This window comes from Melospiza georgiana, chromosome 3 (assembly GCF_028018845.1).
Source record: "Melospiza georgiana isolate bMelGeo1 chromosome 3, bMelGeo1.pri, whole genome shotgun sequence".
NCBI classification, from domain to species: Eukaryota; Metazoa; Chordata; class Aves; order Passeriformes; family Passerellidae; genus Melospiza; species Melospiza georgiana.
This window is the reverse complement of record NC_080432.1, coordinates 90814876-90959024: the sequence shown is the minus strand read 5'-3', so window position 1 is coordinate 90959024 and position 144149 is coordinate 90814876. Positions and strand designations below refer to the sequence as shown.

Here is a 144149-nt window from a genome sequence, read left to right as displayed (position 1 = left end):
TAAAGAGCTCTTCACAAGCACTTAAGCACTAATATCTGGTATCTAATCACTGGAGGACGTAAGGGATTTCATCCCTTCCTGTTGTGGTGACAGGGAATGTACAGATCTCAGCTCCCACTCTGCATCTAAAAGCAGTTGCTAAACATTGCTTGTGAGGGGGTTGCTTTCCCAAGGCTGAAAAGCACTCTGTGGTGGAAGGTATCACTGACACAAGAGGGAAGGTACAACAAACCCAAAGGATGGGTTTAGGGACAGGGTAGAAATTGAAGAGCAAGTGAAATGGGGACTGTGAATCGATCCAGCAGCATGGAAGAAGTTGGGGGGAAAGTAGAACTCCTGGCTGCAGTTGGAAGTGTTTGCAGGGGATCAAGGACCCTGGGCAGGGACTATGTGCAGTGTGAAAGAATCTGGATTTCCATGGAAGTTGGAATTCATCTGGGTGTCATCCCAACAGGACCCAGCTCTCTGCCATGGGCTGCTGCTCTGGTCTGGCCGTGAGAGTGAGTGAGGACTGTCAGCCATCCCTCCTTCCTGGGACCATCCCCCAGCCACAACCCAGTGCCCGTGCCAGAAATGAGGGTGCCAGAGCAGTTTCTCAGGGTGGTAAAGCACTGCAATGACCATAAAGCCCAACCTCTGCTGGCATCCCTCTGCCATGCGTGGCCTGCCCAGAGAGCAGAGTCCTGAGCCCTGGTGGGCACCCACAGCCCCATGGCACAGCCTCTCACCACACCACACGAGGCTGCCATGCTGCCTTTCCACCCTCCTGCCACAGTCCTCCTCTCCCACATCATCCCCTCAGCAGCCAGTCTTAATAATTCATCAGCTACCACTGAAATATTGTGGATATACTGGAGTGAAAAAAAATCCATATTCTTCCCTTTTTTCTTACTTCCTTAAGGGTACAGCTCTTCAGCGAAAATTAAAACTAGCCCCATCCATCCTCTGCCTGGTGACTCTCTTCTGTCCCTTATCCTTGCTCCAGTTTACACCTGAATAAATACTCAGTGGCTCTGGTAGTTTGCAAATGCTTTTAAAACATTTCCAGTCCTGTTTTGACAGCTCCCAAAATAACCATTGATGATTGTGAAGGACACAACTCCGGCAGTTCTGAGGCAATAGTCCACACGCTGACATTGTCCGCTGCTGACATTATTTGGCTAGGAAGTGCTGGGGTGTCAGATATATCAGTGAGACTCCTGTGCTGTGAGAAGAAGGCATTGGGAATCAACTGCCATGATTTAAAGAAAGAAAGACCTCATAAAGCAGCTTCATACATAAATGTGGTTTTGATTAAAATCCTCAAGGAAATTGAAATTTTTGATTTAGATTTACATAGGAATATAAACTGAAGGAAATTTCTCCTCACTTGTTACATGACCAATGTATTGATTATGCACTTAAATGCTGAAGTATTATGAACTATTATTATTCTGTCAGTGTGAGCTGTTATGCTGTGGAAAATGATGACTGGCATCATTAACAATAATTAAACAGTATTCTTTATACTTAGAGACAACAGGACTGACAGGAAAGTGGGCTTTTACTTGTTGCTACCTATCAGAATAATTAACAGCTAGGAGGACAGATATTGGCTCAGAGGTTATTGCAGTAATCACAGGGCTGATTCTGCATCATAAGATAAACTTTCATAAATGAGCTTTTGCAAACACATAGAACATTTCTTTTATGCTGATGGTGTGATTTCTCTCTACTAGGCCTTAAATTATACTTGTAAATACTGTTTATTTATCAACCATAAATATTGAAGTTTGGCACCTGTGGTGGGGCACCTGGCAGCCCTGTGTACCCTTCTTAAGTCCCCCACTGGAATCATGTTTGGTTTGAATTTGTAGGATCTTGAACTTTACCTCTGCAGGAGATGCAAAAAGGGAGAGCTGTGACTCAGTATTTCTGTTAGGTAGATTTTCTTTCTGCTTTCTCAATAGAGCTTTCTTAATATACATGATGCTATAAATTTCCATAGGCATTTATGAGACAAAAGCCTTTACAGAAAGAAAACAGAGAGAGAGAAGCTCCATAAGATTTGTCCATGGAAACTACTGTAATGTGAAAAGCAACTATTTTAGGAAAGTGATGCTGTTCCAGTACAGTAGAGTTGAGATTGTATTTAAAAATATCTTAAATTACTATTTAAGTTGAAAAATTATTCTATTAAAAAATAAGATGACAGTTATCAGTTCAGCAAAAGAAAGTTCACATAGAGGCTATCATGAACTAATATTTCTATATTTAAATATTCTTTTCATTATTCTATTAAATTATTCTATTAAAAATAAGATGACTGTTATCAGTTCAGCAAAAGAAAGTTCACATAGAGGCTACCATGAGCTAATATTTCTATTTTTAAATATTCTGGAGTGATTACAATTTTTTTTTCTTCTCATGATACAGCACTTGCAAATGCTGTTTATAAAAAGCAACTTGCTCCTCTTTAACCTGTGTCATGTAGTGAAATCACAGGACACTGCTTAAAAGTGGCATCAAAACTTCTGTTTATAGTGTTTATCCAGTGAAACCTGTTGTTAGAGGGTGTCACAGAGGCTATGGGCTGAGGAAGAATCAAAAAACTGATGTGAAGCCTACATGAACTGTGAGTCTTGAGAACATTTTCTGTGAATTTTGTGTCAGCTGTCCTTCCACCTTTGTCTTTGGTTGAAAACACCAACTGGGGAAGTAGCAACAAACCTGTGAATTCCTGAGAGTGCAAAAATGGGAAGGGAGTGAGGGAAAAGCAGCTGCTGAGGTCGTTGGGGAACACTGTGAAGAAAGCAAAGAAACTGTGGCCTGGCTGTGTGGGTGTGCAAGCAAGAAGGTGGGATGGGGAGCAGGTAGTGGGGATGAGAACCTTGGGAAAAGTCTGGGAAACATTGTCATCATTGATGCAAATTATGGAGAAAGGTTCTTTTACATCTAGTCATTATTCCATTTGTGGGTGTATTGATCAGAAGTGTTTGGTGATGGTCACCCTTGGACATGGGTACCAGATGCACTGATCTAGGAACAGCAGCCACTGGATTCATCTACGTTGCCAAGGGGAAATGCCCACACTTGTTAGTGCTTCCTGGGGAAAGCAGGAAGTTCCTGAAATCGGATGGTACAGAAAATGACAAAGGCTTCAGGAATACAGTGTGCTGGGAAAGATGCACGCCCACTTCTTGAAGAATTTGATAAATAAACATTATGCAGCATATAACAATTATTTAAATGCTATTTCTGATAGATTGTTATACTTACCCATCACAGCTTGAAAGAAAATTTATCAGAAGAAATGGGTGGAACAGTGGAAAATTACTCCAACAAACAGTGGTTCCTATCTTTTAAATTTGGTGAATAGACCTTTCAGCAGGGGCAGGAATGCCATTGAAATTCACTAGGTGTGGCATTTCCCTGTTTATCTGAAATGAGAAGAATTGTATTGAATTTCCTTCCCCAAAATTGTTCCAGAAAGAAAATGTGATTTGTCAGATAGCTAACAAATGAGTTTCTGTGCTTGCAGTCTTAATGTTTGGTGTACAACAGAAACGAGTAACTTGAGCATCTTGGTAACTCAAGTGCTGTGCTATTTTCTCTTGGAAGAGTTCTTCTGCTACCGGAGGGTGACTTGGCTATTGGGCCACTTCAGATTCCGAGTTTCTAATGTGAAGGAGGAAGAGTCTAGGTAAGCATCATTTTTTCTGATGGTTAGATCTCTTCCAGATGCCTTTCACATCAGTGTTTTGTCATCCTAAGACACCCATCAGGTGGAAAGTCATTCCATCAGGGACTGGCTGCAGTGCCAGGGTTTCAGGAGCAGGAGCAGGTCAGAGCCAGCAGCAGGAGCTGTGTGACAGTGCTGGAGGGATGCTGAGGGAGCCCAGCACAACCCCATAGGCCCAGGGAGCAACTGGAGTGAGCTGAGACTGGGTTGCCTGCATCTAGTGCTTGTCCTGTGATATAAACTGGCACTTCCCTTGCCATGCCAGGCATTCAGAGCAGTTTGGCAGCTGTTAGTTTTGGTTGATACACAGGAATAACACTCATTCCCAATACTCCCAAAGCTTAAAGGCAACTCCATGCAGCAATGACCTTAACTCTCAGCTAAATACCACAGCTCTTCTTGAGACCTCAGCATTGTTTTAGGAAAGTATTTCAGACTTTAAACAGTCTTGCATGTTGTATTGTGGGATAAGGAGGGTGACAGAGGCAAGAACAGCTGATGCTGATGCTGCTGTTGAAACCAACACACTGTCCAGCCATGGCTGTGATACCCTAATCCTCCAGCTGACAGTGCCTGGTGGGCTGCACAGAGGGCTGTCACTTTTTAGTCCTTTCTATCTGCTGCCTACTTTGTGACACTCACAGTGGTGAGAGACCACATGCTGGCAACAGGCTATTTCTCTATTCTGTGCCTTATTTCCAGTGTTTTTCCATTGACTGATTATTTTCCTACTCACTGAATTTGTATATAGCCTAGGGTTAAGTGTAAAGCATAGCTGGGCATATTTGTTCATTTGATAACTGTTATCAGCTCATAGTTAAGGCCAGGACTCTCCTGCAGTGGGGTGCTATAAATAGCCCATTTCATTACATAAGAGTGGAAAGATTTAGAAGCCTTTGCCCAAAGCCAGACCTGTAACAGAAGGGTTCAGGGATTTGGATAGCAACTTTATTTCACCAGCTACTGCAGAGGGATGATAAATAACAAAATTCAAGCCACAGGCTGTGAGTGTGAAAGTGTATCATAGCTGTGATTTAGTGGTCAGTTTGAACACAAAACCTCAGGCTGTATCTTGGTGGCAAGGCTGCTATTTCTGCCAGCTGCCAGAAGTGATTTCAAGATGCTGGACCCAGCTGTCCTCTCAGACAGAGACAGAAGTCTCAAAATTCAGGACAAGTTTGTCTGATAAATAAATAGTGTGTGATCTGTATGGATCTGTGTGGATTCTACACACTGGTATCAATCTAGGCACGAACAGAAAACCAAAAGGAACAAGTGGAAACAAAAATTATCCTCTTTCGAATATTATTGCACAGAGGAACAGGAAAGCTGTGCTGCCTTCTCACTCACACAGTATTGGTTGTGGAGTTGTGGAGTTGTGCAGCTGTGCAGAAAGGCAGAATTAGATTGTGGCATTAAGAACCTGTCCTGAAAAAAAATTAAGCTATGAAAATCCATACAAAATATGATCAATGATAGTAACAAAATGTTGGCCGTAAAAATTCCTTGTATTCTTTTTCTGGAACTTATAACTCAGTAAACTGTCTGACCATAAAATCTTATATGAAAGTTAGGACACTGACTTGAAGTGAATTTGTGTTTGTCAGGCTCTAATTTTTCCCTGAACCTTTTGACTGAGCAAGAGCACTTGAGGAGTCAGTTGCAAGGAAAGTGTGCTCTGGTTTACTGAGCTCAGGTTTCTTGCTCTGACTGTGCTTCCAAGAACTTCGGCAGGTAAAATTAGCAAGAACATGATCACTGCGAAATTATATTCTCTGGAGCTTTGTTGTCGGCAGCTAAAATCTGAAGGCAGCTTTTTTGTATATGGCAGAAACCAGCAGTGCCTTTAGAGTGTATGTGAAGAACAGGGAAAAACTACCAGCTCAGGATGTCGTCTGAGGAGGAGGAACATCCAGAGACCCCCATTGGCTCCCCTTGGTCTTGGGTAAGAGACTCTGCCCTAAGGTGGCATAAATAACACTTAAAGCTTTAGAAAAAAGTAACAAGCTGTGCTGTGTGACCCTCAGTAGTACTGAGTACCAGTATTTTTAGTCTCCTGTTAAAGTCTGTGTTTGATCACTGGTTTGGTTATCTCTTCTAGTTCAGCTTGTGGACTTAAAAAAAAGAACTGAATGGGAAAAACCTTATTTTGCTTCTCCTGTGTATGTCAGGTTCTACAAGAAAACCTGACTGATTCTGTATTGTCTGCTTTGCTGTCTCACTGGCTGTGCAAAGCCACACTGTTGAAAGGTAGCTTTTAGGTATAATAGAGGGAAAGGGATATAAAGAACAGTGTTAATGTTTGCTCTGGAGGTCTGCATTAAAAAAAGAGCCAGTGAAATACAAATTTTTTTCTCAGTAAGACTGAAGCTGCCTTAATGAAATACAATCTGCACTGATGCCCCCCTAATAGAGGCTTCATGGTCCTGTGTTTTAAGGTCTGGGCTGATGCCTAATGCTGCTGGAGAGGATGTGGGTCAGTAGAGGTTTCTGGCAGAAAGACAGAGGATGAATTCCCTCTCAGGAGTCTTTGGGTAGAAATAGGAACAGCTCTACTGAATCTCCTAGCAATTCACTAAAAGTTTCAGGAAAAGGCAGGATGGGTTATAACCAAGGCTTTAAATTACTTTTAAAAAAGCATTAAAGTGGTTTAAAAACAATTATATGCTTTGAAATTAATATTTATGGTTTCATATATGGTTTTCATATATTTTTATAGACACACACATCTACGATTTTTCAGGGAATGACAATATTTGAAATGGTGTCTAAATATGGCCAGGCATGAATGTGTGTCCAGAACTAATATGTCCTGCAGGTACCCAAGGATTATCTGAGACTTTTGCTTTTTAAGGTAGAATACATAGAATAAATTGGTTAAGCTAATGACAGAAACATTCATTTAAAGTAGTTTCATATTTGGAGGAACATGTAGGGAGGGTGAAAATGAGCGCCAGTTGTTCTCACTATCAGCACACAGGTTTCCTGGTATTTGTGTGTTGGTAGATGCCTGTATTTGACAGATAGGAAGATAGTTTATAGGTGTTGATTTCTAAATTAAACATAGGTGGCAACTTTCTATTTCCACAGAAAATTCCCTACAGACTCAGCAGAATGGAGGCAGGGTGGGAGAGATGGGACTGATTAGTTCAGTGATGGTTGGAGCACTGAAGGAACATCAAGAATATGTTCAATATAAACCAAACTGAGAAGGAACAAAGAAGTCAGGGATTTTATTTTTTTCTTTAAACTTCAAATGTCATTAAACTCCTGGCTTTCACCTGTATTAAAAATTAAGACATCCTACACAACACTTTAACTATTGCATTTGTATGATGTGCACTTTAGCTTTAGCTTCCTTCTAGAAATTTCCTTCACCTATAAGTCTCTTAAATTGCCAAGGAAAGTCATGGATCCTACTGTTCCTTTGAACAATCTGTTTTGCAGTGAATTTGAAATTTTCATTACAAGTTCAATAAACAATGTTATTCAGCATATAAAGAATATCAGATTTCTGATCAAAATAGATGTGCTAAATATCATTTGAAACTCTTGCTATTGGCCTTTAGGAGCTGCTGACTCTGGGCTTCTGCTGAAGACATCAGAAAAGAAGAGCCACTTACCTCTGTAGATTTACTGAAGTGGTTCTGCCTATCAGTGTGTTGCAGAGTACAGAGAAAATTTTGGTCCTTGAAGACGATATATATATATAGAATACATATATTAGAGAATATTAAAAGCTCATCACAGAGAGCCCCTTGATAAAAGGATTCCCTAGGTATACAAATAAAAAAATATGGGCCCCAGGCTCTGAAATGCAGCATGTGATTAAAAACTTACCTGCTTCCAGAAGCAAAAATTTGTTTTTGTAAGCATTTAGACTTTAAACTTCCTCTGATTTATCATGATGTTGCAAGAGGACCAAACAAATATGATGTCATACAGACATTTGCTTTCCCTAGGGTTAGGAAAAAGATTGTGAACTCTCATTCTTTCCAGAGGAGGAGTAAGTAAAAAATAACAAATAAATTAAGCATCACTGAGAGAAGCTGATATAACATGTGGGGATGGTGGTCAAAACTGGGCCTATCAAAGCATAGCAGAAATCAAGGAGAACTCTGCAAATTCCTGCCTCAAATACAAACTATCTATACTGCCCAAAGCAAAATTCATGTTTTATTTGCTAGTGTTTCAAATTATTAGGTAGCTGTGCTCTAAGATCTCTGCTCGAGATCTTCATGTTCAGAAGAATTTTTACAACTTTCACCTCTACCACAAGGAGCATTTGTAAAAATACTCCCTGAGCCACTTGCACTGGGTACCCAAATTAAACAGGCACACTAGAAAATTGTAACTTTCATTTTCTTCCTACACGTAGACTTTTTAGGTTCGTTTAACCTGAATCTTTTGTTGTGTTTAGAGACCTTTTGGGAGAAGCCTTCCAGAAATGCAACAACTAGCTGCAGTCACTGTCTGCTGCCAGTGCTGCTGCTGCAGTTGATGCTGCTTTGGGAGAGGGACTCCTCAGGGCAAGTTTCCATCATTCTCTTCCCAGTTCCCAGTCCCAGTGACAAACCACTGGTCATGACAAAGCACTGGCATTTCTCTGGAGCTACAGACAGTTCTAGATTTACCAGAATTCCAGTAGCAATTTAAGCAGCATCAATTTCTTTGGAAATGGAAGAACTGTATGTTTCTCACTGTGAGGCTTTTACTGCACTGAACAGCTTGAACAGCTGTCCTGGGTAAGGCAGAAGGAGCAGGGCTGGTCACAGGTGCCCTCACCCCACCAGAGCTGTGCTGCCCCAGAGCAGCCAGTGGCAGAGCCCACTTGCCCAGGGGCTGCAGTCCTGCCCTCTACAGCCAGGACACTCACGGCTACTCCGACAGCAAGGCTGTTCCCAGCTGTCCCTGCAGATGGCAATGCCCTGGCCTCTGGGACTGCTCCATCCCATGGACCTTTGCTGGGGAAGAATCTCTTCCCATGGGGCCTGATTCCTCCCCTGTGGCTGACCTGTACCACTTCGGGCACAGGGATCAGCTGTACGTATGCACACTATGCACAGGGGCCACAGTGTTGGCTCTCCTTCTGTTTTATTTTGGTGGCCTTTTTGCAGCCATCTCCTGCATAGACTCCAGACTTTTCAGGGGCAGGAGCATCTTTCCCCACAGTGGCCTTTCCCTGCCATGCCTGGCAGGTTGGCAGCAGCAGCCAGGGGAGCAGGTGCCGCTTCATTGCAGCTCCTTGCTCCCATTTTGGAGGACTGACCCTTCAGAGAGTAGAGGATGTATTTTTGCAAGGGTAAATAAGTCTCAACTTCACTGCAGATCTGCTTTCCTCCAGCATCAAGCACGTGTGCTGCCTTCCCACCTACTGAAAAACAAACAGTAAGTTGAACCCGGACCCTCCCGTGTGGTTCACTCTGGGGAAGCTGACTGCAGGCCAAGTCCTTTTGCATTTTATTTAGGGCAGGTTGTGGGAGGTCATTCTGTATCTGGAGATCATGTCTCACAGATCATGCCCTGTCTTAATATAGATCTGAAAGTTCAGCTTGGTCCACGGGGATGAAGGGCAGTGAGGGCCATGAGTGGCTGTCAGCTGCTTCATCCCCCAGCTCCTGTCACCTCACTGCCTTTGCACCATAACAATGTGCATGATGAGTAATGTTTTAATAGCACTTATTTATCTCATGCTGCCATAAAGGCAATCAGAGTGTCAACCTCTCTGTTTCTGACTCTCCTACTCTTTAAAGTGGTCTGTGACAACTCAATCTCTCCTGGACAGGAGTCTGCACCTTGTCAGGGGCACAGTCCAAGGACTGGTCAGCCCAGGGTTGAGCTTCAGCAGCTCCAACTGAGCAGCCAAACAAAACCTACTGAGGTCTAGGCTGCAAATGTAAAACACTTTGAATAATGGAGCAGATTAGGAAAAACCCAATCCAAACAGACAGAAAGCACAAACACATCTCCGAGTACCAGAGCTGTCTTAAACCCTGAGGTTTTTGAAAGTCGTGATAGATACTTGTTTCTTGCTATGGGCTTTTAGATGTCTGCATTTAAAAAATTACCAAGCTGTTACCAGTCATGGCAAAGGTTAAAACTCTTTTCAATTTCAAGTCCCCTATCTCTGGGAGCTAAAAAAAAGCTTCATGAAAGCCAGCAGAAGACACTTCCACTGCATCTTCCCAAAGAGCTTCTGCTCCAAATAAATGAGCAGATACGGGCTGGGCTGTCATCAACTGAGCACTTCCCACAGACATCACCCAGGGAGCCATAACAGGGTTTGCACCACAAGGGACCATCATGCTGGCACCTCAGAATGTGTCCCCTCTGTTTTTAATGTGCACAAGCTGGGGAGATCATTGAAAAGCCTGCATGGCAAAATGGCTCAGAAAATAAAGAACTGTCTTCTACTTCACTAGAAATAACATATTTGAGGTGGGGAATATGTTAAGGAAATGGGATCAAGTGAGCTTGGGGATCTCATCACTTTTACAGAGTTAGAAATAATTTAGAAATTGCAAATGGGGCTGCGTATAGTGAAGTCCTGAAGAGACAGGAACAGAAAGTGAAGATGTGCTTGCCTGTGGAGCAAAGGAGCAATGAGAAGAGAAGGAGATGTTTTACTCAAAGCCTCATGCATGGCCATCCTGTCAGGGCACCCTGCCTCACTCTGCCCCATGCTCCCAGTTCAGATGCCCTGTGTATTAGAACTGAGGTAAATGCCACTTGGGATTGCAGTTCCTGAAATGAGGAATGAAGTGACCCCAAGACCATCCTCAGAATCAATTTTCTCTCTTTTGGTACCAGTAGCCACACTCACAGGAAAATCAGCCACTAATTTTATGAGAATTTACCACTATAATATCATATATATTAATGCAGAGAGAAAATAAGTTCCTGAAACTGTTTCCCCTTTGATTTATGATCTGTATTGTCCCAAATGAAGCTGGCAGTTTCTGCTGTGACTTCACCACCATCCCTGAGTTCTTTACATCTGTGCTGGTGCCTGCCAGAGCTGTAATGGGATGGTTTCCCTGCAAAGCTGACAGCAAAGGAGAGCCTTCACTCAGCTTTGCAGAGCCTCTTTGTGTTCTGTCCTGTAGGGACGAATTTTGTGGGCTTCAGTGTGAGATTTTGTTCAGTTTCAGCTTCCTGTGACCCTGCCATGGTGCTCAGGGGCAGGAGGCAAAAGCCTGTTTATCCCTCAATAGTACCATTTAGAAGTTACAGCTCTTTAAATCTTCACCAAGTACCAAACTGTGATTTTTATCTTTACACTCCCTCAGGAAGTTCATCATCAGAACCACAAACCACAGCACAAACAGGCAATCATTTACTCTATATTACAGGCACTGTTACCAGACAATGGAGACATGCCTACTCACAATAAATTCTTCATCCTACATTCAGAAAAGCCAAGAACAGAGAACCTGATGGAGGCATCTATGCATTTTTCATTTTTTCTTGTTCTCTTTTCCCTCTTTTCCTTTTTGCCCTTCTGTCTTCTGAATTTCACAAAAGGTTTGGTCTGATCTTATAGAAATGCTGGTTTTGTGGCTTTGCAGAGAAATGCTCTGCTATAATGGAAGCAAATTATTCTTTGCCCAACCAAAATGGGGAACAAGGATTTGCATGGCTACTTCCAAGCACGGGAGGCCAGGCAGGAAGCAGCCCCCTTTCATGAAGGTCAAAGTCAACAAGGAAAAAAAACTGCAAAAAGACAGACTGAACACTGGCAGCTGGTCTGATAAATTTTTTTTTCATTCAGGCCCACTCTCCCTCTGAAGAGATCTATATCAATCATCTAAGAAAGACTGCTGAGGGGAGAAAGTTTGCAGGATTAGCCTAGAAATGAATCCAGTACACAGAGAATTGCTACTTTTCTTTGCTCCTTTACTCCTTCAGTAAACTTGGAGCCTTTGAACCAAGTGGCAGATATCTGATCCACGGATCAGGTGAATAGTTTTAGCATATTCTTCTTTGAAATGCAGAGCTAGCAATGTGTCCGCATAGCAACACAGACAAAAAATACAGTCTTTTTTATTCTAACCCAATCTATAGTACTTGTTTCAATTAAGTGACTCATTACTAGGCCAAAACAGTCACGTTGCAAAAATCTGTAATAAGGAAAAAAATTAGTGTGAATAGATGTTTCATAAAGGTTATTTGTTAGAATTTCCTCAAGCTCTTCTGGACTACAAAATATCTTAAAATGAAAGAAATATCTTCCTATAAATTTTCATGAACAAGTGATAAGCTCCAGTTCTGCTCTCTCCTGCATTTGCAGAAGTTGTATTGCTGCCAAAAGACTTTTAAAGTGAGGGATTTTTAAATCAAAAGTGCCCTCCAGTGGTCTCACATATTATTTTTGGCTGACACGTGATATTTATCTCCCCCTTCTTAGAAATGAGGCCATATGATATTTAACAGCTTGTAACAAGTAAAACAAATTACATTGGATGTACCCTTTAAAAAAAGGTCAGATAATTTGGATGCATCCTTATATTGAGATATGTTGTAAGCCTTCTAACCAGTTTGAAAGCTTTTAACTTACTCGCTTTTAATTTTTTTCATCTCAGGAGTGTTTTTTCCTGCATTGTGTGGGGGTTTTCTCTCTGCTCACCCTCTGCACGTGGTACTCTAACACCATCCATACTGCAATCTGCTACAGGACAGAGGTGACCTTTGCAAAGCAAACAATATATCATCAGGCAACTCAAGGGTAATTTTTACTTACACAAGCAATAAGGAATTCAGCATAGCTTTGCTAATAAAATCATTAATTTTCCTTTAAAATATGGAAATTATGATGGATTACCCTATTTTTTCTAAGTATTTTAGATTCCATGAACTTATTATTTCTTGGATATTTTAACGCAGAAAAGGATCATGGAGAGGTACAAACTGAGACTTTGTGGGATTTCCATCTCAGTAAATATCTCTGAGAAATCCCTGGAGTTCAAGAATTTTCTTTCATTATAAATTTCTGAGCCCCTCCACTCTGCCAGTTTTGCTTAGAGGTTTTTATGAGTCAAAAGCATCTGAGGAGCAGCATTCCTTCAGAGGGACACTTTGGAAATTCAATGGAAAAATACTCTTTCATTAAATAGTTTGCAATAAATATTTTATATGAAAACCCTTTTGCAAAACAACAGTTTCCTTAATCCTTTTTAGCCTTATTAAAAAAAACAAACAAACATGAAAAACCCAACAAAAAGCCAGACTAAACTTGAAGGAGAGTTTTCCCAATGGGTATTTAAATGTCGTTCACCATTAATTCCTTATTGGATTCACTGTATGAGTCCTGGTGCTTTTGTAAGGTCAGTGGAAATGCATCAGTCATTGCAAGTGAGCTAACTTAAAGCAGTTACAAACATGACCTTGGCTAGAAAAAGTTTGAGTGCTCCCAAATCCCTTCTCCTGGAAATCTAATGTTGTCTGTGCAACAGAGGCCAGAACTTGAATATAAGTGAAGGCAGACTTGACTCTCAGCTAAGGCTGAGAAATGAGCTGTGGCTCTTGCCCTGGTCAGAGCAGGGCTGGCCCCAGACAGGATGACAAAGCTGTTTTCCCTCGTGCTGCTGGATGAGTTTCAATAACTTTCTGCAACTTTCTCAGCTGCTCCATCTGTTGCAAGGGGATTATGCTAATAACACCTTTTGCAATATATTGCAACATTCACCAGGCTGTGCTGTGTGTGAGCAGGGTAATGCAGTTTATAAATAAGCACGATCATACTTTTCCCCCTTTCTATATGAAAAGTAACACTAAGTGAAAGGAATTTAAATGAAAGAATATGTTAGCCCTATTTTTCATCAATTTCCTCTCCTGCTTCCCTCCAGCAGCTGTATTAGACTTGTAAAGGACAAGCCCATGAAGATGGGCACAGACCATAGCAACACCTGTGTATACAACCCATACTAGAAGGTTCATGTTTTCTTCAAAATTAATACCCTTTCTATCCTTTTTCCCCCTAGGATGGCAAGTTTTAGATAGTCAGGACCCAATGGTAAAACTGAGAACCAGGTAGTTTTCTTTAACTCCTACTTATTTGACTAACTCACTAGTTTTTTTCTTCCTCTTTTGGTCAGTGCTCCACAAATCTCAATAGATCAGGAAACAGTACAGAAAAGAGAGCTCTGCCAGGACCTGTGAAACAAAAAGAAGATGGATGGTAGAAGGAATGGCATTTTATCTTGGCATAACTCTGTGACAGTCAAAAAGGTGGTTTATTAATAGTGATTTGGCAGACATACTATACCAACACTTCATGACTGCAAGAAGAAGACCAAAGCAGGTGTCTAATTTCCTGCAGGCAGCCTGTGCCTGAGGGGTGGCAGGTTTTTGCAGCAGGAGAGGCAGTGGTCAAGTTTCCTCAGTTTTCTTGGCAGCTCTGGGCAGCTGGGTAGGAAAAGGAAGTTTCTGCAATGGATGCAGAACTATGAGGATGTTCTGGACTGAGAATTAACCCAGTCCTTACTGCAGGATCCAGACACTTGGCTTTTGCTTGGGCACTTGTAGCCTGTAAGCAGGAAAGGACAAACAAGCAGGACAGCCCATGGGGATGCAGCGAGGCTTGGCAGAAAGGCTGGAACAGAGGGGGTTAATGGTGAGGGTGAAGCAGAGTTGGAGGGTGAGGGTGGACAGATCCAGGGCCATGGAGACACTGGCTGATGGGGAAAAGGCCTGCCCTGCACACAGCACCCACGTAAGCTGTAGGCAAGAGCTGGGCTGCTTTCAGCCCGGCAAATGCTTTTCCTCAGCTTTTGGCAAGAACTTGAAGGAGCCTTTGGCCTACACTGAGAAGGGCTGCCAAACACCAGAGACGTCAGCATCCAGCCCTTCCTCACAGGGCATCTGAGGAAGAAACCTCAATCTCATCCTCTCCAGGGATTCCCACAGGTTCCCTGGGGCTCCCACCTCCCATTTTCCTGTGGGTTTACTTGATCTCCGCCCACACTGGAGGAAAAAAAAGTAACAAAATAGGATGCTGCAGGTTTGTTACCTCATTTCAGTGAAAATAGGAAAGATAGGTTTTGTTTGAATCCACTGAAGGATTTATTCCTACAGTCCAAAGGCAACAATCCTGTTGGAGTAACTCAGTCCTTGGAATTGCCTCTGTCTCTGCCCTCCCTACAGAGGGAAGAGTGAGCTCACTTAGGTTTCCTCTAAGGTTTGGGAAGATGTTACTCACTAGGAATCTGTGCAACATGTACACATGGGAGAGGCAGTTCCTCACTTTAACTGGCTTGTCTCAGTTCAGAGCCTTTGAACAGTGGTCTTAATTGCTTGGCAACACCAGTAGTTTATTTTCTGCTTTGTAAATCCTCAGACAAGCATTCCTGAAAGCAGGCTGGAGCAGACATACCTCCTGACTACTTGCTGGCCTTGTGGGAGCTGTGCAGCATGCTCCTGACCCTGCCATACATGTCAAACAAACCCTTCAGCTCATCCTAGGCTGCCTACATTAATGATGACTTGTTCCTTATTATATTAATAAAGTTGGTGGCAAGTAGCAGAGTCAATGACTGCCCAGACTTTTTGAATGCTAAGATTTGGGAAAACTTCACTTAAATGAATGAGGATTTCACAAAAGAGGCATGCTGTCACAACCTTTTAATTTCGTCCCTGTACACTGTGTGACAAAGTGAGCCCCAATTAAATCTTCAAAGCACTGTTGAAGGCCAATAAACAGCAGTATAGAATGTGAGTCTTAGTGAATCTTCTTTTTCTTTATAAACCCTAGGATATTTTTATACTTTCTTTATAAACTCTGTGATAATTTAATGCTGCAACAAAGGAAGCTCTTTTGACTGCTAAAATGTTTTCCAGGGTGTATTTGCACTTGTTTTCACTTTTTCATTGACTATGAGAGCTTTGCTGAAGAGAAGTTGATTTTGATGGAAGTGGTATGCTCTAGGTGAGATACAAAAGTAGATCTATCCTGTGAGGAAAAAAGATGGAAAATTTAATGGGAAAGAATAGCAGGCAGTTATGAAAATGATCTTTCCAAGGCAGCTCAGAGTTACATTTAGAGAAGAAAAGTTTGCATTTAAACGCTGTGTATCATGCCATGCTAAGGAAGCTTAAATGGACCATGCTCTAATGGTGCAACACTCTCTGTGGATTAATTAGAAAGGGAATCCAGGCAATATCATCTTTCTTAGGACTGTTTAAGGTAAAAAGGGCAGCTCCAGGATCTAATCCCACTTAAAAAGGTGGCCTTGAAGGGGAACTATTCTCTCACCTTAAAGTCAGACAGGTACATCTGGGTTGAATATAGTAGGATTCTTACATTAAATATCTTTGAATTAGATACCATGGGGACTCCAAATCCAGTGCTATCTCATTAACAGAAGCACTAACAATCCAGCCCAGAAAAAGGATATTTTTCTATTCAATTGATGCCACATAATGAAGGCTGTGGCCTGGGTGAAAAAGGCTCTGAAAAGGTCAAGTTGCACCTCAAGTGGAATAAGAACAGCTCCACTTATGTGCTTACCCTCTGCAGGAATCCCTACACAAAGGAATAATTACATTATGGGCACTGCATAATGAAGAGAAAACAAGTAAATATGCAGGAGCCTGCTACAGTGAACAGATTACTCTTGCCACCATCTTTCTTTTTGCTGACTACCTAATCTGTGAAGTTAGTTTAAAAATGAATCCTGCCAGTCTGGAGTCTCAGGGGGTGTTAATTTTGTTAATTTCTCGCAGAACAATTAACAATCCTTCACCCACTGAAGTCAGGAGTACCTTTAAAGTCCAAAGTAGTCAATAAAAGATTATTCACAAAATGGAGCTTTGAATGTTCCTATGATCTAACTTCTGGGAAAATCATTCCAGTGCAGGTAACAGAAACAGCACTTGGAATCCTCCAGTGACACTCTGCTGGCCTTGACTGTGTTGCTACATGCTGGGGGAGCTTTGGAGGTGGAGGTCTCATAACTTGTCTCTCCATATTGTCCTTAAACAATAAAGGCAAAAAAGACAGACCCAAAGCATTCCTGAGGGCAGCTGGTTGTGCTCTATCAATCCAGCACAGCTTCACCACCAGCATAGCTGCAGTGGCACCTTCAGGAATGTAAAATAGACACTCGAGGTTGCTCTACTCTTGAGCCAGCCAGCCCTTTGTGGAGCATCCACTGATTACAAACTTCATTCTCTGCAGCCAGGGACCTGTAAAGTTTCCCCATAGTGCTGTCCTGCCTGGAGAAAAACTGTATGACATTTAACAAAGAGACTGATGGCTGCCAGGCCACTGAGCCTTGTTTAGGCAAAATACTGAAGAAAGTAGGAGGAGAGGCAGAAAACTTCTAAATGTGTGACACTGTGACATGGCGAAAGAATTTCAAAGCCAATGCTGTTATTTTAGTATTAATTAAAGCCCAGTCAAGCCCAAGGGATTATTAACATTTAAAAAACATTTCTAAATACTTTTAAATCTTTCTGTGTGAACAAGTACTAAATGTACACCACAGAAAAAATGTTCCTGGCCCACTGCGTTCTGAGATGCTTCTTTCCAAGAATTTTATTCAAACACTTCCTCTTGTTCTGCACATGCTGTTTTTCTTCTAGTCAGCAACGTTGCAGCATATATTGATTGGATTTTATGACTGCCTTCTTCCTAGAAACAGTCCTGAACAATTTGTAGCATTAGTGAGAAAAACAAATCACTTGCAATGAAGAGGCACGCTCCCCTCCTCTTTATTTTCTTCCCTTCTGGACAAGAGCCAGCAGGGAGCTGCTTCCAAAGTCTATTTATGAACGTGTGTTTACTTTTGCATACACGCAGTCTTTACTACATGTGAGCCCTGTGTACTGAACCAATGAAGTCAGGAACTGTGAAAATTGAGAAATTCGCTTTTGTAACAGTAGTCTGAGTTGATAATGTTTCTCTATTTTATATTAAAAAACCAGAAGCAGAGTGAGGTTAGCAGGGTTGTGCAGCAGAGCACAGACAGCCTGCAATAGTGGCAGGCCCAATGGAAGTTTCCAAACTTCCTGACCTACCCCTCAGATGCTGGATTGTTTTTCCTCCTCTGTTCCACTCCAGAAATCTGATCTTGGGACACAAGGTCTCTTCATATTACAAACATACCTATGTCCCACAAAATGACATAAACTTTCTCCCTCAAAAGCTGTGACTAGCAAATCTCTTTTAAAACCCCTACAAAAACTACACACAATACAATTTTTTCTGCTGTTAGGAATTTGCATGTGAGGCTTTCATATTTGAATGCTTGAAGGGTTTCAAAGAACTGCAAGCCTACCTGGGTTTTTTCTTCCCCTAGATGGACAAAGTGGAAAAACCCCCATGTATATTTTAATTCACTCACACTTTAATGGAGGCTTGTCATGACTCTATCAAGCCTGTCATGAAGCCATACATTAAAACCTCTTTTGCCCATCACTGTTGGTGCCCTTGATGACTCTGGACAGTGACTAATGTGCAAGTACTTACATATCAGTACTGACTTGATGGAACTTCCCTCTGTGGCAAAATTTAATATTCTTTGAATGAATTGCATTCTGATGGGAGGATTCCCACAAATCAATAGACAGGGGGATGGGAAGCATCACGGGCAGCCTAAAATAGCTATGATACCCATAGGGAAGACCTCTGAGTAAGTCTACAAGCAAACAAAGTAAATAGACGGAGAGAATAAAAAGCCCAGCTAGGTTTTACACGTCAGGCCCAGATGTGGCTATTACCTCCCACCTGCCATGACTTTTATACCTATGGAGGCAGCTGCCGTAGGCAAATGGATAAAGGGTTCAATCATAACATTAAAGGCTCATGCAGCTTTTCAGTGTACAGCACAGTTTTTTTGCTGCCATCTTCCTAACCCCATCACCACTCTTGAAATTCATGCCTAAGATTGCACAGAAAACAAATGGGATGAGGGAAATGCCCCTTTCTGAAGGCTCCCCACAAGCTTCTATAAGGTATTTGTACAAGGTGTTTGTATGTGACCCATGACAAAGTTTGCTAGCAAGCAGAAGCACAGTCTGTGCCTGGTACTATTTGAAGAGCAGGCACAACACAGCAGCAGCAGCTTTGCTCTGTGTACTGCTGGGTACTGGGAGCCTGGAGGTCCAGCATGTGGCACAAACCCAGTTCCTCAAGTCTTTAAACAAGCCTGCTGCCAGTTCAGCTCTGCTGCCATACCTGTTTGACCAGAATCCCACTGAACTAAATCAGGAACTTCTTGATAGTTCCTTCCTTTTTTGCTCTTCAGAGAGTCCTCTGTTTACATGACTGAGCACGTATCTGTGTCTCAGACTGAACATCAGTGGGCTAGATGAGCTTTGTTTGCTCTGTATCATGAAAACACAAAATTTATAGATTCTTTGTGGTTGCAGATGCTACATTCAGCCAGATCTAGCTCCGAACTCCTTTGCCTTGCACTTAACAATCAGGGTCTGGATGACGCAAAGCCTCACCAAGCCTAAGCCATGGGCAGCATCAATACTGCTGTCACGGAGCTCGACCACCCACCAGCTTTCTGCTCCTGGCTGTAAGGGGGAGCAGCCATTTTCACCGTGCTCTGGTGAGGGGCATGTATTGCCCTCCTCTGTGCTCTGGGGAAAGCTGTGGGCAGCAGCTGCCATGTCCAGGGCTGATGGAGAAGCTGCTCAGGGAGGCCTCTGGGTCTGGAAAGGCTGATGCCCTGAGGGAGGGTGGGGTGAACATCAGGTGATGTGGACACATCACCTCATGAAACACCTTTTGGTAGCCTAGGGTGGTTCCTAAGGGGCACATTCCCAGGTGCAGTGTTAACTGCAGACATTAAAATACCCGACAAAAGCAAGCGCCCGTGTGGTGGTGGCGCCACCCCCTCTGCCAATGGTGGCGGCAGCCAAACAGGCCCTGCCCTGCTGAGCGGTCTGCGGGGAGGTGACAAAACAGCCTTTATCAGCAAGCCTTGCAAGATGTTAGATAAACAGCTGATAATTCTCTCTGTGAGCGACTAGGGTGAGGTTAAGAAAAGGGAGGAGCTCAGCAGGAAAAATACAGACCTGGCATGAGGCCCTTTCTGGGTGTATTTCAATGACCAGGGTTCCCTGTGTTAACCCAGCCCTGGGATGTTCTCAGTGAGGTTTCTGGCTAAATGAGCAGCTTCATAGTGTCTTGCTTGCAGTCCTTAGTTTTACCTTTATTTCAAAGTCATTTCATAGTGTGGTGAGCAAACCAGAATGCTTGAGCTCTCCTGCAGTTTGCAGCAGCTCCAGGACAGAAATGCCATGGATATTCTCACTTTTTTTTCCTTTAATTTATAGGCTGGATTATTACAAAGCATTCAGCTTACATCTGGATTTCAAAATCATTTAGGAAGTTGGTGTAGTACACTGGGAGATGAACTCATTGAGAGCAGCCCTGCAGGGAAGGACTTGGGGGTTCTGGTGGATGAAGGAACTGGCACAGGAACTGGCACTGCAAACTTTCAGCCCTGAAAGCCAAATGTATCCTGGGCTCTGTCAAAAGGAGCTCTGGTGAGACCCTGCCTGCAGTGCTGCATCCAGATCTGGGGTCCTCAGTGAAGGAAAGAAATGGACCTGTTTTTGCAGCAAATCTAGAGGAGGGACATAAAAATGGTGGAACACATCCCCTATGAAGACTGGCTGAGAGGGTTGAGATTGTTCAGCCTGGAGAAGAAGAGGTTCTGAAGAAATATTAGATTTGCCTTCCAGTACTTGAAAGGAACTATAAAAAAAGAGGAAGAACAACTTTTTGCATGAGCAGGCAGTGATCAGATAAGGGGGAACAGTTTTAAACTAAAAGTGGAGAGATTTATATTATATTTTAGGAAAAAAAATCTGTACTGTGAGGAGTGAGGCACTGGCACAGGTTCCCAGAGAAGCTGTTAATGCTCTGTCCTTGGAAGCATACAAGGCCAGGTTGGATGGGAATTTGAGCAATCTGGTGTAGTGTGTGACATCCCTCCCCATGGTGGTGAGGGATTGGAACTAGATGGTCTTTAAGGTCCCCTCCAACCCAAGCCCTTCTATGATTACAATGCAGGTATCCATGTTTTCAGCAAGGAAAGGATAGGGAGAACACTGCTCATGCTGCAAGAGCTGCCCTGGCACCCACGCTGTCTCCAGAGAAATACAGGCTGTGAGAGCTGGGCAAGCAAGAAGACTCCAAACTGCTGTGATCTTCCCACTCTACACCTGTTCCTCAGTCTCCATGTATGCCTTGGGACCCTGGAGCTGCTAGAGTGCTTGAGCATAATGGCTCCTTTGACTTTGGACCAGGTTTGAGCGAGGCAGTTAAACAGAACTGGTTCCTTGTTGTGCTTCCTCTGCTTCACATGATAAAACTTGACTTGGGCTTCCTTATTCTTAAAGTTCTTAAATTGTTCGGTGGTCATCTCCATGGGCAGCAGCTCCCATGTTGTCTCCTACAGACCAGTGGCTTTATTTCGGTAGCCTTCTTATAGAAGATAAACATAGACAGGGATGTTTTTATTTGGAGTGTTAGAACATCAAGCCATTTAACTAGGAATTCACTACTGAAGTTTCTGACAGAACTCTTGATAGTTAAATTTTTTTTCCACATTATTTACTGATGTCCCAAGCCTTGTTTGACTAGTTACAATCTCTCCAGGAAAATTAAAGTTATCAGACAAATCTGACTTATTTGAGAAGCTAGGAAATGGTTTTCTTACTTTAGGTCACTTAGAAAGGCATTATGATCATGTGGCAATTGGATTGTCATCTTACCTTGAAAGAAGGTGGCCCTCCTTCCTCTTTGTTCCTTAAAATTACTCTGTAGTGGAGATAGCATCTCCTCCCAAAAGGTACCTACTCTGGTTCTCTGTGAAAGAACAGACCAGATGCACAAGGCACCCATACCGCAGGGAAAATATAACTCACTTTGGGCATCAGATGCTCCTCAAGGGAAGTAATAGGATGTTTCTATCTGGTACTAGCAGAAATAAAGCACTCAATGTGTGCTTAACTACATTTAGAGATGTGATTACTGTAGGAACCTGATTTAAATTACTTGAGTAATTCACAAATTACTAACTTTGTTTACAACACCTGTTGCATCAGTGTGATGAGCTAAACACCAGTCAGGTGATGTCGTGAGACTGAGTCAGAAGTTTGAGACAGAAGAGCTGCTTAGGTCACCCTGCCCATCCCTTTGCTACTCTGCTGTGCTTCCCTATAACTTGTTTCTGCACTACTTTTTAAAATTCAAAGCATTTCATGTAACAGGGTTTTCATCACCAATTTCTGTATTTTTTTCCCACTGTGAGATTTCCTTGCCAGGAAAGAACTCCTGAAAATGGATTCTCATTCTGCCGCATCACTTTATCATAGACTAACAGAATTCAAGGCTGCAAGAGACTCAGAGATCATCCGGTCCATCTCTATGCCTAGAGGCAAATTCAACTATAATTAAAACATTTCTGTCAAATGTGTGTTCAGCCTGCTCTGAAAGATCTCAGCCTCTTCTGCCAAGCCATACCAGAGCTTGGGTGCTCCTACTATTATAAAGTTTTCCTAATGCCTAAATATTTCCTGTTTCTTTTCATGCTCACTGCATTTCCACATCTCTCCCAAGGGGGCATGGATTGCAGTTACTAGTGCTATCTTTTGCTTGCAATATTTTTATATAAGATATATATTTTCTCTCTAAGTGAGAGTATGAAATATAGACTAATCTGTTCTGCAAATATCAGGCCATATCTGTTATCTCTGAGTCTTCTGTTTTACTTCATCTTCTATCAGCTAAAAGAAATATCTTCATTCTTAAACATTCCATAATTAGTTGGGAAAAGTACAGTTTGGCTTAGTGCTAACAGACTGGGCAATATAGGGTCATAAAGACTCTCTTTAGAGGTCAAAGGGCAAATTTTGCTTTGCACCACAAATTAAAGTTTTCTTATAAATATTACTGAATTTCCCCTGACAGTTTAGGAGCATATTATTTATTTTAGACATCAGGAGAGCTGTTCAATAATGTCCACACTCCCAGAAGCAAAAAATCTCAGGTAGCTTCTCAGGAGATGTGGATCTCTTGGCTACACTGGTGATAGTAAACTAAACAGTGACAGTGCCCATTCTCTGGCTTTGATGCTACCTGGTGTGATCCAGTCAGCTCCTGCTATTATTGTTATTAAGCTCCATCAACGCTAAAGACCAGTTGGCCTCCTTGAGAGGCCTGTTGGAAATGCTCTGTGCTCGTTCCCAAGCTGGGAGCTGCCAGCTGGCTGTGGCAGCACCTGTGCCAAGTGCTGTTTTTCCAGCATCAGGGCACAGGCCAGAGTGTCCCAGTGCCTCCACCTGTGCCTTGACTCTGATTGTCTTGCACAGGAATAGCACTTGTGTCCTATTTCACTAGCTTAAGTGCAAGGTCATCCTTTCCCCACATTAGCTTGTTCTCTAAGGTCAGCAGGGTGCCTTCTGAGGCTGGTACAACTAAAGGAAAGATTTAATGCATTGTGTCTGCTTTGAAATCGTTGTTGCTCATATCAGTTTGCCTTTCCAAGACTACTAAATAGGAAAGGCAGTCGATTTACAACAGTCATTTAAAAGAATGGACAAAATATAATTCATTAAATTCTGAATTTTTCCATTAATTGCGGGTCTGAATGAAAGTTCCTTAGGGTTGTTTTTCAGATGTGAGCAGGAACAAGAGATTAGACAAGTAAAAACATCAAATACTTAACTGTAATATTAACTGTACTTTCAAAATGTTGGCAGAGATCCTGGAGAGTCGCGTGGTTGTTGCACAGTACACAAAGAATGTTTTACAGGACTGTCTCTGATCATTGTTTTTCAGAGGAACTGAATGCACAGGCAGCAGCACTCTTGTAAAATTACCAGCTCTGTTGCAACACACTGTTGACTTTTCTGCTAATGAAATGTACTGTTTGCCTGTGGCAGTTCCTATTATCTCAGATGTTTCTGAGATTTATTTTTTGCATCGTGGAATTTTGATTGCCTTTAAGAAAGAAAGAAAAAGAAAGAAAGAATGTGTGTTTGCAGCCATGAAAGCCAACTGTGTCCTGGGCTGCATCCAAAGCAGTGTGGGCAGCAGGTGAGGGAGGGGATTCTGCCCCTCTGCTCTGTTCTCATGAGACCTCATGGGGGCTGGTGTACCTAACTCTGGGGCCTTCAGCACAGGAAAGATGTGGAACTCTAGAGCAAGTGCAGAGGAAGCCACAAAGGTGATAAGAAGGCTGAAGGACCCATACTCTGCAGACAGGCTGGGAGAGTTGGGGTTGTTCAGCTCGGAGAAGAGAAGGCTCTGGGGAGAGCTTATGGCACCTTCCAGTACCAGAAGGGACAACAAGAGAGCTGGAGAGGGACTTTTTATGAGGGCTTGTAGGACAAGAGTGAACATCTTTCAGTTGAAAAGCAGTTTCAGTTTCAGTTGAAAGAAGGTAGGCTTAGATTAGATACTAGGAAGAAATTCTTTACTGTGGGAATGGTGAGGCACTGGAACAGGTTGGCCAGAGAAGTTGTGGGTGCTTCATGCCTGGAAGTGTTGAAGGCCAGGCAGGATGGGTCTTTGAGCACTTTAGTCTCATTAAAGGTGTCCCTGCCCATGGCAGGGGGGTTGGAACCAGATGGTCTTTTAGGTTATTTCCAACCCAAACCACTCTATGATAGCTCTTAAACAAAAACAGGCACATGCAGCAGGAAAATGCAATTATATTGAATACAGCATTTGCATACAGCATGCATCTGTATTTTAATTATTAATTTAGCCTGGAAGAGTATTTCTGATCATTTAATTACCGGGGCAACAGTGCCAGTATTTTTATTCTGCTTCTGAGAATAGAAAAGATAGACCACTTGTTAAAATAATGGACCATGTGGAAAGAGGTCTGTTCCTAATTGAGATGCTAGAAGTCCTTTGTAATGCCAAGTAAGTAATTTAATCAGTGTGTATTTCAATTTCTTAATTTGATAAATGGAATTTACAATATCTTCTGGTCCATAAGGTTGTTGAGAGACTTGGTAAACTCAAACTTGTTTGAGTAAATTCAAACTTGTTTGAATACTGTGGTGCAATCCTTAGTGGAATGTTCCAAGCGCAAGACATTGTCATGAACAGAGAAGGCCTGTGTGCCAGACCTCTGTCTTCCTCTGATTGTGCCACCTCAAACTTACTTGTCACATCCCCCATATGAAATTATATCCTAATTACACATGTACCAGAGTGTGTGAGTGTAATTACCAGTGTAATTAACAGTAATGGCACCCTTAAGAACTGGACGTACCAGAACTAGGTGAATTTCTTTCTGTAGTGCTTGTTTTGCTATTTCTGATTGCTCCCTATTTGTAATGGTTTCATAGTCTTTATTCAAATGGAAGAAAATTCAGAAAAAGTATCATTTTATACCTTTTCTATTTGCTCAGTAGAATTCCACAGAGTATTCTGAGTGTCATATAACTTGTGAATTATAGAGAGCAGAATGTTTTTCCTTTTTTCCTGATAAGCATTGTTGTTTGAAAAATGTTGAGATTTGAATTTGAAGGAATATGGGTGTTTTGAGAATACACCACCAACAAATCTGGCCATAATTTTTCTAGGCAAGAAAAAGAAATCTTTCAAATTATTTGTTCATATCATCATCATCATCATCATCATCATCATCATCATCATCATCATCATCATCATCATCATCACTGTATTTATTGATACTGTAGTGTTAGTCCTTACAGTACAAAATTTCACTATGGAATAAGAAGTATTATAAAATGCACTTCAGAATTTCTCCTGAATAACTTTTCCTTTTATTTATATGCGTTCCTTCATCTCCAGCAACACTGAAAGCTTACCCTACTTAGTGGGTATTAATTAATGTCAATGTGTCTTGCAACTGTGGCTTCTTTAAAAATGAAATCACCATTCCCTCCTACTTCTGTGCATTCATAAAGAGGTTGTCACAGCAAGTGTCACCTCAGCTGTGGGCTCTGTCTCTGAAAGTCACAGCAGTCACACTGCTGAGGCCCCTGTGCTGCCTGTCTGCAGAGGAATTACTCATGGAATATACTCATGCCTCTGCTATGCAGACCCTGAGCACCAGGCTGCTTCAAAGGGGCTGAAGTGTGCTCCTCTTGTTCTACAGAACTGCTTTTCCTGTCCTACTGGGTACTAGAGGTCTTCCTGTACCATGAACACATCTAGGGATGATGCCATATGAAAAGATCTTTGGCATCCCCATCCTGCAAAAGAATAAACAGACACTGTTATGGTCTGTGCTTCTTCAGAGCTCGCAGAATTTGCCAGCTTTCAGCTTCTCTCCAGCTGATGATACAGATCCCACTAGCAGAGGACTAAATCCTTCTGCAAAACCCCTGAAAACTGAGATGGTGGAAAAAAAATTTGAGAAAATTTCTCAGTTGAGATAAAAAGTGAGGATGACACAAAGGCCATGTGGCTTACAAAGGAATCTTAGGAGAGATATTCATTGAAGCTGGGTTTCAAGGACCATGACTGAGGCCTGTATATATTAACTTTTGTATATACTAACATTATTTTTCATTTTGTTTTGTTTCAGATTCCATTGATGAAAGATCCTGGTTGGATTCGAAATGTCTGGACACGCAATCTAAATGTAGGAATTTAATTGTTCATTTGCTTTCTAACTCCCGTGCCTTAGAGCATGCCCAGCTTGAAGCCCAGTGGTCTTTGGTAAAGCAGGATGAGGAGTGGTTAATTCTTGCCCACTTCCTGGTACCCAGTGCAGAGTGTCCAAGTGTCACACCACTATGATGTGATGATATTATTCCTGTGAAAGGCTGGGTAGCTCTGTGAAACTGATGGCCCTCATATGTGGGCAGTACTAGCAGGATAAGGATGGAAAAAACATAACAATTTGGAAATTCGGCACTTGACCTGGACAATAAGTGCAGAGTGATCAAACCTGTGGCAAATGTGAGATGCAAGACATGTCCCAAGCCAGGGAAAACATGCCCAGACATCCCTGCTGCTAATTTCCTGGAAGGCAGAGAGCACATCTGTGAGGTGGTGGTCTTGGGACACAGCCATGGATTGACTGAAGAACCACTCAGGAGAAGGAATGGAGGGGGGATGTTGAACAGCACTTCCCATCCCAGTTATAGGACTGCCACTGCTGAATGATTGGCTGAGGAGGCAAAAGAGGCAGACCCAGGGAACAACCTGATGCTTGTCTAAGTGACTCAGGACTCTATTCCTCAGAGTGACCTACTCTCACAAGTGATGGTGGGGCAGAGTATTTAGAGGCTGACTTGATGAAATCACAGGTAAGTCCACAGCATTTCTACCCAGCACCAAGCAGAGCTGTGCAATCACATCCGCCTAGTGAGCTATTGGAGCCACTGTCCAGCTCTGCGTAGGCTTCACTGAGGTATTAGCCTGGGTGGAGTGTGATGTTAGCATAGCTACACTGCTAGGTCATGTAAATCCCACCTGGGGCTTCCAGACAACCTACACAGTGCAGTGTAGGAGATTCTCCATGCTTTCCAGAGGAATCTTCCTGATCCAGGAGCCTGTGGAGACTTGCTTGTAGCTTGTTGGTGTGGGAGCTGGTTGGCAGAGCTGGGCAGCCTCTCAGTGGGGTCTGGCACATGTAGGAAGGTATGTCAGCTTCAACAAACTGAGGATCTAACCTTCATGCTGAGCTTGATATTAGCAATGTCACGTAAACTGGACAGCTAGAGAAGCCAAACAGGCAGTCTGAAATTAGGGATTGCTGTTGGCAGTAATTGGGTTTGGACATGCAATTCAGTAGCTGTGCTTTGCAGACAGAAAGGTATTTGGGAGTTCAAAATGCCAGTAAAATAAACAGAGAAGGAACTCCAGTTAGCAAAGGACAGCATAAAATGTGAAAATTAAACACATGTGAAGCGATACTGCAGATGTGATCTTTTCATTCCAAACTTTGGGAACATTCAGATCTGCATTCAGGTGAGATTCTGAAATTTACAAGAACATCTGCTGGGTAATCAAAACATGCCATGCAAACTTGTGATGCAACTTCGAAAGAATGGAGGATAATACATACCTGCAGTAAGATTATACTTTAAGAAGCATCAGGTTATGGGTTATTTGGGCAAAATTTTTAATTTTTAAAAATCTATCAGTACTATGGTTTTTGTCCTATATTTCTCATAAGCTAGTACATAAATACATTGAAAAGAGGAGGAGGAAGAATTTTGTAATTCTAACCACTAATGATAAAAAAAATCTTAGAGATTGTGCAAATAGAAGAGGTGTCTGCACTAAGCTGTGCCAATATCTGCAGAGAGAAGTCAGCAGTATGAAACAAAAAGTGAGAAAAACATATCAGGCTGAATTTGTCACAGGAAGCAGAATTACACAGAACAAATAACAACTGACCTGGACAAGGTAGATAAGCAATAAGCATGATCCCACGCAAGCAACATGAAAAACATGCAGGGTGAATGAACTGGGCTGTCATCTAGGGCTGCAGGGGAGTGACATCTGATATCATTGGGATGACTGCACAGCGAGGCTTTTTGTTAGTGCCCAACTGCAGTGTGGGGGTTGGAATGGGGAAAACGGTCTCTGAAGAGTTCACATCAGAAGCAGACATGTACCTTGACATGACTCTGACCTACCTGTGGGTATGACTTTGTTTTTTATTCTATTAAATAGGATTATTTTCTTTGTTTTCTGACCAGTCCTTTGTCTCTTCTTGTACTATGGCAGAGCTTGATAAAAGCCACTGCTTTCCTGTTCCTAGTCTTGCTTTTAAAAAAAAAAAAATCTTCACCTGTTTGGAACAATGAGCAAACCCTTTGCTTGTGTAATACAGAGTTCACTGGCTTGAAGGGGATTATATTGCTCTGTCTGAACTGAGCACCAGTACTGATACTTTCAGACTCTAAACTCACTGGGATGGGAATTCTCTTTGTGCATGATACGACCAACACAATGTGGCTGATGTGTGAGAAATAAAACAAGCTGATGTTGTTTTTGTGGGCAGAAGCTGCTGGCTTTGAGAGACTGTTCATGGTATGTAGATTTGTCTGAAGTAGATATGAAATGAGGGTAGCAGGAATGAGGCAAAGTACCTGATGAATTCTCACATTTGCATAATGGAATATGGAAAGCATACAGGCCACCAGGACAAAGGTTTTCTGTTCCAGGACGTGCTGTACCTGATGAAATGGATTTCCCTAATTTCACCAAAGTATATTATTTCCATAGAATTACACAAAGTCCTTGTTTTAACACACACTTCTGCTGTCTTTATGGAACAAGGCTAAATTATTTTCACAGTGTGTTAATTCTTGAATGCACCTATTTTCTCAAAACAACTCTGAAACATAATGTTTTTTAATAATTCTTGCATGTACGCACAAGAGCTGGTAAGCTTTATTCAAACAGTGAGGAGGAATACATGGAGATATAATTGACCCATTTATGTAAGGGCAGGATCTAAAGAGCTACATGTGGAGCAGGCAGGCTTGATAATACATTCATTTATAGTATCTTTATACTGGAATAATTAAAATTGGTTCAACTTTCTCAGTTCAACAGTGAATTACATTTCCTTCTGATGGATCGTTGTCTCTTGAGAGCCATTCAAAACACATCATCCTTTGTGACCAGATTACACAGACATAATAAACACCCCTTTAAGACAAGTGTGTTTCACTTGCAAAAACTGTTGTGCATTTTAGACTTCAAGACTCTTTTATACTGAAGTTTTCATTAGAGTAAAATTTTAATTTTTGCTCAGCTTTCAACATACTGGCAGAAATCAGAGAAAAAACTTTCTTTCAAACCACAGACTACAGTTCCTCCATTGGTTAATATACCCTTTGTCACAGCAAATCTAAATTTAATTTTCCAAGTAATTATTTTTAGACTGATGGAGATGAAGTGCTGTTTAATTATCGTTCTAAAATAACATTCACTACTCTGTTCAGGAATTTTAGTGCTATAACACTTCTGGAAAGACTACACTCATTTGGACACTGTGAGTATTTTGAGGGAAGGATTTACTGAATTACCTGGGACACTTCTACCGCTCATAGAAATTTGAACATGAAACTGACATAAAGTACCATTTGGATGATTTTGCAAGCTAAAGACCAGAAATAAATTATGAAGTTCCTGCTTTAACATAACTGACTTACAGGTTCCAGATGGAGTTTTATACAAGTTTTCAGCCTAAATCAGGAGAATGATGTGCTCAGATAAAATAAAGAATACAATATTTACTGATTAATTACCTAGGCTTGATGCAAATAATTAAAGAGAATTTATTGTCTTGTGATGTGCAGGATTTAATTCTGTGCCTCAGCTTGTTCCTTGGATTTTCACACAATTTTATTAATTAAGTGTGATTATTACATTTATATATTATTGTGATAAATTATTGTGGTTATTAAATTTATATATAATATATTTTTAAGAACAAAAGAGATGACAACAATAAGATTGCCAGCTTTACAGCAACCAAGACTGAAAAGATTATTTGCTTAAGCAAATAATCTTTTAAACATTGCAATTGTTCCATTTAGCTCAAATTTTGCCTGATAAAAATTTATCAAAAGAATTCAATGGATGGATACTTTTAATTCAAAACAAGCACAGTGGCTCAAACTGTAACCACTAAAGTCCTCAATAATGGAATTTAAAGGAAAACATTTCTAAAACAGATTTTCCCAATCTCCCCCCGATTCACCCAATTCAGAGCCTTGAGGTTAAAGATCAGAGAGATCTGAAATCTGTGCTCTGAAAATCTGTGCTGCCAGATTAAGGTGTCTTCAAGTTTGGCACAGAAGAAGGAATGAGGGGACAGTGTGGAAAGATCTTAGGGCCAGAGCTCCCTCATACCTCACTGTTACAGAAAGCCGTGAGATGGGAAAGCAGGAGCCCTTCAGGTGGGGCACAGGACTCACACCTGCTGCAGAGACTGAACTGGGAAAAGTACCTTTTTAAATGTTACACAAGTTGTTTTAAAAAACCCAAAAAAACTGCTCTAACCTGGTTATATTGTCACTTCAAATGTTCAAGAAAATTGAGCATTAGTGAGAGAGGAAAACACTAAGTAGCACGGGGTTGCATTTTCTCACTTTTTTTACAGCAGAAGTAATAAACCTTTCTTTACTTTGGATGAAGGGATGAAGATGTGAACTTTTGGGCAGTACCTGCAGAAGCCTTCCCCATCAGTTCACTGGTGAGGGAGACAACAGCAATAGTCTTCCTCTCCTCCTGACAGGCTGCTCAAAATCCTCCTTCTGCCTCTTTCTTGAGGAGAGAGTAAAACCCTTTTCATCCAGTTTTTATGACAGCCAGAACTAATTACAGTACCCGGGAGAGTACAGAATTATCTCACTTCAAAGCCAAGCAAACCTGCTTCTTGTAAGGCCAAGGCAGGGACAGAGAGCCCCTGCATTCACCAGGAGCCACAGACAGCACAGCCCCCCCTCTACCCTGGTCTGCACAGAAGTGAAGAATTTTTCTCTCACACAGAAATGGCTAATATGGCTACTTGTATTATAAAACACATTTTAGATACTTCACTTTCTCCGTGGATTTACAGAACGAGCTTCAAGCTGACCTTTATTAGCACTTAATTCTTAGGCCGCCAGAAGAAAAAGCTTTATACACAATATCTATTAATCCTCTTATTATCATAAGTGCAGCTGTTACATCTTTGCTACCTACAGTTTCCCAGTAAGGTGGAAACAACACAGTGTACTAATAAAGATGTCCAGTTTTGCAATCCCCAAGTGATAGCTTTCAGAACCTATTTGCAAGGATAATTTGATATTGGTAGGCACTCTGGTCTGGAAATTTCAGACATGAAGCTGAGAGAAAAGCAACAAACTTCTCAACAGAAGGAGTTGATTTCCAAATATCTTTCTCCTCTTTGGGATTAAGATTGCCATTTTAGTTTCTAAGCATTGCAGGTACTGTGAAGAAAAGATTACACCCTGGGAAACAGACCAGCTTTGTTTGAAGTACTCAAAGCATGTTTTGTACTATTTTGTTCTGAACAAATAATACCAACGATTTTGGTTTGCTGTGCTTTGAAAACAGTATTCTGAGCAGAAGCTTTGCTGATCATGCACAGATATATTGGACTGATGAAAAGCTAGATTTTGGGCTGGAAAGAATTTTGTCCATGAGAGGATGGACGAGCTTTGTTATGATCTCTCATTTCTTGTATGCATGTGCACTTAGACAGCAGTTATGTATTTTACCTGAGCAGGATACAGGTCTGTGTTTGAACAAGCATATGCAGGAATTGTGGTCTTGGCTGAAGAAAGAACATGTTGATGATTTCACCATTATGTCTTTAACCTCACATTGCAATTGCTTTGCTTTATCAGGGCTCAAGCTTTTCTAAGCTTTTTAAGATTATATTTAGAGAGCTCAACTGTGGCTGTTTACAGATTTGGAGCTAAATTGCTTTCTGATGAGATTGGACTGGTACAAGTGTAGCTCCAGCAGGGTTGATATATTTAGCCTCTCTTGTTCCTAATTTAAATACTCCTACACTCTTCTGCTTTGATGATTTTGGATCATAGGAGTCAACAGAACTTTCTGTTTCTCAGTAGCCAAGTATTTTGTAGCAGAGAAATTACTTTTGACTGGGGAAAGAGCTGCTAGGATATAAAGGAAGCATTGAGGTTCTCATGGGTTTGCATGGTTGGATATGGATCTAGAGGAAAAAGATAGGCTTTTCTGAGAGCCTTCACCATCAAGACTTGTTATATTCTGAGAAGCAAAAAAAGACTTGTCAGTGGTTCATTTTCTAGAGAGCCCCCTTTTTTTTCAGTGAGGGGGAGGAAAGGGTGTATCTGTCACAAAACCAAGTCCAAAAGTACTTGGTTCAAAATCAAGTTTGGTTATGCAATGCACACACTGATGGCACGAGAGATGTTATCATTACAGATGAGCATTTTGGTACATGATCAATGCTTCCTGCCCTGCCTCTAATTCCAGCTGCAACAGTTCCTGGGCAATTGCAATCCCACATTTGATCATTTGACAAAATAATCCTCTCAGTTTTGCTTTTCACTGGTCACTGCCATGCCTGATAATGACTGAAACATTATTCTACTTCGGATGACATCACAGTCCTCCTGAGGATGATGTCATCATCTCACCTCATAACAAAGAGGTCAAAGAAGAAGGGTAAGAAATTATATCAGAAGTGTATTCGTGTGCAACTGTCAGCAAATTATTACAATACTCAGGAACTGTGATGATACAGAAACCAAAATCCCAAAGTTAAAGCTGTCAAACTGCAAGGACCTCAGGGGGACAGATACAAAGCAAAAGCAGCAGAACAATCAAATCTGGCAGCACGTCAAAGTCAAAGGGGGGAGGGAGGGAGTGTTTTAGAAATCTCTGCAACTAAGTAACATCTAGATATACTTTTAAAAATTGGTATCCAATCAAGCACTTAGAGGCAGATTAAATGCCAGTATTTACAAGCTGCAACAGCCTGCACTACTTTGCCTTCAAATGAAGGATGAATTGAAGTAGTAGATAACTGAACTTGAAGGAAAAAGGAAGAGAAAAAGAAAGGGGGGGAAAAATTCAGTAGCTTACCAGAGGCAGCTGTAGGTACTGTATAATAATATCTACTTGTGTTAGGAGAGAAACTCCTTTGTTAGGATGGTGAGATGTTTAATCAGGTAATTACAAAGCCAGTCAAGCTGCTTTTTGATGTTTACACTGGAATAAAACTAGATCAACTCTTAATTTACACTATGTGAGCTACTCTGAGTTTATTACTTATATAAAGAAAGTCAGCGCGACTCCAGAGCCATCTTTGCTTATGAGTTAATTATAAATTAAAAGCTAAAAGCTTATATTTTCTATTTACTGAATAATTTTTACATGCACATTGGGCATTCATTAACAGTTGCAGTCATTCATAACCCAGGTCCTGTGTGCCTGAACATCAACCCTAGTTTTATTGGGGGAAAAGCCAGACATTACTGCTAATGCACAATGGTTTGAATGGTTATTTTGCTCACTGGCACCATCTTTGCTAGTAAAATCTAGCGTCCTAAGATAGAATTGAAGGCTTTTTTCCCCCTTGCATGGACTTGCATAATTTTTTATAGGAATCTGTTCTTGGATTTTATTAAATTCTTCTGTGCTTGTCAACTCTTTTTAAACCCAGTTTTATTAATTTAGAAGACTACACAACTCAACTTTCTTCATAAGTGTCTTTTCATCGTAACTATGAGCCCAGATAATAGGCTAGAACTCCACTGTGCCAGAACTATACAAACACAGAGTGAATATGTAAGTTATAAGGTCTTTGAAACAAGAATCAGAGTTAGGTGATAATGAATTGATGTACATTGACCATCAAAGGAATGGCAAGAAAAATGTCCACGAGCAGGTCCTCCAAAATTTTGTGGACAGTTTTAGATCAAACCTTGATAAACAAACATCTGTTGACCAACACAATGCCTCCAGAAAGAAACCTGTCAAAGGTGAAACCTTTCAGGAAGCAAACACTAATACTTCAGAACTTCATCATTCCTGAGTGTGTTTTGGAAATGACACTATCAGGGACTTTGCCTTTTCTAGGGCTATACTCCCTCTGCCAGCTAGTCTGTGGGTAACTCCAGATTATTTTTTAGGAACCATCCCTGACCAATACTATCCTCCAAACTCTGCACTGGGCTGAGTTGAATCCAGAGCCATGACCACGCTAAGGCCTGGACAATATCAAAGTACTGGTTATGTACCAGTGCTTGGTCCTCTAGATAGAAATAATTGGGAACAGTTATGAGCTGAAGTGAGGATTTCAGAATGAGTTGGCAGAGGTTGTTCCAGGGAAGCAATCTGAGGAATACCACTCTGTACACTGGTCGCACTATGAATAAGAATAGAGTGAAAAAGCACAGAATGATGGTGCCCTGTTGTTAAAGGAAGCTCACTGTTGCTGTGCAAGCATTTGGCACTTCCCACATCTTGTGTGTTTTGTGGCAGTATTTACTCTGCTCTGTAGGAAGAGAAAACATGACCTTGCACATGGAATCATTTTAAATGTAGAGCATTATTCTGTGGGCTATTATATCAAGCAGCAGATGGTTGGACATGATAAGTAGCTAAACACAATACAGTACTTCCAAAAATGAGAACCTAGCTTCTGGATTTCTGAAAGAAGCATGGAAGGGTGGGTGTTGTTGAGACTGCGGAAAGACGGTGTTTTTTATTCAGTATGTTATGAACATATTTTGACTTTAGCATAGTAGTAGAAGACCATAGTGGACCAATATGTTAAAGGAGTCCTCCTGCCTAACAAGGATGGTGATGGCTGGAGATTTCCACTCCCTCAGAGGGAACACAATATGGGATTGTATTCTGCACAAATGTGGTGGGCAGAACACTAGTAGGATCCACAGTCAACACAGATAAAGCTTCTTCTATTAACAGGCATGGGATTATTTACCAGCATTTCTCATTGCCCACTGACTGCCCACTGGCAGGAGATTAGATATGAAATGCCTGGGAAATGAAACTACATTTGTGTATTACTTTCTCTTTGGGAGTAAGTGTACACCTTTCCTTGTCATGCCTGGGCAGGAACTGTCTTCACTGACTTTTCTGTTCTAAACTGAAGTGTACTCATTAGTGAAGCTGTGCAACCAGGAATGGAGGAGAGAACAAGAGGTTAGGATTGGAGTCTGTGAGTTTGCATTGGGTTCTATAACTCAATAGCTCTGTCTTAGCTGTACAAAGACTGGCCAATGTGGAGAGAGAACTAAGAGAGCTATAGAAGGAAGATGTGTCACAGAAAAACCATTTGAAGGATTATGATCTGGTGATAACCTAGAGAAGATTCTACTAAGATTGCTTTGGAGTGTAACCAAAAATTTAACAGAAATGGAAGGCTTAATTACTCTAATTACTAATTATTCTTCTCAAGCTTCAGCTGCATGGACATTTTGAGGACTACAACATGGAGATGCTGGAAATCCACCTCTCAAATTTTCTTTTTCAGGCCTAAAACTAACAGAGTGCTTCAATAATGACCTTTTGGTCAGGTTTTTTTTGTATGTTTGTTTTTTGGCTTCTTTTTTTTTTTTTTCTGTGTAATCTTTGTCACCTTTTATTCCTCCGTGTTACTCCGTTTCCTGTTTATTTGTAATGAACATAGCACCACCCTCTCCTGAGTTCTGTAAACAAGACTTCAAAAAGGCCTGGAAGATTCCTTCATCAGTTTGTTTTTAACATGGACATCCACTTCCCTTTTTAGCTGTGTAAGGCGGTCAGTGCAAAGAGAGGTTACAATACGGTTTACATAAAAGGAAATCACTATCAGGTGGAAAAGCTTTATTTCATCGCATTTATTTAAAGCGGTAAAGCGTTTGACGCTGACAGACGTGTTCCCGATGGCGATGAATGCCAGGCTCTGGCAGCCCAAGCGACGCCTATCGCGGCCGTGCCTCTGCTTTGCCTGAGCCGAGCGATTCCCTTTCCCGCTCTCCGTTTCCCCCAGCTAGGAACCTGACTCGCCGGCATCACCCCACACCACAGCACCTCGGCCGCGGGATCACCCCACACGAGCGCGCCACGGCCCCGCCCCGGCCCGCGGCGGCTGCGGCAGCTCCGGCCCCGGCGGGCGGGCGGGGCTGGCCGGGCCGCGCTGTGCCCCCGCTCCGCCGCGCCTTCCCCGGGCCCCGCGCTGCCTCCTCCCGGCCCCTCCTCCGGGGCGGCACCGCCGGCCGGCCCCAGCGGCCCCGCAGCGTCCCGCGGCCGCGGCGCGCACAGAGGCGGCGGCGAGCGGAGCTGCGGCAGCCGGCCCGAGGCAGAGGTGGGTGCCGGGGCTCTGGCGGCCTCTGCGGGAGGAGGGAGGCCCTTCCTCCTCCGGCTGCCCGCGGGCAGGGCAGGCAAGGCCGGGAGCCGCTGAAGGCTGCGGGTTCGTCCGGCCTGGGCATCCCGGCGGGGCTCCGGGAGGCTGCCCGCATCCCCTGCCCGTATCCCTGCCCGCCTTTCCCTGCGGAGCCGCCTGGCTCTGGGCAGTGACAGCTGCGCCCGGCTTGCTGGGCGCATCGCGGCTGGACACTGCTTTGTGCGCGGGGTTCGAGGGAAGATGTGATGCTTTCCAGGTGTCCCCTCAGAGGGAGGCACCCTGCGTGGGGATCTCGGGTTTGCCCGTCCCCCGCCGAGCTGTGTGAGCTGGTAGTGGCCAGTGCCCTTCTATGTGCTGCTGCTTCCCCTTTGGCTCTAGGAATTTTGCTTCTCTTTGCCTGGCAGCTGCTGATGCAAATCGCTGCATTATGCCCCTGCTTCACTAATACTTTCCCTGAGCCTGAATAACGACAGCAGTAACAGGACAGAGGGATTTAATGACATAGTAGAGCCCGGCTCGCAGCAATGCAATGGCTACACGGGAAACTAAACTTTCAGATATTTTGTGTTTTTTTTATGTTAACCCCCCCAACAGTTTTTATTTTTCTGTTGATTAGAATATCTACTCTGCCTTCAAGAAGCAAAACTAAAAGCAAATGTGTCTGGCAGGGAGGAGACAAAACACTGCAATATTGTTACCCCTGGCAAATAAAGGAATTGTGTAGAGGTAGTATCCCAGTTTTGATATTGCAGACCATCTGGTAGATCATTTGTCTTTTCACACGTAAAGTCATAAGCCTTGATACATCTTTTGACCTCTTATTTGGCTCCTAGTCTGGAGGGTGTTTAGAAATGGTTTATTTTCTGGATAGCTTTATCTGTGTCCCTGCCTCTGCTGTCTGAGGAAGGAAACACTGGTAAATGCTTAGTGTACACACATAAGGTTTTGTTGTCATCAGCGCACTGTTAGATAGGTGAACTCCTATTACAGTAAAATGAACCTGCTTCCATGAAGAGAACTGGAGAAAAACTGGGGAAACAGTGAAGGTAATCAGATGGAAAATACTCTATATAAATATGTTATTATTTTAGACATAAAGTCATGGAAATAGCTTCTAATAGTTTTAGATGATACCTGCTTTTCTTATAGCTCCAGGTCAATAACACAGATACAGACTACCTGATAATATCTGCTTACCAGATGCAGTGGGGCCTATTTGTAAGTGAGTTGGGCAAGTTTTAGTCTTTGACTCTTTTCCATACCTGAGCATGTGCAGATGCACAGATTTGTTTATCTGTGAACACACAGTTGAAATACAGTAAAAGCTTACTTTAAACTCTAAAAATGCAGAAAATATAGATTAGATATAGAGTCAAATGAATAAATTTTTTCCAATCCTGTTGAGAGAAAGCATGCCAAGTGACATGAAGTGTCTGTATGGAGTAGAACTGCTGCTGTTTTTTCACGCTGGTTTATGTTCCCTCACTGACATCAGAACAGTAGCACAGGACAGCACAATACATGACTTACCATATTTTCTCAGCTACTTCAAAAGTTCTTGGTTTCAAATATCAGTTTGTACTTTTAAATTTGTTGTAAAGTTTGAACTCCTTTATGCAGTGTCAGTCCAAAGGGGTCCAGTCCTTCTGTACGTTCCCTCAAAGTGTTTCCATGAGGAGGGAAGCACTGTACAGTTGGGAAGTTAAGGTATAGTGAGACCAAGGGAAATGTGGTCTCAAGAAGTCTATGGGAAAGGAGTAGACAAGTCTTGAGATACAATTTCAGGACTGCCTGGAATTTCAAGAGGTGTCCCTTGTACTGTGCACTGCTGATTCTTAGTTTCTCTCTTTGTTTGGCAATAGCAATTGTATGGGTATGTGGTGAGTCAGATCATCCCACTGATCTAGCTAGAAATTATTTTTTCTGGCTTTAGTGGTGTTACTTTTCAGTGCTGACAGAAGGGCAAGATTTAGGAGAGTGGGGAGGTTGCTGTGGGGACTGTGGTTGTACCCTTCAGCTGGCCTTGACAGAATTTTTCCTGGACTCTTGGGTTTGATACCGTGACTGTGGGGTTTTGGGGTTTGTTTGAACGTGGGGATTCATTGCAGATAAGTTTTGAGTCTTCAGTTTGAATTTTTGATTTTAGCTGCTCTCAAGAAAATATTCTGTCCTTTACAGGGACTTAATGAAGAATTGCACCAAGCAAAGGTTTAACTATTTGAAATACAGTGCAATACCAGAACCAGAGGAATAGTCATGTCATATTCAAAGTCCATGTCTGTGAGTGGGTGGTTAGAGGGACAGGCAGCTTGGAAGATAAGTTTGACATTTGATCCATTTGACTCTCTGGCTGTTGTAAGAAGTCACGATTTTTGGCACTGGCCTTTGGTAACTTGGAATAGAAGTCAAATAGTTCCTAATAGAATTAAGCCCAGAATAATCCCAACCCTGAAATATTCTGGAGGTTTGACTGGCAGGAAGCATAATGCTCTTTACTGTGGAGTAGAGCCAGCCACACACTGAATTTTGCTTTCTGATGTGGGACATACAAGTGAGCTGCACCTGTCTCCCTACTGACCAGATGTACTGTCAGATCACCTGCAGGAATGTGGTCTGTCCCATCAGCTGGGACTATGGAGAAGTTTGGAGCAAATGTGAGTATAATTGGACTTGGACAGAGTTTGCCCTCCTATTTACAGAACAACCAAAGTCACACTGCTCAGCAGAGTGCTCTAGAGTTCTCCCTCAGCAACTTGTCCAAACTGGGGTGATGGCTGCTTATGGCTCCCTTTCAGGTCATGTGTCCAGGTTTCCTTTCCCAGGAGAAAGGAATATGCAAAGTGAGAGTTTGTCTGTGTTTCACTTGGGTGAGCTTGGCCTGCTGCAGTTGGGATATAGCAACAGTGGTCAGCCCTGCTTGCAGCCAATGGGAGCTGCACCCTCTGAGATCAAAGCCTCAGTAACTTGCCCAAAGTTATGAGGGGATCTTAGGAAAGTGAAGCTCTAAACTAAAGTCTCCCAAAGTCCTACGCAATGTCTTCATGGCTCCCCTAGAGAAAGTAAATCCAGGCTCTGATTTTACTCTGGAAAATGTACAACTTTGGGGTTCTGCCTGGGCACTCACTCGGAAAGGTAGGGTGGGAATTCGTGGCAGTGACTTTAGGTTGGATTGATATAGGAACTCACAAATAGTTAAGAAAAAGGCTTTTGAGAGTTCTTAATGATTTTCAGTTTCCTACCTGAAATGGCTTAAAATACTAAGGGATTTGAATGTGATGATCAAACAGCACTAGTGACTTTACCATGTGTTGACAGCTTACTAATAAACAAAAGTACATGTTTAAAAAAATAGAATGATAATTATTTACAGCTTTTATAGTTAAGAAGTCAACATTACTTTGGCTGTTGCACAGACATGAAGGGCAGAGCTTAATTTTGAAAATATTCATCCAGAGAAACTTCATCTGAAATATTTTCTTATCTTCCCTACCTTTTTATCATGAATCTTTTTTAGAACATAACCTCTGAAACTGTTTTTCATGGTAAGGAATATGTTAATAGTAAAATTCCATTAGCTGCAGTAGGGGGATTAAGTGTTCAGTACTGCAGACAAAACTGAATTGTTTCAGAGTCAAGAATAGAAATACTTGATATGCAGTAAAAGAGTGTTCATAAGCACTAACTTTGAAGTATTATAATTTACTTATTTTTTGTAAATGAATAATTTTATTGAAGGGACCATAGTCTGATTCCCAGATAGTACAGTCTCTCAAGCTTTACATCTTCAAAACAGAAACCAAGGGCAGATGAGGGGACCAGATGGACCAGTTTGTAAAATTGTCATAGTTTCGGTGTCTGCAGCAGAGGTGCACTGATGTATTTTAACTGAACACTGGCCCATCAATTTTTATCTTCCCTTCACCATTTCACAACACATATGGAAGTTCTTAGGAGGAAAGTTGATTTGTTTTGTCCTTATGCCCATCACTTCAGCCATGGACCAGGATCTCATCATCACATCAGGTATTAAAAGTGTAGCTAAAATATTTTTCTGTATCTTTTGTGGGTTTTTTTTTGTTGGTGCTATGCTTACCATTACTGTAAACCTTCCTCTCCTGGCCTACAAAGCCAGTCCACAATCATACATAGAGCCTTAGAGAAGGGGCCAAAAGATGTTGCTATCTTATTGCAGGGGTTCCATACTGTTGTCTCCTTATCACAAAAGTTTCCTATCTTCTTGGTGTTTCTCCTGGGCAGTGTCCCCAAGCACTTCCTCTTTCTTCTTCACAAAGCAGCCAACTGACCCCAGTTCCCTTCTCAATCACCCACCCCACTCTTTTATAGCACTCTTCTTCTCACTGGTTACAGCTGTGGCCTGGTAAAGTCAGGCCTGTTCCTAATCTTTGATGATTGGCCCACCTGCAATTCCTAGGGGTAATATTACTTTATATACTACCTTTATTTTCTTATATTTTGTTCCCCCGTAGAAAGAGACTTAAATGTTGCCAAAGCTCATTCTTGGTGACCAGACCAGCTAGCACCATCTATTCTACAAAGCTCTGTAAAACTTTAAAAGAAGGTGACTGCTTCTCAGCTGGCCATGGAATAGTGCCCAGTCCATCTTAGCTCCTTAGCTGTGCCTTGGAATTGCTGGGAGAGTGCTTATTGGCCTGTGTCTAAAAGAAACAGATTTTGAAATTTACCAGAAGCAGATTTTGAAATTTAATTTAAATAGATTCAGTAGAGATGTCCAGATTGTCATGGTCAGGTCTGTGATGGGATATGGGTTGATTTGCTGCTTTGGGCACAGGCAGAGCAACAATGTCTTTCCCAAAGGTTGCAGATGCTTGTCCTTAAACCAGTCCCAGCAAATGTTTGTCCTGTTTTCAAAATGTTCTGCATTGGAAATTTCATATCTTCCAGAGGAAGTGTGGTTTACTTTTTAATTACCCTTACAGCATGCCGCCTAAATCAACTGTCTGTTTTTAGAGCATGTTGAATAGCACTTGCGTCCCTTAGTAATTTGGATATGTGTGGATATCTAATCTATTATTCATTAATGTTGTGGCACCTGATGAGACACCAGGTATTGCAAAAAGGAGAAAGGCATTTAGTTCCTACAATTTTCAGTGTTTTATTTTGAAAATTGGCAGTAAAGAAAGATGGAATTGTAAGAGAGGAGCTGAGCTATGAAAAAATCCCCAGAAAAACAAGCAACCAAATCCATGCCACGGGGGGTGCTATTACTGGCTTTTCCAGTGGAATGAGGACATAGTCTGGTGTACCTGTATGAAAGAAGTGGATTATCTAGATGACAGTGTGTTTGATCTTACTGTGGCATCCAGCAGATTGGGACTTTAAAGAATTATTTATTTTGTTAGGTCAATATTTGCTAAATTAATAAATCAGTTAATAATAAGGGAGATCACCAGCTATTTACTTTTTACGTATTTTCCCACATGATGATAAATTCTGAAAAATGGCTGCTCGTCTTTAACAATCAAAAGAGTTGGAAATTTTCTAGGCTTTCTGGGAGGTGATGCTAGTTAGATTTACATTTAAAATTATACTAGAAAATACCTTTAATTTTATAATAGATGCAAAATGTAGAGCTGTGAAATGTCTTCTGGCAAAGAACAAAACTCAAACCATTTGAGAATCCTGACAGAAGCAGTACAGACTGTTCTCACTTGCAAGCTTAGATCAAAGGATTCTGAATTTTCCCAGCACAAAAAAAATATTCTGTGCCGTGTCCACTAGCATGGTATGAGAGCAAGAGTTTTATTAAACTGAGTATAATGAACAGGAGGCACTGGGGGTGTAACCCATGATGTAAACTCCTGTTTACTGCTGAAGTTGCAGCTGCCTGGTCAGTAAGTGAAAGACTTCTTGGAGTGGCCAGAGTGAAGTATTGCTCCAAAACCACATCCTGTCCCTCTGGGGTTTGAGGAGTGTTGGTTTCCTGGAGTGCTGACATGGCACAGATCAGCTTTATATTCAGAGTACAAACTCACAAACCTCAGACTCCAGGCAATCTCAGCTTTGGCTGGCATGTATAAAAGGTAGGATAGAGGGCCTGCAGTTATCAGAGTCTGATTTCTGAACTCTTCCCCATTTTAACTACTGCATCTTTTATTCCCTATTCCCTACATTTGAAAAATAAACCCATTTTTGTAGGTTTCTTGGGGAACTGGGGTTTGTGTGACCAGTCTCCCAGTCTGTCTTTGAATTCCACAATGACTTTGTTGCACATACCAGGTCCAGCCCAGCTTGAGAGGAATGTCCACTACCAGCTTACAGGTGGAATGTGACACTTTTTTGAAGTGTAAGGGATAAGAGATTGCCAGTGTATGGAACCAAGCTGTGCTGAGCTGTTTGGCCTCAGAGCTTGTGGATGGTGTCCAACTTTTCTAATTTGTGAGTATGAAAATAATCTTTGTGTCCAACGACAGGGCAGGCAGAGTAGCTAAGACTTCTTATGAGCAAGAATAGTTGCAAAATTATCTGTTTAGGATTTTAGGAGCCCAGCTGGTGTAACTTGTGAGAGGATGTGTGAGTCCTCATGTTTGGATTGTCTGCCAAATAGTGGGGGTTTATAATAAAGACTGTCCCAGCAGCTCCTTCTCTGCCAAGGAAGTCATGGCTGTTTTGCACCTAGAAGTTTTGTTACTTCAGCAGACCAGGCATTAACTGGGGTGAACTGTGCTGTGGAATTTTGACCCCAGCTGTAGCTGTATTTGCATTTAATTTAGCTCCATAAGAAATGTGTTTGTTTTTGTGCTTTAGGTTGAAAAAATCACCAGTAAAAACTATTTTTCCACAGTAAAGGGGTAATTTTAAAAGTTTGCTTATGTCTGTCACCCTGGAGGCTGAACCTTGATTTGTGCCTGTGTCATACCAACTTTTTTAAGAGTAACTTTTTAAGAGCCAAGGCAGTTAGGGGGCTAAGACCTTATGACTTAGAAGCAGAGGCCAAGAGAACTAGTTTTGTTTATTCTTCAGAACACTCAATTACTTTTTGGGGGGGGTATAGAGGAAACAGCTGGGATATTACAAGCGCACAGTGGTAGGACAAGAGGCAGTGGCACAAGCTGCTACAAGGGAAATTCAGGTTAGGTATCATGAAGAAAAGGGATACATAGGATCAGGAGAGCAGAAAGGCTGAGAAATCTCCATCCTGAAGACACTGAGGACTCTGCAGGACCAAGGTTGTGGGCAGCCTTGGACACATGTTTGGACCAGGTGACCTTTAGAGGTCTGTTCCAGCCTGTTGTTCTGTGACACAGCATAGGATGTGGTGTGAGTTTCAAGTGCTGTTCCCTGTGAAACAGCTTGTCACTAGATTTGCATTCAGGAAGGTGATGTTTCTAGTGTATAACAGGAGCCCAGAAGTGCTGATTCCAGTTCAGTGCTGGAGAAAGGAATATAATTGCCATGAAGTTTTTGTGTATTGGTTTTTCAGTAGGTGGCACTTTCTGGATGCCTGAATTGAGGGCTGTGCAGAAACAGCCCTCACTTCTCCAAACACTATGTAGGTATTATTCTTCCATTAATAAACACCTGTCCTGGTTTTGGCTGAGATAGAGGTTTCTTTCTAGTAGCTGGTATAGTGCTGTTTGGGATTTAGGATGACAATAACGTTGGTAACACACTGCTGGTTTAGGTGTTGCTGAGCAGTGCTTACACTGTGTCAAGGATTTTGGTGGCTTGTGCCCTGCCAGTGACAGGGCTGGAGGAGCCAGCTTGAGAAATTGTGAGGGGACACAGCCAGGGCAGGTGATCCCAGCTGGCCAAAGTGATATTCCATACTGTAGACCATCATGCCCAGAATAAACTGGGGGAGGAAACTGGCCATGGGCTGCTGCTTGTGGAATGGCTGGGAGCTGATCAGTGGGTGGTGAGCAATTGCACTGGACATCACTTGCTCTGTATGTTGAAATTCCTTTGTTCTTTTTATTATAATTTATTATTACAATTTCTATTACTTTCTCCCCTTTCTGTCCCATTAAACTGTCTTTATTTCAGCCCATGAAGTTTATCAGTTTCACTTTTCTGGTTCCCTCACCCATCCTGCTCAGGATGGGGAATTGTTGTGAGAGTGTAGCTGTGCAGTGCTTTGTTGCTGCCTGGGGTTAAACCACGACAGCATCTCGTACACTGAATACTTAGAAAATCAGGAACAAAAAGAATTTTAAAAAACCAGATTTTTTTAAAGGTAGTGCCTAGTTTTAGTCTTCATCTTTTTGTGGTTTCATTCCACAATTGTCAGATGGGGAAACCGTGATTGCTTTTCAGGGACAATGCAGTGATGACTACCATAAATAATTCTTCCTTCGGAGCACAGTTTGTGTCCTGACCCGTGTATTGCAACAGGAGCAGAGAAGAAAGCAAAGCCTCAGTCCACACAAAGTAGAGGGACTTTTGAAAAAAACCAGAGGTGTACATTGGTTAATTAGAACAGCAATGCATGGAAGAAAACTGCCTTAATTGTAGCATTTCCTAAATTTCTGATTTTTTTTTACTCTAGTGCTTTCATGGTATTCTTTAAATGGTCTTTTGTTTATCACTGTAAATCACAGTTACATTTGGAGCCATTTTACAGCATCTCATGCATCTTTTTTGTTGTTTATAAGGGACACAGCTGAAAGAGTCTCTATTGTAGCAGATGCTGCTGCTGTGCAGTGACTGTCTCAGGCTCTGAGCTCAGTTCTGTTCTCATCACCCTAAATGGGAGGGAGTTTCAGCATTGCCTGCCCTGCAACTGTTACTTTTGTTGATATCCAGGTGCTGTAGTACAGCCTAGCAAAGAATTGTGTGTGAGTCTTATGCTCTATCCTGTGTGCACAAGGACTTGGATGAAACTAGTGTCTTGGAATCTGCAAGAGGGGCTGGAAAAATATTGAAAACAATAGACACTGGAAGTGTTTAAAACCTATGCTGTTCAGGAAGGTATCTGCTTAAATTCACCCATATTTTGAGAGCCACTGAAAGACTTTTTATCTTTTAAACATGTCTAAATATGCATGTTAGTAATTTCTGGGGAACTAAATATATTGAACAGGACATGTATTAATAATGTGGAAACAGCAAACTAAATGCTAAATAAATGTAGGAGCAGGGGAAGTAAAGCAAAGCACTTCAGCCATCAACATAAGTGTAATTTTTAATAAAACTGCAGATACTGTTTGAAAAGGCTTGTTTGAAACAAGAAAAGTAAAGTTGAATTAGGAAACAGTGTTCAACCTTAATGCATAACCTCTGAATGCATTATAATAACCTTTTAATGGGAGAAATTGCTGTAAGATGAGAAAATAGACTTTGCCTTTAGTGTGGTGCAAAATTAGATATGCTCAAAGCTATTCACTTGTCCTTCCTTTAAAAGCCTGTGGAAATACACAAAAAAAAGTATTTCTGGTGTTGAGGCCACAATAAATGTTAGGAGGAGATGTTATTCTGGAAGTAATGTTTTTCTCCTCAGAAATAATTGGAGGCATTTGAGCTTCAGAGTCTCAAAGTTTGACAGTGGTTTTGAATTGAACTGATTTTAATGAACTTTTGAAAGTTGTTACTATTTTCTGGCTTGAGAGATCCCTTTTGTGTTTCAATAGCTCTCTACAAACATGCTGTGAATAAATTAGGTGTGAAATTCTGATTCTGTGCAAAATTGTTAATTTGTGAAACAGGGGAATACCCACTGCAGGATTCTCTCTCTTAAATGTCTCCACTATACAAAGCAGGGATCAAAATCCAATTTGTTGCACCTTTTGCCTTTCAGGTCCAAACCATGAATTACGTTGGGCAGTTAGCAGGACAAGTGTTTGTGACTGTGAAGGAGCTCTATAAGGGTCTAAACCCAGCCACACTGTCAGGATGTATAGATATAATTGTGGTACGTCAGCCAGACGGAAATCTGCAGTGTTCCCCTTTCCACGTTCGCTTCGGGAAAATGGGAGTTCTGCGTTCCAGGGAGAAAGTGGTAAGAAAATGTGACAGTTTTTATATGTCCTGTCTGTGAGTTAACTGTAAGAGCATGGAAGTTACTGAAGTTCTTTGGTCTGCTAGTTGAGGTTTTCTTTAGACACCCTTTATAAAGAGCCTGAATTAAGACAAGCTCCAATTAAAATGGTTGTTACTGATTCTTGCAGTTCAGAGCATAATTTGTAAGACATTGACTATAATAAAAACTGGAACTAGCCATGCAATTTGTAATATTTATGTTTAATAAAGAAGAATTTCAAATGTGCTAATTTGAAACTATACTAGATTTCATTAGTGACTCACTAAATCCCCTTTCTTTGTTCAATGACATGTTCAATGATAGTTCCAAAAAGGGAGATATTAGTGAAGTAGTATTTTCAGATAATAGAACCTTGAGGTTAATTGAAGCTGGAAAAAAACAGTGAGGATCTTGAAATAAAAGTAACTCGTCTGAGTGACCTGCTAGTGTATCAGATGTGAAGTTACCAGATTATTTTAGAAAGTAATTTTTCACTCAGTAGAGTCTAGGTTCTAATGCAGCTAGAATTTTCTGCAGAAAGATCCTAAAGTCAGCATGGACATTGTTCAATTCTTACTTAGATCAGAAAGAAATTCCAATATTTAAAATTGGTAAATGCTGAAAGATAATAATGTGCCAGTGATGTGCTGTGTCCTGAAATAGACTTGTAGACTTGTGCAAGTCTCCAAAAAATTTACAGTGAAAATGGAGTTAGTGGCAAGCATGATTATAGTCAAGAGAGAGATCTTCCTGAGAAGAAATGGAGATAGTTAGGGCTGTACAGTGATGTGATAAATGTGTGGAAGGAATTTTACATTCAAGAATTGAATATAGAATTATTTTTCTCATTTGTGTTTCTCATACTGTAAAGAGAAGTCTCTTTAATTAATTAGAAAGACAACATATTAAGACAACATATTAAGATATTAATTTGCATTTGGAAGTACTTCTAGCACAATTAAAAAATAGGCTATGAATTTAAGGAGCAAATAGATTTGTTTGGCAAATGAAGTATTCAGAATTGCATTTAAAAAGATTCAGAACTTTATGTATTGACTATAAACCTTTCTGAGTAGAGGAGCAAGGTATCAATGAGCTGAACAAGTTGGAAAAACATTTTTGTAATTGATTGCTTTGTGAAGCAGTACTGAAAGAAAAAAAGTAGGTCAATATTTCCTGTTTAGTGTAATGTTTCCTACACTTTCCTGAGAAGCATTTGCCCAGTGCCAGCAGTAGGACTAACTTTCTTTTCATATAGGAATGTATTTATTTCTTTCCAGGTTGATATAGAAATTAATGGAGAGGCTGTAGATTTGCACATGAAACTGGGAGACAATGGGGAGGCCTTTTTTGTACAGGAGACAGATAATGATCAGGTAAGAGTGAAAATTACTTTTAATTCATTAAAAATCTGATGCTGGCTCTTCAGAGTCAGTTTTGATTTAACAATCTTGTTGAAAAATATGCTTTTATCCATTTAATAGTTTTGAAAGTTTCTGGACAATATTCTGCTATAGAAATGTAATGCTTTGCTGTTACTTTAGGGCTTTTTTTAATTTCTGAGATTTGAAAAAGCTGAAGGTATTCTCTTGAGTGAAAAGTAAATCATTTGTATGCCAATGTGTGAACAGAAATGGCAATGACAGAGTTCACATGCTTCAAAATTGTTTGCAAGAGATTAATGTCCAGGGACCTGGTTTTTTTTCAGAAATCTTTAATTTGAACATATGCACCAGACTGCCAGTAAAAGTGCACATGCTCTGTAAACATCTGTGCCCACATTAATTCTGGTGCTTCTCATAAACATGTTCTCACAACTATCATTCATGGGGGGCTATATTTAAATGAGAATGTCTGCTCTTGAGCTGTGGTTAAATACTGGTCCAAAAAAATTATGGTCACAGTAACTTTGAGTAGTCCACATGTAATGTAATGTAAAAAAACTTTTGCAGGCATTTTTCTTCATATATCCCAAATAATTTTTTTCACTGTCTGGAGTAGATGAGTGTTCAAATTTCTGTGCTGAGTATGATATTACCAGTATCAGGTGAGATTTTGTGATTGTGCATCTCTGTACCTTTAAAATTTTTGTGTGTTAAGTTATTTGGTGACTGAAAACTGCTGGAAATACTTCCATGAATGTCTAGAGATGTATATATATGATTGAATAGTAGGGTGTTTGTGTGACCTAATTACAAACCATTGACCTTTCTGACTGCTATCTGTCATCTGTGTTGTGAAGGGGAATTGTATTTTACATAATGTTCAGGTTCTAAACTAAGATTTTGTTTCTGCTCTGTACCTTACATAAGGTGGACAGAAATGTATGCCATAACCAATATTAGATGCTATGTATGCCAATATTAGATGCTCAGAGGATGCTGTATTAAGAGTATTGTCCCTGGTTTGTCTAAGGAGATGCAGCTATGGAAAAATTTCCATATGCCATAGGAGCATAATGAGCATCCATGTCCCATCATTGTCATTTTTCCCGAGGAGTAAATGACTAAAATTTTGGTAATTTGTGCATAGGTTGCTGGTTGTATGAGTGGTGAAAGAGCTAACATGTTTTATGATTTGAATTTTTTCTTTTTCAGGAGGTGATTCCTTATCATCTCTCCACGTCTCCCATTCTGTCTGAGGGGACTGCCTTAATGGAATCCCAGCTGAAGAGGAATTCCATAGACAGGATACGAAACCTGGACACCAATGCATCCTCACAAGTCCCACCCCAAGCCCATGGATCCCAGCCTTCTACTGAAACATCTCCAGTCTGTAGCTCTGTGAAAAAAAGGAGGAAGAAGAGGAGGAAGTCAACTCATAAAATAGACAGCTTAAAAAGAGAAGACACACATGGAGACACGTCAGAAGATGAAGACATGTTTCCCATAGAGATTAGCTCTGAGGAAGAAAAAGAGCCATTGGACAATTCAAGGTATCATAGTGGAATTGAGATATGTAATGAAAACCTGGGTTAATGTTCCAGTCCATGCCTTCTAGCAGTAATTTCTAAGTCAGAACATATGGCTGATGAAGGTGTTACTTGAAAAATAAAGCTTTAGGCTAGAAAGATATTGGGAATGTTAGTAATTAAAGTAATGAAAATGACATTAAAAACATAAGAATTCTCTATGGTGTTGTGAACTAGATGGTTTGAATCAGATAACATTTCTTTATCTCCTTTTAGTTCAGGTTGTACTAATTTTTCTCTGCCATAGGGTTTGTTAGCTGAGGTATATGAAAATTCAGTAACCACTTTGTCACCAAAGTGACAAAGAAATGTCACTTCTTTCTCCCTGTTTAGGATCCCTGTTCCAGATGTGTTTGTTGATGATGTATCTGACACAAAGGCTCCTGCAGTTTCTGTGCTTTCTCAGTCTGCACCTTACGCTCATTCAGATGGAGAATGGTCACCTCTAAAAAGGTACTTTTTTCTGATAGTACAGTTCTAGATATTACCCTTATTCTAATTTTTCCATTAGTGTCTTCTGTGCAAGTACTATATGAAGTCTCACTAAAGATTTTGATATCAAACATGGTCAGTGACCATTAATAGATGAATACTTCTATATTTTCAATAAGTTAGCCTACCAAAGCATTGGTTTGGCTTTCTCCTGGATACAGCAAACGCATACATAAAAATGCAGGTCCATAAATTCTGAAGGATATTTTTATCTGTTAATGTCGCTGTTGGCATATAAATACTCTAGAGAGGAGGAATGTTTTGTGCAATCTGAATATTTGCCTGATGCACACACCCTGTAAGGGCATCAATGAATGTAAGTTTATAAGTCTTCAGTATTTCAAGCGCAATCCTGTTAAAAAGTTCCCAGATAGGAATTAATATATAAAAATAAGACTTTTTAAAGTGAAAATGAGCTTTTCATGTTGCTTTTAACATAGATGTGATATTTTTACTGTGTGAAAAGAACACATACAGTAATTTGCTCACTTTTTCCTGTATGTGTATTTGTATGCATGCATATACCTTTCATATCAAACCAGAGCAGTTTGGACCTCCCTTTTTGTGTCTGTCAAAAAGGGACAAGTTTTTGCTCAATGCATTGCACTATAGTTCCAGTTAGGTCTGTGTGTGTGTGCCCCATGCACATGTGCTCCACATCCCCCATGCAGACTGCTGGAGTGCAGCAATATTCACAAGACCTTGTCCTAACAAGTCTTACCTCAATATCCTGCCTCTGTAGTTGAGGGGCAGAGGAAGGGAGTGTGAGGAGATTATTTCAGGGCAATGGCTAAATGGAACTGCTATGAATTGCATTCTGGAAGAAACATTGTCCAGTGCCTGTTAAGCTCAATGTGATTGGCATCACCAGGCTGCTGATAGCATTTGTCAGTACCCTGCCCTTTCAATGGCTTTTGGAACTGTGTGTTCTGTTTGTTTCTTGATTGCAGTATCCTGGGTTTTGAAAACTCTCAATGTAAAGTCAGCGTTTGTGTAACTAATACACAAAGAGTTTGTTAACTGGCCCTTGTGAATATAATGACACCCTGTCTGTCTTTCCCCCCACGTGCTCTGCTGCCCAGTAAGGCTATAGATTGTAAAGGGCAAACCACTCTCCTCACTGTTCCAGCAGATGGAGGCCTATCTAACACTTGTCCTCAACAATCTTCTCACTTTTCTCTTCCAGACAGGTAGAACAGTTGTCCTCCCTCTTTTCTGGACTGCTTTTTAATCCTTTTAACACATTGCGTTTTTATCACATTAAGACTATGTGAACTGCTGTTGTATTTATAGCTGTACTTATTGCTAACCCTGATATTTGAAAGTGACATTGGAAACTACTTTCTCTGCTTGCTTCTTTGTGTGCATTGAGTAGCAGTAATGATGAACCATGTAGTACCTTGATGAACCATCCATTCAAAGAGAATGGCTGAAGCAAAATTATGTCAGTGAAAGCCTGGGTTAAAAATCAAGTTTATTAAGATGATAAAACCCCCCAAAAGGAAGAACTTAGTGAATTCATTCCTCTGAAGACTGGCATTTCCACATATCTTTTTACAATCAGTGTATATTTTGATGACATTTTTATCCTATGGTTTACCTGAGTTGTTTGCTTGTGCATAGATTCCTGAAAGCAAAACAAAAACCTCAGAGAATAAGTGAGCAATAAAAAATGCAAACCTTGTAATGGGAGGAGCCCTGTGCCAAAAAAAACCCCTCTCTAGGCCTTTGCAGTAGTGTAGGATTCCTCTTTTCCACAGAGCTAAAAGTGGATACAGAGACTTTCTGTGTTAAATTCAGGAAGTCTCAAGATTCTGCAGTCAAGCTCTTTCACTCCATTAAGCCAGTGGAGAGAGGTCACAGCAACGTTAAAAATTTAAAGTAGTAGAATATGACCTCTGCAATTCTCCATTAATGCTGGGAAAGCTTTGAGTAATACATCAGGCTAAATTATTCATTGCTTATATCAACATAGTTGCCATACTAGGTGCCTAAAGCTGTATCAAAATTGATAATCTTGAGGTTTTCCCAGCTTCTAGGTCTGCCTTCTTTAACCTGACCATGTTGCAGCACCAAGTCAAAGTGAGATCCTGGGATATTCAAAACTGTTCTCCTTAGCATGTTCTCATGGCAAGGAAGGGCAGGAGCACAGGTTAGGATGGAGCAGTGCTGTGCTCTGGGTGGCTTCATGAACTTTGTTCTGGAATTCAACTGTTTTACAGACTAGAGAGACATTTAAAGTGCTGTAGCAACTTGTCTGATTGAGGCTCTGTGTTTGCAGCTGTTGAAATAAGAAATACTTGGTGGGTCTTTCAGCATTTTTTTTCCCTTTGTGAAGTAAGGAATGCTATTATGGCCACCTAAGAGGTGCTTCACAGGCTCTCAGTCATTGCTGTGACATGTGCGTGATGTAGGCCTCTTTCCTTCTGATCATCTTTTATCACAGGTACCATTTGTCACACAAGAGTGAGCTTTTTCTCAGATCATATTGCTGCTTTTTCAGGTATCTCTTTGCTTCCAGTGCAAAACACTACAAAGATCATTGTAGTCTGTTACTGCAGAACTGCCAACTACAGGCCATGTTCCTTGTTCTTTGCCATTAGATTAGATTAAGTGCAATCACAGGTGTTAAAGAATATATAGGACTGTAATACAAATATTCAGCATCTGTGGGATGTGAATCAGAGATGCTGATCTAAATACCTGAAGTTTCCCTTCCTTTTTGTGTACTGTTGACAGGATGGGTGGCTCTGGTTTGATCTGCAGTATCTCAGCAATCTGTGCTGAGGCAAGGCAAGGCAATTTCAGCTGGGCTGAGTCAGTGCTTAATTTAAGGACACAGGAACTGCAAGACACAGTTCAGCCCAAGGCAAACCCAGATCATTGGGCAGCAGTTGCAGCAAGAACCTTCACAGAGCAGAGCTCTGCTGCTTTAACATACCCACATGTGTGAGTGCTGCATTTCTGGTACTTTCATTGTGTCTCTGAGATTAGAAGTCACAGTGCTGAGTAACAGCTTGGGCTCTTCTCCACTCAGCTGTGTATAAGGGAACTGTATTTTCAGGGAAAATTATGGAGAAGACCATGTTTTCTTCCACCCCAAATCTGTTTTCTTACTGCAAAGTGCAGAGGTTCTACCCAAGCTGAAGCAATAGCTCTGTTCTCTCAGGGTGTCTGAGTACGTGAGCTTGGGCTGAACAAAGACAGATTGGAGTGTTTTCTAGATAAATAATAGGTATCTTGGAGGTTAAAATGTTTGTAGTGCACAGGTTAAGAAAGACATGAAGTGACAAGGCTTCCTTAAATCTAGGTATTTTAGGCTTAAAGCAGCAGTAGGAGCATTATTGCCTACTGAGATTTTCTGAAGTACTCAGGCTACTGATTTCCCAGGTTTCCATGGCCTCTAAATATGGAACATACTGCAAATCCTACAAACTTTTAAGTGGAAGATTTAGAAGTTGTTTAAAAACCCACTAGGCAATTTTTTAATCCTTAGGGCTTGAAAATACTTCTAAAATTACATTGTATTGATTCCTTCGTCTGTCAAATTATAGGTTATACCCTGAGGACGGATAAGAAATTGAAATTCTTAGGCCCTAAAAAGATGGCGTATAAATTTTATAATTTAATTAGGTAACATAAATATCTGTAGCTAAAATGTCCTATTGTCTGTCCATATTCAAAGTGTATTTTACTGCATAGTTGAAAACAGTGAATACTGTAGATAATTAGGTTGCTGTTATTTCGGATGTGAATGTGAAGTAATTTTGGTGTGAACAGTGAATTCCCTACCATCTGGCTCTACAGAACATTGAAAAAGGGAAACTTCATAACACCTTCCAGTAGCTAAGAAGGAGAGGAACTTTTCACTCAGGCATGTAGGGACAGGACAAGGAGCAATGGCTTTGAGCTGAAAGCTTGGACTTCTGGCAAGAAATTCATCACTGTGAAGATGTTGAGGCGCTGGAACAAGTTGCCATGAAAATTTGTGGATACCCCATCCCTGGAAGTGTTCAAGGCCAGGCTGGATGGGGCTTTGAGCAACCTGGTTTCATGGCAGGGTGATTGGACTAGATATAATGAAGACATTACAAACCATTCTGTGATTTTACCTTTACATAAATTCCTCATGTTTGATTTATTCTTTATCATTTTCTGAATATACTGAATATCCACTCCAGTTTGGCTTTTTTATAAAACTGTAGAATCACAGAATGATTTAGGTTGGAAGGAACCTTAAAGATTATCTCATTCCAACCCTCCTGCTATGGGCAGGGACATCTTCCACTAGGCCAGGCTGTTCAGAGCCCCATTCAGTCTGGTCTTCAGGGATGGGAAGTTTATAGCTTCTCTGGGCAACCTGTTCCAGTTCCTCACCACCCTCTCAGATTTTTGTCCACAAAAACCCTCAAGTAATTCTTCCCAGGGCTGCTCTCAGTCCCTTTTCTGCCCAGCCTGTATTGGGATTGCCTCGTCTCAGGCATAGCGCCAGGCACTTGGCCTTGTTGAACTGCATGGAGTTAGGCACTTCATGAGATGGAAGCCTTTTGTTTTTAAAAATGAAAGTAACTCAGTCTGCACCTTTGATTTAGGAATATTGTGGATTCTTTTGTTGCTTTTTGTTTTTAAATCAGGATTGGATGAGTATGCCGAGGCAGGTTATGGCTCAGATAAAAAATGCAAGCTTTGTTCAGGAGGTTCTGGGGGAGATTCTATGACCTGTGTTATGCAGAAAGGCAGAGCAGATAATCTGAATTTTTCCTTCTGTCCTTGAAATCAGTGATTCATTATTTATTAATGACTGACTTGACATCACGTTCTTGACTTGACCACATTAAAAATATGCTATAAGCTGATAATTCACTAATTAATTTATAAATATTTATTATCAAATAATTATCAAAACAAACTGTTGAATATGTTTCATCTGAAAGGGCTCAGATTCTTTCTGTAGCTCTCCTGCTTATTTCCTTATAAACATCCATCCAATGATTGAGCTGAACAAGTTAGAAAGGAGTCAACTGGATTTCTGAGATTAAAGTATTACTTAGTCAGGATAAGATGTCTTGTGGATGTGAGTAATTTCTGCACTTTGCATACATTATTAATTGCTGCTGCTGCTGGCACCACCTCCATTCTTTTTACCATGCAGAAAACGAAAAACCTCCTGAAATCAGGTCCAGTGTTCTTGATTTATCTCTTTCAGCCTCTCAAATACTACTTCTCTGACAGCACTTACTGAAAAGGGGATGAGACCTCTGAATGTCAGTGTAAGAGGATCTTGAACTTTTAAACTATTTTTTCTTTGCTTTCATACCTTCAGTTGGCTCTTAATTACTTCAGTCTTCAATTCCTTATATTGGTGGGCATCAATTTGGAAAGCACTCAGTGCTTTGTGGTTACTTTTGCTTTTGTAACATTCTTTGTTTGTTTTTTCTTTAGCCCATCAGATTCACGTCCTCCTACTCCTCAAAGTGACTCAGAATTAGTCAGTAAACCTACAGACAGAAGTGGACTGAAGGATAATCCCCACATGCACTGGGCATGGGGAGAGCTACCACAGGCTGCAAAGGTATCCAACATAAGTTACTGAATTCCTGCTAGCATCTCTTGTGCTTTAATAGGGCTTGTATGCTTAATCTACTGCAGACTGATGAAGAGGAAATGGATCCTGGTTTTACCCAAAATTAGAGTGTTTTATGTAAGGTAATTGAATCTTACTCCATAGGAGGTATAGGAAAGTACCTTATGGCATGGATATTCTCAATACTGATGATATACAGTAGAAAATGAAGAAGTAACTGAGACCCAGTCTTTTAAATATTAGTAGCTTAAAAAACAGAAAAAAATCAAACCCAATGTCCTTTGGTAAATCACTGAAATCCATAAATTATCTTAAATGGAAATTAGGTGCCTGGTATTAGCAGTCAGATTCACAGAAATGAAAATGGGCTGCTTCAGTACAAAAGTATCCAGAGATACCTGCAGTTCTGTATCTGTGGATGTGCAGACATGCTGTTCTCTTGGCTGATAGGACTGGCTTGGTGCCCGTCTCCTCCTGGAGCCATTTGTCCCAGTTAGGTGAGGGATCTGTAGCCAGCAGCCTTATTTCCAGTGCTGCACAGAAACTGTGGGCAGCTGCCCACACTGCAGGCTGGTCAGGTGCTGGCTGGCTCCTTGTGACAGCTCCTGAGGAGTCACAGCATTCACACTAGAGTATGCATGTGCACCAGGGTGTGAGAGGTAGAGGTCAGGTTTCAGTGGAATACTGCAACTATGGGGGCTGGGATAGTGCAGAGTTTGGCACCTCCTGCTGAAGGCTGGCTTCTCTGCAGAGAGCTGCAGGAGAGATGGGCTTACACACAGCATTAAGAGGAAAAATTGCTGCTTTGCAGGCCAGGGAGGTGGACATCCTGTTCAGAAAGACTTCTATGTTCTGGCAATGGCACCAGAATTATAGTGGCACTATTGTAATTTGTTGTAATTAATTCTCTGTTGGTAATTAGTGAAAAAGAGAGTGGGAATCCAGAATTTGTAATTTCTTTAGAGGAGCTCTGCCTCTTCTTTTAATATATCAGGTTTCTCATCTCCTCTGCACTAGTCTCTTCCCTGTGTACATTACAAGAAATTTGGGAGCTATTTTCTGTTGCATTGCACTAAGTAGTTTATTTAGTTGTTTTGCACTGGGCTCTGTATTAATGCACTGATAAGTATGTTTGAATCCTCATGGGATTCTCCTCTGATATCACATGGTGTTTCCCTCCCCCCAAAAAGCCCCTGTGGAAATGGATGGTCCCAGATTTACTCCTCCCCTCACCCCCCTCCTCACTTGTATCCCATTGGCTGTGGCCCCCTTCCTCCTCCCCCTTTCCCCTGAGCTTAAAATCCCCGGGGAGGAGATCCCTGCCTGCTTTTCACCTGGGAAGACACCGGGTCTGCCTGGTGTCTCCTGTTTAGGAAATAAAATAGGACTTTGTTCCCAAGAGGAAAAGAGCACTTTCATCTTCTGCTTTTGTCCTGTGTAGGATTGTAAGGGCTAAGGTCCATAGCTAGCTGTATTGGACCTGAACAGCCTACCAGGATCAATCTCAGGATTGTCTTCTCAAAGAGAACTGATGTAAGTGCCTGGGTCCATGCAGGAGTTCCAAATTGGCAGTTGCAGGCTAGAATGGAGGGTTTCCTGCTAGGAAATTTAGGTGGATCTTTCATATAGCAGTCACACACCCTGGTGTGTATTGCAAATCTTACTCCCAGAGGCTTTTCTCTCTGCAGTCCCTTGTCTATGTCCCAAGCTATTCTGATCTTGTCATACCTGAACTGGGAGTCATACTTTGGCTTTGAACTTCATGTTTGTTTGTTTGCTATGACATGAAGGTTATAGCAGCTGTGCTGCTGCTGCTGCTGTAGTTCGGCTCCTCTCTTTCCCTCTGTAAGAACACTTTCTGTCCCACACTCAGAGGAAATCTGGAATTGATCCTATAAAGTGATTTAAATTTGAAATCTGGGGATTAGACAGTGTCGTGGTGCCTGAGACCATTTTGATTTTGCAAGGACTCCAGTCTGCACCACCTTCTTTTGTTTGTCAGGTTTGCCTTCTAAGGGAAAGAAGCCAGGATTTTCACAGGAAGAGAGGAAGGCAGGGTGAGGTAGGATTTGCAGGTAAATGGAAAATTAAGACTGTAGAGCACATTACAGAACAAATTATTCCTGGCCTCGAGATGCAAATGAATTTTGCACAAACACAGCAGAGAGGTCTTTTGCATATTGTAGTCTCTATCTCAGTGGTGGCTTTCTGCTGTGGTTGGTCATCCTGACAGTCTGATCTCATTGGAGTGAACAGAACAGGTTAAACTCTGGCTGTTGTGTTTTTTAAGGGCTTTTCTTTGTAGTGATCTGTTAATTTTTCCTCACAGGCCAGTTCTCTACTCAAACCAAAGGAACCCAGCATGGCAGATGTAAATCCTTCTGAAAGCACTCACTTTCGGGTCATCCAAAGTTCTCCTGTTGAGGAGTTTAACACAGTGTCTCCTCTGCCTGCCCTTGGACAAGCAGATGCAGCAATTGCTGGTGAAAGTGAGCCCTTACCAGCTGAGACAAATAAGCCAGAGACAGAGCTGCCAGGAGCAGCTGAACCCCCATTGCCTGCAAATGAAGAAATAAAGCAAGCTGCAGCTTGCTCAACCCAGCCGACTGGCAAGATGGATTCCCCTTCCAGAAAGAAAGGTAAAGGTGTTGATCCTGCACTTTTATATGCATGACTTTATCTTCAGATTTCCTGGTGATAAAGCATCTTATTGCCATATAAATTAATCCATGGCCTGAAGGCACTTTCAGATCAGAAAAGGAGTAAGCCTTCAAAACCTGAGTTATCCATCAAGCTGTTCACATGAGATATGTATTAAAAGATTCTGAAGGTCTGAAGTTGTTTGCAGCTCCGTGCATATGAGCAAGACTACAAAACTTGCTCCATTTGACAGTTTCTGGGATTTCACTTTTGTGTATTAGCAGACTATAGATGTGCTGGTTCACCCAAGTGGTGTGTGGCTGGTAATTGTGGGAACTCTGCTTTACTGCAAAGTTGTAGTATGTCTTTTGCACAATGAGCAGATTTGCCATAAAATAAGGTGCTTTTGTTTTACATGCTTTTCAGTTTTATGTGGTACATATCCTGTCCTGAATATGTGAAATATAAGTTCATCTATCCTAATTTCTGGGCTCTATTTCCATGGTATTTTATAACAAGTGAACAAGTGTTACAGTCTTCACATGAAATTTATTTGCTTACAAATGTTCTGTTTTAGAGCACTGATTATAATTATTCCATAATTATGTAAGCTCTATATAAGCCTAGTTTTGCAGCTGCTTTTTAATCAGTAAACATACAAATTTCTTGGCCTCTTCCCCATGCATTCCACTGTCTTTGAAAACAAAAAATGATGTGTTTCTCTGCTTACTGTTCAGTGCTTGTGTAGATTTTCTGATTGCTTTTGTGATGCTTAGTGTTGGAAATTGAGACAGTGAGAAGTTGTGGGTTTGAGAATGAATCCAAATTAGTTTTTGACCTTACAGTGGTTACTTATCTCTCTACTGGCAACAAGAGGACAGTGGTTGGTCCTAGTGGCAGGCCTAAAAGGGGTGTGTTGTCCCCTACAGTGGTGCATGTGCCCACACAACACATCAGCTGCATCAGTGCTTTAAAGTGAGTTGTCTCCATAACGAGCCAGTTATAGTGTGTTAGTGAATATATTTTAGTCTGTTGTTTCCCTTTTTCAAGGAGAGGTGTAAGATTAGTTAATCAAAGATTAAATGTTCTGACTGCCATACTGTGATAATAGGCCTATGGAAATACTTCAAAGGTTTTCCTTTTGCTGTTTGCCTCTGGTGACCACTGAATTCTGATTCACAGTGGTTTTGTCTGGGATAGGGAGTCTTCGGCATGTCTCAAAACTAGTCCTCTGCCATCCCATTTTGTTAATTCATAGTTTGAACAATGTATATAAACTACTTTTTTTGGTATTTTTGGCAGTATCATTTTGTACAAATACAGTTCACAAACTGTTATAACTTTCTGGTTTCTCAGTCTTAAAATGAATAGCTGAACAGTAATAACAGCTCTGTGTTGTTACTCAGAAAATATGAATTAATAAACTTATTTCTTCTGTCGTTACAGACAAACGGAGCCGGCATCTTGGTGCTGATGGTGTCTATTTAGATGACCTCACTGACATGGATCCAGAAGTTGCTGCACTTTATTTCCCCAAAAAGTATTAGTCTTTTTCTTATATTTTTACTTTTTAAAGAGCTCTTTTAATCTTCCATATTTAGATCAAACTCTTCATTGCCAGCCAGATAAGATGCCTTTTTTCAGGGTTCAAGCAGAGATGAAGGCAGTAAAATTTTCTAGAGAGGAATATTAAAACTTTTGGAAGGTGCTGCATTTTAGCCTGAGAAAAGTGCTTGCAGCTGGTTTTCTGTTTTGGTCAATTAATCATCATATATTGATTGTGGATGGTTATCTAATATACACTGATGTTTGTGAGTGTTACTCACATGTCCTGAGAGAGCAGTTGGCCTTGGGATATATTTATCCCCTGTCCCGACTTACTACCATAAAGAACATCTCTTATTGTTAACAGTATTAGCAGAAAATTATTGTTCTAATTATTGCTCTAATGGATTTACTGTTGTTGATTCACCTATAAATATGAATGTGAGAAAATAAGTTTAGGAAGATGAATGACAGAGTTACATATGAAAATACTGCACTCTGAACAGACAACTTCCAACTTGTTCTGATCTTTATTGGAGCCTCTTGCAACATTTATAGTTCTCTTTCAACGTATGCTCTAGTCACTTGATGAAAGTCATTGAGCAACAACTAAAGTAGCTTGCGTACTTTATTTTTCTTTTTTCACTTGCTTAAACTCAGCTGCTGTAATATTAGCATTTCAATAAAGCTGAGAAGGATTAGTTATATGGGGAAAATGTTGGATTGAAAATTTCTTTCTCAAATGCATTCATATAATTCTGAGTGGAAAGCAGAGTTTGATGAGCTTGAACTTTGTAATATTGATCTCATCAGATTTTAATAGATATAATAATTTATAGTTTCTAAAAATTTTAATCCTAGTAGTTTACATGTAGAGTATTTTATGACATATATATATATGTGTCATATATATATGACACATAAATACACAAACATACACATTATTATATGTTTGGGTTTAACTATCAGTTTATATAGTTAATATAAATATAATAATAAACTTACATGCTTGTTCTTGTTCCTGTGTGGGAATAGTTCTACTAGTATAAACTCTGCTTATTGTATAATTATTTTGTCTATTAAGATTATACATTTTATTGTCTTATTTTCCTAACTCATACAAATAAGTGAAGCTATAATTATACATGCCTAGTTTAGACAAGTAAGTAGAAGCAATCTAATACTGGAGGGCACACGAGGCCTATATTACTTTGTTTTGTTTTGCTGTAAAACTTAAACAAAGGTTTTTCTTTTTTTTTTTTTTTTCTTTTTTATTCCCTAAGCTTGTACTTGTTAAATGGAGTGAATTTGGGAATGAACACATGAAGACTGAATTGCTGATTTTTCTGTTTCAGTGGGGATAATGCCCAAAGCAGGAGCACGGCCGACGTGGGGCCGCGGCCGGCCAGCCACTCTCCGCAGTCTGCCGGGAGCTCGGGCGTTGACAGCGGGGCTGAGAGCACCTCGGATGGAATCCGGGATTTGCCCTCCATTGCCATTTCTCTCTGCGGAGGCCTTACTGAGAACAAAGAGATAACCAAAGGTACAGGATGACTGTGTGAATTGCGGACATGTGCTGGCAGATGGGTTTGAGCTTCCCAGCCTGAGGCTGCAGAGCCCTCCTGTGGCTGTGCTCAGCACTGGCGTGAGAAAATAAATACTGGCCCTGTAATGATAAACTTCCTAGAACCTCTCATGATTTTTAACACGTTTGAACAATCCACTGTATATGAAAAGTTTCGGAAGTATTTCATTGGTATTTTTACTTCCTGATAGTGCTGTGTTTTTTATCACAGTAGTGTTAATGATACTTTTGCCACTTAGTGCAGTATGTAGCTAGAAAACTCACAGCTGTTAGTGTCAGGAGTGAAAAAGGTGGCCCATGAATAGGGACATGAGGAGAAGGAGTTGAAAAGTTCAGCCTGATTCCTGCCCTCCCTCCAGTTTCTGGTGTAACTTTTAGATAAATCACAATACTTTGTGCCTTAAACTTCCAGTGGCATAAAGTGAAAATAAATGTGTTAACACTTGCACTTTCTGCAGTAACGTGGTGTCACAAAATCATATGAGCCTGAAGCCACAGACTGTTGCTCACAAGCTATTTATTAAGATGTTTCAAATATCCTGTGATTTATTTGAGTCATACTCTCATCTGAATTACTTGTAAATTACATAATTTTTCTGAAAGGAGATTTTCCTCCCTCGCAGTTCAACCCCTGAGCTTTCACATTAGCTTGTATTTTGAAAGGAAAAGCACCCAGAAACAAAGAAACCCTCATCTTGTGAGATTGAGAGTCTCTGAACAACTTCCATATTGCAGTTAAATCTCAGTACCCTTGTAATGAAGGTGAAACCAATGTGTGTGAAAGGTGCTGAGAGGTTTAGGTTGGCCCATCCCAGGCATCTATAAATGCATGCTTTACAAATGTAACTTCTTTCCCCCACAGAAGAGTTCTTAGAACATGCAGTAACATATCAGCAGTTTGTGGACAATCCTGCTATCATTGATGACCCTAACCTTGTGGTTAAGATTGGAAATAAGTAAGTATACTTCATATTACTGTTATAACAAAGACCCTTCTTTGTCACTTCAGTGCATTACATCAGTATAACTATAGCTGAAAACCAGGTTTTTAATGTTTGTAGTTTGGATTCATCCAGAAAGAGTCAACTCCCTAGTGAATTCAGGTCCTTCTAGTTACCTTTCCTCCTTTGAATTGAAAGTGAAGAGCAGTTTCAGATGACCTCTTACTGACACAATTTAAATTTCAAGAAGCTGTTATTAAATGCTAATAGTATTCACATTCAATTGACAGTGTAAAAATGAAATACGATGTGAACTTGCTAAGGCTTGCCCTGAGCCAGTTTGAATAATTAATATTTACAGGGATACATCAGTCTGCTTCCAGTCACTCAGTACCAAGCACTTTTTTTTTAATATACTGAATATTTTGCTAATATGCCTCTGTGGAGGCATTGCTTTTCAAAATTTGTCAAACTTCACCGACTGAGTACGAGGCTTCCATTTCTGCAAGGCATTATTTTGTATGTTTGTATTGCTGGCAGCAGGGCAGTGCTGTGATCTAAGCCAGATGCAGCTTTTGGGGGGATTCTTTAACTTGAGAGTTCCTTGCAAACAGAGGAGAGATCATGGCTTTGTGCTGCTCTTAGAGAGGTTTGGCTACCCTTGGTCACAGCCATGGCTCATGCAAGGCTGATGTACCAGGTGATAGTTTGTATTGTGGTCAGCCTCATACCTGACCTCAGCTCTCTGTGGTCTGAAGTGAGTCACTCATTGCTTCCCTGACATTGTTCTCTGAATCTGTTGGTAGTATTTATCTGCCTGCTGAATTTATTGGGAAGAGAGGTGACCTTAGTGAGGATCTTAAATATCATCTTCTCTTAATGTCATGTGAACTTCATCTTCCCTACACAATGGATTCTCTAATTGTCTTACTGTCTGCAACAAGGGTTGAGCCATGTTCAGTGTGTAATAACAGGAGCTTGACATCCTACAGACTACACCCCCTAAGTTTTATGTGGCTCCTTGATGGAAAAACAGTGAAAAAAGCTTGCAGAAGTATGGCTTATGCTGTGATACAGAGGAGTATAATAAGGACTGTAGCTGGATGGATGCAGCCAGAGAGCTGTGGTCAACAGCTCTGTCCAGATGGAAGCTGATGTCCCTGAGGGCTCTGTCCTGGGGACTGATGCTCTTCAATATCTTTGTCAATGACATAGACAGTGGGACCGAGTGCACCCTCAGCACATTTGCAGGTGACACAAAGCTGAGTGGTGCAGTGGAATCAACAGAAGGAAGTGATACTATCCAGAGGGACCTAGACAAACTTGAGGAAAGGGCCCACAAGAAACTCATGAAATTCAAGAAGTTAAAATGCAAAGTGCTGCAGCTGGTTTCAAGCAGTCCCAGATATGAGTACAGGCTGGGAGATAACTCATTGAGAGCATCTCTGTACAGAAGAACTTGGGGGTTCTGGTGAATGAAAATCTGCACATGGGCCAGGAGTGTGTTTGCAGCCCAGAAAGGCAAACATGTCCTGGGCTGCACCCAAAGCAGCAGGGGCAGGTCAAGGGAGGGGATTCTGCCCCTCTGCTCTGTTGAGACCCCACCTGCAGTGCTGCATCCAACCCTGGGGTCTCCAGCACAGGATGGACATGGACCTGTTGGAGCAAGTTCAGAGGAGGGACCTAAAGGTGATCGGACCGCTGGAGTCCCTCTCCTGTGAGGACAGGCTGAGAGAGTTGGGGTTCAGCCTGGAAAAGAGAAGGCTCTGGGGAGACTTCACTTAAAGGGGACTTAGAAAAAAGAGGGAGAGCAGCCTTTTACATGGTAATAGTGATCCGATACTGGGGAACAGTTTTAGATGAAAAATTCTTTATTACTATAAGGATGGTGAGTTACTGAAACAGATTGTCCAGGGAAGTGGTGGATGTCCCTGGAAGTGCTTAAGGCCGGATTGAATGGGGCCCTGAGCAGCCTGATTTAGTGGAAGGTGTCACTGCCCAAGGCAGGTGAGTTGGAATTAGATGATCTTTAAGGTCCCTTCCAACCCAACCATTCTGTGAGTTTATGATGACATGAGTAACGTATGACAAACACCCTTTCTGCTCAAGGCCTAGCTTCTATTGCATACCCTGAAAAATGTATGTGGTAAATACCTGTGAGCATTCTGTGGAATAAGATGGGTCTGTTATTACTAGTGCAGGTCAGAGTTTGATCTATGCTTCATGGCTTTAACCTGCCAGGTGGTGAATACCAGGTAGATTGTGAATTGGGGCTTTGGGATTACAAAATGCTGTAATTGTCTCCCTTGCATGCCCAGGTACTACAACTGGACGACAGCTGGTCCCCTTCTGCTGGCAATGCAGGCATTCCAGAAACCTTTGCCAAAGGTGAGATTGAACATGAAGGCTGGTAAGAGGAGGAGTTTTAAAAGGTACCACTGATTAAGGGAGGGAAATGGGTTGTACAAGAGAATCTGCACATCAGTAAAATCTACCCACATATAGCCATTCATTTATCTTACATTATGGCCTAAATAAGGACTAAGTTTGGTCTGTGAATAGTGTTTGTTTGCTAGACTAATGTGTTATTACAACTATTTTGAAGTAGGAAAACTTCTTTTTTATTTAATTAATATGGATTTTAAACATAAATTACGTTGACCCATGTTAGTGTTTGCTATAGCTGCATACTTTTGTTTGCTTTCTGTTTTATATCTATACTGCATATATTATTAAATAAATACAAATAAGCTCAGTGAATAAGGTTTAAATACTAGATGGGGAAGGACTGCAGCTTGCTAACTTTTTGTTTCTCAGTTGGTTGTTCATAACCCAGGTAGGTAGTGCCGGATAGCTGTATGACTGTGTTTTGGCCTACATAAATGTGCTGAATAAGTTAGTTCAGTGCCATATGACCTGGTGCCACGTAGGTGCTCGTGCCAGAAATACTGTAAATGTATATTAAGAAGTAGTATCACCACTACCCCTATTTTGTGTCCTGGTTAGACATGGATTTAATAAATTTTTGAACCTAAACTTTCCTCCTGCCATTTGCAGCACTTCACATATCTTTGGGATATGTGTGAATTCAAATGCTATCTCTGTTGCTATCACTGTGGACTAAAAATTCCTCCGAAGCCCAGAATACTCTCTGCCAGTGTTTCTTTCTTGGTGCCATGTTACCTCTATATGCAGTCATGTACAGCTGTGGGGTACCATCCCAGTATAAAATAAATTGAGCCTAAAAATCTTAAATATCTGGTAAACATTGCTTGAATTTCAAAGATGGCACAGAGCCAGATGTTTTGTGCATTACTGCAAATGTTCTGGTAATCATCAAAAGTGGGATTCATCCCATGGAACTCCAATGCCCACAGAAGGTACATAGTTACCCTACTCTATATTTGTTGGGTGCTCACACAATGTGATTCAGATCTTGATAGGTGCCTCTTGGGTCTTCATTGGCAATAAAAATAATGTAAGGTAACTACATTTTAAATTAAACACTTCAAAGCCTGAGCCAGATGTCTTGGATTTTGCCTAGGATGTGTAAATGGAAAGAAGTGCTATAAAATATTTTTCCATAATGTTACAGCAGATGGCAATTTTTTCAACAGCTTTATACTTATGTCATTATTCGTATAGGTTATCAGTTGAGAAAAATCTTCCATGAGTGTGTAATTCAATGTGCTTGGATTTTTTTAATGGTTAATTTATATTCTGAATGCTGATAACTTTCTTGAGAGTGCAGTTTTAATTTAGTGGAGAAGCCAATATTTATAGTTTGAACATATGTATGTTTGGAAAGATTTGTTTGGTTTACTGTACCTCTGAAACTAAAATGACTCATTTATGTTACCACTCATCCTACTGGTTTTCTTCATGACTTGTTACTTTGAGTTTTGATTTGCTGTAGTAATGAGGTTAAGGAATTGAAATACTAAGATACTTTATTAATAAACAGTTTATGAAGTATTTGAAAATGGATGCTTTTGCAAAAAAATTTTACTGATGTTCTGTAAAATAGGCTTATATGCACATCTAATTGTAAGCTTGTTTTACAATTTTAAGCCGCTAAAAGTTGATAGGATATCTGCTTGAAGTTCTTGACGTGTTTGAGAATCCCCTTAAATTGTTGCTGTTGTTCTCAGTTGTGGCACTCCATTCTCCATAGCTCTATCTGCTCCCTGTTTTTTTTTATTTTGTTTGAAAAACTCAGCTTCATTTTTCTGTCATATCTTTTTTTCTAATATACTTTAGATAATATAGTGAAGAAAACCTATGGAAAAACTGAGAAAAGGGATCCATTGTGCTGCACATTATCTGAACACAGTCCTCTCTTAATTGCTAAGAGTTCTTAGTTTTTAAAATTTTTTAAAAAATCATTAATCAACATCACAGCTTTCTTTTGGTGACCTCACTTGCAATGGAAGCTGTCATCTCAGAAATACAGTGTCCAAGCTGTTCTAGGGTGTAACAAACCCTGTGGCCACTTTTACCTTAATATTTTCCCATCCATCTGTTGCTTCTCTCTGAGTGAAAGAATTCAGCTCCCCTTGTTACAATGCATAAGGCTCCAGTCATTATAGATTGAAGGAGCTTTTCTACTGGTGTCTAGTATGTAGAAACAATGTAAAGTAGAAAAGGTTTATAAAAGAAACTATTCTAACATTTTCAGTCAAGTTCATAGCATGATAATTCATAAACTCATAGAAGCTAGTAACTTCTTTACTTTTTGCTAAGTTGGTGATTGAATACAAACTTTGTAAATAGCTCTCTTGCATGTCAGTTTGTTACTGTTTTGCATGATGCCTCCTTTAGGAAGTGATTTCTTTTTTTTTGATGTATAATTTGTACTAAACTTAGAAATAGAAGATTCTCCATTCTAGACATTATACTAACATCTCTTTATGCTTTTTTTCTTCTTTGATTTGATTTCTTTTTCATTTTTCTTTTAAAAATACCATAAGTATTCATGCTTAAGTTACTTCAGAGCAGCTCTGGATACCATTAGATTTTGCTTTAGTAGAATTTATGGTCCACAGACAGTATGTTTACTTTTATTCTATTTATTATCAGTTAAAACTGTGTGTTTGGCACTTTTTATTTATGTATGTCAGGTTGTCCTTTATTTTGGGTCTTTTTTATGTTACCATCCATTTATCACAGGCAACCGTGGAATCTATAATGAGGGACAAGATGCCAAAGAAAGGTGGAAGATGGTGGTTTTCATGGCGAGGGAGGAACAGCACTATTAAAGAGGTAAGTTTAAGAAGCAAGCTGAGTTTGCTTCTGCTTGCAGTGGGAGGCCTGGGATCTGCATACTCATCCCTCAGAACTTCAGAGGGTAACTTGGTACTCAGTTTGACTGAGGGTGTGCACATTAAACATGTTCTGAGGTCTGGTTTGTTTTGACTTCAAAAAGCTTTGGATCAGACCCTACCTGAAACATTTGCCTGAAGAGTTTTGATTTATTTTCATAACACAGATCTGAGGCAGTAGTATCTAATGTATTAAATCTCTGTTTGGAAACCTAGAATCCGAGTTGTGCCACTAATTTAAAGTTTTCACTCAGATTACCTACCTCTCAGCATGTTTCTTTCGAAGGTTGAAGAGCAGGCATATTTATGAGTAGAGTGAGCTGTAAAACTCAGCAAAACCTAAGATGCCAAACTGACTATATATATTGGTTTGAAAATCTTTTTGAGTTTCTTTTCAGAGCATTAGAAGTTTGTGATAATAATCTTATTTATGGATGAACATTGGAAAACTAAAAAATCCAAAGCTTTATGTGAAATATTGTTGGCTAGTAAAACCTCTTCATATTAATTTATACTACTGAAGCATTAGTACTTGAGGGGAGAAAATAACTTTTAATACAATTTTATGGTGGTGCCTCTGTCAAGAACTCCTTTAACCTTGCATGAGCTAACCATTGTACTGATCTGTGGGTGTGGATTTCAGAGCATGAGATTCTAGTTGTTTGAACTTTTCAGGATTTTCTCTGGAAGTATTTGATTATCTCTTGAGCTGTGGTGACTTTAAATGGAACTATGTAAAGCACTATTTAAATATCTTGTGGAATGACTTCGGTAGTGTTCAGCATCTACTCAAGATAAAAGCACTTTAGCAAGTTTTACTGGATTTAAGATTTAAATGATTCTCTGAAAGGTAATTTATGGGGGTTTTTTTCCTTCTCCCAAGTCATACTTCACTTTCTCAGGTGGAATCTAGCTATTTGAGGTGTACGAATTGCGTAGCTATGGAGTCAATCCCAGAACTTCAACAGTACTAGATGTTAAACCTGATATTTCTCTACTTCTTCCCTGCAAAACTTATTGTTCTGAGTTCTATAGTTGCAGTTTTTAGTTCTTTGTACTGCCTTTATTCTTTAAGTGTTTTAATTTGCCTACAAACAAAGGAGACAAACACACGGTTGATTTTTACCAAGTCAGTACAAGGCAGAATTTGATTTTCAACTATTTTTCTAAAAACATCTACTTTCTGCTCAACAGGAGATGCACAGCTACTCATACTTGTATTTTTACAGGAAACAAAACCAGAGCAAGGCATGAGTGAGAGTGGACTTACAGAAGAGTCTTCACAGATGAGCAGGGCAAACAGGTACCCCCAAAATCATCTGTACCTGAAACAAGCAAGAGTGATCATTAAAAAATGAAAGCAAGTTACCTCAGCTATTCAAACACAGAAATACTGTGTCAGTGAAATACTTTAAATTTGTTACTCATTGCACTACAGAAGTGCAAATAGGAGGCCCCTACCCATGGCAGGGCTACAGACCTTGTGGGTGCATTCTGGCATTTCTGTGGTTTGGCTGGCAGCTCTGGGACTCACATTCCAGCCCCTTGGAAACACACTCTAATTGGAGCAGTTCTCCAAAGCTACATGTATTTCTCTAGAGTTTTTAAGGGAGCATCATAGATGAGCCCAAGCTGTTGTCAGATCCCAGTTGCTTAAATTATTTTTATTTATTTAGATTTATGGCCTGACAAATTAATTGCTTCCTGCATATTTTGGGAAGTTAAGGGACTTTCCAGAGTGTTTTTCACAGGCAATAGTCATGGTTTTCTATTGCTTCTTTCCAGGATTGCAGAAGTCTCTTCCTTCTTGTGCTCCTAACAATCACACTGTACAGCCAGAATCTCACCTTGGAGGGTTCCATGGCATGAGTTTTAGCTTGCTTTAGAGGGATGAGTTAGCCAGGGACAGCACTCCTACCTTGTCCCTTTTCTGTGCATATGCATCTTAATGTAAACACATCTTGTTTGTGCTGGCTGCAGTTACAGCTGAAAAGGACCAGATTCAAATATGCTTTATGCTCATTAAGTGAGGTTCAGGGGTCGCCCTTCTGAAACAAAAAGCTCTCATTCTTTCTGGTGGTCAGCAGTTGCAGTCCAGGCAAATGTGCTGGAAGGAGGATTCCTCATTCTGTAGGAGATTAGCTGTTGTCTCTGTTGCCTCTCTGAGACTGAGAACCAGAGTTAATTGGAAAGGCTGATTTTCCTTCTAAGGATGACAAGTGACATATAGGTCTGTTTCTTACATGGTTGTTTAAAAACAAGGTTTAAAGTGGGATTAAGAGTTCAAGCAGACTAGATTCTGAAATTGGTATTCTTTGTTTAAATTTTACCTGACCTTAGAAATCTCTCATCAAAAATTTATTGTTTGCAAGCAAAATATCACAAGTGGGATGTTGAGTAAAGCTTTTGAGATCACATATCACAAAGGATAAGATAGGCTTTTAAACATTGCTAGTCATGACATGCAGTACCTTGATATTGGGTCAAGACTACCAAATATACCTCCAGGTGTGATTGCAATAAAAGGCCAAATACTGATTGTTTTAAAGATCAGATTTGTAGGATCTGAAAGAGTTTTAAGTTACACCTACAGTGATAGGATTTTTTACTGTAGGAAAACATTCTTTCTGAGATAGAATACCCTTAAGAAGTTTCTAAAAAATGGTTGTAGGAGAACAAAAGTAATTACTCCAATGTGTATTTAAACAGAATACTGTGAGGGAGCTCAGGTTTTATGACTTTTCATCATTGTATTCTGAACAGGGTAATCCTGCAAATCCCAGAAATTAATAATCCTGTTATTTGAAGCTGCTCATTGAAAGAACATGAGGAGTTATTTTGTTTAATAAAACTTCCATAACCTGCATTTTTTTAAAATTAATTTTTAGATTTTTTGGGGGAGGAGAGAAGAGGGACAGAGAAATTCAGCATAGCAAGTGCCTCTTCTTTTGAGAACAGAGGATTTTTAAAGTTATAATATCTAATGGCTATTATTTTTTCATCATATAAGATTTTTGAGTTAATATAATACATTAATTTTTATTCATTAAATTTAAGTAATGAAAACTGTTATAGCCATTCACTTGCCTGTAACAATCCAAGTTTGAATAATGTGTGAATGAAAGTTTGGTACTTCATTGATATATTAAAACCCATGATATGAATGACCTCCTGTGAGGCAGTATTGGTAGCAGAGAATCAATGACTTATTTGGTGACTCACTGTTAATGCATTTTTAATGGCTACTGAGATGCGTTTCCGGGCATGATAACATCATTTTCTGTGTGTGCAATGTTCCAGAATAAAAGATGAATCTTCTTCAAGTGACGAAGACCCAAGAGCTGCCAAACAAAACCTCGGGTCATTGCAAGCCAACTCCAGTCATCTCTCATTATTGTCTGGAATCAGTTACAAAAAATCACTTCGACTCACTTCTGACCAACTTGTGAGTTAATTTTACATCCTTGTCCTGAAATGGCATTTCCAACACAACATAAATCTTTACTGTTTTTCAGGCTTCAAAGCTTAATTAGCTCTTACATCTTGCATTTAATTCTCTCTCATTATATTTTTCAAAAAAGCCTTTTCCCTTCTCTTTTCTGTATTAAACATGAATGTTGTTCCTTGCAGCACGTGCTGGGGTTTGGAGGTGGGATCTCATTTAGAAAAAAATCAAATTCCAAAGTTGTATTTGTCACTTGAGTAAGTGTATTGGAACCACATCCTTCCTTGTAGTATCCTTGTAGTGAAATGTGTGTATGTTGATGGACCTCTCTTCTTTCTCCTTCCTCTCTTTTCCTTTTCTCTCATTTATAGGCAGATAGTCATATTTTGCATGAGTACAGTTTTCTGTCAGTAACTTCTGAAAGAGCTGCTTGTGAATTTATAATGAGTCCAGGCTATTGATTTCTTTGTAGCTTATTAATTTCTTTGAAGCCAATTCTCTTCCTCTGTGACAGAGGCGTTTTGGCTAATGATGACAAAACTGTTGCAGTTTTGTGTTCTGTACATTTCAATTTGATCTGGAAAAATAGGCTACTATAGGGAAATACTTCTTGTCATCTTAGGTAGAGATAATTAATTTTCTGAAGGAAACCCACATGAGGCGTATAGCATTTAACAGCCCATCACTCACTGCCTGGATAATTTGTAAGAAATGCAGTTTTTCCCAAGAGACAGATGAGATGTGTTGGGTATTTTCTGTTGGAAAGAGGGACCAGGGGTTACACAAATAAAGTGGGACTTGCAGTTTCAGAAACCTTACAGAAATTAGCTGAAGTTAAAACTGCTCTTAAATTGGTTTAAAAGTGGGAGAGATTCACCAGTTACCCATGAGTTCTGCATTCTCACCTCCTTTTCTCTTTTTTAGCTAATTGAGAAGTTGCAAAAAAGATAATGAAGAAAAAGATACACAAAGAGTGTTAAATTCCTACAGGTCTTGGGAAAATGAACACGTAGCTTCTCAAATAGAATTAAACTCTGCATATGTATCTTTCTTTAGGAGTGGGAAGTGCCCATATATGGTCCCTATTCCAGCATTTGTTACTGTTTGTGAACATGAGGGGATTTTTTTTTGAAATTTACATGACTGTGAAACAGAATTTTTTTGTTTATTTGTTTTGTTTTGTTCTTTAAATCAATGCCTAATATACACACACATGGTAAGCTTCTGGTGCTGTCTTTTAGAACACCTCTACTGAAAGCAATAAAATTCAGTGTGACCAAATTGGGTTGTCTGTTCGGATGGCAGGTGCCCAGCCAAGCCACTCTGTCACTCCCCTTCTCAATGGGACAGGGGAGAGAACATAAGGTGGATAAACAAAGAGAAAAACAAGTATATTCTCTGCTTCCCACCAGTGAGGGATGCTCAGCCACTTCCTAGAAAGCAGGGCTTCACCTGTGGGAGGCAAACATTGTAAAATAGCAAATGCCCCTCGTTGCTCCTCCTTTCCTTAACTTTTATATCTAAGCTGATGTTGTGTGGTAGGGAATGCCCCTTTGATTAATTTGAATTATCTGGCCTCCCAGGATCCTGGCCACCCCCAGCCCCTTGATGGGGGAGGAATGTTGGAGAGACAGTGCTGCTGCTGTGCCAGTGCTGCTCAGTAGTGCCCAAAACACCTTTCCAGCTGTCAGTGCAAAGCACAGCACTGTGATGGCAGCTGTGGGGAAATGAGCTGCAGCTCAGCCAGACCTATTACAATTTCCACCCCATTCCTTACTATTTATATCGCACTCAGGTCCCACATACTTGATATATCTTCTAATTGTTCCATTGTTTTATTTCTCTTTATTGAAATCCCTCCTTACCCACAGATTCAACTTAACTGCATTCTTAAACCATCTCTATACCAAACATACATTTCATTGACTACTATCCTATCCTATCCTTTCATAGATACATACTACTTTCCCATTCCATGGGCTTCCTCCACCCCTCCAGATCCATGACTTGGGCTCCATTGCATCAGGATGGATGGTCGGGAGAGGAGAGCAGCATACCTGATTGTTAGCACCAACACTGGTCCAGCTCGGGTCATCATATCATTTCCCTTGCCCCTTGCAAAAGTCATTCTTCATCAGTTCATGTTGTTGCTTTTACTTTGCTTCCTGCAGCCTACAATTTACACCACAGATTACTTTTCCCCAGTGTTAAATCTCCCTGGGGCACATCCTGGTTCTCCCTATCCTTCTGAATTACCCCCCAAGTACACCCTGATCTTTGGGCAAAAAAATCCCACAAATGGATTTGACTTGATGGGAGGAGAAATCCACACCAGCTTCCCCAGCCAAAAACACCAAGGCAATGCTCATGTGCAGCTTTTACACTGTGTCCATTTCACATGCTTAGTTTGTTGATCACCTTGCTGCTAATGTCTTGCAGAAAAGCTTAAAGCTCAAGAATGGCCCCAATGATGTGACCTTTAGTGTTACAACCCAGTATCAAGGCACTTGCCGCTGTGAAGGCACCATTTACCTATGGAATTGGGATGATAAAGTTGTTATTTCTGATATTGATGGGACAATCACACGGTGAGTGCATGAACAGAGAGAGACTTTATATACAAGGATTTTCCTCTTTAGTTTAAAGGAAAATATAATTACCAAGGAGTGTTAATCACAAAATTTTCATATACAAGTGTTTTGGGATGTTTTGTTTCTTGGTTTTGGGTTGTTGTTGTTTTTTTTTTTAATATTTTTAATTTTTACATTTGGCTTTCAAACAATACAACAATCTTTAGTTTAATTCCTAATTTAATAGACACATGCCATATGTACCCATTATTTGTTACCTGTTGGTGTTTCATGATAGTATTGGAGGACCTTCTGCAAAATCTTGACCTTTTTGTTGCATCACACTCATGATGTAGGTAGTAATTAAAAGGAGTAATTAAATATGAAGGAGTAATTAAAAATAAGAAACATTAATTTTGTTTTAAATGGCACTCCTGGGGCATTCCAGTGTTAGGCATATTACTTAGAATACTAGACTCCAAAATCAATGTCAGAGCTAGAATCTGATGGAAGGTTTCAGATTAGTACTTGGGGTAAAACTCATAATTTTGGAGTGACCAAAAGGATTTACTGACTTGCTGGTTTCTATTTATTTATTGTATTTAACACTAGGGAAGACAATTGTCTGTGTAACAGGGAAAGCATGAAATAAAAATACAAGCATTGTCTTTTGTAGTGAGATGTTTAATTGTTTTGAAATTAATTTATTTCAAAATCAAACTTAGCTATATCTAATTAGGAAAAAAAAAGGAAAAATAATTTTCACGAGCAGTCTGTGGGAAATTAAAATACTTGATTTAGACTGAATTTCTCTTCTTTCTTGTGATTTATCTGTTGTATGTCAAACTTCTCGTTTGATGCCAATGTAAATTAACATCTCTCCCCATTTAGCTTTCTTAAGCTTCAATAAAGTGAGTGGGATCTATTCTCTCTGCTGTTGATCTGCCCAGAGTTATTGAATCACTTCACCTTACAGTGCTGGTGCAAATCTTTCCTAAGCCACAGCCCAATGTTTCTTGCTCTAAGATGCAAGTTATTCAGGGTGTAGACTTCTTACTGTGTATCTGTACAGTACTTTGTCAAGCAAGATGCTCATTTACACTATTTGTTATTACAGTGTAAATATTTTTCTATCATATGAAGCCAGAAATACATTGAAGCCAGAAAGAATATTTGAAAATAGTTTATGCCTGACCAACTCCTGGCTTAATGTGGAGAAGTTAGTTTGAAATAAGCTAAAATGTGACTTACCTTATACTTTAAATTTCTCATAAATGTCCATTATGAGAAGGTTTGGTTTATTTAGAAAACAACATAAACCTCAAAAATTATGTTTAGCATTGGTGGCCTCCTAGAGGTCTGAGTGATGCTTGTGTGCTGTGACTTCTGTATTACCTTTTGGGGCACAAGCTTATCCATCTTGGGGCACAGCAGCAATTTAAACAACATGGCCCAGGATGAGCATGTCAGTCTATCTAAAAAAAAAAAAAAAAGGAAATAAACTAATTCTCTTCTGATGACAATCAGTTCCTTACAGAATACCTTTTTCCATTTGCAGGTTCCAAGTAAGTTAGTGGGATTTGTATTAGACTTGACTGTTATTATAAGTATGGGGATTTTTCAGCTCACTTATATTGTTTTTCCTTTATTTAGGTCAGATACTTTAGGTCATATTTTGCCAACTCTTGGCAAAGACTGGACACACCAAGGGATTGCAAAGTTGTACCATAAAGTGAGCCAGTGAGTATTCAGTAAATCTGTATGCATCTGTGGCTAGTGTTTATTCATTTGTGTGTAAAAATTTAAATTTCTCTGGGCTTCTCTTAACCTATAAGGGTGTCAATTTCATCAGTGTCTTCTTGTTTTAGTGATGCTTACACAGTGTAAATGTCTCCTGCATGATATGCAGAGCAAAACCTGCTTTATGACAACAAAAGCAAAAGCCCTCTATCTGTGAGTTTTTCTTTTATTGCAAGAATGTCAGCTTTTCTTATAAATTACCATGAACGTGTGACGAGCCTCTGGTACACATCACAACTCTCCTCTTGGTTAATCTGATTTGTTCTGTGTACTAGAGTTCTGCTAAGGCTCGTTTATTGCTTTTTATTTTACATGGGTGATGAATTATAAATTATGGATGTTGGAATCTAAATTATGCCAGAGACACTTCTCTGCATGTTAGACAAACGTGTTCGCAGAAAAGACAGGACAGTCTGGGCATTCACATGCTGAGTTTTATGTACAACCTCTGCATTACATTTGGTGGAAATGTTAATTAATTTTTTTAATTGCAGTTGTTATTTCTGTGCCTACCAGCATTATCAGTTGTTAGGGCTTTGATGATCATAAGCATAGGGGAAAAAATAGATTTGAGTCATGTTGGTTTTCAAATTACTGAGTTAATTATGTCGTGGCTATATTACAGTGGAACTCCATATAAATGCTTAGTAGTTTGATCTAATGACCATGCGTGTACTGAATATAGTCTGTCTTTGTTTTATGAAAATTATTTTTCAATAGAAATTGGAAAGTAAGCTGCTAAGTTGAGCTACTATAAGATAGGATTCTGTTCTAACATGAGCAGAATCAAAGGCAACCTGTGACTTACGCCAAAACTTTCATTTCAGTGTCAGGTTAAAGATTACTTCTCATACTGTGTTTTGAAGCTCAAGTTGTTCCAGCTTGAGAAAATGTGTTATTGCTGGACATCTTTTTTTGCAGAGGCCTGAGAGGCAGAAATGCAACACTGTTAATACAGCAAAGGCCAATAGACCATTGTCTGCTTCATGCCAAGTGTTTTCCTCTTTGCAGATGTCTTTCCATTTAATTCTAAGGACAATGGTTCCACCACACAGGGGTGGAAAGATAACCATAAGGAGTCGCAAGTCCTGAGAGGAGCAGAGATAAATGAGCCCTCTTCAGGTGTAATCACTAAATGCAGTGGAGCTTGATGGGTTTTAATTACCGAGTGTTTTGGCATAAATGTTTTTACTTCTTTTAAATTAAGTCTGGGTTAAACATACTATTTAACAGCCACGATTTGATTCATGTAAAAGTAAACCCTCAAAATTATTACTATCTAGACACCTGCTTTATTTTTAAAGTAGTTTCTTTTATATCTGCTCACAGAAATGGATATAAATTTTTGTACTGCTCAGCACGAGCTATTGGAATGGCAGGCATGACCAGAGGATACTTGCACTGGGTCAATGAAAGAGGAACTGTGCTGCCTCAGGGGCCAGTTTTGCTGAGTCCAAGCAGCCTATTCTCAGCTCTTCACAGGTAACGCAATTTTGCTTTTACAGAGACGGAAGTGGAGTCTGGATTATCAGCTTTTTTGAGTCGGAGTGCTTGAAATAATTAATAATTTAATTTTTTTTACATATTGGTGCAAAATTTAATTAAGAAATTTTGTTAGAGAAAGACCAAAATTCAGTAGTTGCTCAATATCTATTTTTGCCTAGTTTATATCTTAGATGTATATTAAGGCACAGCTGTGTTCACTGTTTACCAGTAGGTACAACTTGGTGACTTCATGTGTTTAACATTGTGTGTTCATATTTAGAGAGAAATGTCCACATTTTTGGCATATTTCTGTGGACATTTTAATAGCAATCATTCTTGTCTTTACCTGTAAGGTGTCCCAGTTGGCATAAGTATATTTTTCTGGAAGGTTATTTCTTGATGGATTTTGAAGAAATTAATGTGAAAATGAAATGAACTTTTTATATGCCTGACTGCACTGTGGGATTCTATGAGGACAATGTTATCTTTCCTAGGTGTTGAACTGTGGGGAGTGAATAATAACAGCACAGATTATGAATATTGTACCTTCTGCCTAATTCAGTGAAGCATGTCAAGTGATTACTGAAAATATTTTAAGCTGTTAAAAGCTGCTGTGACAAGATATATTTCATTAGAATTTTTAATGGAAGGTTGTTCAGATGTTCTCCTGATTGAGTGACATGCTACAGGCTGTCTTACCAGTCACATTCTAAATATAAGAAACCATGGAGGTATTAGAGTGCACTTCTCAGACTGATTAAGTAATAAATGCAGTGAAAAGTAGTTACTGCTATCTTATACTCCTTGTATCTAGAAATGCCTTTAAAATGATACTCCTTTTGGTACCTTGTTTAGACTAAGGAATGCCCATCTTTCAGTGTACACTATTGTAACTGCTGAGGTGTGTGGGCAATAAATTACTTCACTGTTTAATCCGTAAATTTAATCCTTGTAGGTTTGAGATCAGCTGTATGTGAGGCTGAGGAAAGGTGGTTTTATTCATCTTTTGCACATTCTCAGGCATTGATTTATACATGGATCTGCTGTTCCAAAAGGTTGCTTTACTCCCATGAAGCTTCTGTACTATTCACATCTGCCTTGACATTTGTGTTGGTACTTGGATCTTGGATTCTGAGCTTCTTAAGTGTTTCTGTGTCATGCTGGCATCTTCCTATGTTATGGGAATTCCAGACTCTGCCACCTGTTTAGTCCTCTTGCCAAGAGAAGTTGTTGTGAAAGGGCTTTTGCCCAGAGATGAGAACTCCTGTATTCATTAATGAATTCTCTGTTCTGCAAGAAGTAGCTGAAGAGAAATAGAAGATTCCTTTATTCCTTAACTTTTGCTAATCAGCAGTGGTGGAGAACCTGACTCTAATTCTGTTTTAACAGTTTGAGGTGCTTCTAGCACATATGGTGATTGCAATCCTTTTAAAAATAAAATTAAAAAAAAAAAAAGCACCATAAACAGTGAGGGCTGATATAATCTATGAGCCATTCTGAAGTTCTCAAGAGGCAGTTTACTTGGTGAGAGTTTATGTCTCATAAGGATTGATTTAGCAGATGCTCCCTGTAATCCAGTATCCTTGCTCAGTAGTCATCATTGTAATGTAGGCTTCAATAGAGGTTACGTTGTTTCAGAGGATTTATTTTCTGAGCCCATTGTGTAAGCTTGGGAATATTGTTTTGTCTTCATGGGCAATCTGACTTCTAAAAGATTTATTGGAGAAGAGTGGATGCTATGCAGCAGTATCTAGAAAATGTTGAATAAAGAAGATAACATGGTTTGTGGTGTATTTCATGTGTACTTATTCAGCTTCCCTTTTTTATCTTTTCAGGGAGGTCATAGAAAAGAAGCCAGAAAAATTTAAAGTTCAGTGTTTGACAGACATCAAGAATTTGTTTTATCCTAACACAGAGCCCTTTTATGCTGCTTTTGGAAACAGACCTGCTGTAAGTAATCGCTGAATTTATTTCTATTGCAGAGAACAGAAATGTTGCTGTTATTTCATGGTTCTGTTGTATTAGAACCTAGAAGCTTTAAATGAGAATTAAGCACATTTTATTAGGCCCTGTACAAAAGAAAGTATTAAGGTTCTTCCTCAAAAATACCATGATGTAGGATTTAGAGATGGAAGAGCAGCAAAGTAACTAGGTTATATCTGCATAAATTAGCAATTAAGCTTGTGTAGAAACAATGATCTCATTTTAATCCACACAGATACAGTGGCAGTGAGGTAACTGTGGGCAGACAGAAAATATTCCAGATTAATATTGGTGGGACTTACACTTCTCTAAGTACACTCAAATAACCTTGAATGTCCCATTGAAGTCAAAAGGTTCCACTTTGTATGGAAAGTGATATATTGGACATAGAAAAGGATATGTCCAATATGATATATTGGACATAGAAAAGGATAGAAAATGACGTATTAGACATAGGAAAGGAAAGACAGATCTGTCACCTGTTGGCAGACTGGATATTTGGGCTATAGAAGGCTCCTGCCCTGGACCAAAGAATGCTGTTAAGCCTCTAGAGGAGGAAACAGTCTCATGGGCTTGGGCTGAGGGGGAACCCTGGCATGTAATTACTCCTTCTTTAAAAGCATTATGTCAGAGCTTACAGAGCTCCTCACTATCCCATTGCTGTACTGAGCTGTTATATTATAGGCAGCTTAGTTTCCATTATCAAGGCACCTTTAAACATAGGATTATGAAATAACATTTTAAAAACTTCTGTAATGTTGTATTACAGATAATAACTACCTCTAGTTCCATTTTTATTTGAACCTCAGGGAAACATGCATTAAAATAATGATTTTATTTCAATATTATTTCAAGTAAAACAGTAAGTTACTGTTTCTAAAGTTATTACTGGTAGCTCACTCCTATGCTTGCTGCCAGAGTGCAGGCTTCAGGTGTGCAATGTGCCACAGGTTTTGTATAGCTCAGGATCACAGCTTTCTCAGTTTTCTGCTCTGGGTTTTCTGTTGTTTTTCTGTTTCGGTTTTTTTGGAAGTTGGTTTTTTGTTGTTGTTGTCTTGTTATGTTTTTGGTTTTGATTGTTTTTTCCAAGAACAAACTCAGAGAAATTTCTGTACACATGGGTGTTAGAGGTGTAGACAGTGTGTGGACTACCATGATGCTGAATTCTTGAAATGACTGCTCTTCTCTTTTGTTCAATTACTTAATTTTTTGAACAGTCTTTACAATATAGAAATAATAATAAACTTTGTGGTTTCATTAATGTTCAACTTTTTCACTATTTTGGCTTTTGAAACCATGATTTATGTTAGCAAAATGGAAATTGGTTTTGCTCTGATCTTTTGGGAGATATTTTCAACTTTGATGTTGTTGAGCTTTTCTTCAGAGCAGATCAAAACTTACTTATTGTTTTCTTTAACAATCTGAATTTTGTAGAAGGCATTCTTAATTCTGACTTCTAATTGTACTTCCCATAGTTGTATCTGCATTACCTGCTGTGGCTCACTGCTGCTGTTTTAGCATATATTTCTTGTTTTCCCTTCTTTTTCCCTTGTTCTGACATGGAGTATGCCATATGAGTATGCCACAAATCTGAACTCAAGAGCTAAGTGATGGCTTTAGTATAGACATAGTTCTTACGAATTTTGTGACCTTGCCCTTAAAGAATAATTCCTGTTTTATGTGTCAGTTACATTTTAACCTCTGTATACTGTTGTAACATACTTGGTACAATGCACAAAGGGCATTAAATATTCTCTGAAGGAAAAATGAAGGTGTTAATGTGCTCTTACACCAAATGTCATTAGTTCTTTACTGAATGTTATTATTGTGTCAAGGGAAGTTACTGAAAAAAATGAACATGATTTTGATTAACAGTTTAAACTGAAGTGGCAAACTCCTTATCTAGCAGGAAATTGTCTGTTTCATGAACATTTCATTAGATTGACCTCATTTGTAACATAATGGAGAATTTCAGGCACACAATAACTAGGTGAATTTAGTACCAGTTCTGTGTAAATATGTTCTTTTGTGTAATATATTACAGCAAGATTACACATGATTTTGCAAAGGCGGAATCATGATTTTTCTTCTTTTTTATTCTTTTAGGATGTTTATTCATACAAACAAGTGGGGGTTTCTTTAAACAGGATATTTACAGTTAACCCCAAAGGAGAACTTATACAAGAGCATGCAAAGACAAACATCTCATCGTAAGTAATCTCTTATCCCTAACACTTCATGGACTAAATTCATTTACTCTAACTTATGACTCAAGTTGCCCAAAGATCCATTCAATTTTAGTAATTAAAGATTCTTTATAATTCTTCAAACAAAACAAAAAAGATTTAGATTAAAATACAGACTTTCCACTTCCCTTCAGCTAAACTGACAAAAAGATTTTTTTTATTTAGTATAATAAATTCCATCTACTTTAATAATGTAAAATATTTAAAAGTGGATGATTTAGTCTGCATAAAAATGAGACTCACTAGTTTGCTGATACCATCTGCCTTTTCAAAATTTCCTTTTCCTGGATCTCCTATCTAGAAGAGCCAGAAAACAAAATCTGAAGAGAGGGTCAAGTGCTTCCAGAAAGATGCTTAGGCACTGGTAACCCCTAGCACTGGAATGGCTTTTAGTAATGTTAAGTGTTGGTGTCTTTGATTGAAGGGCAGCCATATGTGCATAAAATATGAATAATCAATTGAGCAGGGAACTGCTTGAGCCAAGCTGGACAGAAATGGAGAGGCAGAATGTGGTGTTTGAATATTTTAGCAGATGATCATGTGTAAAATGGCATCTGTTTCTCACTAGGTAAGTATCATTTGTTAGAATTAGCAGATTAGAATGAATTTCTTATCCTGACTCTGAATCCTTTCTGGCAGCTGGGCACCAAAATTAAATTTAGTTTTATTGCTTTGAGGAGGGTGACTTGTGCACTTTGTCTGTTTATAAATGTAGTAATGCCTTAGTGGTTGGGACATTAAAAAAATTCAAAATAAAGATGGTCTGAAATGGTTCAGCATTCTTTTTTTTTTTGTTTTCCAGCTATGTCAGACTCTGTGAAGTGGTAGATCACATTTTCCCTTTGCTGAAAAGAAGTAATTCTTCAGACTTCCCTTGTTCTGACACCTACAGCCAGTTCACCTACTGGAGAGAACCTCTGCCACCATTTGAAACTCAGGATGTACATCCAGCCTCATCTTAATCACATCTCCAAATTGTTGGTCTCACCTCGAAGACTGGGTTGGCTTGTGTTGAAAGGACACCACTTGGCTTTTGCTGTTGACAGTTCAGTTGGGATCTGTGAAGTTGTGAGCATTGTATTCTTCTGCTGTGAGCAAACTTAGGAATGCTTTTTCATACTTACTTAGGTTTCCAGGCAAGGGGAGTCTTGTTAGGAATAGGAGTTGCTTTTCTAGGTCCTTTCCCAGTTCCTCAAATTTTGCCATGCACTTTCATTATATAAAGTCAATTAAAAGTGCAGTGATGTTGGGGTTGCAGGTAATCATGCCATAAGGTTGTAAAGTGATTCCACTTCTGTTCTGCATCACTGAAGCCATCTTCCATCCTGTCAGAACCCCTTGCCAGTAACGGAGCTGAAAGTGCTCACCATTCCTGACATTATCTGGTGACACAAACAGGGATTACAATCTATATAGCAAAATCCTTCTCTCTGAAGGAGCAAATGATTCCTCCTCTCTTCCTTTGCTTGACCAACAACTGTTTGTTTAAGAGTTAATTACTGGGCTAGGTCCTCAGCAGATGTAAATCAGTGTAGCTGTCAAAACCAATTGAGACGTGTTTGATTGATTCCAGCCTGTTTTGACATGGGACACTTCTGAGGAAATAAATTATATGTATTCTAAATTGAAAGTAAATTAAACAGGGTGGCCACATTCTTCCAATCTTTCTCAGTTTGAGAACTATCATACTTCAGGAGTAGCTTTTTGGATCAAGGTCCGTGTTCAGGTGGAAGATACAGGCTGCTGCGGATAGTGCCCACCTTACTGAAGCGGGTGATTTTCAGTAAACACATCTTTCCCACACGCAGTGTGCAGAGGTTGAAGATTTTTTACTGAGCCAAAAATAGTAAGGATTTTATCAAAATGGAATAGTTTTGTTTGAAATATTATTTTGGTTAAAATGTGAATTTTGATGCTGGTGAATGGCGCATCTCAGGTTTTTACTGTATGGATGTTTTTGCTTTGTTTTGTATCATAAAGAATGGATACTTTTAGTGCAATTTACTCTCCTTTAAGATAATGAAATTTCCTTTTTTTTTTTTTTTCCATATTTATCCAGACACAAGCTGTAGATACTGCTTTTGACAGCCTTAAGACTGAACTGTGTGCACTAAAAGCAATACTGTGGATCAGTTGATAACATTTTCCAAATCGTCTGCCTTTACACAATGTGGTACTTAAAATATGGACTCCAAGTGCCCACATGCCAAATGATTTCAAATATGTTGTAGATAGGAAAGAAATTTTTTTTTCCTTTTGGATTATACTGAAAAGTCTAACTGTTCTCTGAAATGCTGAAAATGGCATCATGGGCTTCTATGTATATTGTATTTCAGTATGACTACACTGGTGGTTCCCAAGCTGTGGTCTCTGCCAGCTTGTGATCTGAGGCTATGGTAAGTGTTTTGCAGCTGCTTTGTAATGTTTTCACTTAAGAGTTTAATAACAGGAAGGAAGAGTGGTCCAGGAGACATTTTAAGATGTGATTATGGTTGTTCATCACCCAGAAATTTGGAAATGGCTGCTCTGTATCACATTTCTTTCTTATCAACAAATTCTGGTTTTGCGTGTCAAGAGTGATCGCAATGTAGATAGGATGGGAACACTCTGGTAGGGATTTTCTAAGTTTTACTGCTGAAGACTTTATCTGGGTTCTAAGTGGGCCAATTTATGATTTCTCTGTGCCTTCAATAGTAATGAGAACATGTGCAATGCTTTACATAGCTGCAGTGTGCAGTGGAGAGCCCTCCCTAAGTCTTCCTTTCATATGAACATTGCTACTTCAGGAAAGGTAAATATCTGCTTTGGACATATCAGGATTAGACACAAAGAGGAAGAAATGTTTGTTTGATATTTGTTTGACAAGTGTTTGACAACCCAGAACTGATTATGTTCTCTTGAAAGTTTAAAGAAAATGCAAATATCTTTTTACTTCAAGGTGTAAGAAATATGGGATAGATTTTCTGAAAGACAATCAGTGGGGATTGCAGATTGCCAAACTGAGATGGTTGCATCTCTAAATATAGCCACACTTTCCTTTAATTATCTATTAATACTTGTCATTAATCATTGAATAAATGGACAGATGTACTAGCTGCATCCTATTTAAATTCTGTTTTGGTAAAGGCCTATTTCAATGCATTTATTATATAAAATATATAAAATAAAACTAACTGTTCTCTTCAGTGAGAGGTTGTCAGTTTTGTGGTTTTTATCCTTAACAGTAGTTAAAATCTATTTTTCCAAGATGGTACATGCAGCAATTCCCACCAGAAAAGATGGTCCCTGAAAGTTCTCCACAATTAAAGCCTGTGATATATTTATTTATAACTTAATAAATAGGCAATCTAGGGTTGTTTCTTGCCTTTAGTATTTAAAACAAAATGATAATGTGAATAAGGAACTGTTTTAATTGTCAGATTGTGGCCAGAGTGCATTGCTGGTACAGGTGACCCTGAGGTGCTGCAGAATCTGTCCCAGAGTTTTTCAAGATTTGATTAAACAGGGTTATGGCTGACTTGATCTAGTGTTGGTATCCATCTGCTTTAAGGCTGAAGTTGGACTGCATGACCTCCAGGGGTCCCTTCTGACCAACTTTTCTGTGATTCTGTGACGTTCAAAGCTTCGCTTCTGAGTTGCTGCATCCCCCTTTGTATCTGAAATTGAAATATAGCTGAACACTGTCAGGAGTGTGTGTTGCTGTAACTTTTATCAAATTTACTGACAAAAAAACCACTTACATGAAAATCAAGGGTTTGACCTGCTAGAAACATCACCATACTTTTCCAGAACGTATAAGACATTTTGATTTGGTAGCTGAATAATTTTAGGGTAATATTTAAACTGCTTTGTTAATTCATGTAGCAGAAAAAATATATTTAAAAAATGCTACTCTTTCTGTGAAAGAAAAAAATCAACCTTGCTTGCAGTGTAATGCTGGTTTTTGTTACAGAAAGAATATGTTAACATAAGTATGCAGACACATTAGATCACAGTATATTCTATTCATACAATACACAGAAACTAGAATATGCAGCAGTGAGGAGTGACTAATGTTTATTTTCTTGATGCTGATGACCACACCACTCTAGCTGGGTCATGGGAGGGAAAGAATGTTGTACTTGTGACATTAGTTATGCTGAACATAAACTGTTACTGCTGTAATTTGGGGAAGGAGGAGAAAGAGGTATTGGATATTTTTTATTTGTAGATATGGTTTGTTATTATTTGAAAGACTATTTATATACAGTGTTTACTCTGTAAATGTATGTGCTACTGCAGTGATGAAAATAGTTTTAACACTTCATTTTGATCTGCTGAATGCAACAAGAGTAGAAATATATATTGTAATAAAGGCAAAAATAAATTTTTTCCTGACTTTCCTATTTTTCTGTGTTCTTTGATAATGGCAGAGTGCTTTTGCAGAACTGCTGAATGTGTAAAGCATGGCTTTTGTATCTCCAGTCTCCACTGCCTGTTTTTAACTGGGGCTATCCAGTGTATCTTATATTATTTTTGCTGTTCAGCTGCAGTGTTTTGCTGAGAGCCTTTTAAATCTGAAAGAGTTTACTGAGGGAGATGGGGCCAGGATCTGGGCTCTGGCTGTTTTGGGACATGGGAACAGCACCTTGGAGCCAAGAGCAACCAGACGGGAACTGGAGCAAATTGGAGCAGTCAGGAATCCTACCCCAGCCCAGAATTTTTTGAATCTTCCTTTTGTCTAATTCCTAGTGTGACCTAAGCAAAAGCTGCCCATCTGTTTTGAGTGGGGATGCTGTCCTCCATCCATGGCAGTGAGACCAGATAGCCTGTTTTGTGGGCTTCTCTTTGACATAGGCCATCCTGCTGGGGCAAAGCCAATAACCTTTTTTCCTCCTGTCCCTGAGAACACAGTGGTGCCTTTTGCTGCCCTGCCAGGTTTGCTGAGCAGCCTCACTGCAGTGCAGTGATACTGCCAGGCCTGTGAGTGCTGGTATGGAAACAAAGATGTTTGGGGTTGATAAGGCTCTGCGGCATCTCAATGAGGTTCTCTGTTAAAAATACGAGAGCAGCCGTATTTGGGCAGCCTGCAGTCACTGCTTCTTCAGTGTTCTCTATCTTCTGTATGTCTCTGCCTTGTATAAACATTTACCCTGGAGCTCTGGAGACAGACTTTGAAATGAAGGTGCCCTTTTAATTAAAAGTCAGAGAAATTGTGCGTTTGCATCAGCAAAACAAACTTTATAAGGATACTCATTGCTCCTGGAAGATCCCATTGACACTAAAGATACAGCAGTCTGAGGGAGGAAGCTCCTGAGGAGCAAAGAACATAAAGTTGTTGGGGGGGGGCATCTTTTTATGCCATGAGAAAGGTAGGGAATATTTCCTGAATGCTACATTTTCATCCTTATAAATAACTTTAATTCAATATGCATTGCATGTGCCATCAAGTACCTCAGGATAGTTCATTGCCAGAGTCAGAAGATGGTTGATGCTAAGAGCTAGTGCCTAAAAATATCACTAGTGTAACTTGCAGCCCTTTATGAATGCATGAAAAGGTGAAGTCTGAGGGTTGTTCTTAGTATTCTTTGTTTTATGTTTATTTTTTTTTCTTTCTTTTCATAAAACTCCAGCAAAGTACACTGGTGAAGGGAATATACTCACTGTGTCATGACCTCAGGTAGTCTCACTCTTGTGCTTGCAGTAAAATACAGCCTCTCATTGTGTTCAGTAGCATTTTGGAAATATGCAGTCAAAGGGCTACTTGTAAATGGGAGCCAGGAGACGGTGCTGAGGAATTCGAGCTGTTGGATGCTGTGGGAAGAGACCTTCATTGAGACCTTTCCAGCCATTGGGAAGTGAGGGAGAAAAATAAAGGTAAAATGAGAATTAAGTTTTTTTCTAAGGGGAACTAGAGAAGGGGAACAAAACCAGAACAAGTGGCCAAAAAGCACCTTCTTGTTCCTGCCCTTGTGCTGACCCTGGGTGGTGCTGGGTCAGGCCCTGAGCTCAGCCTTGTGCCCCCTAAGTGCACAGCCTGTGATCTCCGTGTGTCTGTGCTGCACAGAAGACATCAGAAGGCCCTTTTGGCTTCATTTGCCAGACAGAAGAGAATAACATTGAACAAAACGAATTCTATGCTCAGGTGTCCAAGGAGTACTGCTAACAGCAAAACAAAGTTGCAATTACAGCTAAATTTTAAGCTTATGTAAGGACTAGGGCTTCTTTATTATTTTTTCATGAACTTGGGAAACAAAACTTTCACCTGCACTGTCTGCACCTCAGTGGTACCATGCATGTATCCTTTTAATGCAGCTTGCTTCAGTGAATAAATACAGACATCACCATTTTTCAGCCTGTTTTAGCAAGTGTTTAACTCATCCCTCCCTGTGCTGAAATTTACGCATATTCTTAAACACTTTGCTGGATTAAGCCAACTAATTCCAAGAAAACTGTGTATTGGGGAGATAGAGTTTCTGAGCTGAAGAATTGATCTGACTTTACTAATGGTTACCCTTGGACTGGTTTTTAGCCTCCAGCACTGTCAGGTGTTCTGCCTACTGCCAGCAATCTATTTATTGATACAGGAAATCCATTTTGCCTTGCCTTGCTTTTAATGAGTTTTGCAAGCAAGTGGCCCCTTCCTGTGACTCATTCTGTGTTTTCTGAGCAGGAGATTGTGGTTTTAAGTTTCACATTGGAAAGTAACCGCTGTGTCTGCTTTCCTTGTCTGCTGGAATCTCAACAAGAGGAATACATTTTGGAACAAAGAAATGTAAATGGAGTAGAACAGTTCATGTTTCTTTGCAAAATTGTATAAACATCCTTCTTTTCAGGACAGTTAAAAACACTAGTGAAAAGTGAAAATAAGTTTTAAAATAACAGCTTTATCTTAGAACATTACTGTTAACACAGGCAAGAAAAGATATATTTCCCCTGCTATCTCAGTATGTGTTGGCCCTTCGATTTATAGGCAATAAATATTTAAAAATTAAACGATGGAGGTCTTTCTCTAATCTCACTGACACAGGATCAGCTCCATTAGCATCTGGATGGCTGCTCAGATATGCACAGCTATGATTGCAGTCTGAAGTCTGAATAGGGAGTGCTACAGATTTCCATCCAATTCACAATCCCTTTCATCCCTTCAGAATACTGGAGGCAAAGAGGTAGGAGATGTGAACGCATTTGTTTTTGACTTTTGCCAAAATATGGTGGCGGAAGGAGAGAATCCTCAGCAGGCTTAGACCGTTGGCAGCAAAAACTCAGATTTACGTTAAAACCAGCCATAAATACATCAAAACCAATGACCAGGACAGTTTCCATTCCCCATTGCTAGATACAACTATTTATATTTCAAGCTCGTGGCTGTCTGTGCAGATAAATTGCTGCCCAGTGAAGGGTAGGGATCGTTTTAGGCACCCGCACCAACGGGCTGGCTTGGCCGCTGTCCAGCTGCCTGCCTGCTCACAGGGCACTGCTGGCCCTGCTGACCCTCACACTGTGCCCACACCTTGCCTGGGTCAGTGCTGGGGGCCCTGGCTGAGGCCACAGGAGACTGGACTGGCAACTGTGTGCCAGGGCTGGGATGCCCTGACGCTTCTTTGGCATGTCTGTGCTGTACCTGGGAAGAGCCAGGCCTGGGGCTTGGGCCTGGCAGTGGTGGCTCCTTTCCCCATGCATGTCCCAGCTGACTGGCAATCACATATTGGGACCTCTCTTTCCAGAGGCTTTGAGATGAGCTGAGCTCTTTCTATGGCTTCAGGAGGTGCTTCAGTTCATCTGTAGCTCAGTTCAGTCTCAAGAGGAGGCACTCTCTGGTGCTGAACTGCTTTGAGACTCTGTCTGCTGGGAGCCTGTGCAATATTAACATGTTAGAGAAGCTGCAGTTCTGCTACAAGGCCAGAAAAATCTAAAACATTTGTTAGCAAAGGCTTCTTAAAGATGGAATGTGGAAAACGAAGTGCTTAGAAGAAAAAACCCCCAAAAAACCAAAAAAACCCCCGTAGCAAATATGTACATTGGGAAAGCAGAAATTCAACTGATCATGCTTAAAATGTGACCTTCCAGTTACCCCTCTCAATTGTCAAGTTCAAGCTGGCAGTGACAACAGCTGGGAGCAAAAATGTGAGGCTCAGAAAGTGAAGCAATTTTATTGGGAGTGTACTGAGAAGAAAGAAAAAGGCTCCATGTTATCCTGCACCTTTCCTGTAGGGATCCAGATATTGTGTAAAAATACAGTGCCCTGTATTGTGAACTTTTTTCTGATCCATGTATTGTGTGAATGGAAATGAACACATTTCTATTTCTCAAAGTACAGAAGTAGAGGGGTGGGGTGGTTTTTGGAAACATTGTTTTGTGTCAGTAACAGATTGTTTGGAGTTACAGTGACTTAGGGAGCAGTTCAGCTGTTCACACACACTTTGCTTTCTCACGCGCTCTGCACAACCTGAGAGCCTCCACAGGTATTGCACTTCTCTGCAAAGCTCATTTCTTCTCTTGCTCTACGCTGCATTTCTGCACATCATTGGCATGGGATCACTTCCATTTATTTTGACCTAGTAAATTCTTGTAAATGAGGGCTGTGGTTTTAAGGGTGGCTGATCTGATCTACTGGGTTTTTTACTGCCTAAACAAAAAAGCCACTTTCCCTGTTTTTTCCTCCTGATTATCCAGCCCCAACCCCTCCCTGTACTCCTGGTATTTTGCTCTACATTAGGAAGTTACAGGGTCTCAGAGGGAAGAAGAACCTTATGCTTCTAAATCTTATGGAACTGTAAGCTCAATTTTACTATGGCCATCCCAATTCCATACTTGACCTCTTTATTCTTACAGTAATCATCATATAATTGTGGGCAGACCTTATAAAGTGACATTCCTGGTGTCCATCAGGGAACTTGAGAGCATGGAATAACTGCATTCAGATGAGAACCTGAATGGTAACATACCACATGTAAAGAAACTGTGGGATCAAAACCACCTGCCTAAAAGGGAGGGACAAATACAAATGCAAAAACCTGGAGGCAAGTAAGGAACTGGATGCAGCCTATGCCCTGGCACAGAAATCTTGTGTTGAATGAGTGAATCCTTCACTGTGCTTTGTGCCTTATGTCTCCATGCAGAAGGAGGGGATGATGGCATGCCCTGAAAGCAAGGCTCTAATGACTAGAGAGGTTGCTATGTGAAACTGAAGGGTCATGCAAGAAAGGTATTTGAACCAACAGCAGTGGCTCAGCTTCTAAATACCTGACAGTCAAGTTATATCCTTGCTGAGCACGAGAGATGGAAGAATACTGTCTCCATTTAATGTCAGGAAACAGAACATCTTGGTAGCCTCAGTAACATCAGCTTTCATTTCCTGAGTCTGTTGTCAGGGTCCCAGGTGTCAGCCTTCAGTTTGCTCAGAACAAGGATTGAGAGGAAGCAGGGAGCTCGGGGCAGATCCTGATTCATCAAGTAAAAGCTTCTGGCCTTCAAACTCGTGAAGGCTAATGCCTTCTGATACTGTGGTAGCCTGTAGGATGCCTCATCATCATCATGTGGTAACAGACCACCTACAAGCAGAGCTCAACTAGAAGAAGAGAACCATCTACCAGAAAAACCCAGAAAAAAAAGGTATTGCAAGTATAAGGCTATTTGGATTTGCTGGAAATGAGCAGTGGGTTAGGCTGGTGCAGAGAATTAGCAATCAAATTAGCATTAGTCCTGTAACAGAGTGCAGTACATACCAGGACATCCTGGCTTGTGTGAGCTAACATTTGCTCTTGGGGTCACTGCCTGATGTCTGTTTGCTTGCTGGTTATGTCCCAGCTAATTTTGCAATGTGAGTCTAAATCCTTCAAACCGCACATCCAGTTTGTAATTTAAGCCTGCATAATTTTATCTCTCCTTGCTTACACCCACTGTCTCCTGGTTTATACAGGCCACTGCTGGTTTCTGTAAGAATTACTGCATTGATTGATACGTGAAACAGGAAGGTAGGATGTTTTAATGTGGAACAGTATTTAGAGAGATGCAGCATCTGTGTCTAAAGCGAGAGATAGTTACAGGGTTAGACAAGTAGGCCATCAATTACCGGAGACTGAGGTTAGGACCATCTGGCTGTTTGAAACAACACCAGGTGTTAGCAGAAGCAAATTTCCTGTGTTGCAACATAGGAGCGGCAGGCAAGAAGCAGCCCTCCAGAGTGAATCTCAGCCACAAAAGAGGCCGCTTCTCATTTCCTTCTTTAGTGCTGTCTTGTGGGAAAAAATCACTCCCGGAGCCTGACACACCTGTGTCTCCTGCTCGGTGCCTCCCAGGCTGCTCCAGGCAATTCCCAGCCCGGGGTGGGGACCCCTCCTCTGAGGAGGGCAGAGCAGGAGTGGGACCCTCACAGCTTTGGGGTTTGCCAGCTCCTGGCTTTCAGTCACAGCTGCAGTGTGACCCTTGCTGAGGAAGCTGAGCACTGAAGTCCTGGTTTGTGTATCCAGGATCCATAGTCTCCTCAGGCCCTCCCTGCTGCCAAACCCACAGTACAAGGCATCTCCACCCACGTGCATCCCTGCCCCGGTGTCCCTCCCCGCCCTGAACTGTCCAGCAGCCAAGGGTGGGCTGATTGCTGGTGGAGTGCCAAGAGGTGCAAAGAGATGGCTGTCACCCACAACCTGCTCAGCACATGAGCCATTTCCAGCTGTCAGGGCTACTGGCCTGTAGTTTCAAGTATATACTACGTATATACTTACATAGTATGTAAGTATAAGCTTATATACTATGCTTATACTATATAAGCATAGTATATGCTTATATACTATGCTTATAGCATATAAGCATATACTATAGTCAGTATATGCTTGGTATATGCAAACAATATTGCTGCATAGTCCAAGTGTGTGTCGTGAAACCTGAAGGAGTTTCTCATGTGGTTGTTGTACTGCTCCAAATTTTCTCATGTATACTTGATAATATTATTATTTATATTAAAAGGGAGAATAAACCATAATGCTAAAATTCATCCAACTTAAAAGTTACATAAATATCAGGAAGCAATCTCCCACTAAAGTTGTTCTTACTGTACTAAACTTCGAGTGTAGTGAAGACTTGATGGAGGCTCTTGTAAGAGGCAATGTCCAAGGCAATTGTTCCCAGGAGGAATCCCAACTCAGCAATGTCCTCTCACAACAAGCAAGCAAAAGGTTAAAATCCAGGTAAATGCAATCTTAGTAACTCACAGCAGAACTTTAGATCAGTTTTTCCTGATTTCTATTTCTGTCACAGAGACAAAGCCCTAACAGGTTTATTTTAAACTTTAATTATTATACTTTAATTATCAGAGGGACAGAGGGAAAACCCCTCTGATTAGGTTATAAATACTAAACTTACATGAATTCCTTGATAAAACACTTCATTTAGGGACCGTGGCAAAGGTTGCTAAGTGACAGTGATGCATTCTGTATCAGAGCACTTCCAAACCCCTATTGCTGAGGAAAAAATGAAATAGCTGGAGACAGCAGCCCACAGGCAGGGTGGGAGGCTAAAGGGCTCTGGCTTGTAAGCAGCCTTGGCCTGTGTATTTTTAGCTACCTATTAAATGCAGGCTGGTTTTCAGAAGCTTTGAGCACTTATGCCATCCCCTGAATAATGGCAACAGTGAGGTGTGCAGGTCATTGGTACCCAGGCACTCTCATGAAAGGGGATAATAAGGTGTTAGCTCCGGCAGGATTTGAAACCATCGGCTATTATGCAAATCAGGAGGGCTCACACTGTTCATTAAAATGCAACGAGATGAGTGTTGACCTAGAGATAACATTTCCAAAGTGTCCTTGTGACAAACAGGGAGGTAGAATTTTGGCTAGTGAAAATTTCGAAGCATCGCCTTCAAAGAGGGCATTTGGTGGGCAATGCTGCAGATAACAGCAGTAACCATTCCTGAAAATAATGCTTTGATTGAAATTTGTACTTTAAAAATTATGGAAAATTTCAGATGTCTGGTCAAAGTAGCTTCCTACTGATTTACCTGTGAAAGTAATTGGTATGTATGAGTAATAACCTCATGCATGACCTTCCATATGGGTAAGCAAAGACTTATTAAATTCAAGAGGTGTAAGCACATAAGTCACATAAGACCTGCCTATTTTCAGGAGCAGAGTAGTAATTTTTGTGTTCCTTTCTTTGGTGAAACATTTTTTTGTATGTGAGTATTTAATATTTTGCATTTAGGAATAAAAAAGTAATATTTATTTTAATGTTGTGTGCTACAAATACATATTTTAGTCCTTAACTCTTTAAAATGCTTTATAATATTTTACATGACAATCTGTCAGTCGTTGACTTGACAATAATTTTACTTTAAAAGGAAATCTTATTTGCAAATCAAATAAAATGCTAACTTCTAAACTAGGTGAAAATGAGACAGAGAGTTGGTTTGACTGTTAAATGAATGTATAAAATTAACACACAACCACAGGTTTCTAAGATTGGGCTAGAAAGCAAAATATCCAGAAGAATGTATTGGCTGCATCTATCCAGGACACTTTCTTTGGGTGTTTTGTGTGGCTAGGTGCCTATTATATATTTCTCTGTTCTCTTTAAAGAGATGCATCCATCTCTTTAGCATTTCAAATTCCACTCTCTTCCTCTGTATTTTATCTTTACCTTCCTTATGAGCTGCCTGTTTTCCATGCAAGTCTCAGGACCTGTTTCTATTTCAGAAGGACATGGGATGGGGATGTGTTGGGCCTGATCCCTCCCATATGCCCATCTCTGTTGTCAGGAGCCTGTGCTGTGGGGCTGTGACAGGAACCAAACAGCTGTTCCTGGCCCCAAGGATTTCACAAGGACTTTACTAATCCCTTGAAAACTGATAGGGCTGCTCCACCTAAATCAACCCTCAGCCTGTCCAACAACCAGTCTTGGCTGAGCAACGATGCACTGTGTTTGTGCAGAAACATGGCATAGCATCACTTTGCAACAACACACATAAAGTGACCTTTGTTAGGCCCTCACACAGGAGCCAGGGGACTGGCTCCATTTGCAGCTCCAGCCTGGCTTCACACGTACTTTCAACCCCGTGCAAGAGCATTCAGAAAATTTGGCCGCAGACAGCAAAAATGTCCTGGTAAGAGAAGTGGAGCCCAATCCAGCTTAGGCTTGGCTTCAGTCTTATCTAAGCTGCAGGGTGATGGGTCTGGCACAGACCTGTTGTGCTGGATGAAATGTGGATGCTTGGGCAACCACCACCTCTTTGGCTTCTCTTGTCACTGCCCAGCACTGTTCTGATGGTGCAAGGCTGAACCTTTCACATTTGACAGAGCAAGGCCCACCTGCCAAGCAGCTCCTCTGCTTGGTCAGGTCCTGTGGGCAGGTGATAACTGGGCTGGCAGTGGTTGCTCCATGGTAGAAAAAGTCTGGCCAGCAGGGATGTGAAGCTGTCGCATCCTGAATGAGCTCCTGCAGTCAAACTGCTGGTGCCCCAGGAAATACTTTGGGATATTTAAATGCTCCAGGCAGTGCTGAGGATGATTTTGGCTCCTCGGCTTTTGAATCAGTTGCTGGAGCTTAGGGGCCAGGGGACTGTTTCAGGTACAGCTTTGGGCTAATGCCTAAACAACTGCTCTGCAAACACTTCTGGTGCACCTCCTGTTTGTCTGGTCAGGACAGAAAACTTGAAGCTAGGATCTGTGATAAAGCCTCATTTGTAGGAGTAGCCAAAAGAAACCAGAGAAAGAAATATTAACACAACTGTCTTTTGATCTGACTGAAAAATGTGTTCTCAAGAATAATATGTGAGAAAGGCATTGGAATTTTTGCCTGTTTAAAATCTCCTATTGTCTTCTAAGGAGCAAATACTTTGGTGTATATTTTGTTTAGCTGGATTCTTTTGCTATGATGGTCTGTCTACACTGACTAAGTTCTTGTGCTAATGGCTCCATGATGCTGCATTTCAAGATTATAATACATTTATAGCCCACTGATAAAAAAATAAAAAAAAAATAGAAGCAAGCAGCTGTATAAAAGACAGGTATTAGCTGTTATTAAATAAAAATAATTTACAGCTTACCACAGTCAAAATGAATGAGATTGACTCACTCATGGGCTTTAGGACATTTTTTCTAGTTTTTGTTTTATGGGTCTGTACATGAAGGATGTTAGCTCAGTTGGAGATTTTTTCTTTTACTCTATGCCAAGGTTTTCAGAAGTGACTAATGACTTTGGGTGCTTAACTGGAAACATTGTAATAAAGCCTGAATTTCAGAATGGCTGAGCACCCATCATCTGAAATTTAAGTCCTTTTATGGTCGTTTAAATTCAGCTCTCAGGACTGAGATCCTCTAATTCATCAGGAGCTCTTGAAAAGCTTAGAAGTTATGGAAATATATTAAAAAATTTAAGATGCAATTTCCTCCTTAAAAGCCTTCCCACACCAAATTTTCCATGTCCCAATATGTGTGGAATTAGAAGAAAGAAATTGGCAATTATTGAATGCAATATGCCTTGAGTTTATGATAGAGAAAACATTGTGTTCATTTCCTTACCACAGTGTGGTAGCCCTGCTTTTCTGATAAATTGTGATAACCATAACCTTGTTCTTAAAGAGCGTTGTGTCAGTTCTCTAGATCTTCAGCATAAATCAGTGAAGTGGTTGAGGGAATTCAGCCTTTTTTTGCAAAGCTGGACACAACTTTGTTGTCTTTTTACTGGGAGGAATTAGTCATGGAACATAGTGAGCACAACAGGCTTGGGATACCCAGGAATGAACATCACAGACAGGATGACAACACTCTTTATTTCACAGACTTTCTGGTGCTGTGCTGCCAGAAACCCACATAACCCACAGTTGTATAGTGGGCACATATTACCTTTATTAACATCACCTTTGCAGATACCAAGTCAGATGTGTCTTTGATATCCACTGGTGCAAATTACCACCAGTTAAATTATGGCATCTGACACCAGGTGGTCTTAGCATTTCATTGCTCACTGGGAGGTGAAGCCTTCCCTCAGGTAACTGGAGAATTCTGGCTGATCATCTCATAAAAACCAGCTATTGCATCAGGCATAGAATAGAAGGAAGTGAATCTCTTAAAGGAATTGGAACTATAAGCTTTTACTCTGTTTAGCCAGGCTGTTACCCACTGCTTAGATTAGATCTTATCTTTTTAGGCTTCCCTACAGGTGTGCTCTGATTGTCCCCCCATTTTCCAATAAACACTCTCAGAGACCACTGGGCAATTACTGAGGGAGTCCCTGGGAACTTTTCCCAGCACGTCTGATCCATGGCATGCACGGTCTACAGGAGTTGCCCAGGATCACATGCTCCCAGACACACAGGGCACATGGATGGCTGTTCCCAGAAGTGGATGCCAAGAAGTAAATTAGTGAGGGACATGGGAACAACCTTGTGACTGCAGCCCACGGCAGCAGTGGGAGACTGAGAGTTACAGCTCGACAGTGAGAAATGAAGCAGCATGTTTGGTCACGAAGTGAGAAGCCCAAATGCATGTCTAAAGCATACTGGACATCCCTGAGCACCCAGATTTACAGTGACAGTGCTGCACAGAGGTGCTGCAAATCCTTTATCTCTGACTGACTTTTCATTACCTGGTCCTGAGAATTTAGCTCCAGGCAAGGACAGAAGAGTAAGTTCTTCTTGGCATCTTCTACTTTATTTTTATAGGTTGTAGCAACTATGATTTCCTCCAAATGCTTTTCCACATCCTACTTCTCTGCCCCTGGCCTGTAATCCTACACTTATTCCTGCACTGGCTCATTCCCTTTCCAGTCTCTGTTTTCTTATAATTTGAGCGAGTTCTCTCCCCACTTTCAGCCAGGTGACCCTCTGCCTTTGTGGAGGACACACTGGAGAGAGCTTCTTGTGGCTTTTTTTGTAACAGCTTGTTTTATTTCTCCTCATTCAGATGACCCTGCTCCAGTCTGTTATATTGAAATGCAGCAAGTCACATGGGAATCTCCCAGCGTGCAACCCCAGCTGTGGCCAGGACCTCCAGGACCTTGCTGTCCTCATCAGTTCCTCTTGTTGGGTGGGCTCCACTCTTCCTGACTGTGCCAGATCCTCTCAGCTACAAGGTCTGAGCAGCCAGGCCTGTTGTGCAGCTGAGGCTACACCATCTATAGTGGTAGCACACAGTTATAGAATCACAGAATATCCTGAGCTGGAAGGGACCCACATCAAAGTTCAGCCCCTGACCCTGCACAGGAAGTCCCAAGAGTCATACCATTATGTTTTTGGCTTTTTTCTTCTGTCCCAAGGATCATGAGTGATTTTTTTTTTCTTTCCTCCTGTTCTGCATCCTCTGAATTACCAGTCCTCAATGAGGCAGACACAACAATGCCAAGGGCAGCCTAATGCCACATGTCCCTGCATTATTCCCCTTTCTCTCCCTCCCTTCTCATGATGGGATGTGCTGGAATGGTTGCAGGAAACATAAGAGAGAAGGAGGGTTTGTGAAACCTTCTGGCTTCCCAGCTACCCTTCAGCTGAGGGTGAGCAGCTTGTGCTCCTAGAGATACCCAGATGTCCAGAACCTTCTGTTCATGGTACTTGTCCTTCAGCTAAAATATGTGATGTCTGTTTTAATAAGAGCAGACTAGCAAGGTATGTATGTCAGACATCATGAATTTTGGGACCTGAGAGATTTACAGGTGTAAAATGAAGCCGATATTTTTATTTTTAAAATTAAATTAGTCTAACTGTTTGGACAACAGCATTGCACAGGGGAGAGTAAAACAGACTCTACTTGTACTCAAGCAAAGCTACATTGCACAGAGTTAGCATCCAGACTGGGTAGAAAGTGGACTCTGCAAGGAGGGTCTGAGAGATAACGCTGGAGGTGTAACCAAACCAGCAACTTATTGCCTGGCTCATCACTGGGGAATAAGGTTTACCTCACTTACAAAGAAGGGAACAGGACCCTGGAGCTATTCCAGAGGAATGTGACACTGTGGTCTGCACCAAGCATGGCTTGATATGACCTCTAAACCTCCAAGGCCACGTGTGCAGCTGCTGAGGAAGCAGAAGTGCAATGGTGAGCCCCGTGTTGCTGCAGCCCCACTGGCAGTACCCAGGGCAGTGAGGTCCCAGTAGAGTCACAGCTGCAGGAAAAACCTCTGACACCCCAACCACATCCCACCTTGTTCCACTTCTGCTGCCAGAGTGATTTTGGTAGCTAACTAGATGGTTTTGTAGGTCCCTTCCAAAACAAACCTTCCTATGGTTCCATGATAACGCTGTCTTTTCTGTCTGTCCATCCGTGGCTGTGCTGTGCTGACAAACAGCACAAAGGTGTCTGCCTGCCAGCTCTGACAACACAACATTTTTGGGACGTCCCCCCCAGCTCCATCCCATCCTAGACAGCACCACCCCCGCTTCCAACATCCCTCTCAGGCACTCAGGCGCCTGTGCCTAATTGAGGCAGCGGCTGGTTTTAATATGAGCTCGGGACTCTGTTTTGGGGTTTTTTTTAGGTCCTGAATTGCTTTCAATGGGATGGTGCATCATTCCCCCCGAGCCCGGCCCGCAGTGCCGCGGGAGCGGCGGGACAGCCTGTGCAGCCTCCAGAAGATGGTGCCCTGCTGTTAGGAACAATGCTGCGAGCTCAGTCATTCCAGTTCACTGGCACAATGTCACACAGAACGCTTTGTGTCTGTCAGCACATTCCTGGAAGGTCACAGTGAATGATGAATGCTCCTGTGTAGGAGCTGAGGAGGGTTTGGGTATTTTTTTTTTCTTCCCTCTTTTTTTTTTTTTTTTTTTTTTTTTTTTTTTTTTTTTTTTTTTTTTTTTTTCCCCTTTTCCCCATGAATTGCATCACTTGGCAGTCTCTTGGCTTCATTCATTTGACTCCTGTGGTTACAAACCTTTCCCAATTGTTGTGAGCCTGCTTCCTCCACAACCCCTCTGTGGCCAAAGCAGGATATTCATGACTGACTGCCCTGGAGAAGCTGGATGACTTCCAGCCACTTTCCACAGCAGAGTTGCTCACTTCCCTCCCCCCGAGGGCTGAAATATCCTGTGGTTCTGGTTAGCTTTCTCTCCGGATGCACATCAGCTAAGGCATATGCATCATCATGTGATATCCAAGGTTGTTTCAGCACAGCTAATTGTGACAGAGGCTTTATTTAGATGCCATGTATAAAAGGATGTGTATAGCACTCCAGTGTGAAGTCAGAAGGATATTTGACTTGATCCTGAATGAAAAGCTAATTTTAACTGGCGTGTAGTATTGGAGTTCTCCATTGAGCTTTGCACATATATCTAAGATGTTTAAATAATTCCAATAAACTATGATGTCATCTTTGTAGCTCTGTTGCCATTTCCTATGATTTGGTTCATGATTTCTTTCCACTCTGAGTTGCTAATTGCTCATGAAGCTTGTGCAATTGAATGGGGCTCCTCTATTTTTTCACACCTCCTTCCCCCATGCAGAAAGCACACAGACCTGCTAGTTTTAATTGGGGAAAAACACCTACAGCTAAATTCAGCATTACTTCTCAATGGGAATTGACCAGCACCTGAGTAGCAGTGCTCACTTGGCCCATGCCAACCCCACGGAGGGGGATTTTGTTGGCATGGGGAGTGTCTGGATGGGGAGGAGGGGTCTGAAATGCCAAAGGGAAATTGAATGAGGAACACCTGCAAATGGTGCTCACAGGCCTGTTCACAGGCTCATGTGGGCACACATTCTTCTGATGGATGAAGATGCATTCAGTGGTGTGGATTTTTAACAGCCTCCGGTACCCCTGCTCTTGTTTTAATGAATGCAGCAGGTTCTGAGAAGGCACCACTGGTTCTCCAAGAGTATATCTGTTGAGGACTCATTGTCTGAAGCCATCTGGCAATGTCTGTACTCTTAAACTCTCTCCCTGGCCTTCACAACAGGGTGCCTGCTTCCAACCTGGCCAGTAAACAGTCCCTGGTCTCATGCCTTGGCTGTGCCTAGGAAGGGGTTGGAGGATGCAGGAAGGCCACATTCAGAAGTGGTCCTGGCATTGCTGTGACCATTCTCTGGTGCAGATGATGGAGATCTGTCCTTGTGTCCTTGCTCTACTGAACTGGCAGGTTGAACAGATTCCTCTGGGCTGTACAGAGTTCACCTGTAGAACTGGAAACCTTCATTTTGGAAATAAGAAAAACATCCTGGAGCAGGAGAAACTAGATAGGGCCAAAATGGAAAGTCAGTTCTGGGTGAGGAAAAGTGTCTGGACTTCAATAAAAAACTAAATCAAGCCAGAGATTAAAAACAAGACAAAAAACCAAAACAAAACACTCCAAAAAACAAAAAGCAAAAAACCAAACAGGGACCAAATGAGCTTTTGGGAGTCAAAGTTTTTGAATTAGGGCAGGTTTTTTTCCAGAAAACTTCAAAAAACCCCACATGTTGCTGCAATTTCATTGGAATATAGGGACAAACTAATCAAAACATCAAGGGGCTTTTTCAGCAGCAACAAATAAGGACATTTTGCAAAAGCTTTGGTGAAGACAATCAAATTGCAAACTGTAATGGCTGCATAGGGCAAAATGTGGGATGAAAGGAAAAGAATCCTGAGGATGTTTCATACTTTATACATTTCCAGAGAATTCATCAGAACTTTCAAGTTGTTGAAGAAATATCAGGAAATAGTGAAGCAGAGGTTTTGCAAAACCTATGAGTAATTTAAAAAACCAAAAAAAGTACTTCAGTCCGAAAAAGTAATCAGAACTTGTCTGGGTTGATTTTTGTTTCATGAAATCCCTTGGTTATTATTTCCCAGGTCTGCATTTATAGGATCAGGTTTCTTCATCACTTCCCTTTGTGCAGACCAAGAATTGTTCCATATACAGGCACACAAATATCATCAAATCCTCTGGGCAAGGGTCCCTTCAGATCCAGTGAGCTCTGTCAGCATCTCTAGCAACCTGACAATAACAAGTGGAAGCAGGTTGGCCAAGAAACAAAACAGGATTGCAACCACCTTTTTGTTTCCTCTTCAGCATTTCTTGGTGTCACTATAGGGCATTGCTAGCCAGAGCCTTATCCCTGCATTGCTCTATCAAGCCATGGGGAGCTGCCCTGTGTGCCACTTGTGAAAAGCACAAAGGGCTGGAAGCACCTAATGGTGTGAAACCACATCTGCAGTGTGTTCCAGAGGTGTGGCAGAGGTCCATGCAGACATGACATAACCAGCTGGAACAGCCCAGCTCCACCAGAGGCTGTACATGCTCATGCAGAGTGCTGGGTTTGCAGCTGGTGGCTGTAAGTCCGCTGTGTCTGCTTTTCATGGGTTGGATATAGCTCTCTCCATTGTGTCTTCCTGAGGGTGGGAGATCCTCAGGGCTCCTTGCCACACAGGAACTGTACACCCAGATCCTCTGAGGGGGAGATCACAGAGTGACAGAATGGATAAGGTTGGAAGGGACCACAGTGGGTCATCTAATCCAGCCTGCTTGGTCTAGCAGGGTTATCCCAGAGCACATGGCACAGAAATGTATCCAAAAGGGTCCTAAATATCTGCAGTGAGGGAGACTCCACAGTCTCTCTGGGCAATCTCAATCACTTGCACAGTAAAGTTGTTCTTCCTTGTATTCAGGTGAAACTTCCTGGGCAAATGTATATGTGTACGATGCCAAGTATACAAAAAGCTGTGAGAAGGGCAGTGGTGCTGTCTGCACCTGTCTTCCAGAGCTCTCACAGAGATATTAGTATAATTACTCAGTGATAAGGACTACAGCTCATCCGACTGCACATGAGAAGAAAGCCTGCCAAATCTGCCGTTTCCATCTGTCCAAGAGCAAACCTCAGTGTGCCCTGATGCATCCAGAGGAGCCTGTAGCAGAGAAGATAAGGAAAAGTAGTCTGCTGTCATTCTCAGTGCAACAGGGCTTGAGTACTCATGAGTCACTGTTTGCTCTCACCCGTGATTGAAGGAAAATGCCTCCTGATATTCAGGAACTTGAGAAAAGTAAGGGCTCTAAGGGTCTTCTCAAGGTATTTTGATGTGCGCACCACATCATTTGAATTACAGCAAAATTGTTATCAGCATCTGTAGGGTGACACCCAAATGCACTCATCACTGGGATGAGGGAAGGAACGATTTATTACATGCCCACACATGTATGAGGAGAAAGGGTTAGAACTTCTGGAGTTCTTCAAAGTAGGTGGCTTGTTCTGCATGCTGGTGTTTGACCCATGCAAATAAAAACTTCCTGTCTATTTTGGCTTTTGCAAAAGCCACTTCCATACAAAGTGGCTTGTTGGAAAGACAACAAGACTTTCTCTGCTATGGTCCATAACCAGCACTGGCACAGGAAGGCAGCAAGGAAGACAACAAGACTTTTTCTGCTATGGTCATAACCAGCACTGGCAGAGGAAGGCAGCTGGGAAGTTGTTTCCTCAGCTTCTCTTACTGAGAGGATGCAGGTGGGCAAGCACAAACATTCTCCACATGTGCTATGTCTTGCTCTAAGGGGGGGTGGGACTCCTATGTCCTAACTTCTTCATGTGTTTGTCATAGGTAAAACCCACACTTGGTTTCAGTTTTGTTCTTCTGAGGCCCAATGATGGAAAGGCCAGGACAGTGCAGGATGGATGTGAAAGATATCAAACAAGATTTTCAATTACCAGTAGAGTAAGTCCAAGCAAATCCACCATTGAAGTCAACAGGGGTCTTTTTAATGGCTTCAGCTGGGCTTGGGTTCTTCCTCTAATGGTGTGCCTATGCAGGGTTTGAAGACTAGGATTCATCCACCTAAATGTAGGTATTTGAAGAAGATGTCTGAGGTAGAAGGGTACAAAGAGACAGATGTAGTCATGCAGCGGGTCAGACTCTTTGATTGAACCCATCCCATGCTGTTAACTGTGAAGAGTCAATAAAAGAGCTTAATCTTCTAATTTGGTGCCTTGAACAGTGCCCAAACTAAGGGGGAAGAACAGGTATCTCAGTACCCAACTGAAGCAATGGGATTTTCCCACGCCAAATTTACAAAGATGAGGGTAGAAATGTGCACGTGTTGTTGGGTCTGACTGAGGGACAAAGAAGGAATATAATAAATTAGAAAAATTAAAATGGAAATACAGTTTTATTTTTATGCTTTATTCTAATGTAGCTAGAATGTTAAAAATTTATCACCTGAGATAAAAGACTTAATCATTACTAAACCCTTTGGCAATTGTTTTAATAACATTAATCAAGATGAGCTCATTTAGTGCTAATAGGGGTGTTTTAAGTACTTTTATAGGATTTTCACTGAAATTCAGAATTAAATAATTGGGCCATTATTCTAAAGTGTTTTCGTCATCCCTCAGGGAAGTCTCAGTATCCTGGATTTCATCTGCTTGGTTTTATTTCCTCTCAAGCATTAATTCTGATTGCCCTTGACAATTTTGAAGCACCTCCTCCCAGTTATAATTTGACACTCTTCTGGGCACTCTGAGGTTGGTTGCCCCGGATAATCTATTTTGTCAATGCAGTCATGGACAAGAAAGATTTAAAATAGTACGTAATTAATGTGATGATGGATGATGAGACAGGAAGAGTGTTGATTGCCATTGACTAAAGGTTGCGATGAGCTGAGTTTTTTCCCAACACCCAGACTGGATGAGCAATTGGCTAATTAATTGCCCAATTCCACCCAGTGTTTCTTTAAGTGAGCTTAGTCTTTACTAGAGGCTGTAGCCTTTGCAGTCTCCCACACATCGGCAGTTCTGAAGGTATTATGGAAGGAAGGCAAAGAGTTATGCACTTAGGACCTGCCTGAATTTATATTTTAGTGCCAGCTGGTGCACCCAAATACCTGGAGCACCCATCTGATGGCAGGTGTAAGATAGGATGTAGAATAGACCTTTGCCTTCCCTGACAAGCAGTTAGACGCCATGAGTGACCTGAAACAACACTAAATCTTTTGGGCTGCTTCATTGAGCTCTACAGCTGTGAATCCATCTGAGATTAGGACTCCATTTATACATTAACCAGGTATCTAGACTGTCACAGTCGCTGGAGATCTAGTCAAGGCAGTCACTGGCACCCAGCTCATCACTTGGCTGCTCAGCCACTCTCTCTGAGCAGTCAGACCCGTTGAGTCACCCTCCAGACTCTGGTGACTGCATGGAGCACATCTCTCTAACGCTGTGGATCTGGGTGCCTCAGGCTCAGTTCTGCTGACTGAAATTGGATGCCTCGTGCCATGGTAGATGCCCTACACTATCCTGGCTGGCCTCCAGCTCTTTCTTCAGATACAGGCATGCTGTCTCTGCCAGCCCAGCAAGGACATCTCAGACATTCTATGGCACCTAAAAAATTGCAAAATGGCTGTATATGGGCACCAAAGTGCTGCCTTTTGTCACACAGTGCAGGATGCAGTGTCAAAGTATTTTCAATACAAATGTTAAAACTCTCTGAGTCATCTGTATAATAATACATTCATTTATATGACAGTCATATTGGAAGGTTTTATTTGACCTGGTCGAAAACCTTGTATCAGCCATCCCTGATTTTGATAAACCGTAAGAGATGTTGCCATTTCAATCTTACTCAGCAAATCTTACTCACATACCTAGGCCTCAAAAATGACAGTAGAGGTTAACTATAATACATTTAAACATGAAATAGTGCATATTTTTTCACATTCTCAGACTTTTCATAGTTTTATGACTGCTGCTTTCTATTTTTTTTTTTCAGAATAACTGAAAGTTTCTTCCTCTTCATTTCTCCTACTGATTCAAAATATGAGAGGGTAAAAAGTGGAAGAAAGCATTCTTACTTTATATCTTGTCTGGAAAATAAGCACTGAAATATCTTTGAGAAGATTATCTTCAGTGCAAATATCTTTACTCCAATCATTGTATCAAGCACAATAAAAAACTTAGATTACATGCAGCAAAACTTCAGTTCCATAAATCCCATTTTCCAACACTTTTTGTGATAACAAAGATCAAATTCTATAACCAATATGTGTGTATCTTGTATAATATACATTTTGTTTGGCTTCAGCATAATACAACAAAACATTTAAGACAGATTTAACAATTTCTAATTTTGCATTCACAGAAGGAAGTTGAAAAATTACATCAAACAATATGACTGAGAATACTTATTTTCAGGATAGCTTCATCATTGTGTAGGATCATTAATATGTATTTTTACTCTGTAGAGCATCTTTTTTTTTTGTGTAGAGCATCTTTATTTTGGGATACTTTGTGATCCCACAGATAGGTCTCAGGTTTTGCAGCACACATTGGACATGGCTTATGACCACAAAGAGCAAATATATAAGGAAATCAGAATCCATGTAAAAATATATGACATGTATCCTTTTTACACTTATATAATTATAATAGTTCAATCCTCTACAAAACATTGATGCATTAAGTTTTCATTTTAGGAGGTTACACTCTGTGCACATGGGTGACCTAACTTTGTTGCTGGCTGCAGCTGACATTTACATGTCTCCACTACAGCTGCAGGTTACTGGTCTAACAGCACCTACTGCATCCAGTCCTTGAAATTACTTAATCTTCCAAACATCTAACTCAATTTGGACTGTAGCTAAGCCAGAATTGACATAGAATTTCAGCTGCAGCAGGTAACTTATGAAAAAATGAAGCTGAGAAGTTGACACTTCCTGTGCCTTTAACTCGTGGCCGTGTTGCAGCAAACAAAAGCTGGAATAGCTATGCCTGGAGATACTAGTTGTTCATAATCTGGTGGGCCAGAGCTGAGGAAAAGCAGCTTGACTAATTGTAACTTTTTTTTTCATTTAATAGCTTCAGAGATTCCAAGGCACTCTGATTATCTAGTCTGACCTCATGTGGAACAGAGGCTTTACCAGGTGGTTCCTGCACAGTTCTTCCCTGGGCCATAGGGAAACCCTCCAACCAGCTATATGGGTGAGCATTACCTCATGCAATATATGGGCTGTATCCTCAGTTCATTTTACCTCCTGGTAAGTCCTGAGAAGTTTCACTTGGCAGCCCAGGGATTACATGAATGAAAGAGAAATCAGAATTTGGTTCACCCTTCCTCACAATATGGTACCCAGTGAAAACTGTTCTTTATTCTTCTGAACAAAAAGTGTAAGATACATATTTAGATATTGTGTAAATTGCCTTATTCTGAAGTGCAATGTTTTGATGGAATCATGGATTTTGAGGTAAGTGCCCCCTTGGTCCAGTCACAGATTTTGGTGCTGTTTAGATGACAAGGAAGAATCTTCTATATTTTTTATTGCAGTTTATAGATGTGTCTGACCTTCTGCCTTGTACATTTCATCACTAATATTGAATACTGAATCCATCACTTCTCATGTAATCAGAGAAAAACCTGCAAAAGACTTAATTTAAGAATCTACCATATCACTAAGCAGCTATTTTCAAGCACTTTCAGAAGCTCTGTGCCTACCTCCAGAGGAAGAGTGAAAAGAATGACGTTACACACTGAAAATCCTTAATTGTAGTTAGATTACATATTTATCCTTCCTACTAAAAGCAAAACTAACATATTTTAAATACAGCTAAATCTAATGTGACAAGAAATAAAACTTAATAAAAATTCAAGTGTAGTCACAATTCTAGGTAGTATTCTGATGCTTAGAAAAACTGCTTCAGTGCATCTAATTATAACTAAATAACAGAAAAATGCTGTTATACTGTAGTCAGCTGGGAAAAGAGGGGCTAGGACAGCTAATGTCAATCAGGTTACTGGGTAGATAAATCTGGGTTTCTGCCAGCCCAAACTTTTGGGACCTATATTTGACTGAGATCACCTGTTTTCTCTGACACACTTATTTGCATATCTGTATCTTGCACATTATGTTGCAGTTCTTTTCAGAAGAAAAGGATGTAGTTCCTTTAAGGCCTGATTCTAAAGTGAGTATATGAAAATGATCCATGATGCTATTATCCCAACCACACTTCCCGAGTGATACTTTCTAATATCAGAAAAATTTGTTGCCATGGTGACTGGTCTGACCTGAAACAGTTCAGTTGATGCTGAGCTTCCTTTCCCTTCCCCAAAAAAAGGAGCTAAATATAATCTTTTGGAAAGGCAATTTTTCTTTTGATTAGTTAATGGCAAATCTCTCGACCTGTTGTTTGTGCCATATTGGCTTATTAACACTCTCATTTAGAGCAAATAGAGAATTTAAAGAAAAGCGAGCTTGAAAGCAGGCTACAGTTTTAACTGGAAATTATCCTTGTAAAAGGATGCTGTACCCACCCATCTCAGGTCACCATCTAATTTAGCTTCTTCTGAATGACAATGGAAAGTTAAAACGTGACATTATAATCCAAAAATTCCAGTTCTGGGTGAATTCAGCATTACCTGCCCACAGATAAAGTGGACAGTGGCATACTAAATGTTACCTTTGATCCTTAGTAACTTAGTTAATTTGCCCCATCATCAGCATGCATCTTACTTTAATCCTCTACTGGACTAAAAATTGACCTTCGCATGACCCTCAGGTTAAGAAATTTTTTTCTGAAAATTTTCTTTTCTTTGAAAGGGATGCTGAGAAGGCAGAAAAGCCAGGAGTGGCATCCTTCTGCAGCTCCAGTAGCAGCTGGGACATGCTGCATTAATGGCAAAACAAGGGCTGAAATCCACAAAAGGCCACACTGAGAAAGAATGTCTTAGCAATTTTTAAAGACCAAGAATGAAAATCACAGGGCCCATAATCAGCACCAGCTATGACTTCTCTAGTTGTTTTCTAGGTACCTAGGGAAAGGCTCCAACTGTTTAGTGTTTTCCAGCTTGCCTAAGGGATGTACCTGGGGTTGCTAAGGGCAGTAGCTTGAGGAAGTTTATGTAAATAACCTGGAGGTGAGGGCAGTGTGTCTTTAGAATGTCAACCAGACAGGTACCTCAGACTTCCTATATTTCTGAATTTATATTTTTTAATAACCTCAGTTATTAAATATTATTAAATATTTAGTAACTTCTATTCAGGGATATCAGCTGCAGTCTGGGAGTGGAGTTTGGGAAAAGGATCTTGGGACCTTTCATTCTGAAGCAGCACTGCCCATTGTAAAAGGATATTGGGCCTCTTTTTCCTCACCTCTCCAGTCACCTCTCATAGGTCATCCTTCCCACACTAGCATCCTCCTACTTCTGACTTAGTGCTTTTACCATCATGTTCCAGACTTAGATTTTGTCTTACTTTTTCTTTTTGGGTCAGGGCTTTTGCAGGTCTGGTGGAAATGATGTTCTTACTTTCTGACAGGATTTCGAACTGTGAATTTTACCCCGTGCTTTGGAGACAGACTTACTGGCATTTACTGGCGTGCCTTTTAGGAATCAATTAATCCAGTGTGTGGGCCTCCAGGTCTGAACAAGGACATGAGGGTCTGAATGCAGCACAGTGAGCTCAAAGAAACACAGGAAGTGTCCCCAGGTCTCTTTTTGGGATATGGTGTATGCCAATGTTGGGAAGCAAGTAACTTGCTCTGTGTTCTTGGCACATCATTTCACCTTTCCAAAGTCTCTTCCACAAACACCAAAAGGCCAAAAGGGGGGTCATTAACTACTGCTCAGAATATGTCCACTGAAACAATGCCTGAATAGAAAATTAGGTCCTTAGCTGAAAGACTTTGATGAAGAACTTCTGCATTGCTGTAAATTTTCCCCTTTCGGATGGAAAAATTCTAAAGCAGAATTGTTTGGCTTTCAGCCATGTTTAGCTTACAAGATTTTTGCTTTGCTAGATCTTTTTTCAGGAAAAGATCATTCTGAGCACCAATATTTATATAAGACATTTCAGAAACTAGCAATGAAAAATGATCTTGAAATGCAAGAAGCAGTAGTGTTATAACTGGAAGCACAAGCAAGAGAAGATTTGTAGGGAAAATAAAGTTTTTCAGTATACCATCTTATATAATTGGGGGGAAAATATGGGGATATAAACCCCTCCTCAGACCTCACTAACTTACAGAAAGGTCCTAGCTGGCAATAAAGTGCAAAGAAGTATGCCTTCAACTTCTCCAGAATTGCTCTCCAGAGTCTCTAATTGCTCTCTTTCACACACACAAACATACACAAACAAGTTTTAAAACCACTTATCTTGAACAGGTCTGCAATCTGCCAAATACCATGTTCTCTGAAAGGTTACAAAGGAACATGGGATTCCTCTTACCCCAACAAACTAACTGACTTTGACAGCTAAATTTCCCTTTAAATATGTTTAGAACTTCCTTTATATAGAAGTGTGAGTCATTCTGACAGACCTAATTTGTACTGAAAAATGAATGTGTTAAACTTATTAACCATTCAGTTTAGAAAGAGTGTAAACAGTAGACTGATGACATTTGCACTTGGTGTACTACACCCTGTGTGCCTAAAAGTAAAATTATAAGTCAGTGAAAGACATGCTAGAAATTGTAGAAACTTGCTAGAAATTGTATCTTAATCCTTTTCTGCTCTTGACTCAATGTTTTCTTGATATTTCATTTTCTGTAATGAGGGGAATATGTATGAAAAAGTGGGCCATTTTTAGCAGCACTGTATTTATGGGAGCTTATTCATATTTCCATCAGAACTAAACAACAGTTTTTGTTGGACCTAATAAAATGCTCCACAATAGACCAAAAGATCTGTTTGAGTCTGAAGACCCACAAAGTGATACTTAAGGAGACGTTGAAGTTCCAACCTTTGTTTAGAGTCCTTGAGGGCGTCTGAATCTGCCTTGGTTTCTGTGCTAAAAGCTTTCCCGACTTGTAAATAACAGTGAGTGGAAAGGATGTGGTATTCACAAAGTCAAGCGTGAATTACTTGGGAAATGTCTCAATCTCTCTTTGTTCTCAGGTAAGAAAAGCTCTCCAGAAGGTAATTCAGAGGTGAAGCCCATCTCAGGTGCTCACACTCAATGTTTAGTATTGTTGGGTGAGCTCGGGGTGTGAGAGGACTCCTCAGTCCAGCCTGCACATGCCTCTGAGCTGGCTTGTCTGGGAGAGCTGGCAGGTCCTCCAGGCAGGGAAAGTCAGGCAGGAGTATTCACGAGCCCTCTCCAAGCTCAGAGCCTTCTGGCCGTACTATTGGATCAGGCGCTTAGGACTCAAGCATTGCTCTGAGGGAGTGAACTGAGTGAGTCAGCTTTTGGCTTTGAGTGGTCTCCTAGATTACTAACAGGGACACATAAAACTGGAAGATCAGGTTTAAAAATGGAATTGATAGAATTGACTCCTCTGTGCCCCTCATAATTGAAGAGTGGACAAGATCTTAGACGGTGAGAAGACGTGCTTATTGTGCTGTGATCTTGGATGTCTTTGGAAACTGGTTGATGGCACTTCGGATCCAAATCAGCTCTTGTTTCAGTGGGTCAGCACAGTGTGGGAGCCACTAGCTAAAGCTGAGGCTAATTTTGTCAATATAGACCTTTCTCTGTCTCCTTTCTTCAACAACTAGCAGTTGAAGAAGCTTTAAGAAGACTAAGCATATAATGTAGGGCACAATATTTAAATTTTCTTCATGTTTATTTTATGGAAAATTCTGTATTGCCAAACAATTGAAGTATGGGGAGTAGTGGGAGATATCTGTAAATTAGAGATGTTTTAAGAGTTTGCTTAGAAATCATAGTCTTGTCACTCATACTTGAAAAAATCTTCATAGCTCATCATCAAATCCAGCAAGTATATCTGTAGTCAGGAAGGAAATATCAGCTGAGATTTTCTAGTGCTATGCAGACCCTCTTCATTTCTCTGGATTGTGTCAGGAGTGTGAAAGAGAAGATAATGAGAATGAAGATTCCCTGTCAAATAATAGCACACTAGAACAAAAGAGGATTAGGGGTGTATGAAAATGAACACTCATCTGATCTGAATGTGCCAGTTCTATGAACCCTTGTACGGCTGACAGCTTTGGTGCGATGCACTCTGCAGAGGACTTTGTTTTTCTTCCTTTGCTGACAAATTTCTGCTGGGAATCTAATGCATTATTATATTCCATGGCAAATGGTTTGCAGCCCATGGAATGAATAGTGAAAATCAGTGACTCATTTGGAGCATTTCATCCTCCTTGTGTGTGTGTTTCTGTATGTCTGTGTCTGTGTGTGTGTCTGTGTACTTTCAGAACTGTTCCATGTGTTGTGCATTGCATTTGCCATCAGATCAGACTACAGCTTTCCAAAGGCCTCGAGGATTAGGACTCCTGTAAAACCATGTATCAGAAAAAGATAAAATTTTTATACAGAAAGAGTACAAGCACACCAAGCTCATGTAGAAGTACAAATGAATCTAGGTATTTTTGATATATTTTCATTTGGATATGACTATCTTTTTGGATAGAGCTACAATAAATTATTACTTTTATATTTTTACTGCAGTGAATCAGAAAAGATAAATCCAAGTGAATCTTAGTGCTCTTGTTACCCTGGGAATATAAAACTGATTTCATGTGGTGCAGCCTAAGATAGATTGTACCAGAAAACAAAATGAAACCAAATATCCCACCCAATATCTAACAACCCTTAAAAGAACATTTCTAGGGTTGCAGATGCAGAGATTTAAAAAATAACAACATACCAGAATTAATGTCATCTGTGGTTTTCCATTCACTTTCTTAGGTTACAATATTGAATTAAATAGTTACATATGATTTTTCCCACTTTGCCAGGGGGTGAATCAGACTTGTGCTGTGAAGGCATCTGTTGTCTGTTAAATCCCCTGACTCATTTGTTGCACAAGTTGGAAGATGTGAGATGAATGAGGCGAGGGAGAGCAGGGAGAAAGAGGATTGTCTGGTGGCTGAGGTAGGTGGATGTCACTCAGGGGAACTGGATTTCATCCCTGCCTCTGACACAAAGATCATATGAGGAACTGCAAATCCTTTAAACTGCAAAATCTTTTAATTGTTATTTTCAGCCACAAAGAAGAAGATTGATCTTCCCATTGCACAGATATGGATTTCAGTTCCTTCGTAGACTTCCCTGTTACAACCAACCAAGCTTTTTCTGGCTGTCCTGCTTTTTCCTTGCTCTAGAGAGCATATTAGGGAGTTGAGTCCCCTGAATTCCATGCCAGCACCTTGTAAAAGTGTGGCATGGAATTTACCTTACAGAGACTTTGGCACTTCCAAAGCTCAGGACAGGGCAGATGTTTCCTGGAGAGGTGAGCATACAGACTGTACACCGCAACCAATGGAGGACCAGTCTCATGATTTTTTCCTCCAGTTTTGGGAAGTAAAGAAGATCAGATTCTGTTAATATTCAAGAGGCTGGAGCTGATGTCCTCTACCCAGCAGTGCATTTGTTCTATCCCATGGGGGTAGCTCAATGCTTACCTGCATGAGAATGAACTTGGCTGATAGATGTAATGTGGATGCTGCAGATGTCACACATGTGTACTAGCAGGGGATGGGACATAGTCAGGGAAGGGGCTGAACGGAAAGATTTTGAGCTTAGTTTGCAGATCTGAGGATGGTTGTGTTTATATTTCTGCTCTTTAAACAGAACTCTTGTTGTGACTTGTTTTAGTCCTACTCCAGTCCTGTTACAGTCCCATGCCCAGCTCCTCACTTAACAAGAAAATCTCCGAAAATTCAGGTGTGCCCCTGTGGGGATTCATATCTTTCCCTTTCCCAAAAGATTTCCCTCACCAAATATTCAGTCAGTGTTGGTCAGCCCTCAGACTTCTTTCCCTGACCTTCACTCCTCTGCATTGGTATCCAGTTTTGGATGCAATGGGCTGCTCCTCCCACCCTGTGGACCCCTGAGCAGTTTCTTTGCGCACAAACAATCCCATCTCTTTCCTCAGCATGACTGTGGCCACTGCTTGGACCTATGGCTCACCTTACAGTTCCTAGGCTCTAGCCCCTATTCCTCTTCCAGGCTTGCCAGTGTGCTGGATTCTTCCCAAAACAGAGTTGAGGACAGAATTTTTAGTGGGGCATGCAGCAATAGGACAAGGGGTAATGATTTTAAACTAAATGAAGGTAGATTCAGATAGATTCAGATGGGAGTGATTTTTTGAGAGAGATACCCAGAGAAACTTCTCTGTAGATGGCTCATCCTTGGAAACATTCAAGGTCAGGCTGGACAGGGCTCTGAGCAACCCAACCTAGTTGAAGATGTCCCTGCTATTGCAGGGGGTATGGACTGGATGGCCTATAAAGGTCCTGTCCAACCCAAACTATTCTATGATTCTGTATTTCCATGGATTATCCCCAGTGTCTATTCCTTGACAACACCTAGACCTAGAGTTGCCCTTCAGAAGTCACATTTTTCCACATACTTTCTTTTCCTGACAGCTTTTGTCCTCCTCTTGTTCAACAGGAGGTAGATATCTTCCTTCTCTGCAATGCTCTGTTTCAGCAGTGGGGGACTGAGAGTACAAGAGATATCAGTTCCCTGGGGCCACATCCAGAGCCCAGGACTGCTCCAGCTCCAGACATATGGGGACAGCCATTACAGAGGAAAACTGATTTCATTCCTATAACCAATTCTGCGCAATATTATTTAAATAAAAAAATTCTTTTTCCAATGACTGTGAAGCACATATGATTCAGCATGTACAGAAACTGTAAGGAGCTGGGACATGCTCAGTGAAGACAGACTGCCTGGGGATTCTGGCTGTTAAATTCTGGCAAGTCTTTATGAAGTATGTGCAAACTGCTACTTGTCAAAGACCTGTACATTTTTAGGGTGTGCATGTATTTCACAGAGAATAAAAATGAGTAAATGAGGTTTATCCTTAACAAAAGCCACAGTCTTCCATCACACAGGATTTCTGCAAAACACAGAATTCCAAAGATTTTCAGCAACATTTTTTAAAATGTTTAGCAGTTTTTTTGGGCTTTTTTTTGGATTTTTTTTTTAAGTCTTAGCAATTTTTAAAAAAATAAGGTAGCATGAGAGATGAAAAGTGTGAAATCTCAAAAGGTTTCTCCAAATTTCATATAAAAACCTGGTTATACAGAATAAAATGTTAGGCAATCTTAGCTGGGATGAAAGGACAGATATACTGCTGAAGCACAAAAGGACCTGTTATGTAGGTTCGTGTCCATTATTGAGCCAAAAAATTGTCTTAGAAGTCAATTAGACTCTCTAATGCTTGTGGTCAAACAATCTGACTAAGACTCTATAGGCATGCAGATAGAAACCAAATGCCATCCCCATTCTTCAGTGTCTCTTTTAGGAGTCAGATCCTTATTCCCTTGTTCACTGAGAAATAAAACACCTTAACAGGAATGGAAAAAGCAAATATATGGTATCCTGCTGCATTCACCAAACTGCAGTGGTGGTTTAGAGCCTCTCAATGGCAGAGCCTGGCTATGTGCAGCCTCTGGAGGGGTGGCACCACCTCTTTGGCATGTGCAGCTGAGTTCTGGGAAGCCACAAATGGGGCTGTTCACATCTGTCTGGCTGTGAAGCTCATCTGAGAGGAAGAGGAGAGGGAGATCTCATAGCTCTACCACTAAGTAATTTTTGTTATGGAAACCTATTTTTAATTTGTTCCATACGAATCTTGGGAAAATGAACCATTCAAGAAGTTTATAATAATTCTAGTCTAGATAAACAGCTCAATAAAGAATGGAAAATATGTATTTTGTCAGAAGGCACCACTAAAAATATTCACATATGGCAATGATTTCCTCAGAATTCAACAAAGGGTTGGCTCAGGAGCCTTCTCCTGGAGATACAGATCAGATTTATCACTGCGGTAACGTCACCTGACCAGTTCGATGTTTAAGCTATGAGTCAGTAGAGCAGAAAGACATAGATCTCCAGCATGTACAGTATTTATCCTCTCCTTTTCCACTCACTGGCGCTGATTTTGTTTTTAACATTATTAAGGAGTGATTCTTCATAGCTAAGGTTACAAATGAGTTTGTCTTAAAAGTTTGTTTTGGCTTCTTCCTACAACCTACCCTGCCACTCCAATGCTACAGGACCTTGGAGACCATAATCCCAACTGAGAATAAGATAATCCATCTTTTAAAAATGTGAAGCAAACGGAAGGCTTGCTGGATTCCATTTCTCAGAAAATGAAAGTTCTCCCACACCAGAAAGAGAAGTCCTCTTTGTTTTGCTGCTTTGTCCATCTTCAAGGAATTAGCAGAGACTTGCTTTACTTCTCTGCGGGAAATTCTGGAGGTCTCCCCATCATCCTGAAAAAGAGATCTGCTGTTTTACTCATCACAATTTAAAGACAGACATTGGCTAGAATAAGAAAAGAAAAACCAAAAGCAAACTAATAAAAAAAAGTGTCAGTGTTAGCTCTTTGTAATGGATGAACTGAACAGACTCTGGATTTGAGCTCTTAAAGCCTGCAGGGCAGTGATGTAGATATAGATCCACAATTTTTAAGATTTGTGTGAAGAAGATGATAAGCCTAATAAAAAAAATGGGACTAACTAAACAAAAGCTTTAACCTGAGGCCACTGAAGTTGCAGACTCCTCTGTTGAGGCAGTGTGGCTCTGTATGTGTTGTGCAGCTCTGGTTCCTGCTGGGAGCAGCTGGGAGCTGGAGGAGGAGCAGGGCAGAGCAGCAGCCGGGTCCTGCAGGGTCCATGTGTGCCAGTCAGGGACCCCTAACACCCTGAGAGCACCTGCCTGCTCCTGACACACACCCATTGCAGCATCCTTCTGCTTCCTCTACTGAAACAGACTGTCAAGTGTGAGGATAGCACATGGCCTTCCTCTACTCATCCTTCCCACATGGAATCAGAAACTTCTCATGTCTGAGACTGAAGTGCCTCAGTGCTGAGGCAGGTCTGAAATAAAAAAAAAACTTTAAATCTCTCTCTTTTGTTGTTGTTGTATTTCCTTTCACATAGCACTGCCTGTAACAGGCAATTTGAGAGGGCAATTATTTTCTGATGTACCAGTATTTATACAAAAACCTGGTAGAAATTGTGGGAGCTTAATACACATACATCCTATTTGTCATGTACATAAAATAGGCCATTGTGGTAGATGACACATAAGTAGCTTTTTACTGGATTGGTTTCCCTGAACATCATGGAAAGCATCCAAATTCAGTTTAATGTTTAAATATTTCAGTTTAGTTTAGTATATTATTATCACAAGCTGCAGAGATCTCAGTCTAGGCTTGCAAAGAGTAGAGTTTTCATGTCTGAGGGTTGCTCAATCAGCACAACCTTCACATGCACCCCTAACACTTCTACTGACATACCTGGGACGTGCCCCACTTAACAGGTGCAGTTCATAGGCAGCTTTTGCATAAAGTCATAGGGAATTAGGGCAGAAAGTATTTCAGGAAACTGTATCTTCCAGCCTCCCGGCCCTAGATCACCCACGCGTTTGACTCTTGTGAGTTATTAAGGTGACCTGTTTCTAAAGATGCCTCACAGCATTCCCAGGCAGTCCATCACACCAGGCTCATAATTTTTGTCTTGCTCCTCCTTTGCAGTGTCATTTAAGCTCATGATGCTGTTTTCTTTCCTGCCCCTGGGCACAGAGAAAAGAATACTCCTTCCTCTTTGCAGCTGCTTTTCTTTGTTTGAACACAGTTGTTCTGAGACCATTCGCCCTCCTTTCCAGTCTATGCACCTACTTTTTTTTCATTCTGTCCTGGTAAGCCTGGTAGGGAAGGTCTGACACACATCTTCTGCTTGAAGTAGATCAAAAATCTTGGACATTGGTTAAAAAGAAAATAACATGGCACCACCATTGTGATGGGGTCAGCTGGACACTGCTCAAGCAGAAAACAACTTCAGTGGAGTACTTCAGATGTAATAGATTAATTGATATCAAATGAGGCAGCACTACAGATTTTTAGCCCAGAAAGTGTTATCCTACAGTAGGAAGATTCCCTTTGCAGAAGTGAGAAATGGACACTAACATCAATATTAGAGTTGAAAGTAGTGTAGCTGAACAATATCAAAAGATAGACCAATGCAAGGCATGTCTTAAAGTAGTGAGCTTTAGAAATAAGGAAGCATTATTAACTACTCTTCCTTGCCTTTGGTTAGTGAGCCTGCAGGAATAACATAACATTTCTAAGATATCTCCTGGAAGCCTCTGTGAAAGAGACAGAAAACTGAGATACTTGTCTAATCACTTGGCTCTAGAAATAGAGTCCTTGGGAGAACACCAAGTGTTGTAATTACATTACTAGCATAGGTGTCATAACATTTTGTGTCTTTCTGGGCGGAAATTGAGAAATTTGCAGTTGTTGATGAGTTCTTGGATAGGAAAAAGGTGATTCACCCAGGAGCCTGAACAGTCTTTTCTCAAACATCAAGGCTGAATCATCCCTACTCATTGCTTTGATGGATTTCAGGTTGTTGAAACAATTGTCTGACATGAAGCCAATTCACATTGCAACACTGTGCCATACACAGCAGGCCCAGGGGCATCTGAAGATTTGTCTAGGCATAGAATCAGCAGAATCTAAGCTCAGCTGAAACATCAGATGGAAATGAATCCTCTGAGGGATGTTCCAGCTTATCATTAACTTCCACCAAGTTCACTGTGAGATGCCAGAACCATCAATAGTTAACATGAGAAATATCAGATAACCATTAGTGAGTATTTGTGGGCATGTGCACTGGCATATCAGATTGCTGCAGCACTAACTTAAAAAGATGTTTTACTTGCTATTGATTAGAGTTTAGAGGAGGGAGAAATACTCAAGACAGAGCTACAATTATGTGTGATAGATCTCAAAGTAGCTCAAATATTTACTTAATACATGATAATTTAAATGAATTAGACATTAGTTTATAATTGCAATCAAAATGTGTTTTCCCTAAGACTTTAGCTGTTCTAATGATTCTTTAAGTGTAAAGAAAAGCCTGCTGCTTGATTGAAACATGTCCAAAAGACATCACAGCTGACAGGAACTTGAATTGGTCTTCTGCATTCATTTCTGATAGCAGAGGCAACATAATCTGACAGCAGATGTTAAGCAGGCAACATTTCTCTTTTGCTCCTACGAGCAGCTGACAAGAATCTGTAGCCTAACTTAAAACAAATAAACAAACAAAACCACTACCACTAAAGTGGTCCAATTAAAACTGACTTACTTCTTTCTTTGTGTAAAAATATAATTTAAAAACTCAGCAGGGGCAATTAACTTGTCCTGATAATTTGAAGAAGTGAGTCCTTAGATATTTTGAATTGCTTGATTAATTTTAATATTTCTGTTCCCTCTATTCTATTATTCTTGCTTGACAATTCTGTTTAACTGTGCCAGAATGATCTACAGTTCCTGAAGCTAAGGACCCTGGCAATGTTTTTTCCTTTTAGGCAGAAATATATGATAATTTTTTTTTACCTCAAGAGCCTCCTGAACCACTCTTTGAGCTTGAGTACAAATCTCTATTTATCTCTCCATTGTACAATGATATATTTATAATTGATCCCCTGTAAAATGAGTTTACTTCTAAAAGGGGGGATTAAAACCTCTTGTCCCAGTCCTGGTTTACCCCAATAACCAGAGCAGTTGATGGCCTAATTTTTAGAGATTTTAGCTGTCAGCAGAAGATTTTGTCTTCATCTTAAGATATCTTAAGTGTCTAGACCAAGGTGTCTACTTGTGCTGGAAGAGTCTAACTTCAAGGATAGTCTGTGGAAGGACAGGGCTGTAAGAGAAGCCTACAGAGAAATTTAGATGCCCAGCTAGTACCTGCCTGCTATAGGGTGCACTGAGTAACTCTGCTGAGTGTACTAACTAGCCCTCCAGTGACTACAAAGGGAACTTGGGCACCTCTAGCAGACATCTACTTTCATTTAGGTGTCCTATGCTTGAGTAGAGCTCTGCCTGGAAGGCTCCAGTCTGTATTTTGGACAAGACACTCACTACCACTGGAAATCCTCTAGAATATGTATGCACAACATCCATATGGACTTAGAAGACATGATGCAGGCCATAGGAGAGAACTCCATCTTTTTGGAGGAACAGCAGCAGTGGCAGCAGGCTAGGTAGGTAGCACTATATGTCCATGTTTGGGCACATGAACTGAGCAAGAAGGATGGGATTTCATCACCCACCACTTTTTGAGACATCTTTTGCCATTGCAGGGATCACAGATGAGATGAAACACTTGTGGGAGGCATACATCCTTCTGGAGATATGGGTAAAACTCATGAAGTGTTACTAGGTGCTGATGTCCAGGGAATGAAGTCCTAGTCTGAGAGCTGATTTAGGTAGGTTAATCCCAGTCTAATTCCCATCTGGAGAAGGGAGAACTATAGCCAGGTTTCCAAGGTCTCCACCCAGAATGTAGTTCTTCAGTCCTAGGAAGAAGGGTTTAACACACATCCCTCTCAGCACATCCTACAGAACTGTTTGCAAAGGCTCCCATCGAGGGCCAGCTCCCTGTGGAGCCTTTCCTTAAGCATGATTTGTCATCATCTGCTCTTTGGAGCACACAGAGGCCTCCAAACTTGGTGCTCTTTTTACTCTGAGATTCAAGAAAAGTGAGGCTTTTTTGTTCATTTGCTTATTTATGTACTGCTTAGGATGTATCTTCATCTTTCTGGTGTCCCAACCACAGGCACAGAATTACTGCATTAACACAGCCACAGTTAATTATTATGAATAGGGGAAACCATGTTGCATGAGCCACAATGAGCTTGTACATGGAACAGAGCACACTTCTAGGATCAGGAGATCAAACCCAATTTTTGAGTCCATACCAGAGATGGTGCTGATTTAATTTACAGTGAATTAAATATATGACTTTGGTTAATATTTTGTTATTAGAAAGACCTGTTCCCAGAATCCTGGGTATTTTTTAATTGATACAAAATATTAATTAGCAATTAGTTCATTAGTCAAGACCGGAGTAACAGTGACAACAGGGTACAGGAAGGTTCATAAATATTTTTCTCAACTAAGATGGCAGAGATGTACTTGTCCCATGGTCCCATATTTTTTAGACCTGGTTCAACACCTTCAGAATATGAATTTTGTCTTGCAGCTAAAACCAATTTTTCCTCACCTAAAAATATTTGAAACAATGCAATTGGATTTTGGTTGCAATTGCAGCAAAATATTTTTATTTAGGAAAATTCAAACATTATAAATGATCCAAAACAGATTTCAGTTTTCACATTAAAAATTAAAATCAAATAAAAGAAAAAAAATCTGGCAGATATATAAAAATCTTGAAATAATTTACACTCTTCCTCCAGGTCCTAAGGAAAATAAAAATCCAGATTTTCCCTGGCTCTCTCTTTGTGTTTTCAAGATGTCAGCACTTCCTTTTCCCTTTGGTTGCAGTGAAAGACTTTGAGCCTCTGAGCAGCACTGAGCCTGGGCCAGGGTTGTTAAGGATGCTGCCCTTGGTAGAAATCTCCTTCCTTTGTGCCCTGGGTAATGTCAGAGCACAGAGCAGCCACGGGGAGCACAAGCTGCAGTTGGCAGAATGCTTCAGCTATGGTTTGTGCCTTTGTCCTGGTGATGCCTGTAGGTACATCGCCCCTGTGAGTTCCTGCAGGAACACTGGATCATTACCTCTTCTCTTAGCTCACCCACTGCCCTGGAGACACAATTTACAGCCCATAATGCCTGCACTTTGGTAATGGAATGACCCAGACACATTAAATATTATTATTATTACTGCAGAGCACGACCACATGAATAAACTCAGAAAACACCCTCTTCATTCTACAGTGACAGATCATGCATTTTGGTGATTTCTGCATCCCAGAATCATTGTCTGTAAAAAAATGATGACCAATAGCTGTACAGTGAGCTATTCATTAAAATGCCTTGCTTCATTACTCCACTACATACCTTCATGTAATTCCACTCCAAAAAACCCCAGACAAATCCTAAACCAGGGTTGCACCCAAACCAGCAAAGCCTGTTTAAAATCTATGGCTCACAGTGCATCCTCAGAGCAATTTTGGGATGGTATTCATGCTTCATTTAGCTCTGCATTTTGCTCTCCAAGATTTCTAATGAACATACTCAGGATTTAACAGTTTCCTTTCCAGGAAGGAGTGATATCAAAATAAGAAAATGTTAATATTCACAAAAAAACAATGTCCAGGCTGGTCTCTTTAAGTAAGCCTCAGGTAGCTTTCATGACAATACTGCTAATCTTGATTTAAGTGATCAATTTAAAATATTTAAATTTTGACTGTAAGTTGGATAAAAATGTCTTTGTTTCCCATATCTGTTCTAAGATAGCAGCATATTATCACAACTGAAAGCTGTAATTATGAAATCATGATGAGGATGCTGGTCTGAAAAAGCAGGGGGTTTGCATTGTTCTGCATCCCTTTCTTTGCCTGTAGAGACTGTACTGACCAGTGATTTATTCCATTAAACCCATCTGAGGCATTATTGCTTAGAAATGGTAAAGTTGTATACATTGTCCTCTAGCACACTGTGCATACACAAAATCTAGAATATTTTTTATTACCTATAACAGTAATGCTCAAAAAATGAACAGTGAGTGTTGGGAGTTCTCATTCATTCAGAATGTCCTCATGAACCAAATAAAAATCAATCCTCTCCCTCTAATAGCAGTCACATAAAGGAAGTGTTTAGGTTCATAATCAACAATAAGAAATGCTTCTTTACTGTAACTATCATCATGGACTTTTCATGGAGAAGCCTAATTGAGTGTTCTTTCAGGGAAGAATATTTGAAATGAAATGGCAAAAAAAATGGCTAAACATGGCCTTCCTCCCTTTTCTTCTTCAAATGTACATCTAGAAATTTCTATGGCTAGGTTGTCATATGAATTTTGAGTAAGAGTATAGCCAAAACCTCTGATAAAGAAATGCAAATAGGTCTTCAGTGACTTTATTCAAAATTATTTAGTGGAAATCTGGGTTAGGGCATATCAGACCACAGTAAGTATATATGAGAGTCATGGCAAAGAAAATTCCAATAGTTAAAAGCTTGAATTAAGGAAAATTCTTAAGCTAAATGTCAGTAGTAAAAATTCTAAGCCTAAGGTTACACATATGTTCATGTGTCTGGTTGAATCAGGACTTTGGGTTTATATTTATAGGACTGAATTTCAGTTATTTTTTCCCATCTTTTTGTACAGTAATAAATAGCCACTCAAACTGATATTCTCTCCAGTCTCCATGTAAATGTCACAACATTTTTCTTGCAGACTACAGAAAAATTATGAATATTAAGAAGTCACCCAACTCCTAAATGATGCACAAACCAAATACCAGTGAAACTACCAGTGGTCAGACACCTAACAGATTGTGTTGTTATGGTCCATGCATTCTGCCTTTGTGACATATCATTTACATGGATGATTTTATAAGAACTAGGCTCTGAATCAAAATGAGAGGACCACCTAATATTAATTTTTGTTCAGTTTAGCTGAGGTGATCTCACTCCAATTCCATTGCTGTAAGTACAGATGATAAAAAAAACACTGCAGATAGTGACAGAGAGGCATTTTCAAATTGTTCTCCTTTGGAAAGGCAGAAACATTTTTGTTTCATTTTTTTATTCTGTACACATCTGTCATCTCAGTAGAGATGATTCAGCAAAACAAATATTCCTACTCATTTGATTTCTGTGGTCTAATATTTGGCCATGACTCCCTGGCTAACTCCTGCAGAGAGGGATTCCCAGCCAGTCTCTCAGGGAAGCACAAAATTATTCAGTTGTTTTGGTGTGATCAGACTGGGTGCATTCAATCTGACATAGCTAGAGGTAAAATAATATGAAAGTCAAGAGAATATTCCAAACAAAGGTTTAGAAAAAGAAAATTCACATGAAATCTTGGACAGTCAAAATTGCCAGGATTCCATGATTCAGCACATTTTAAATCATGCTCAAGCTTTCAATACTACTGATTTACTTTTCACTTTACTTTCAATACTACTGATTTACTTTTCACTTTACTTTTCTGACCAGAGCCTGCAGCACATAATCTATGGGATTAAATAACTCTTAGTGGTTCAATCATTTGGATTTTTGAATCTCTGGAAGATTCAAACTGCAGAAAATCACCAACTTCAGCTTCAGTTTCCCACCTCTGTTTCTCCAGGTAGATGGAATTTTTAAGAACTGAAATTTTGTAATTGTTTGAAAGATCCTTCTAATTTCCATTTTTAGTATATAGATCCTTCTAATTTCCATTTTAATATATAGATTCTTCTAATTTCCTGGCTAGAATATACATGCTATTAACCCATTGCTTGGGAGGAGTAACTTCTAGCAGTAACAATATAAATCCTAAACATCAGAGGTGTGTTAGGGTTCCAGAAGCTGGGACCTGGGCTCTTTGCAGTGCTGCAGCTCCTTTGAAGCTATCCATATGACTTGCACCAACCTCAGTAGTGCCATCCAGCACACAGGAAAACCAAAATATGCTTATGACCTGACTGAAGTCCAAATTACTTGTTATCAAACCTCATAAAATGTCATGGCTCACTGAGGTCTCAGGAAAACATATTCACATCACAATTATTATTCCAGTGAAAGTGCCACCCTTCCTAGCAGACAGGCAAAGAGCTGGAGTGTTGTTGGCTTGAATTGCTCCTTGTTGATACTGGCTTGCCATTCAATAAGGCCTCCTTTCAGTAGAGTTACAGAAGTCAGAAGACAATAAGATTGTCAGGGCATCCCTGTCTCTTCCTCTGATAAATTACATTTTTGAATAAAACTGTGTGGTGAAGAAGACCAGCTAATTCAAGATGTCACAGAACCAACATTAAAGAAATGTTCCTCTTGTGCAGAGTAGCTTGATATGATGTCTGAGTGCAGGAATCATTTTCAAAAGCCCCTCTGGGAGAGAGAGCCCTTACAGCCAGGGTGCCACAGCCTCCCGTGGCACCTGCAGCCTGCAGCCTTGGGGCACAGCCAGTTTGGTCACACAGTTCCTCTCCCCAGGCTTTTCTTTGGAGGCTTCTTCATTGAGTGGAGACCAGAATGACCCCAAATGCATCAAAATCAGTACATAATTTTAGCTCTACTTATTTAACCTAGCTTCCAGTCCATAATTTGACAAAACAATTTTTTCAAGATCAAGAGCCCAGCAGCACTCCAGCCATAAGAAAGATATTAGCTTTTAAATTATTTTATAAAGTGCCAAAATACTTGTGAAGCGATGGGCATAGTTTCATACTTCAAAAATAGAGAGTAAACCATGTGGGCAGTTTAGCAGAACAAGAGCATGGTATGAGGGAGAGATGATAGAGAGAAATGTACTGCTCATGAAGCATCTTTCTTGTTGATAGAAGCTGGCTAGTGATACCAAGTAGACATATGTCTGGATAAATGGTTAGCATCAACATATTTCACTAGTACTTAATTGACATATCATTATCTAGGCTTCTTTTTATATTCCCTTGCTGTTAGGGGTGGGTCCTCTTGGAAAGAATTTCTATTTTTCTTAGTGCTACTTATTACAGTAGGGGAAAGACGAGTCATTTGGCACCTTAACTTTTTCCAATTACACGAACAGCTCAGCCTTCCCATTCAACCAGGGAGTGAGAAGGGGCAAGAGAAGGGAAAGTTTTGAGGCAGAAAGTGGAAAGTTGGTAAGGGGTGGAAAAAATGACTTAGCTTAACTGATGTGGTATAAAAGAGAAAGAATAGCGTTTCTCAAAGAAAAGAGACAAAACATAAGGTTTGAAATAATTTAATGTTACAGTTTTCTATTGTAATTTCAGTGAGGTATTCAGATGCCATGGTGATGAGTACAGCTGAAATATCTAAGCACTCTGGGATAGAATATATTCAAACAAAAAGGATAATTAAAATAGTGCTTATTTAGAGGAGGGATAATGTCTCAGTTCCAATGCAAATGAGCATATTTAAAGGATCACTTGCCTTTTTATGAAAATGAATATTGAAAGTTTGATGAGAAACTTGGGAGAGAAACATTCTGGAAGTCAAAGCAAATGCAATCTCTATATGCAAATGAAATCAATTAATTTTAGCAGCCATGTATGAGTGCAAATGAGAAAATCAATGATTTTCAAAATCTAGTAATTTGATAGCCATTAGTCTCATTAGACTTCCTTTTTAAAGCTTAATTATTCAAAAATACAACCCGATTGAAGTGTGGCTTAAAAAGGACACATTCTTAAATTAATTACACTAGTGATTTTCCCTGCAGCATGAGGATACAGTGCCAGTACACAGCTTTGTAGATAGAAATATGTGGGGGTTTTTTTCTATATTTTGATGAAGAGTCCAACAAATCTCTGCAGATCACCTAAACACCTATGAAGAAGCATGTGAGTCAACCCACTGAAGCCCATGGAAGACATATTATTTGTACCTTTTGTGGATCAAGTCCTTGATTTCAGGGAGAGTTTTGGTGAAGAGTCCAAGCAGAGCAGAGAGGTGACCCTGTGCAGAGCTGTCCAAGGAGCACAGCACCCGGAGGGCTGTGAATGCAGGCACTGACTTACAGGGGGGGGTCACCTTTCCTCAGCTGTCTCTGGGGCAGGAATTTCTGCCCATCATCCTCATAATAATCTCCTGGCAGCAGCACTTACCCAGAAATGGTGCTGTGACATTTGTGCTATTTGTCAATCTGGAGAAGATTTAAACAGCTTATGACTGTAAATTTGGTGGTTTTGAAAATTGTCTGTGAACTTGATTAGCTATAAAGACATCTTTAGTCCTAAATAGCACAGTATTCATTCTCCCCCGCTTTTTCAACCATTCAAGATAGGATTTACTATTTGCACACTTTAATTTATAAAATGCCTCTTTTCTGAGAGTAAGGTGCTGGTCTGGTTTAGCTGAGTTCATCCCCCTGAACTCAGACACAGGCTAAAACAGATGGCTGCATCTACACTGCCAGCCAGCCATGGGCCTTGGCCTTTGCTAACTCCAGAACTGTGCCAGTGCACAACTGGGAATTGTTTGGATGAATTCTGCCCAGCTCAGGATAAAATTATGCCAAGGCATTTTAAAAATTTGTCAGCATTTACAATGAAGTTTGTATTCTCAGGACACACCTTGGCACCTTTTCATTTATTAATTCTGATGAACTTTACTAAATAAATTATTCTCGAATTTTAAAATCCATTTCTCATAGGAAGAACTGCAATTATCCAGATTCCTGGCTACATTTCTTCACCCTGTGTGAAGATATGCCCTAAGGCATTTCTGAGGACCATGTTATGATAACTCACTCCATTGCAGCAACATTTGCCTCTCCTCTGTCCTCTTCCACCCCTTGCAGGTCTCCCCTGACTTCCCTCCTCTGCTCTCACCTCCTACTCAAAATAATCAAGATCCAAGCAAGATGTACTTTTAGAGGCCAATTAAACACAGCAGGGCACCAGCTGAGATGAGGAGCTGCAGTGAGTGAATTTAAATCAAGCTGTGGTTTCTGAGAGATGATCTCTGTACCACCACTGGAATATTTGTTAACAGTGGCAAAGGCTTCAGGCAGATCTGCACATCACCACGGAGGCCAAGCCTTACTCAGATCATTTTGTGACCCAGAGCTGTGAGTTTAAAAAAAAAGGAAAAAAAATTAAGTTATAGCTTGTGAATCACAAACATGTCTGCAAAATTTTGTACTGAAATCTTCCATGTGACAGGCAAATGAGGAGCAAAAGGGAAAGAGGCACAGTTGGCTAAATCACAATGTTCACATTTATATAACGTGATTGTAACAGCTCAGGATTCCAGAGGATTTAAAAAATAATTCTCTTTTACATAAGGCAGCAACTTTTCAGCATGGCATTACCACTTCATGTCTATATTCTCTCTGCTTGGCAGAGACAGTTTTCAGACGCCACTCCACTGAAGCAGAGATGCTGTAAAAAGGAAGGAATCAGCGCAACCCAATGGATTTTATTCTAGTCACAACTTTGACGATAACTCAAAATTTCAGCCCCTAGACCATCTCCCCCAGCTCCACTTTGCCATTCTTCCACTGCAAATCCCTTGGTCTCCCGTGGTGTGGGTCAGATCAGGAGAGCTGTGTGCCTGTGTGTGCTGCTGCACTGCCCCTGACCCTGGTGTGAGCCCTGCTGCTGGCCGAGGGCCAGCTCTCCTCTGCCCTGCCTTTGGGGCCAAAGCTGCATCTGTGCACAGCTCGAGGGTGGCTGAGGAGAGGAAGTAAATAATTCATCAGCTGTCTCTGCAGCACAGAGCTAGGAAATAAAAGATCTTCTCTTCCCAAATATCACCAGGTCAGCTGGCCAGAGGAACATCCTTCAGGGTTGTTCATGATGCCTTATGGCATTGAATACAGTGGGAATTTTGCTTTTGTCTTCTGTGCCAGCAAGCTGAGAGGCTGAACAGACATGGGATTCTCCAAATTAGTGTCTCAGTTTGCAGTTTACTTGACTCTGTCTCATGGTGAAGGATGTTTTATGCATTACATGTCCTGCACTGCCCATACAGAGACACATTTACTGTGGGCTGCAGACAGACAATGGCTTTCTCAGACAAACAAGAGAAAATGAAATTGTAGTGGCATATCTTTTCCTGTCTCCTGTGATGTTTGCAGGGCAGGAGTCACGGCAAGGAAATGTATTTCCAGAGCATGGACTGTCCCAGAGCTCGATGTACAGGTGCCACCAGGAGGCTCTGCCAGTGCACAAGAGTCACAGCAGGATTTTAATCAGCCACAGCAGAGCAACAGAGCACTTTGCAAAATGTCCTAAAGACTGAGCATGTGTCCCTGTTAGTGCCCTAGCTAGCAGCAATAGCAGCAGAAGGATTTCAAGGTTCTGCTTCTTTCCACAACTCTGCCCTTAATAAATGATTAAACTCTGCACTTACTATTAAGTGCTGGTGGAATTTAAATGGGTTGCAGGGCCCAAGCTTGGCTTCTCCTCCTTTTTGGAAGCAGAGCTTAAGACAAGCTTATAAAACCTGAAGAAATGCAGCTGTGACTAATTCTTGGCTGCAGCTGGAAGGAAGAGAGAAGGAAGGCATAAAGGGCAAAAAGGGTTTTCTTGAGCACTCTCTCTGGCCTGGCTTCTGTCTGCTTATCCTGCTGAAACTAGACAAAGTGACTGCATGGCCCATTCCAACAAGGTCTACAGAGAACCTCAGGTACATGGCCTAAGAGTTATATGAACTAATAATATGAATCATAAAATTAAATACTATGATTTCATTCTGCAAACGATTTGGAGACATAGTTTAAAGGAAAGACAGAACACAAAGAAAAATTGTATTGCGTGGAATAATTCTTTATGAGCTTTTTGTACTTTAATATGGTATAAAATTCATATTAATAGGTGCCATTTTTATGAAGAAATTTATAGCCAAAATATGGCAACTTCTTTGCTGTAAGAAAGTTAAATTTGATGATTTCATTTTTTTATTTGCATGGATATTTTGGTGTGAAACAGTGAATTATTTAAACTTGAGACCTTTTATAACATATGCTCTTTTATTAGCCACTTTGTTCATGATCAGTTTTTCTGTGGCATCAGTAAAAAAAATGTGGTATCTGTCCATGGGCCAAAATGACATCTGTACTTTTTCACTAGCATCAGGTGAAGAATGTGTAGCCTAGAGACACAATTAATGCTAGGCTGGCCTCTTCCCCAGATTAGTGGTCTCCTATGCATAGCTTTATATACCATATGTGAGGGGCCAAATTAGTCCCACTTGGGTCACACTTTCCTTGATCACTTCAAGAACTAACTCCACAACAGTGGGTGTTTGTAGAGATGTAATTTTCCATGACTGAACTGGTACTTACCTACAGAAGGATTTTTCCATTAAACATTCTGTCTGAGATGTTGGGACTTGAAATACACCAAGATACATTTATTAGTAAAAAAATCTATCAATATTTAATATCCTTTCTGAGACGAAAAAATCAAGGTGTAAAGGCCGCTGCTATTTTCCTTCTTTGGCCAGGGCTTTTTTTTTTTTTTTTTTGTTAAAAAGTACTCTAAACTGTATTTGCATACAGATATGGGAAGTTACCAGCTTTCTTCATTGTGGCTTCAGCAGGGTTCCTCAAGGGCAATGCCAGAGTTCTGCTACCGGGCCTAAAAGGACATTGCCAGGACATAATAACTAAATGCAGTTAGGCATATAGAGATTACTGGGCATGTGGCAAATCCTGATGTCTTCTTGGGTGAGGGATTTTTTCCACTCTTGTTATTCCTACCCCTGGCAACTCTGCTATGGGACTGAGAATTGGAAAGTAAGAGAACATACTGGGTAGTTAGCTAGGTCTATAAGTGCATGGGAATGTTACTATACATAAGCAAAACAGAAAAAGAGCACAGTATAATCATTCAGGCCCGGAAAAGGCCTCTAAGATCAACTCCAACAGTCAAACTAACCCTGCCAAGCCCACCACTAAACCACATCCCAAGTGCCACATCTTCACGTCTTCAGGGATGGTGGTGGTTCCACTGCTTCCCTCGGCAACCTGCTCCAATGCTTGACAGCCCTTTCAGTGAAGAAATGTTTGCTAATATCTAATATTAACCACCCCTGGTGCAATTGGAGATAATCTCCTCTTGTCCTATCCTCTCTCTCCTCTTGTCCTCTCTATTACCTGGGAGAAATACCTGATCCCCACCTGCCTACAGCCTCCTTCCAGGCAGTTGTAGAGCGTGATAAGGTCTCCCCTGAGCCTTGCTTTCTCCAGGCTAAACACTCCCTGCTCCCTGAGCCACCCCTCATTTGGCTTGTGCTCCAGAGCCTTCACAGCCTTCCCTGGATGCTCTCCAGCCCCTCAGTGTCTCGTTGTGAGGGACACAGACCTGGACACAGGATCTGAGGTGTGGCTTCACCAGAGCCAAGTACAGGGGCACAAGCACTGCCCTGCTCCTGCTGGCCCCGCTATTTTTGATATAGGATGGGAAACCACAGGGCCTTCTTGACCACCTGGGCACACTCTGGCTCGAGTTTAGTAAGGATGATAGAGCATGAAGCAAGACAGGAGATGGGAGTTTCCTAATTTGTACATTAGAACTTAATTTGTACTTTCCCTCTCATCTTCTTTGCCTCTGAACCAGAAATCATGGCCATTTGTGATGTGTTTTGGTTGAAAGTGACTGAAGGGATTCTACTGGAAAGAATCTAGTACATCTAATCTTGTTACATATTTGGGTTATGTTCTTTTGCTTATGTGCATAGGATGCATGGGCTTTCCTGCTGTTCATGTAAGAATCTCGATAAAATGTTCTGATGAAACCGTAAGTGCGTTATTTTCATGACATATTTTGGAAGATAATTTGGAAAACAATTTAGAAAAAAGTCCACAAATGAATCAAGATATGTTTCTGTTTTTGTTTTCTGCCTCAAAAATCTAAAGGCAAAAAAAAAATTAAAGTATTAAAATATTACTAATATTTTAAATATTAAAAATTTAAAGTATTAAAATATTTACGGTATTAAGATATTACTATTGTACTGAAGAACAAAAATATTTTAAAAAAATTGAATCTTTGAAATGGTTTAAAGAAGCATCATAAACATTAAAAATCCTGTATAATAATGATATTTGGTTATTACTTTGTAGTATTATTATAGGGTGTTGGTAGTGGGTGTATTGTTTTGTGTCTTTACAATACAATTTATGTCTTCAAGTCTGGATTGTTTTCCAGGACAATTTCTGACTTCCTTATTTTTTGATGACTCAGCAATGGGATAATTGCAACATATGGGGAACACTTTTCAATCTTAAGTGATTTTATGTAGTTCAAAGGTAGATTTTTGGCTTGATAATATGTGTATGCTATTATATACAAATTTATAACTCTTCTGATTATTATTAAAATTTATGGTAAAGGAACAATTATTTGAAGACCTCTGTCCTGTGTCCTAACACCATCATTTTCTCAAGCACTAAAAAGCAGTGCACACTGGTGGAGCATGGTATCAGGTCTGGGACATAAACTGATATCCTCTTTAGAGGCAACTAGAAATCTGTTTTGTGGACGAATCATGAGGATGGTAGAAAATGAGAAATAGTAAGAGGAAAACCATGGAAAGTTATTTCTTTAAGGTCCATAGTTTAGAACAGGTACTGTAATGTTAGAGAGAAAACAACAGAAACCTTCCCTCCAAAATTCAAAGGAAGACAAGAACTTGTTATTTTGTACCATAGATGTCCTTAATGATTAACATTAAATAGCTTTGTCTCCCGAGGAAGGAAGATAGCTGCGTGACCAAATCACTGCCTTATGCTCTTGTTTTTTTCTGTGATCGGTTCAATCATGTATGTATTCACCAAAGCCATTAGAACTGCAATGGTAATCAGAAAGAGGAAATGGTCTCCATCTATCATCCAGTTTCTAACAAGAAGAGGTAACAGACCATTTTAGTTACAGTGCATTAATGCCTATTACTGCCCTAATGAAGATTTGTGTTGCTTTCCCAAGAACCTTGAAGCTAATCTTCGATTTCCTCCCAGCTTTCAAAGAAACACCAGTTTTCACATGACTTCAGCCTGTTGGAGCAAACAAAGAAATATTACTCTGACCATTATAAACCATAGTTTCATCAGGGAAATTAATATGAAAAACACAAGGTAAAGTCTAGTTATTTCTGTGGCTAAATCCTCTGAGTTTGGCAAACACTGACTGACTCAATCCCTTTGATTGTGCCCAGACTTTTCTCCTAGCAGCTGTATCTATACAGCTAACACATGGCTAGTATTAAACCACTGCCTATGAAACTATTATCACATATTCAAGTCTATGTTACTGTGAAATATTATAGTAACCATATGGCCATTGCACATCTTGCCTAAGTTAGATTTCTACTAACCAGGCTCAGTATTATGTCAAGTACCTTCATTCTTACAGTGTAACATTCAGGCTGCAATGGGAACTCCCAAATGATCTTGGCTGATGACTTTTTGTGATGTGTCACATGCCATTAGAACTCACATATCTCATAGTGAAACTGGCTCTCCTTTGAACACTGTTTGCTGTGTTTATCCTGTCCTGCTGAGATTAAGTCCCAAAGGAGCTGCGTGCAGGGCTGATTTCATGTCCCAGAAAGAAAGGTATGTCACAAAACCTGCTTTTCTGGTGTTCTATGTGGCTGCTGTCTTGGGCTGGACACAGTTAACATGCAGACATGGGACTGAACCTTCCCTTACTAATGTGGGTGTTAGCTCACCTGTCCTCTCTAAATAGTGGGTTCAGGTTTTCTCTCTGGTTTTGCCTCCTGTAGAACTGGGTGTTTGTTCAAACTGAACACCTATTCAAATATCTTGCTCTATCAGACAGCCTCAAATGTCTGAGGCTCCCAACACATGAGAAGTAACTTTCCTGAGTGTTTTTAAAGCATCTGTTGGAACACATTCATCCTTGATAATTACTTGACATTTGGACACAAAGAATTCTAAGGAAAGGAAGTACCTTAGTAGACTTAGGAACATTTAAATGCATCCTAAGGAAAGACCAACTTGAGTGTTATTTGAAGAGCTTTAATTTTGTTGGCAAGGCTACTGGGAACTAAAAAAGCCCTTTACACTTGGAAACAAGTTTGCCAGACCATTTCCTTTGCGTATCTTGTTCTGCAGAAGTAACAGAATATTCCATTCCTGCATATTTTAATAATGCCAAGGGAAAAGGTGTATGTGGAGTTAAGGAAAGCAGCTTTCTGCCCAGCCTGTTTCTTCCTGTTCCCGTGGTTTATGTGTAACAGTAGTGACACACAATTCTTCCTTCCCAGGGAAAGGATCTCTGTCACAAAAAGAAGTTCTGCGGCTCTCTGAAAGATTGACCTCTTTTACAGCTAGCTTGGCAGGTGTTTGTTTTAATTTTTAGACATGTGACTTACAAAAACTAAAATGGGCTGTAGGGATTTGACCATCATTCTATTTTACATCTGCTTTCATCAGCGTAGCTCCATGACCTTGATTCGTGCTGGCGTGAATGAGAAAAGAATTAGGCTCTGAGTTCCATTTTACTATGCAGGAAAACTAACATTATTGTAAAGAGAAACAGTTTAAGGACACTGTGGAGTATGTCTATATGGAGATATAGATCAGTGACTTGGATTAACATATGGCAGTCAATTCAGTGCCCAGTAGTAGGTATTTGAAGAATAAAGAACTTAATTGTGAACAGCTGTTTCCACACACTTAATAAAGTGTGCACGGCCAGTTCAAGCTCTATAAAGTGTAAAACATAGTTTTATAAAACACATACTGGGACCATGCACATTTTTCAGAGAGTGCATCAGCCATTCTGACTGTTAAGTCCTGTCTATCTTTTGATTTAAGAGGCAGATCTCTGTAAATATTTTTCTTGAGTTTTTTCTTTTATTTTTCATAGTGTAACAGTCTTGGATGACACCTTAATATTTGTAAAATCTTCGGTATTCTTATGCAAAAGGAGCACTAAGTTGTTATTATTATCATAGGTATCTTTCCACCTCAACTAATCTGTTTTGTGATGTTAAAAGGAGGAAAGAATATTGGCTTTAGGAATGGTTTTATTTCAGCTTGGATTATGGCTTCAGAACTACAAAGAATGTCAGTATCTCAGGGGAGCCAGGAGGGATCAGAAATTAAAAGTATCCAGTTAATCTACAACTTATCAGCAGGAACTGAGAGTCCTGGGCACTAGAAATGTCCCAGAGATGTCATGCATTCAGCTGTCAATTCCATGCTTTCCTCTGCACTAATGATGATTAACAAACACCAAAGTGTGTGGCCAGCCAAGGAGGTTTGAAGGGTATTTGGGCCATGAGAAACTAATGTCTTTTCATTCCTGTTTCGAGTGCAGGAGTCAAGGGGCTGAACAAAGGCCCATTTCTACCACTGTCTGTGCTCTAGAATTGGGTCTCTGCCTCCAGTGGGTCCCAGCTCTGGTCCTGCAGAGTGGTCACATAAAATTCCTGTTTTCAGATGAGTCCCTCCAATGTAGTAGGTCAAAACTGCAAGCTGATACACATTTTTGAATCAGTTCTTGATTGCAAAGAGCAGAAATTATTGTGCCACTTCCTTCAGAGGCAAGGACTTTCAGGTCTGACTTTAAGCTGGTTCAGGGCAAAAGTGGAGAAACTCTGCAATGGATTAAGCAATCAGAGTGAGACAGCTGGGTGAGAGGAGGCAGCTTCATGGAATACGTTGTGCTACAAGTTTAAAAGGTATTTTGAGAATTAATGTGATTTAGCTAAGGTTTGGCAAAATTAGACTGAACTCACACCTCAGCAAAGGTTTCATAGCAGGAATTTCCACCCATTGAAATAAATCCCATATAGAGAGAACCTTCCTTAAAGTTTACACATCACTACCTAAAATGCATAAACATTAGTTTACATGAATGCACAGTGTTCTGCCAGTCAGCACCAAGTTCATACAAGAAAAAATAAATAATAAAAATAAATCAATAAAGCATGGACAAATGAAGATCAAAAGGATTATAAACAGTCTATAAATTACTTCCATTCACTGACCAGTACCCGTGCTCCTATTTCTTCATTTGGCCTTTAAGCCCAGAAGAATAAACTTGCAAATCTAATATAAATAAATGAATAAACAAAGTGGGAAAGTTTTTTTCTTGTTATTTGAGTTCAGCTCTCATATACATCTTGTTAAATGTCTAAACAGCTAATGCTAAATGAATATGAATATTAGCAAGTCCAAAGTCAGGCAAGGCCAACAACACTGAAGGACAATTACTTGTTGACATTTCTTAGTTAAGTGGTCACGTGCGTGGCTCTTTGAGCTCAATTATCTTTTAGTTTAGACTTTTAGATGCAATTTACTGTGTTTATTTTTAATAACAGATGAGAAAACTCTCCCTGCTCTTGATGTCTTTATGCAGATTTTCAAGATGCTTGAGCTCTTCAGCCCTGCTTTCTGGCGAGGCCAGAGGGCTCCGAGCCGCCGCAGGTCTCCAGAGGGGACGTGGCACTAGAGGGCGATGCAGACACACACTTTCGTCAGCCTTTGTCTCTCCATTTGTTAGAAAGCAAACCGAGAGGAGTAGCAGATTAATTAGAAAGTTCTTGAGAGACGGGTTTGCTACTGCTCTGTTATCCCTTGCCTTCTGTTCTTATACCTTCTCTCTGGATTCTGCTTGTTTAATTTTTGTACCCTAGGTCCTGCGGTAGTTCTCCATATTCCTCCCTTCTGTGATTATCACGTTTTGCCCTTCAGCCTTCAAGTGATCTGAAACATGTGTGTCCAACTCCTAAACAACACTACTCTTCTCAGGAGCCTTCCTTCTCTTTTCCGGTCTGTTCTTTTGCTTTGGACTTTCCCTGATCTTATTAATTCTTCATCCATTTTCTGTCTTGTCCATCCTGTCTCTAAAGGAATCATTCCCATTGTACATCCTGCCCCAGCCCGCACTAAAAAAAATGCAAAAGCTATAAGGATGAGCAAATAAGAGTGGGAGGTATGTAATTATATGTGCTATTGATTAAGACACAGGAAAGAAGAGGCTGGATCCTGATCTTTGTGCGTAAGGTATCCATCCATGGTGCAGTACACAAATAATCCATGAGTAGGTACCATAGTCAGGCTTTCCTCTAACCTAGGTAAGTGTTGCAATACTAAACTCCAGTGTCATGTAGCAAAGCTCCTTCAGGAGGAATGGAGTGTCCTTAACTGGTCCAGTGACGATCTGAGGAGCAGGTAAAAACAGCTTGGCCTCTGTCTGAGGGAGGCTGAAGGCTGGACTGTTCACTGCCTAGCTGCTAAGGTTGTGGTATGAAATTGGATGGGGTCATAGGATAAGCCTGGCAGCTCCTGAACCAGCAGGGAACTGAGGGTCCTGAACTCTAGGGAAGATGTCAGAATACCCTGCATGGACTTTCCCCCTCTATCAGCTCAGGGCTGCTCTGTGTTCCCACAGTGTTCACTGTCATGTGTCAAGGGCAGATGGGATGGAGGAAATTGTTTTCTCTGTTGTGTGCAGGCAGCTGCCAGAGGTGCTCTGGTGCTTGGCAGGCAGGAGTGGTTTGTGCCTGTGACTGGCAATGGGAAGTTGTGCCCCTGGCTCTGCGTGCAGAGCTCTGGTGCTAGCAGCTCTCTCTTTTTGAGGCTGCCAGCTTTCCTGGTTTTGAAAGCACCACATCCCATGAGAAATGCTGTAAACTGTGCTGATTAGGGCATGCGGGATTAGTTGTGGGTTAGGCTGCTCTCAAGGAAAATTTCTTGTGATGCATATAGGCAAAAAGAGAGCTGTCACTCAGTCATCTGCTTCAGTCCATACAGTTTTTATTATCCCCCCATGGCTTCTCTAACCTAGCACTCTAATGACTTGGAAAAACATCCTGGATTTGTTACTTGAGAACCCTTTTCTCTTTACAGAAGATTCAGGATTATTCCAGGGAAGACGCAGTCTGTCTATAGAGCTGTCAGCCAGCATGCAACACTCTTTCTCTAGAAACAGACATGCCACAAATCCCCCACAGGTGACTCCAGGCTAGACATTGTCTCCATCCTCATAACTTTGTAAAGCCACTTGAAAGAATGTATGAGGGGAAAAAGAAAAAGAGAAATGAGAGAGGTGGGGAAAGACATGCCTCTAAGCCACCATAATTTTTTAAGATCATGCTGAAAATTGCATCAATGAACACCATTGTCCTGCAAATGGATGACTCATCTTGCATTTGCTTTTTATGGCTGCATACCACCAAATGTCCCCACTTGCTCATGTAGTGCTGCCTTCTCAGAGCCTTATGGACACGTTCTCAGTTGCCATGAAGACAAAAACTAGCCAAATGACACAGTGCTCCCAAACTCAACAAGACAGTAATGTGGACAGGTCTCAAAAGCATAAATTTTTAATTATTGAGGTGACAAATATTTCCTCCTCCTCCAGAAAAAGCAATCTTTCACCTCATCACTGTGGGATGTGATTCCAACTGTATTTCCCTGGAAATGACATGATGACAGGAGGGTATGTGATGGAGAATGAGAAGGTATTATACAAACACACATTCAAATTCATTATCAGACAGTGAGACTGATGACTCAGAGTTAGAGAAAATGAAACAACCAAAGATCATGTCTCAGTCAGTGCTCATAACAAACTCGAATTCCCATTTGCACAGCTCATATACATGGGAATTACATTGCATGCTTAGAATCAATTTGCATATGCTGTTTCTACTCAGTCACACATCAAATAATGTATTAGGAGTGCATTTTAATGCACTGTATTATCATACAGCTTGAAATGCTGTCTTCTGTTAATGTGCCTTTTGAAGGCTTTGTGCATGCATCTGAGTATGCTCTCACTTGCTCCCCCCTCACTGTTCCTGTTAGCATAAGGTCTTCTACCTGAGGGACCAGATTGAAAAGAATTTGGGAATCAAGAAGTTTGGTGAAAGTAACAGATAAATCTGCATATTTCAAGCTGAAGGTTTAAATCCGTTCTTTGGCATTGGAGAATTATCTAATATACAAGTAGATTTCAGAATCTGGGCCAGAGGCCCTGCCAAGACAGGATCACATGGTCTCCATTTGGCCTCGTCCTCCAAAGAGATCCAGGCCCTTCATTAACTGCAGAGCAACGATCTCAGGATGACCAGCCCAACCAGAACTGCTTTGACAGTGTAATGTTTTTGCTGTGACAATTCACTAGTTCTGCACTTGCTAAGTACCAAAGAACTCCAGAATGTGCTGCATCGTTAGCTGAGTTTTTTGATCACCAATAGTAAAAACAAAACATGACAAATATATCTGTACTGTGTTTTCAGTGATTGGAAAAGTAAAACCACGTCCCCAGCTATGCAGCAGTTCATCAGACTGACTGACCCAAACAAAAGTACATTTTGAAGTTCAGTCTTTCTCTTGCTATAATTTCTGGTGGAAAACTTAGGAGTCAAGGAGAGGTTACCTTACTTTCTATTCAGCTATTTTCAACAGCCATTCTTCCTCTCCTTACCACAAAGTGCTTGGAGCAAATGTTGCCTCATGTGCCTAAAGAGATGCTGAGAGTCACACAGGCCTTTTGAGCTGTAGGAAGATGAATAAGTGATGGAGGTGGCTCTAATGTCATTCTGTGCAAGTTGTCCTTATGCTGTCCCTTCAGTGTCACTCTCCCCAGGACTGTGCTCTTATCTTGTTCCCTTACCTTTCCTCCTCTTCTTGGGAATGATGGGTGAATTTACACAGACACCTGCACAGCATGTCTGTGCACTGTATTCTCTTCTTATCACTGTGTATCAGAATTTCCAAGTGGCTCAGAGGTGAATTAAAGAGCATTTCAGAGATGCAAACTAAACTGTGCCAGGACCTGTTTTCTAGCTAAAAAGCCAATAGGCTTGTCTTGTGAATTTGACCAGTTTGGAGTCTGAATAGATGTTCATCATCTCGGGCTGTTAAATAGCTTGGCTATTAAATTGGACTTGGTATGGATTTTATTGTTCCATCATCCATGAGTTATTAATGATCAAAAGTGATGTGCTAAAAGAAGTGGTGGTTTCCATTAAGACTGTGTTATACCAGTGTTTACAAGATACCGGCTTGAGATAATTGTTTCTCTTTTTGGCTTTGTCTGAATGTTTTTTATGACTTGGACTGAGTTTAAATATTTGATATATGCTAGGAAAATAGCAAAGAGGACCACATCAAAGGAGATGAGAGAAACTTGGTTGTTCCAAAGATTACAATAGACATTGGTATCTTTGAGCAGCTAGCAGGCACCTTCAAAACGCACCTGACTGTAGAAATTTTAATGATAATATTCTATTGTACCCTCTACAATTCTGTAAATCAATAGTACTTTTGGAAAACAAACATGTCATGGTTCTACTGAGAACCATCATGTCACAGTTTAAATTCTCAAATATTCTTTTCTGTATAATTTAAATAATTTATATTAGTGTGGGTCCTCCCAGGGTATACAAGAAATACTAGTTATTCTAGACACAGTGGAATGACAACTTTATTGTAAAATCTCTCTGCAGTCAAGGTCTCACCCTGGAATAAAACTGGATTTCTGCAATTCCTAAACTGTTATTTAAGCATATCACCTCTCTAAAAGGTAATTCAGTATGAAGTGAAATGAGCAGAGCACAGTCAACTTATTGTGTATGTCAACCAGTTTCCTAATGTAGTGTTCTCTCATTATCAATATTATTTTCATAAAAAGAAAGTGCTAGTCAAGGTCTCCACTATGTAGCGCTTGATTCTGGAGTAATAAACACTATTATTCCAGAATAACTCTATTCCAGCTGTAAAGAACTGCAGAATTAATTTATATAATCTACTATTTGAATGCACTAAATGCCACAATATACGATATCAGAGTATCCACCTCCTTCAGAAGGAGGGTGTGCATAGGTAACACTTTAAAAAAACATGACATATGCTGACTGTAGACACTATATTCTCCTAATTTCCTCTTGTGCACTGGCTGCTATTTATGTGGATATCATATCATGGTGGCACATTCTGCCTCTGACCTTTAGGGAATAAATAAATAAATAAATAAATAAATAAATAAATTTCAAACATGGTTGCAGAATTTACTTGAATAAGTCAAGAATGGTGAATATTGACTATTACTGGGAAATCCATTTTAATGCATTGAAGAAAAGCTTCCATGAAAGATAGCCTGTTGACTGTATATAATATTTTCTTTCCCACAGGCTGAAACATATGGGGTTTAGCTGCTACTCTAGGAACAACACATCCATACTGCACATATGGCACAATGATGTGAGCAGCACGGAGCTAGGACACCATCAAGGAAGATGTAGAGTGGTTTCATTTAAACATGAGCACACAGAGATGTGAACAGCAGGGCTGTGATGTGAATATCAGATGTTTGGATAGAAACTGCTATGGGAAGGCACTGCCTTTGCTGACCCTCATTGTATTAAGTACAAGATGAAGGGCAAGAGCTCTGATGGGCCTTGTGTTGGTGCTGACCAGGGCAGATCCTGCTCATGAGTGACTGGAGGAAAAAACCTAAAGGAGGATGCAAAGCAAGACCTACCCTGGGAATTGCTGCAATTACTGCTTTAGCAAGTTGCTGAATTCAGGCCTGTGATTCTGGCAAAGATGACGTTGGCAATTTGTTCTCCTGCAGTAACATGTTCAAGCAAGAGAGCTTGATGGCCATTAACTGATGGGAGAGCATCTTTGGGTGAATAAATCTTTCTGGATGGGAAACAGGAAGGAAAATTCTTCTAACTTAGAAATAAATGAGTCAGAAAGAGGTAAGATACTTTTCTGCAGAAATTGGAAAGTGTTTTGTGGAAGGAGAGCTCTATTCTCCAGAACTGCTGTTGATCTGTTGAACAAGCTTAGGGAAGTAGTGTAGGGTGGCCCTTCATCTACCTCTGTTCTCTTATCTATGCAAGAACAGGGCCATCAAATGAAGCCACACAAAGAAAGGTTCAGAAGAAGAAAAAGGAGATGGTTTATTAAGGTATTTGAGAAAGCACTGGTTATTTTAAATATGTACAGGTGTAAGGAAGGGCTGAGAAAATTAACAGAAGAGAAATTGCTTCAAAATACTTATAAATGCCCCTCGTGGAAAGGTTTATTGAAAGCAGAAAATGTGACTGGTTTTGCATTTGCATGACCAACAGAAGGATGTTGTCAGGTGTATCTGATGAGTGAGAGAGGGGATGAAATGGGGCAAAGAGGACTCTTGAGTCCCTGGGAGGGCCTGGGAATCCAAAGACCTCTGTTCAGGTGAGCACAATAGTCCTTGTGGACACCTGCATTGTTTATGGAAATGGTGGTTGCAAAGAGGTCTAAAACATGGCCTCAGGAGTTGGCCAGTGCATAAAATCATTCTCCACATCTCCCACATGCTTCTCCTTGAGTATGTATGGTTTCAACTAACACTTCTTTGGGAATTCTCCTAAATTTACTAGTGGATCATATAAAGAAGAATTAGATTACATATCTGCTGTAGAATTCATATAATAGGTAAGTATCATGATGCCTGATTTAGAGTAGGACTCTGATTTTCCCTCTCTTTCTTAGGCTATAATTATATAAACTTAATTACACATCCCCTGTCTTTAAGAAGTGAACACACAGGAGAGCTGAACACTGTATTTTTGATCTGATAGATTTGATTACAAGTGGAAAGATTTAGGGACAAGTGATTGATTTTTCAAAGATGCAGGTTCATTTGAACTGAAACTGTTATTGAATTTTAATTGAGATAAAGCAGTTACATCTTACTGGTTTTTTTTTTTTTTTTGAATATGCACAAAATAGAGAAATGCTACAAATATCCAGCTTTTTATTTTAACATGAAAAAAAACCAAGCAAAAAAACCCCAACTCTACCAGACTCCTTATGTCCCTCTCTTTAAAAAAGGAAATAAAGCACCACATTTTTTTTCTCTAAAATCTCATTCTGCCAATATCTCCTTTGGACCCACACAGCTGATGGAATGTCAGGTGCTGAATATCCTTAAATAGTGTTAACTTAAATATCTAAAGTTACATAAAAGGCACCTGCAACATGAAAAGCAACTTTAATATTTTTCCCTGAGACTTGCATGTGCAAAGGAAAAAAAGGTGATGTATTTAACCTGGAACAGAATGTCTCTTGGAAGACAGATAATTTTTAACAGAAAGCTCAAGATTGCTCAGATTTTGCCTCTCATAATTGTGGATTGTCAGTGTAAAGATAGTTAAGGTCAAAGTTTAATGACCATACAGATTCATCACCAAATGTTTGTTTACCATCCTTAGAAGAAGATTCTGTCTGCTGTTCTTGGCAAGTCATGCCACTTTAATACACATTTTTCTCTCCTCTCAGAAATTGCCCCACCCACTAATGAGCTATTAATCAGAAATCAGTGCACTAGTATAAGTCAGTGGGAGATGAGATGAAGATCTCTGGAGACACCTTTCATCCCATTTTACTTCTTTTATGGGGCCTCAGCTTCTCTTATAACAGTTCACTATTTAATAGCCACTGTCACTTTAGCCTGGAAGTTCAAAAGACCTATAAATTCCTTGACACAGCTTATGTGTCACAGAACAGGAAGGCTACAATAAAATATGATAATAAATTAATAATCGATAATAGCTGACAAGGTTTCCTCTTGCTCTCCCCTGTGATCCAGCTTGTGCAGTTGAACCATTGTAGGGTTTGTGACTCACAACAGAGGACTGCAAGGCAGAGCTGGAATTCTGGGGTTTTCTCCTAAAATGACCTATAAAGACATTTTTCATGCCAGCTCAACAGCTCAGACTGTTATTTCATAGCTTTACCCTCTCTCTAGTTAAATAAGAAGACCCAGAAAAGTGAGAACTCTCTTCATGTACAACAGCCTATTAATTTAGGAACCTGGTTACAACTGCTTGAACATGAAAGGTCCTATTACTGTAATTGACATAACTTTTAGCCAATCTGTATATAATTAATAGCTTTAAGTATGTGAGGGAGTATTTTTCCTGAGGAGGCAATGAAAAGACATCTCAGCACATTCTCTTTTAATCTCACCCAAATGTAGAATAGGTTAGAGATTTCTGGTTACTGTCCTGCTTACAGCTACCTTCCATTTTTTTGTCTGAATACAGGAAATGTCCTCTCCTGATTGTGATCTTAGGATCTAATGATGATACAGAAGTAAATCAAGGGCTTTTCCTGTGGGCTCAAGCAGGAGCCAGAAAAGACTGCACAAAGCAGTCTCAAGGTCAGCCTGGGAGTCTGGGCAAGGTTGGCAGCACTCCCCAAACAGCATGAATGAAGAACACTTCTTTGGATATGTGAGTTAAAATCAATTTCTCTTTTTCACTGAAACATCCAGCACTATATTAAGTAGTAAATATCTGTTGCACAGATTTCATTTCCTCCGTCTGATTTATTTTGTACTCATCAGTGCCTAAACTGTATTAACTAAACAGCCTCAGAAGATTTCTTGTTCTGCTTTCTTTTTTCAGAGAGCTGTTTTCATGCTGGATCCTGCATACCTATCTGCCATGGCTGCCACTGTTGTGTCTTGGAATGATAAACACTGCTCTTTTCCAGCAGGTGTAGGGACAGCAGTTAAGGAGTGTGACAATGACTTATGAAACACCAAGGTGCTAACAGAGATCTTCAACACTGTCTCTGCCTCTTTCAAGCTCCCATGGCTGCTTTATACCTAAGAAGTGGCATAAGACCTTTCCTTGGCTTTAGTGTTCCACAAGGTGTGAGTGATTCCCACGAGTGAATTTGAGCATATCACTGGAAGAACTGGATCACAGAATGGCTCTGTGGAAATATTTTCCTGTAAGATTTGAAATATCTTATTTACTGCCTTAGAAATAAGGATCAACACCATTCCTCAGATTCCAGTAAAATCATTGAAAGCCTCCTGTACAGGTGGGTGCTATATGGTTTCCATGTGGGGAGGAACACCTCACCATCTAATGGTTTGATCAAGAGGGCTGTTGTTCCTAGGAAAGCTGTCTAAGCCAGATGATTTCAGTTGCTGCTGCTAATAAATGAAGGCTGCAAACCCATAGAAAGTGATGGTAATGGTTATAAGTGAGATTAAAGCTGAGCAAGCTCAGAGGTGTGTTTTTTGCCAAGACAAGTTTATGGTGGGTGGTAGAACATAGGGATTATTTTTTTTTAAAGGACTGTTGTCTGCATATGTGCCTCCTATATTAAAAACAGAAATTCTTCAATCTTATGATAGATTTTTTTGAACAGTCAAAAGCAGAGTACAAAATATGTTAAAAGTGAGTTTGAAGGCTTCAGAAACAATGGCACCATGATTCTCCAAATGTAAGCAGTGCTGTTTTTCTCTGCCTTGAATTACTTAATCAATTAAAATGTTAGTCTGCATGATACAGTTTGTTCAAGTAATTTGCGCTGAGTTAAGAAAATCTTCAGCTTTATTGTAATAATTAATTCAAAGAAGAGACATTATTTTGTTGAACATTTTCTTCTATGCTGGGAATACTTAATAAGTAATTAAATGTTATCACTGCTATTAAGAGCACATTGATGTTATCTGATCACCGTGCATGGGTTTCTGCTGGAAACACTGTGTGTTTCTAGAGGGTGGAAGGAATTGCAGGCACCCTGTGGTGCCCCCTCAGCTCAAGCACACCAAGGTGTGGACTTATCCCAATGGGTGCCCAGTCAAATGCTGAATTTCAAGCATAACACTGCACCTTCCCACATTTACAGTTGTGGATACTTTGAGTGCTTCTAGAGGGAGCTTGAATCTCTGTGCTCTCTAAGCATCTAAGACAAGACCCAAGATAATAAACTGAGCTGAGCAAGACCTTGTTCTCTGGCTCCAAGGCCAGAGCACAAG

The 144149-nt window shown here is 40.4% G+C and overlaps 1 protein-coding gene across 3 annotated transcripts; it reads left to right on the top strand.

The window, feature by feature from the left end:
- Nucleotides 1–36462: 36462 nt before the first annotated feature.
- LPIN1 (lipin 1) lies at nucleotides 36463–85523 on the top strand. Of its 3 annotated transcripts, XM_058020859.1 has the most exons (21): nucleotides 36463–36507; nucleotides 46322–46522; nucleotides 47824–47919; nucleotides 49141–49478; nucleotides 49848–49967; nucleotides 55449–55578; nucleotides 57920–58229; nucleotides 59677–59770; nucleotides 61131–61318; nucleotides 62223–62316; nucleotides 64620–64689; nucleotides 67272–67349; nucleotides 67471–67563; nucleotides 68852–68925; nucleotides 70923–71067; nucleotides 73507–73655; nucleotides 75291–75377; nucleotides 76767–76919; nucleotides 78758–78872; nucleotides 81012–81115; nucleotides 81954–85523. In XM_058020859.1, the coding sequence occupies exons 2-21, from the start codon at nucleotides 46331–46333 to the stop codon at nucleotides 82111–82113; spliced, it is 2790 nt and encodes a 929-aa protein (XP_057876842.1). In that variant the 5' UTR covers nucleotides 36463–36507; nucleotides 46322–46330; the 3' UTR covers nucleotides 82114–85523. The 3 variants fall into 3 exon arrangements, with proteins under 3 accessions (XP_057876842.1, XP_057876843.1, XP_057876845.1); XM_058020860.1 differs by lacking the exon at nucleotides 67272–67349; XM_058020862.1 differs by lacking the exon at nucleotides 81954–85523 and having other exon boundaries at nucleotides 81012–81119.
- The last annotated feature ends 58626 nt before the right edge of the window (nucleotides 85524–144149 follow it).

Coding starts and splice junctions, on each gene's coding strand:
- LPIN1 (XM_058020859.1), top strand. CDS start 46,331: ATGAATTACGTTGGGCAGTTAGCAGGACAAGTGTTTGTGACTGTGAAG. Junction 76,920..78,757: donor CTATTCTCAGCTCTTCACAG/GTAACGCAATTT, acceptor TTATCTTTTCAG/GGAGGTCATAGAAAAGAAGC. Junction 78,873..81,011: donor CTTTTGGAAACAGACCTGCT/GTAAGTAATCGC, acceptor TTATTCTTTTAG/GATGTTTATTCATACAAACA.